At 44.7% G+C, this 144,179-nt stretch overlaps 3 protein-coding genes and 1 non-coding gene across 14 annotated transcripts; 3 read left to right on the top strand and 1 right to left on the bottom strand.

Annotated features, from left to right (window-relative positions):
- Nucleotides 1–10,253: 10,253 nt before the first annotated feature.
- On the top strand, nt 10,254–45,190 carry LOC137437619 (choline/ethanolamine transporter flvcr2a). 5 transcript variants are annotated; one of them, XR_010986557.2, is made up of 11 exons: nt 10,291–10,927; nt 17,107–17,245; nt 26,922–27,059; nt 31,446–31,513; nt 34,531–34,634; nt 36,407–36,514; nt 37,447–37,552; nt 39,176–39,287; nt 40,799–40,867; nt 41,161–41,219; nt 42,582–45,190. XR_010986557.2 is itself a non-coding variant. In XM_068132095.2 (10 exons), the coding sequence occupies exons 1-10, from the start codon at nt 10,304–10,306 to the stop codon at nt 42,612–42,614; spliced, it is 1,491 nt and encodes a 496-aa protein (XP_067988196.1). In that variant the 5' UTR covers nt 10,254–10,303; the 3' UTR covers nt 42,615–45,190. The 5 variants fall into 5 exon arrangements, 2 of the variants coding, with proteins under 2 accessions (XP_067988196.1, XP_067988195.1); XR_010986558.2 differs by having other exon boundaries at nt 42,579–45,190; XM_068132095.2 differs by lacking the exon at nt 40,799–40,867 and having other exon boundaries at nt 10,254–10,927.
- A 6,794-nt stretch (nt 45,191–51,984) lies between these two features.
- Nucleotides 51,985–74,229, top strand: LOC137437618 (tubulinyl-Tyr carboxypeptidase 2). Its single transcript, XM_078766099.1, has 8 exons — nt 51,985–52,506; nt 54,289–54,377; nt 57,057–57,113; nt 65,891–65,965; nt 69,471–69,672; nt 71,455–71,634; nt 71,876–71,994; nt 73,078–74,229. Exons 1-8 carry the CDS (start codon nt 52,180–52,182, stop codon nt 73,148–73,150), a joined length of 1,122 nt encoding a protein of 373 aa, XP_078622225.1. The 5' UTR covers nt 51,985–52,179; the 3' UTR covers nt 73,151–74,229.
- On the bottom strand, nt 56,148–115,100 carry LOC137437617 (protein angel homolog 2). Of its 7 annotated transcripts, XM_078766094.1 has the most exons (13): nt 114,957–115,100; nt 113,943–114,040; nt 111,745–111,858; nt 110,461–110,813; nt 109,797–110,011; nt 106,494–106,563; nt 84,223–84,485; nt 83,828–83,995; nt 83,406–83,544; nt 77,209–77,347; nt 76,891–77,057; nt 76,552–76,696; nt 56,173–56,292 (listed from the first exon to the last, which is right to left on the bottom strand). In XM_078766094.1, the coding sequence occupies exons 4-13, from the start codon at nt 110,804–110,806 to the stop codon at nt 56,274–56,276; spliced, it is 1,671 nt and encodes a 556-aa protein (XP_078622220.1). In that variant the 5' UTR covers nt 110,807–110,813; nt 111,745–111,858; nt 113,943–114,040; nt 114,957–115,100; the 3' UTR covers nt 56,173–56,273. The 7 variants fall into 7 exon arrangements, with proteins under 7 accessions (XP_067988192.1, XP_078622220.1, XP_078622219.1 ...); XM_078766093.1 differs by lacking the exon at nt 113,943–114,040 and having other exon boundaries at nt 114,957–115,097; XM_078766096.1 differs by lacking the exon at nt 56,173–56,292 and having other exon boundaries at nt 76,078–76,696; nt 113,957–114,040; nt 114,957–115,020.
- Nucleotides 115,101–127,596: 12,496 nt separating this feature from the next.
- TRNAL-UAG (transfer RNA leucine (anticodon UAG)) lies at nt 127,597–127,678 on the top strand. Its single transcript has one exon. It is a non-coding gene; the product is annotated as a tRNA-Leu (tRNA).
- Nucleotides 127,679–144,179: the final 16,501 nt, after the last annotated feature.

Here is a 144,179-nt window from a genome sequence, read left to right as displayed (position 1 = left end):
TTATTTGATTGACACAACGCAGATACAACTTTTGGAAACACGGCCTTATCTAAACACATATTAATGAAATAACTGAAGTCCTATGGTGGCCTACGTGTTGCTTGTGGCCTAACTATGGGGTGCAACCTTTAACCTTTTAATAATGTCATATTTACAAGAAAGTGTGGGTTCTAAAACCGCAACAATATATATATATATTGTTGCGGTTTTGTAAATAAAGGTGTGGAATTATATATACAGTCACTTGAAAAAGTAAGTACACCGCATGTAAAGTTTTGACTTTTTCAACATATTTCAACATACAGCTATTTGATCTTAATTTTAACAATATTGATAGATAAAGGTGATATAATATAACAAATATCATGAAACATTTATATTTTGTAGTCCATTGTATGATTTAAATAAACATAAATGCAAATTTTGCATGTGGAAAAAGTAAGTACACCCTTGGCTCTAATAGGTGGTATTGCCCCCTTTGGCAGAAACAACATCAAGTAGGCGTTTCTTATAACTGTCTACCAGTCTCTGACATCGACTGGGAGAAATTTTTGCCCACTCCTCCATGCAGAATTATTTCAGCTGTGCGATGTTTGAAGGGTTTCTTGCATGCACAGCTCGTTTCAAATCCCCCCACAACATCTCGATGGGATTTAGATCCGGGCTTTGCCTTGGCCATTCCAGAACCCTCCATTTCTTTCTTTTCAGCCATTTCTTGGTGGATTTACTGGTATGTTTAGGGTCATTGTCATGTTGCAAGGTCCACCTTCAGGTGACCTTCAACTTCTCCGACAGATGGCCTCACATTATCCTCAAGCACCCTCTGGTACAATGAAGAATTCATAGTGGATTATATGATAGTAAGCTGCCCCGGCCGTGTTGCAGCAAAACTGCCCCAAACCAAAATATTTCCACCACCATGCTTTCCAGTTGGTATCAGGTTCTTGTGGTGAAATGCTGTCTTTAGTATTCGCCAAACTGTCTTCTGGTACTGTGGCCAAATAGCTCTACCTTTGACTCATCTGTCCAGAGCACATTGTTCCAGAAGTGCTGGTCTTTGCATCAGTGTTCATTGGCAAACTTTAGTCTTGCCCTGATGTTCTTTCTGGACAGCAAAGGTTTCCTCCTGGCACACCTCCCATGTAGATCAAATTTGTGCAGCCTCTTTTTAATAGTAGACTCATGCACTTTGACATCAACAGTGGCAAGAGCTACCTGTAGGTCCCGTGATGACATTCTGGGGGTTCTTAGAGACTTCTTTCAGCATCTTGCGGTCTGCTCTCCGGCTGAACTTGCTGGGGCGGCCTGGCCTGAACAAGTTGGCAGTTGTTTGGAATCTTCTCCACTTGTAGATGATCTTCCGGATAGTCGAATGATTGATTTGAAATTGTTTGGAGATCTTTTTAAATCCCTTCCCAGACTCGTAGGCATCTATAACTTTCTTTCTGAAGGCCTCAGAGAGCTCTTTTGATCTAGGCATGGTGATGCCACACACTTCAACAACAAAGGGCAAATCAAACTAAATGTCTGAGGTTTAAATAAGACAGGTTCCTCCAAGATCCTCTCTAACGATGTTCTAATCATTTGCACCTGAGCTTGTTCACCTGATTCTAATTTTAGGTATTTGAAGTAGTGATAAATGTCGGGGTGTATTTACTTTTTTCCACATGCGAAATTTGCATTTATGTTCATTTAAATTATACAATGGACTACAAAATGTAAATGTTTCATGATATTTGTTATATTATATCACCTTTATCTATCAATATTGTTGAAATGAAGATCAAATAGCTGTATGTTGAAATATGTTGAAAAAGTCAAAACTTTACATGGGGTGTACTTACTTTTTCACGTGACTGTACATCTCCCAGAGGTAGTGGGTATTACTGTTGACATACAGCACATTGCATGTTGCAGAAGATGCAGCTGCTGGTTAGTAAGCTGGTGAAGCTTTTCCTCTGTCATCGTCGCTGCAAGAGACAGGTTCGGTAGGGTGTCTTGATCTGTGAGGACAAGAAGGACCAATATGAAATTGCAATGCACCTGAGATTCCATCACATACAGTCGGTTCCATCACAAAGTGAGTTGTGATTCCCTCTCACCAATGCCCTCTTGCAGTATGAAGTTCACAGGATTGTTGATGCCAGAAGCAGAGCAAGGTGGCATTACCAGCACGACGCTGACCCGAGCCAGTATCGGATCTCCAGGTGTCAGGGACAGGAACTGTTCAGGAAGTAGGGTCACTGCAAGCAGCACACAGTGAGAGAATGTTTATTACATGAAGAAGGATGACATCGTGAAACAATAGGACAATCGGCTTAGTTTAGTGAACTGGAACCACATGGCATCACAAGATTCAGAGATAAATGTCCAGGTGTAGGATTGGTTGTCCTTAAACATCTTCAGATCATTTAATCTCAGCTCGATTAGATCAAATATATTCACGTTTTACCCTCACTCATAGATGGTGACTCGTTTATATGCAATACCTTTGCAGCTCAGTCGTTGGCACGTGGCGTGCAGGGTGGTGAGTGCGGGGCCCTCTGATGGTTGGCAGACAAAAATGTGGCCTCCCTGAGAAGACAGTAGTGAGCATAGGTGGGCAAGAGTCGGGAACGAACATCCTGGGACCACCAGCACGTCGTCGCCCGCCTCGAATCAGCAAAACACCGACTGTGGACCTAAGCACTGAGACTTGTCCTGTTGGAATAAATAAACCACGTATTTCAGAATGAGTATGCGTGGTAGGCACCGGAACTAAAGACTTACTACGTTTTTACCCTGTGCTCGTGAAGCACGAGGTTGAGCATTCAGTTACGCACGTGTGTGCCGTACATGTGTGTGCCGTACATGTGCCGTACATGTCTGCATTTTAAAAATTCATTTTCTTGGCAACCGTTGGTCCGATTGACATGAAATTTTCACCATAGGAGTGCCTCCTCCTGTTTAATATTTTAATAATTATTATGACGTCATAGGTCACGTGGTACAGGCGCCATCTTGGAAAAATTTTGCACCTCTATATCTCTGAAACAGCTCCATGGAAAAAATTGAAACATGGCTCATCTATATAATAATACCGTAAGGACTCGACTTTGTTATCCCTTTTACGCCGCACCCAGTGACCCGATGCCCACGGCACTAATGGATTTACGATCTACGAACCGCACTCTTTGTTTATCATGTACAGCCATACTCGAAAAATCGGAATTAGCCGACGTTGGGGCCCAAAAGCATCCGATTAACTGCTGATACGACGCCATCTTACGACGCCATCGTATTGGCGTCTGCTGGGCGAAGGCGAAGCAAGCCGTCCACTGATTGGACAGGCGAAGGCGAAAGCAAGCCGTCCACTGAGTGGACAATCCAGAGCATGCATTTGTGCCGGTGTCGGCGATCGTTGTTCATATACGCACTCTTCATTCTCATCTTTCTTCCTAACTCTTACTCGGACAAGCAAATCCCCTATGCCATCCATAATGGTACACTCTATCCATACACCACATCCTACCTTCCGTGGATGTTCCACGGGTTTCGGCTAGTTGTAAAGAACTCCATATGGGGAATAGGTGTTGTTAACGATGACGTCATTGGTGCCATAATTATGACGTCATAATTACACAGGGACAACGCTTAGTCTGATCAGTTTGAAATGTATTGAGCGTGATCTATGCAACAATTATATTAGAGAATATAAATTTATGATGTCATCATGCACGTGGTCTGGCAGCCATATTGGATCAAAGGAAAAAAATGTTCAAAAACAGAAGAGTTGGCTCACAACAAGTTGACTGCGCAGGGTAAGTATTCTATAAATACCATCTAGTTACATGATATAAGTTTAATGTTTACATCAATCCAAGCCAATATCGAAATTCACCTGGAGCACCAAATGCCCTTCACTGATGAGGCGTGATGCTTGGAGGTCCTCGCGGACATACGCGGGGAAGATCAGCACATCCGGGCAGGTCTTGTCTTGCTGCATGATCTGCGTGGAGCCGTCTGGATCCGAACCCCACAGTTTCTCCTCCACAGGTTCCACGTAGGTGTACCCGCTGCATTCCAGCGCCTCGAGCACTTCGTTCATCCTGCGAGGATCAAAGCCGTCGTGATCATGGACGAGCCACAAGCATGTGTGACGGAAACTTCTGCTTGTTTGGGGTCGTCTGCCGATCTTAAAGCAATTGCCACGGAAGTTCTATTTTCTTTACCATCGCGTTGGTCGCTGAGAATCCGAAGTCATTTTGAAACCGACGCCACCATTACTCCAATTATTGGGCAGTGGTGGTCCCATTCAATAGGATGAAATTTGAATGGGACCACCACTGCCACTTAACCACCAACAATCACCAACGCCACCATGACTCCAATCCACAATCCCACTGTAAAAAGGTCCCATTCAATAGGATGAAATGTGTCCATTGCTGCTTGCCTTGTGAGGTTCTGGTTCACCCAGGCGTAGACCGGCATGGCGACACCAAACGCGTCTCGAACCTGCACGGACTCGGGTAACAAGGCCTCGATGGATGGCACGTCCCGGCTTATGCGTTCTCGGGCCTGCTACACTCGCAGCTTGGTTTTCCACCTGCCAACGAGGTGGTATACATGACGTCATGACACTGTCCACAATGGTGCACATCTGGAATGTGTGTAAAGCTAAACTTTGTAACTCGACCTCATTAGGCCGTTATGAGCGTGCTTCCGAAGATCTAAACTTCCCCAAAAAGCGAGGTCAACCTATTCCAAGTTGAATGGGGTCACAGGGGCTAAAGAAAAGGTGTTACCTTTTGAATGTGATTTTCAACCGGAAGTATTGTGATTTCACAATTCTTCAAATAAATTGTAACGGAGTTGTCAGTCATCATCGTGGGTCAACTACGAGATGCATGAGACTAACCCTAACCCTCAAACAATAGGAATGAAAGCCATAATTAGCTGGCAGAAGATCCTTGCCTGAGCAACAGCCCTTCCTGCTCTCCCACGCAGATGTCTCCATCGTCCTGTGACGCAGGTGGACCGTAACTACAGAAGTTCCGGCACTGGAGGTCACTTAACAGGACCAGAAGCAGACTCATGTTCTCGCTGGGCTGTGGAAGGGGATGCAAGAGAAGAACGATGTCAAACGAAGAGATCACAGAAGCCATTGGGATCACAAGGGATATGCACCACGACCATGAAGCACCACCTGATGGATCATGGATCATGGATCCCTTCGCTGAGGCTTGGAGAATGGTTAATTGTTGTAGTCCAGCGGATTAGCAAACCAATTGTTCATTTTTTGATAAATAAATAAAAAAGCATCAAAATTGGCACAGACATAGATAATTACATAGTAATCAGATCTTGCGAGATCTTTGTCGGCGAGGTCACATCTTTTCGAAGCTGTCCACGCTCTCACGCTTTCGAAGTTAAGTAATTGTTCACAATTGTGTTTTTGTCGAAACTGTATCTATCTTTCGGTGCGTGTACCTATAGTGTGTCTTTAGTAAGATTCTCTGTGTTAATTTTTCATACCTGTATAGAAAATCGTCGGTTAATTCGTGTCGCGTCTTTTGAGGCCTTGTAGGCTACCGTGTCCTACCTTGAGGCTTTGTTTTTCTCTCAGCGGTCCGTCGATTGTGCTCCAATTACTTTCGTTCTCTGTTTTTGTCCCAGTCTTTCACCCCATACTTCCTTGTTTAAAATCTCAACTCAAAAAAAAACATTTTTTTTTTATCCTTCTCTGTTCTTATTCGTTTATTCGTTGTTCTTATTTGTTCGTTCATTCTTCGATCACGTGTTTCACCCCCATTTCCATTTTCCATTTCCCCAGATAGTTTTCACTGCTCAATTTAAAAATGTTTAAACTTTCCCCTGAAGAACTGTATTCTGTCGTATATTATAACACCTTTTTCTTCTTCTTCTATAAAAGGATGCTTTCGACTTGCTCACCAAATGTATTCATTCCCAAAAAAAATTCCATCTCTTACAGTTCCTCTTTTCTACATTCCCGAAACTCTCCTGCACTCCACCTCTCCTTCAGCATCCTCAAACGTATTTTTGACTCTAAGGTCACAATAAACTCATTTTGCAATAAATGTTCGTTTCCCATTAATCGTACACTTTCTAAAATCCAATCTCACCCCTCCCCTCCAAATCTTCCCCATCACCCCTTCCCTCCAAAACTTCCCCATCACCCATCCCCTCCAAATCTACTCCCTTGCCCCTCCCCTCCAAATCTTCCCCATCACCCATCTCTTTCAAATATTCCCCCTTGCTCCTCCCCTCCAAATCTTCCCCATCACGCATCCCTTTCAAATCTTCCCCCTTGCCCCTCCCCTCCAAATCTTCCCCATCACCCCTTCCCTCCTAAACTTCCCCAATCACCCATCTCTTTCAAATATTCCCCCTTGCTCCTTCCCTCCAAATCTTCCCCATCACCCATCTCTTTCAAATATTCCCCCTTGCTCCTCCCCTCCAAATCTTCCCCATCACGCATCCGTTTCAAATCTGCCCCCTTGCCCCTCCCCTCCAAATCTTCCCCATCACCCCTTCCCTCCTAAACTTCCCCATCACCCATCTCTTTCAAATATTCCCCCTTGCTCCTTCCCTCCAAATCTTCCCCATCACCCATCTCTTTCAAATATTCCCCCTTGCCCCCCCCCCTCCAAATCTTCCCCATCACGCATCCCTTTCAAATCTTCCCCCTTGCCCCTCCCCTCCAAATCTTCCCCATCACCCCTTCCCTCCTAAACTTCCCCATCACCCCTCCCCTCCAAATCTACCCCCTTGCCCCTCCCCTCCAAATCTTCCCCATCACCCATCCCTTTCAAATCTCCCCCCTTGCCCCTTCCCTCCTAAACTCCCCCCACACCCCTCCCCTCCGAGACTCTCCCTCGCTCCTCCCCTCCTAGACTCCACTCTCACCCCTCCTCCTCAAAGCGTCCTCCCCGCTTCTTCCCCCTTCCAACTTTCACCTTCATCTCCCCCAACCTTCTGCCTCGCTCTGCCCCTCCTCAAATAACACCTCACTGTGCCTCACCCAATCAACATCAAACCTTTTGGCCGCCCCATTCTTCCCTTTCTCCAAGCTATTCTGAAATCTCTGACACACCTTCAACAGCTCTCCCTACCACTTCCTCCTCTTTAACATCTTACCCTACCCCTCCCCCCCCCCCCTGGTCTGTATCCGATGCTCCCCCTTCCTCTTCATTAACGGTATGGACCTCAAACATCCGGGGCCTTCGCTCAAACTTGTCTGATCTCTCCATACAGGTTGCTTCTGACAAACCAGACGTGATCTGCTTAACAGAAACTTTCCTCCTTCATGATGTCTCTGATTCCTTGGTATCTCTCCCAGGTTACTCCCTCCTCCGGTATGATAGACCTGAGCCTCCTCCTGGAGGTGGGGTTGCTATCTTTATAAAAAAAACTTTCTTCCTCACTCGCCCTGCACTGCACTCTCTCCACCTCACCCCCAGGAATACCTTTGGCTACGGCTTCCCCTTCGCTGCCACATTTTGTTCATATGTGTGTTGTACCGTCCACCAAACAGTGATGACTCCATCTACATCTCGCTGTCTGATAATATGGACCAACTTCTATCTACCCATCCCAACTCTCTCTTCCTCATATGTGGTGATTTCAATTGTCACCATGCCAGTTGGCTGGGTATGGGTACCTCTCTCACCAGCCATGGCTGAAACACTGCAAAAATTTGGTGTCACCCCCTCTGATAATGTCACCCGGTGCGGTCCGCACCCCCCGCTTCCCCCTAGTGACGCCAGTGGTCTTTGGGGTGTTTTGGGTCTTCAGGGTCTTTTGGGTCTTTGGTGTCTTCAGAGGTTTTTTTTTTTTTTGTATACTGAATCGAGGCTCGTGAAAGAGCTGACAACCGCGAGGGAAAGACAGCACAGGGGGACCACGAGGGAAAGACAGCACAGGGGGACCACGAGGGAAAGACAGCACAGGGGGACCACGAGGGAAAGACAGCACAGCTTTTCGGTCTTAAGGGTCTTCGGTGTCTTTTGGGTCTTCGGGGTATTTTTGGTCTTCAGGGTCTTTTTGGTCTTCAGGGTCTGCAGGGTGTTTTTGGTCTTCGGGGTGTTTTGGGTCTTTGGGGTGTTTTGGGTCTTCAGGGGTATTTGGGGTGTTTTGGGTCTTCAGTGGTCTTTGGGGTCTTTTGGGTCTTCGGGGTGTTTTGGGTCTTTGGGGTGTTTTGGGTCTTCGGGGTGTTTTGGGTCTTCAGGGGTATTTGGGGGTTTTGGGTCTTCAGTGGTCTTCGGGGTCTTTTGGGTCTTTGGGGTGTTTTGGGTCTTTGGGGTGTTTTGGGTCTTTGGGGTGTTTTGGGTCTTCGGGGTGTTTTGGGTCTTTGGTGTGATTTAGATCTTTGGTGTGATTTGAGTCTTCGGGGTGTTTTTTTGAGCCTCAGGGCCATGATGGTTATTTTGGGTCTTTGGGGTCTGCAGGGGTCTTGGTGGTCTGAAGAGTCTTCAGGGAATTAAAGGGTCGTGAAAGGTCTGAGGGGTCTCAGTAGTCTTAACGCAATTAAGAGGGTTAAATAAGAGGGTGGTAATTTTATTTGATGAAGAAGAAGATGTTTTCGTCACATGCAAACATACATAACTATATACGTTTGCTCTATTATAATAATATGTAGAGAACAACATTTGTTTCCTGATTGTGGCTTTCATTAACCATCATTGACACTTTCATTTTGCAATTCATCATTTTTTTTCCCTTCAACCTCTGATCTCTGGGAACATAAAACAATTTCATAACATTATTTTTGCAAAGAGTGTGCGGATGACTATAAATTAACACTGAGGTGTTAGCAGTAAACATAGACTGCCTATACACTGCCCAAACAAAGGGAGGGTTTTCCGTGGAACCCTGTGCTCCCTCTGCTAGTTTCAACAAAAGTAGAAACGATGATACAATCACGTGGTTTCGTTTAGTTTGCTCTCCCTGGTAATCCAACATGGCGGATCGCAAGTATGGTGACGTCACATGCTGATTAGCGGGGCAGGGCAGTTCGTTTTAAAGCAGAAGCAGGTGGGGAGATGGGGGAGGATGGGGAGGAGAAGAGGAGGGAGGAGGGGAGGAGGGAGGAGGGGAGGAGGGAGGAGGAAGGAAGGAGGAGGAAGGAGGGAGGAGGAAGGAAGGAGGAGGAAGGAGGGAGGAGGTGAGGTATGGTATTGGAATGATGTCAAGATGTCACAAAACGAAATATAACGATGTGACTGACATGAGCGTTTAAATTATTTGTACATCCCTCGTAAGTGTAGCCTACAATTATCATTCCATTGTGTAATAACTAATATTGTCATGAATGTTCTCATGTTTCTATAACAAGACATTTAACATGTTAACACTATCTTTTTTCTGCCCCTATTAATGTTAAACCTAAGTGGAGTATATGTCGAACTTGAGTACATTCGACACGTGACGGTTCGTGTATTATTCGAGTTCCTAAATTTGATCCCGAGGGTAAACATGCCACGTGCCTTCAAGGCGTACAGTGTGTACACGTGGGTAGCGTGACGTCACGGAGCCCGTGCGCCCGCCATTTATGATTCAAATATGAACAACAATGATATAATTTTTAATGTTGGGGAAAAAAATTTTTAGCCTGAAATAAAACGTTGCCAATGCTCGGATGGATTGAAATAATGTTTCGAATAATCTTAATTATAGCTTCGTCCTCGTACAATGAAAAATTTAAATATATATGTACAGTAATGATCGTGTTCAAGACATCACGTGTCAGTCCTGTGGCTACAAGGACTTTTATACTCATCAAGAAGACAATGGTCGGCGACCGAATGTTCATAACTTCAACCTCATAAAAATGTGCTTTGTTTATATTTCCGCCAATTTGATGAATCTATTTATTCATTTTATAAGGATTAATCGACGGGTCACTCGCAGTTTCGTCACAAACTTGTTGCGGACGAGCGGATGAGAATTGAGAGGAAACGCACAACGCATGCCTGGAGGAGGGGCGTGGTTTACGTTTTCGGGAGGCGGGGCGTGGTTTCGGTTTTCGGGAGGCGGGGCGTGTTTGCGTTGACCGCGAGGCAGGGCGTGGTTGCGGTGACAAAAGGGCGGGGCGTGGTTTCGGTTTCCGGGAGGCAGGGCGTGGTTGCGGTGACAAAAGGGCGGGGCGTGGTTTCGGTTTCCGGGAGGCGGGGCGTGTTTGCGTTGACCGCGAGGCAGGGCGTGGTTGCGGTGACAAAAGGGCGGGGCGTGGTTTCGGTTTCCGGAGGAGGGCTGTTCATGATGACATTGGTTCCTTGGTCCCGTTAAAAGCGGCACGTTTTGAATGGCGATGGGGGAGCTCGAGGGATACGCATCCCGTACCTCCTCCTTGTCCCGCACCTTGCCGGGGGACGGCGTCGAATCGAGACGCCTTGAGGAGGATACCAAATCCCCGATGATTCCCGGATCCCCCAAAGCGGAGCCGAATGGAACCGATCAGGCTTCCAGCGTTGGCGGTACCGGTACGCGCTTGTACTCGCGCCGCTGGGTCATCCTCGTGGTCTTCAGCTTGTACTCGCTCGCAAACGCCTTCCAGTGGATCGAGTACGGCATCGTGAGCAACGTGTTCGCCGAATTCTACAAGGTCTCGCCGACGACCATCGACTGGCTCTCCATGGTGTACATGGTGGCGTACATTCCGCTCATCCTTCCCGTTACCTGGCTCCTGGACACGCGAGGTCTTCGTCTGATCGCCGTGCTCGGCTCGCTGCTCAATTGTCTGGGAGCCTGGATCAAAGTGGGGAGCGTGCTTCCCGACTCTAGGGGTTTCGCGGTGACGCTCATTGGGCAGACGGTGTCCGCCGTGGCCCAGGTCTTCATTCTGGGTATACCGTCTCGCCTCGCTTCGCTGTGGTTCGGTCCACGAGAGGTGTCCACTGCCTGTTCCATCGGCGTTTTTGGGAACCAGGTGAACCTTAGCCTTAGGTCTTCTGACTACCGACTACCTGTCACCTTGTGTACCATGTAGTACCCTTTGGTCCCCATAAAATTGTTCTCATTTGGCATACTCACCTGTGAGTCGTCGACCGTCCCTCGGATGGACGTTAAACCCGATGTCCCGTCTGCTGGTATTGGTGGGTTTAAAGACCGCATGGTGTCTTTCCCAAGAGTAGGTGAGTTATCTCCGACACCCCGAATAAATGATAAATTCGTGCCAAAATCATCTTCGGTCGGACGTCAATCCTGGCCGACCAGTTTGTGACTTGCCCAAAAAAGTGAGGAGAAGGTTCTTTCAACGCTGGACTCTAACTCTGCAACTTGACCGGACAGCATCAGCTCACGTGTCCTAAAAACCTGCTCTGCTGCTCTTGCACATCCTCATTCTCCCCTTTCCACCCTGCCATTTGTGCTAGGTCATCTTTCATAAGCTTGGAATTCTGCCAACATCATTACTTTAAATAAGAAGGTGCAAAAACTGATCACCTCCTCTACTGACGAATTGGCTTCCTTCCAATCATCAGCAAAGTCATGGAATCCATCATCGCAGTTGATATGAAATCCTTCCTTTTCTCCAACAAGCTCATTTCAGATCATCAATATGGATTCAGACCTGGTCACACTACCTGGGACATGCTGCTTCAACTCACTCAACAATGGATTGAGCCCCTTATAGTCAGAACTGAGATCAGGGACATCTCTCTCGACATATCTCGAGCTTCCGATACATTTAGCACTCCACCTTACTCTCCAAACTCTCTGCCCATGGCATTCAAGGCCAACGCCACACATGGCTAACTGACTTCCTCCACTCATAGCCAACATGTGGCACTCAACGAGATTCCTTAATCTCCTTTCCCTGTCAAGGCTGGAGTTCCCCAAGGCAGTGTTTTGCCTACCCTCTCCCCCTACCTCACCCTCCCAACCTATTCCTAATCTTCATCAACAATCTCTATGACTCTGGAAAATCACCTTTGTCTATTGGCTGATGATTTCACCCTCTTTCTCGACATCCCTCATCCTTCAAACAGGTACACCTCTTCAGGCCTTGGAAAAATCACAAGCTGTTCAAATACTTCAAATATGTCTTTCAATTCTGACAAATCTCACACTCGCTATCTCTTTCCGAAAGGACTTTTTGGCAACCCCCCCACACCTCTCCCCCATCTACTTTCTTAACAAACCTATTTAGGAAGTTCAGTCACTCGAACTCCATGACCTTTATTGGGCAAACCACGAGTCAAAGTTGGCCTCCAAAGGCAGCCGCCAACTGGGCATCCTCCGTCGTACAAAGTCCTTCCTTGGCACACCTGAACTCCTATCCACCTTCTGCAGATTGATGCAGTACTGCTCTCCCCTCTGGGCTGGCTCCCCTTTTGCTCAGCTTGATGCCGTGGAAACCAAGGCCTTTAAGATTATTGGAATCTGCTGTAATGAAGCTGAGTATATGGGCCTATCACTTCGCCATCACAGACAGGTTGGTGGTCTCTGTCTTCTACTGCCTCCTTTCTTGTCTTGTACCCTCTGCTCTTTCAGTGCTTTGTCTTCCCCTTCAACCCCCACCCAAGTTTCTGCGGTGCACACACAGTCCACCATCAATCCCCTTCTGGTGAAACTCCCAAAATCTCTGATCACTGCTCACCTCCACTCATTTGTTCATTTTTTTTTCTCCACCTGTGGAACCAACTTCCTCATTCTCTTCGATCTCATCCTCCCTTCCAGGTCTTCAAAAGAGCTTTTCACCACCATCTCAGATCGTCCCCAATCCAAAACCATGATTCTTTTTTCTAACATTGCTAATCCCAATCCCTCCTCCTTCCAAATTTACATTTTCCTGGAAAAACATCTTGAGCATTCCCTTCTGTATCCATATTATCCACCCTATGCATCTTCTCCAGCCCCCATTCCTCCCTACACCCATTGTTTGTCTGGGTTCTGTCTCAGCTTCAACCGTGCTGTGGGTGTTTCCCCCCTCTCTCTGCTGTTACTTTTGTCCTTATTCGTTCAGACTACTAGTACGAGCTCTTCCACGAGTCTCAACTATGTATCCAAAAAAATATGTATATACATACATACAATCTGTCATGTATGACAGGTCTGCCTGCAATTCACGTTCATCTCCCATGACCTACGTGGGTGTATTCAAAATTCTCAGAATGAGAGACTACTGTATGTGAATAGCCCAATAAGAGACACCGAGGTGGTTTATTTATCAATCCAAATTATGTTACGGGGAAAATCTAGTGTTTCTTGAGTAAGTATCATGTTCCGATAACTTTTTGAACACCTGTCGTGTCGTGCACGCACCGAGTATAAGCCATCCTCGTCTCGTACCAGGTGTGACTACTGGTCCGATTGTGCTTTCAAAGCTTCAATCATGAAATTCACCACAATGTTAGAAATGTACTTTTAATACTATTACGGTTGTACACCTCGGAGAATTTCCATTCGACAATTGTACAATTAGTAAGGGCATTTTATGAGATATTTCACAAATCTGTTAACTAAATTGTTACCAAAAAATTTCTTCACCAATATGTTTGTAAAGGTGTGTAATAACATGTGTTAAAATGTTGAAGTTCAACTCCCGTGGGAAACCCAGAAAAAAAGCTGTTGAATTCGGGTACCGAAAAATTATTTTCGAGAAGTTTTATTTTTTTTAATCGGCCCTTAAGTAACTTATGAGAGGTCAAATAAGGGTTTTTCATGATTCTGAGTTGATTGTTAACATTTATATTTTCACTTTTACATTTACACACAAAGTAGCTTTTATTTCACATACATATATAATACTCAAGAGTTATTTCTCATTCACAATGTCAGAAGTTTCAACAGTCATTGTCTATGTCTTCTTCAGACTCAACAACATCATGACTGCAGTTTCTGCATGTAATGCCATTACAGACTCCACAGGCCGAGATGCACGTGACCCCATTCTTCTTGCAGCCGCATCGCCGGTTGCTGCAATCTCCATGACAATTACAGCTCGTGAACTGCAATAGCTCCTCAGGAGCCGTGGGGTCCAGTGTTGGAACTGGCTCATACCCATGCACACCTATTGTCCATCCATAGTCACTGGGGTTCAGAGACATGCTCTGTAGAAGGATCCAGTCCCGGGTCTGCAGGTAGGCACGGAGTGAATGTTGTGCAGCTGCACCCTCTGTTGGAGGTAGAGTCTCTGGTTTGATCACTCCTGCCGCTGCCTTCCTTGAGAACATGTTGTACCGAATTTCACCCAATGTTGATCGATGGCTGCATCGATGAGGAGGTGAACACGGATTGCCTTGTCAAAACATCCTCCATCCATGATGTGGTTGGCTGTCGTACTTCCAGGATAGATCAACTGGATCACATCTAGTAGTCCAGAATCTTCCATGATGTTACCCATTGATCCAAGATAAGACTTCAGCAGGTGAAAACCACCCAACCTTGGAATGACGGGTAGATTTGCCTGCTTTATTATATTCACAGCCTTCAGCCAAATCGGAAGATCAAAGGTCACTATAGCGACCCCAGCGCGCCGTATGCACTCTTTCAGAGTGGTGAAGATGGTGTTGAGGTCATTAGGGTCTCCTTCAATAACTGGGAGGAACTCGATCTGTGTGCTCTGCTTTGCATCATTAGCATGGATTCTCTTCATCCAGCCATTCCAGTTGGAGTGTGGGAACTCAGGATCGTTGGCTTTGATCACCCATCCCGCTGCCCAGAGTGTGTCACCTGGAGTGAGGAGTGGCTGATCATGAGCCAGGGAGGAGGAAAGCTCAGCGAGGGGGAGAAACATGATCGCGTTCGTTCCTATCTGTTTCCTGTTCGTAAATGGAATAATCTTTACTTCAGTTCCTCTCAGGATCTTAGCTTTGTCGAGTGCCTTCAACTTCACCCGGGGGAAAGCTGCTGTTGTCTGTGGATCTGGCAAAGGTGGTGCCGGAGAGGTGACTTCGATCCAACCCATTGAGTGAAAGGGAGTGTTTCCGTGAATAGAGACAATGTTTAAATCTATATTGTCTCCAACAAAGTGAGTGACTGCATTGTTTGTTTCCCCAACCTCCATAAAGACCACCTGATCATTACTTGACAATTCACTTTCAAGCTGGCACTTTGGCTGTCATCACTGATTGATCCTCAAGCGCAGCATCAACCGCAACCTCATCATTGATCTGTTCATCGGTTTCCTCCACAATGGTGTCAAGAGTGCCAGAAGTATCTGGAACATCATCTCCACTCCTACTATTAAGGAAGCAGTATTTGTAGTTTTGTGTCTCCATGTAAGACTCAGTGTATCCCAGCCGGTGGAACTTGTTGAGCATCCATTTTGACCCAAATCTATGATCAAGTTGTATGGCAAGCCCCATTTGGTGTGGCAATACTCCAGACCGAGGTCGACAGGCCTTAATAAAATTCTGCCCCCAAACGGCAACTCTTTCGTCTGTCTTGACAATCGGTCTCAAGAACATCTGAAGGCTTGCAGGAACAAGTGTCAGCTGACTATCGATGTCAGTCATACTGTGTGTGGTGGGGTATGACTTTGGACCTAAATCAATCAAGGCAATATCATTGGATATGAACTTGAGTGCCGTCTTTATGATCTGAGTCTTCTCATCTCCATGGTCAAGATTAGCATGATGCCCTCGCAGAATATTGTCGGTGCCATCTTTGAGACAGAGTACATCTGCCCTTCTTTCCTGTGTTGTGAAATACAAGGTGTCTTCGTATTTCTCTAGAAGTTTTATCTTTAGCCAATGCTTTGAATAAGAAAGGCTCTTCTCTGGTGACTGATCAAACTCCTGCAGCTTTTCATGGACTTGGTCCATGTTCATTACCCCATGCTCTAATTCTGAGTCTAACCATTCGCAGAATTCAATAAAAACTGCCTCTCGCTCCTCATCAATACTCCTCTGTCCTCTCTTCCTTTTTCCTTCCTCATCAGTCTTGGACAAACTGTCACCTCTCGCAAACATAAGTTTGCATCGCAAATGGTACAGTGTTTCTTCTGCTACCAAGTCGTTGATCCCTTCCAGGCGTCCAGTGACTTCAGTGCCCCAGTCATCCCCGCGACTCCGTGCTGTCTTCAGCAAGCTTGCCTTCAGTGTATCTGCAGTCAAATTATCTGGCACTCTGTATTTCTTTCTAGCTTGTGCTGGATTATTTTTGTAGAGCTGGGCTGGTTGGTTGCAAAGAATGCATACATCCTTATACAGGAGGTCAACTGACTGTGATCTTCTAGAACTGCAGCCAGTTGATGAACTGAACTCACAAGTAGTGCGTCTTCTCTTCAACTTTGATGACTCTTTCTCTGCCTTTGATGCTTGAGCTGACTTCTTGGTGGTTGCAACAAAGTTGTTGTACAGATCATTTTTACACTTCTGGTGGTACCTCAGTTTTCCTTCCTTTTGAGCCTCCTTCATACGTTCCACAACAGTAACATTTTCGACAGTTTCTGCTTGTTTCAATAAAGTTGAGTATCCCTTTGGAGTTGCCTGTATGAGCCTTTCAGCTGGTGTATCCGAGCGTGCACAGATGAAGCAATTGAGCACAGGTGGAGTAACGTCTTCATCCATATTGCTAGACTCCATGTCCTGCAAAGTAGAAAATGAGATATATTTAGAAATTATTTTTCCACAAAGGAGTGTCTGTGGTGAAATATAAATGTTAACAATCAACTCAGAATCATGAAAAACCCTTATTTGACCCCTCATAAGTTACTTAAGGGCCGATTAAAAAAAATAAAAATTCTCGAAAATAATTTTTCGGTACCCGAATTCAACAGCTTTTTTTCTGGGTTTCCCACGGGAGATGACCTTCAACATTTTAACACATGTTATTACACACCTTTACAAACATATTGGTGAAGAATATTTTTGGTAACAATTTAGTTAACAGATTTTCATATGTTTCCCTTACTAAATAAGGACTACCTACCGTACATATTTAACCAATAAAGTATTGTTAGGTGTGAATTTTAAACAAAATGCAGGTTAATTTTTGCATTTCAATGTTGATTATTCTCCCAGGAATAAACTTCCCAAAACTTCTAATGAATTGCTACAAGACCCTTCGGAATATTATTGAGTGATTATTATGGTATAACATACTGCGACCGAGTGTGCAGTGGCCGCCTGACTGATGGTGATTGTGCCTGTGCATCCGCAGCTTGGAGTTGCCTTGGGTTTCCTGGTTTCTCCCTTGGTGATTTCACATCGTGCCCAGGAAGAGAAAGTCTGGAACATCCGAATGCTGTTCCTTGGGACGGCTGTGTTCTCCACCTTGCTGTGTCTCCTTGTCGTTCTAAGTGAGTCACTGGAGCCCTGGCTACCACGACCTTCTATATGGTCTTGCAAAGAAACGTGTCTTGCATTTAATTAATTACCTCAATGCCACTTCCCTCCTTTCTGAGCTATTGGCAGGTTTATTTATTTATTTATTTTTCCTTTTTTTGCACGTGCGAGATCCTAAGCCCTTTTTTTTGAAACATATAACATCATAAGCGTAAGTGTTTTGAAACGCCACAATATATTTTGTATCCATGTCTCTACATTTTCAGATCTCTTGTAATTCATACGACTTGTGATCATCATGGTAACTGTACAAAGATGTTTGCACCTGTATGCAAACCTTAAGAAACGATCCCCTTTCGAATACCTTTTGAGGGAGGCCTTGCAGAGCAGGTGCCTTTGATTGCCACTTTGATGTTCCATTCTCTTGAGCAGGTTTAATACATAAAGAAAATCCTCGTTGATGCCTCGATGAGCCATCGTGAAGGTGTAATGCTCTTGGTCAATATATTGTGAAAGAGGTAGAAATTGGCGACACCAGAAAAACGTGACGTCAAAGATTTTGACAGCCCGATGCGGATTATTATTGTTGAGTAAGTGTTTCCATTCCTCTATACTCGGCAAATTAATAAATCCCTAACTGGGTAAATAAACATCTGGCACTTTGAAAACGTTGGAATTCAAAATGTTTAGTGCAGACTGGATTTTCATTCCCTTTTGAAAACCAGATCCGCTCGCGAAGCCTGCACTTGACAACAGCAAAGTTAGCAGCAGAAGGTTTGCCATGGACACGGCTATAGACTTCAATGCAAACAAAACATTCACCGACTAGAACGGCACTCGGGAGAGCGCATATCTCTGCCAGGCTGAACAGTTGATGTTTTGTATCCCACTCGTACGATTGGGTCAATCACCAATTACAATCCGATTGGGATCTTCACCAAAATGGAATCGGCTTGTTCTTGTCACCAAACCAACCCGTCCACCAAGTTTAGTCATAACTCGTCCATAACTTTTTAAAATATAATCTTGTATATCGCTTTTCTTTTCTTTTTTAGCCTGGTGTTGGCTTAGCGGTTAGGGTGCCGGCTTGGGATCCTAGGATACTGAGTTCGAATCCCGATCGATCGTTGAATTAACGCCAGGGAGGTTCACTCAGCCTGTCGTCCTTCCGAGGTCGGCAAATTGAGTACCAGCTTGCTGGGATGAATGATCTCGGTGTGTACCCCGGTTTAGAATAGGTACACCGTATCCCTGCTCATCGTAAGAGGTGACTAAAGGTTGGCGTAAGGAAGGGCATCCGGCCTTAAAAAAAAACTACCTCAAAAAGGGAACCATGATTGTCATGGGGCCCGCAAGGCTAACCTCCGGTCTAGCGGGGAAAAATGGCCTCAAAACGATCAATCATTTTCATTCATTCTTGTATATCGCTTTTTGCCCAATCTCTCAATGGTGAAGAATCACTTGCAAATTAAATAATTTTCGTATCCGAATCCACATTCAGATCTTCACCAAAATCGAACAGATTAGTCCTTGTTACACACACAACCTGTCCACCAAATTTCGTCCAGATCCGTCCATAACTTTTTGAGATATCCTGCTATATGTTGGTTTTAGCCATATTATCAATGGTGAAGAATCACTTGATAATTAAATAATTATCATATCCGAATCCATATTCAGATCTTCAATTCAGATTGGGATCAATTCAGTTCAGAAAAATACCAAAATCGAATCGGATCTACAACTCAACACGAACATCAGTAACATTGACATCCACATCAAACAGTTCAATATGATCATCACAACCGCAGGTACCAAATACATTCCAAAAGGGCAATATCAAATAATACAACTCCAACTACTCACCAGAAATCGCACACCTCATCAAATGCGCAATCTATAAAACACCACACCAACACCCAAAGCACCAGACATAGTTGTTGTTGTTGTGTATGCAGCCTGTGGCTGCTGGTTGCATCATTTTTCTGGAAGCGCGTTTGTGCCGCTGATGCAGTGCCACAATTACCAGTGAGCTGGTACTCTATTTTGCCGACCTCGGAAGGATGACAGGCTGAGTGAACCTCCCTGGCGTTAATTCAACGATCGATCGGGATTTGAACTCAGGGTCCTAGGATCCCAAGCCGGCACCCTAACCGCGAAGTCAACACAAGGCTACACCAGACATAGTAGAAAGGATTCAAACACTAAATGTAGAAATCAACACCAAAATATTCATGAGAAAAACACCAAAACCAGCACTCCTTTCCACACACACTCAACTACTCAACAATACCAAACACTTGTACAGAATCAATAACTCCAACAGTCATAGTGCCTTCATGCAGTCATGACTACCATGGACATCAAACGACAAGCTAACATCCTCATATATCATTATGCAAACACAAGTCATGTAGGACCCAGAAAAGAGGGAAGGAGTATTACAAGACACAAACTCTGCTGCCAACTCGACAACGCCATCACGTCATTGAACTCCCACACAAACAACAGAGATCACAAAAACATCAAAAATTCAGAAGCTACAGGCCCAGACATCTCCAATTTGCATTTAAGACACCTCGGAACACACAGCATATCAGCCCTCACAAATATAAGCAACTTCTCCGACCAACACTCAATAATTCCCCAAATTTAGAAACTAGGCAAAATCATTACCCTCATTAAACCAAACAAATAACCCACCCAATCAGCCTCCTACAGAACTAGCACATGACTTTTACACCCTCCAGAGTGGCAGAAATTCCGAATACTTACACTCACAAACCCTCATTTAGACCAAACCACTCCACCACCACTCTCCTTACAAACTCCACACACTCCACACTCCTTACAAACTCCACACTCATTACAAACTCTGGTTTCAACAGTAGAAAACCAGCAAAATGCACTACTCTCACTACAGCAAAATGTTTGACATCATCCCCAAACCCTTAAATAAGCAAAATGCTCGACATAAACATGCACAACAACACGAAACGCTGATTTCCCAACTACCGATCACACAGGCAGTCATACGTAACTTTTAAAGGCAAGACATCACACGCACACACACGATATTATCCTAATGGAGTCACTCAAGGCTCAGCACTCTCCCCCACACTCTTCAATCTTTTAATGCGCGACATTGCACAACCACCCGAGCACATACAAATAGACTCGTATATGGACGATGTAACCATTACCTGTATCCATAAGCAACATGAACACCGCCACAGCACAACTTCGACCCTTCCTCAGCACCCTACAAACCTGGCTCACCATCAACAGACTAAAAGTAGCTCCCTCAAAATTAACGATCAGTTTTAACAAATTACACCAAGGAACATTGCGCTGCACCACACATCCCACTGGACGACATCCCTATTCCACACACACAAGAAACAAAAATACTAGCTATTAGTTGTAACACATCCATGTCGTTCTCAGATCACATCACAAACATGAAAAAAACATGCACCCCGAGGCTAAACACACTTGAGGCACTCACAGGCACCGACTCCGGACACCACGGAGAAACAACATCACTAAGATACAAACAGTACATTAGATCAGTCATTATCTACACCAGCCCATCCTCGACCTCTGGCCTATCGTTGTTGTTATTTCGTATGCAGCCTGTGACCTCTGGTTCAATCATTTCTGGAAGTGTGGCTGTGCCGCTGATGCAGTGCCCCTGCTACCAGTAATAGCTGGTACTCATTTTGTTGACCTCGGAAGGATGACAGACTGAGTCAACCCACCTGGTGTTATTTCAGGGGCTCGACTCCAGACTATCAAACACACATCTCAAAATCCTACAGACCATACAAATCGAAGCCCTACACCTTATCATAAGTTGTACATTAATAGCACCCATTGAGCACTGACACACAGAGGCAAAAATGTTAAAAATCAAAGATCACTTGGACATGAGAGGTGCGCAGTTCTTTTGCCTTTGCGAGTGCTAACCATAACCACCTGTGCCACTTAATGTCTAACCACCCACAGACCCCACTACAATGAAAAACTACACGACAACGACGTCCTTCAAATCATCCCCCACCGATCATGGACATCTACAAAAAATACATTGACACCCACATCACCATAAACACAATGAACAACCTGGGCATTAAACCTCCACCTATCGGCGGCATCGAGAAATTACTCCCCAGGTGTGATCATGTTCACCTTCAATGCATCCGGTATGAACACCACCCACAACTTTTATAGTACTGTACAAACAGACTCGACGATACAACTGATACCACCTGCAACCTCTGCCAGGCCACCCCCACACACAGTAAAATACCTAATGGACGACCGGAAGTGGAAGACTTATAATTTGTTCAGCATGCCGGAAATTACTCGCCTACTCTTCAGGGTAAGACAATGTGGGATCTTTAACGTCCACCAACAAGCAGCCCTGGCAGATGGGTCCTCTGGTGTGACGGCCTTCTGATCGACGACACACAAAGTGATGCCTCACCCTCCCTGACTGTGAAAAACCAGTATGGAAGTTTATAGTTGGGTCGGAATTCAAACCCAGGCTCGAGGAGAGTGAATACTTCTAGGCTATCCCACCAACCATGAGTGCATCTCATGCTGAGAACGTTTTGAATGCCTCACATATTACAAACACCGTCCTTCGAACTGCAAACACGACCTAATTACCTAACTATTTGTTTGATATGTTATTTGTGGAAAGTAATAATCCCTGGATCTTTCATCATAATTGCACCCTTAATTATCTAATTATAATTGACGTGTTTGGTCATAAAATATAGAGTAGCATGAAAAACTGGGTAACCGTCCCGTCCTGCCGGTCATTTTGCCTGAATTTGTGGTGAAGAAATGATATAATTGCTGAAAGTTAGAGGTGACGTGACTGGTGACGGGTGCTGGTTGTGACGAGCTTTCTAGATTCGTCAGTAGTTGCTTTGAATGAATAAAAGGTTATTAAACCATACCGTATCTCCGACACGAGTAGTGGCACATAGTCAGCATCAGCAAGGTAATGGCGGCACAGGGCCTCGCGTACATTTCCACGCTGAGAATCATTCTTGGTAGGATATAACATTCAGCACTGCATGCATGTGCTTGGGACAGCCGGCTTATCATTTCGTCTCGCAGACTCGTGCTCAGACCCGAGCTGTCAGTTATCATAAACCGAAAGCCTGGACTGGGAACTTGAATGACAACTACCGGCCTTTTCATTATCCATTGCAGTCCTTGAACGACAGAGGAGGCTATTGTAATTGGACACAGATTTTGCGTGTCCGTGTCCGTGTCCGTGTCCATCCCCGCACGCAGCTGTACTTTCAAATAGATAATTCATTCTCAGATCTTGCTGGATGCTCGATCTCTTTCTCTGTTGCCACTGCCACGTGTTGCCCTACATCGGAATGCATAAACATGAACTGCAGAGATGTGTATTACATGAGAGTTGGTGTGTGTGCTGCTCACGCATAGGTTTGGTGCGGATAGTTGTTTGTGTGTGTTTGAACGATATATTTGAAATGAAAGTTGATGAAGTTTCCCTAACTACCTTGGGAAGCAAGTTACCACTGATGTTTAATGTGAGTCTTTCGTCGGAGCAAGTTGGAATATCTTCATTCACCTTCCATTAACTAAAACCTATCACCATCTGAACAATTTGACTTGATCATTAATGTTGAGTAAATTATGTGAACTCCAGTAATGCAAAGGTGACAGGTAATTGAAACGTCTTACGAGCTAGAGGGACCGAATGAAGACCGGAAGTACTAAAATGTATTAAGATGTTGAGATCTTTTTTGGAAAACAGTAAAACAAAGAATGGCAGAGAGAGAGTGGCTAGGTTGAGGGAGCAATGCAGGAGGAAAAGAGGTAGACTGCAGTTGAGATGGGAGGATTCTGTGAGGGGGGTGGGGTGGGGGGATATCAGTAAGGTTGGGGTGGTTGAAGCGTGGTGAGAATTGGCTGAGGGCAGAGGGAAGTGGAGGAGTATTGTGGTCAAGGCAGAGCAGAAGCTTGATACCATTAGACCTCACCCCTAAAAAGGGGGAGAGGAGGTGAAGAATAGAATGTAAAACAAAAGGTAACTGTAAATTTGTGTTGGGATGTTCTGGGGGTGTTGTATGTAGGAAAAGAGAGCATTCATTGGGTGACTCCATCGTAAATCTTCAAGCTTCCCATCCAAAGCAAAGTTGAAAGATGGCAAAAGCTTCCACCAGGAATGACCCAATATCAAATTTAGAATTTAAATTTTGACCCCTGTGACCCCAAGTCAACACACACTGGGGCTTGAACCGGGGGTCAAATCAAAAAAATCGTTACGCATTTCACGCGTCCCTCAATATTGATTCCATATTCCAAGTTTATTTTGAAAATGTGCCCGTAGTTGCATTTTTGGGGGATTTCACCTCATCCAGGGGGCGGGGCCAAAACGATACTGCTCTTGCACTTTCTTGCCATCTGGTGATCAAAACTTCCAAGTTCAACCTGCAAGGCCTCATTTATCTACAGTCGCTACAGTTTGCCTGTTTCACTTTGCCCATGTTAAAAAAAACAGCCGAAACGAATAACGAAATGTGATATATTTTTGGATTTAAATTCCACTGCGGCCTGATGATTGTCTTATCCACTTTTTATTGAGTTATTGAGTATTGAGTTATTGATATTTGATATTTTCATGTGCAAGTCATGCTGAAAGCTCACTTGTTGTTTTTTGAGTGTCCAGTTACAGGGGTCGAATTACTCTGTAGGGAGGGCACAGCAATGTTTGCCTTTGATGACTTCAAATTTTTTGGGGCACCAAGGCATTTTCTTTTGGGTTTGGGGGGCACCAAGGCAATCTAGAATTATTCTTGTGGGCACAAAGGCAAAGTGTGTCGGTAACTTAAACAGGCAGGGAAATGTTACTGACAGAAGAAGTAAATCAACTTAAACTTTTTAATAACGTATTTTTAGAATTTGAATCTCAATAAGTTTCAGATTTGATTTCTCTCAAAACTCAACTCAACTCAGTCAGAACTGCATTGTCATCATGTCCGTGTAACAAAGTTTAACTTTTGTTTGACAGAGTTGAACTTTTTTCATCATCATCATCAGACATCATCTTTACTCGATACTGACTCAGTCTTGAGTCAGGTATACATGATTACAATTCAATCACCCTTGGGGGAGAGGGGTGTAGTATCAGGCCTACGTCCAAATGCGCTCGTAGAATGCCACCTGGCAACGCTACGTGTAGGATCAAAGTCGTCGGGGTCGGGCCCTTCTGTGCTGATGCGCAGAAGGTGTTCCTGCATACCCAACCCCAGTTTTAGCCTCCAATCCCCAAGAATACGCTTCACTGCTGAGAACTGCCTCTCTACATGTGATGTGGCCACTGGGCACACAAGGCAGATCTGCACCAGATGAAGTATATTAGGGTATTTGTGGCCCTTTCCTGTCAGAATGGTCTTCCATAGACCTAGGAAATTGGACTCCTCTCCATGATTTCTGCTGATGTCAAGCTTCAAGGACAGCCATTCTCTTTGTATTTGACTTGGATCACAACCATTTCTTTCAATGATTTGCTGAAAGTGATTGCTAAGGTAAGTGACTTTGGCATTGCCATAGGCAGCAAGGGTGTCCTTGCCCTTTGGCATGTTGCTGGGGTCAAACACCTCAAACGCGATCAGGACCTCATTCTCATAGAACTCGTTAAATCTCTTGTCCAAACAATCAATCACTTTGTCAACTACAGTTTTCAAGGGTCCAGCCTGAAACTCCTCAACAGATGGTACTCTAGGACCATAAAGCTCCAGATCCCTGTACTTCAGCCTCTTGGTCTGATTGTCCCCATCCTCAGTGTCAGAGTCAGTGTTGGCTTCCTGCACTTCCCTCTCAAACTTCTGTACATGAGTGCCTGGAGTTTCCAGTTGTGCCTTCAGGGCAAGAGCAGCAACCTCGACGGAGGGAAATACCCTCCGACAGCCAATGAAAAACCTGCATTTCTTGGAGATCCCTACAGCCTCTCGTAGACACGTGCGCACAGGTACAGCGGCAGGTGTACACCACCGCTGACCTTGCGGGATTGTAACATACCTATAGTCGGGACGGAAGCAATCGGAAGGCCGTCCCAACCATGAGTATTACCCCCGCTAATACAGCGCGGTTGGTAGGCAACGACGTGGGTGTGCAAACATCGGAAATAATAGCCACGCTGTAATTTATGCGCTCATAGTAGCCCATAATGCTTTGCGTTTCATTGATGATGCTGGATGACGTATGGGATGACGAATGGGCGTAGGCGGGGCCAATAGGAATTATGGGATGCCCTTGAACCTCGTTTCCCGTACCCAAGGACGATAGTAGGACTGCAACATTCTGTATTCAGTAAGAGAACGGGAAACGAGGTAGCCTAGACAATGTATATGCTTACTACGCTAATGTTCCGACATGCACTGAGAAAACGAAAGCCGACCAAGTCAGTTTGTTGTTTTCATCATTACTTTATTCATACTTTGGTCTCTATTATTATGCTTTATTGACAAAAAGGGCACAGCAGCAACGGAAGAAAAAGGGCACTGCAACTCTCTGCCGTAGTGATCATGAAAAGTTTGGGGGCAGCACGGCAAATAGCTTGGGCACGCCGTCGATGCCGTCGATAATTTCGACCCCTGCAGTTACGAAGAAGAAATCTAAGAATCCAGGTTAATCCTTTCTTCCCTTTTTGGTTCACAAGTTATCAAACAGAGTGACCACTATATTCGTCATGGGTGTGTGTCTGTCTGTCTGTCTGTCCGCAGCATAACTACCCCGATGATATCATCCGATCTTGGTGAAACTTGGGTGGGAGGTTGATATCATGATCTAGTTGTGTCCTGCCTAGAGTGGGCGTATTGCGCCAATTGTGGGCGGAGCGACGCCCGAAAAAGGTGTCGTTTTAGGGGGTAATCGATTTCGAGCTACATCTTCTCCGAGGGGTTTGGTGGAATCTGACAGGGGTTTCGGTATTTGGTCAGGCCAATGTCATGTGTCCGGCCCCACGGAGCTCGATTTTTCATTTTCGCGTCAAGGTCACAAGGTCACGAAATTTAGAAAAGTCGGTTTTTGATGGTTTTATTACATTGTTCGCTTCCTGATAGGGTAAAATATCGTACATGTTTTTATATTATCACATACATCATGAAATACAAGTTTTCCAACAAATTTCAGAATCTTCAACCTTTGACCGTTGAAGGTCACAAGGTCAAATTTTCAAAGTTGTCGGAATCGAACTGAATTTTTGGTATTGTGTAGCTAACTATCCTCATAACTGATTATACATTATTTTCTATCTCATTTCAAGGTCCGTAACCTTCGTTTTGACATTTCAAGGTCACAAAGGTCAAATTTTCAAAGTTGTCGGAATCGAACCGAATTTTCGGTATTGTGTAGCTCACTAGTCTCATAACAGATAATACATTCCTATTTATATATTTTCAATGTCGGTTTTGACCTTTGTCATTGAATACTGCTCGCTTGTGAACCATCGTCGTCTCCTGACTTGTTGTTTTTTAAATTTTGGTTCTGACATGACTCTTTAGAAACATCATCGATTTTGCATGAGCATCACCATATTTGATTGTAACGTAGGCCTAAACTAACATTGATGTGTGTGTGTGTGTGTGTGTATGTGAGGTGATTGATACTGTATGTCATCTTGTACGAACTGTATAGCCTTCAAGAATGCTCCATCGCTTCCACCAAGCCAGGCACAAGCTGTTCTCCAAACGGATCAGCAGGAGTACTCGTACTGGAGGAGTGTTCTTTCCATGTGCCGGAACAAACCTTTCGGCCTCCTTGTTTTGACTTATGGTCAGTGTCGGCCGTCTTGAACTTGTTTTCCTCTATCTTCACAGGACATTTGTTTGCTCGAATCATGTTCCGTTGTTACCTGAATGAGCAAATTTCAACTCCACATAAGGAACTGTGAATTATGGGATTATTTTAATTTTAAAAACGATGAAAACCCATTGCGATTTTGTGGAGAAATTAAGTGAAATTCGCTTGTGGCCAGTTATTTAAGTACAATCATGGCCGAATTGGAACTGCATGTCGAACCCTATAATGGTTTTTTTTAGCTGCGACGAGCAGCTCTATGAGAGGACCGCGTTGTTGTTCTTGTTGTTGGGGTGCCTTTTTGAATAGCGCATGCGCATACACTCGGACGTGCGTTGGTATGAGGTAAGAACATCGCGGACTAAAATCGCGATTTGTTTGAAGAAACCAGAATAAATTTAGCAACAAAGACAACATGAATGTTTTCATATCAATCTCGTTTCAAAGAACTGTTTTACTTTCAAATCACTTTCACCACACCACACCAAACAGAACCACACCACTGTTTTCACAGAACCACACCCACTTTCAAATCCCCTACCGATCAAGCCCGTTTCAAATTATCCCTCTGCCACCCAGAATTAACATTAATAAATAACATTAATGAATTAACATTAACATTAACAGAAATAACATTCATGTCCATACATTACATGTAATCAGTTGATGAAGCATGTTGCGTCGTAAAAACAAAGGACAAGACCAGAACTGAAAGACAAAAAGACGCCAGTGCATGCGTATAATTTAATGACTGGTCGAATTTGGTAGCGCATATTGCAACGGATATCCTCATGATTCTACACGTCGCAGCTGGTGACCACACTGTGGTCATTTTTCTCTTGTTAATTGTAACTAAAGGAACATCAGGTTGAACCTGCACACCTTTGGATGTAGGTTATAACGGTGGGCTTCAGTCCCATCAAGCAGTATTCCTAATACCGTAGTGCATGGGTACAACCCAACCTGCCAATGTAGGCTGAGGCTGAGGCTTGAAGTTCAAAAGCTTGTACAAAATATCGGATGAAATCTCACCAAGTTTACTCGAAGTCTCATGACAAGGCTCTGAGTTATTGAACCGAAGGGTTCGAGATGAAGCGAATGATTGTTGGTAATCAGTGTTTAACATTTGAACATTACCATTATGGGAGTCGCCACTGATTGGCAGGGAGGATGCTCTCCAAGTATGCTCGGCCATTACAATCGCGACCCAAACATACCATCCAATAAATGCAGCTTTTGACATCCTGAGGCCCCACGGCGATCGCGACCATGCCGTGAAGCCCTGGAAAGTTTCCAAAAATAGTGGGACCATCGAACCCCATGCACATTCCTGCGGCTCTAATCTGCAGTACCATACCAGCCATTTTCAGTTTGCGGTTCCTCCACCGAGACCAGCCCTCCAACTCGATCTGGCTCACCTTCAAATGAAACTTAAAATCCCATTTTCAGGCTATGGGAATGGGATAAAGGTCCCGGTGGACTTTTTTTTATTGTCCAGGGCCATGACCGTGTGTGTGTGTGTGTGTGTGTGTGTGTTTATTATTTTAAACCCAATCTAGTCTTGTTTACTCGAAATACTTAATTTTTTTCGACATTTCACCATAATTGCACATTACACCATCCCCGTTGATATACAGTCACGTGAAAAAGTAAGTACACCCCATGTAAAGTTTTGACTTTTTCAACATATTTCAACATACAGCTATTTGATCTTCATTTCAACAATATTGATAGATAAAGGTGATATAATATAACAAATATCATGAAACATTTACATTTTGTAGTCCATTGTATAATTTAAATAAACATAAATGCAAATTTCACATGTGGAAAAAGTAAGTGCACCCCTACATTTATCACTACTTCAAATACCTAAAATTAGAATCAGGTGCACCAGCTCAGGTGCAAATGATTAGAACATCGTTAAAGAGGATCGTGGAGGAACCTGTCTTATTTAAACCTCAGACATTTCGTTTGGTTTGCTCTTTGTTGTTGAAGTGTATAGCCTGGTGTTGGCTTAGCGGCTAGGGTGCCAGCTTAGGATCCTAGGATCCTGGGTTCGAATCCCGGTCGATCGCCGAATTAACGTCAGGGGGGTTGACTCAGCCTGTCATCCTTCCGAGGTCGGCTAATTGAGTACCAGTTCACTGGTAATTCCCTGTGTGTCGTAAAAGGCGACAAACAGGATTGGCGGCAGGAAGGGCATCCGGCCGTAAAACATTGCTTCAAAAAGGGGACCAACAAAAAAACAACGACCACGGTGCCCGAAAAAGGCCAACCCCCGCTTTGCGGGGAAAAATGGCCTCTAAAGGTTTTTTTTTTGTTGTTGAAGTGTGCGGCATCACCATGCCTAGATCAAAAGAGCTCTCTGAGGCCTTCAGAAAGAAGGTTATAGATGCCTACGAGTCTGGGAAGGGATTTAAAAAGATCTCCAAACAATTTGAAATCAATCATTCGACTGTCCGGAAGATCATCTACAAGTGGAGAAGATTCCAAACAACTGCCAACTTGTTGAGGCCAGGCCGCCCCAGCAAGTTCAGCCCGAGAGCAGACCACAAGATGCTGAAAGAAGTCTCTAAGAACCCCAGAATGTCATCACGGGACCTACAGGTAGCTCTTGCCACTGTTGATGTCAAAGTGCATGAGTCTACCATTAGAAAGAGGCTGCACAAATTTTATCTACATGGGAGGTGTGCCAGGAGGAAACCTTTGCTGTCCAGAAAGAACATCAGGGCAAGACTAAAGTTTGCCAATGAACACCTCGGCAAAGACCAGCACTTCTGGAACAATGTGCTCTGGACAGATGAGTCAAAGGTAGAGCTATTTGGCCACAGTAGTAGAAGACATGTTTGGCGAAAACCAAAGACAGCATTTGACCACAAGAACGTGATACCAACTATAAAGCATGGTGGTGGAAATATTATGGTTTGGGGCAGCTTTGCTGCATCAGGGACTGGGCAGCTCACCATCATAGAATCCACTATGAATTCTTCATTGTACCAGAGGGTGCTTGAGGATAATGTGAGGCCATCTGTCGGAAAGTTGAAGCTCAACCGAAGGTGGACCTTGCAACATGACAATGACCCTAAACATACCAGTAAATCCACCAAGGAATGGCTGAAAAGAAAGAAATGGAGGGTTCTGGAATGGCCAAGTCAAAGCCCGGATCTAAATCCCGTTGAGATGTTGTGGGGGGATTTGAAACGAGCTGTGCATGCAAGAAACCCCTCAAACATCGCACAGCGTAAATAATCTGCATGTAGGAGTGGGCAAAAATTTCTCCTAGTCGATGTCAGAGACTGGTAGACAGTTATAAGAAACGCCTACTTGAGGTTGTTTCTGCCAAAGGGGGTCATACCACCTATTAGAGCCAAGGGTGTACTTACTTTTTCCACATGCGAAATTTGCATTAATGTTTATTTAAATTATACAATGGACTACAAAATGTAAATGTTTCATGATATTTGTTATATTATATCACCTTTATCTATCAATATTGTTGAAATGAGGATCAAATAGCTGTATGTTGAAAAAGTCAAAACTTTACATGGGGTGTACTTACTTTTTCACGTGACTGTATATAGAGTCACTGATATACGAGATGACTGTATATCGTGTTTCTCGTGCCAGTGACTTCCTGATTTGTGAAACACGCTACAACCCACACCTGCAGAAAACTGTTTTAGAACGCCGGAAGCATTTTCCATCCAATCACCATGGAACTATGTTACAACATTCTCCATGGGTAGGCGCTCCTGCATTGAAAGATTTGTGTCAATTGCTCATGCGGTTGCAGAGAAAATGAATTTAAAAGCGAATAAAGGTGAAAATGTGAGGGCTTCGGCCAACGTTCCACAACATGGTCAAAGATGGTTGTGGACGCCTCTTACTCGTAAAATTTACCTACAACACAGGAATATAATAATCCAGATAGAGCCTCACGTCACTTATAAATAATGCCGACACCATCACACTAAAGGCGCCAACTTTTATCTTTAGACACTAATTTATACTTGTCTTTGAACGACACTGAATACCCATAATTTGTCCATCCGACAGTGTTAATTGTCCACTCAGCATTGCGGGTTCTTTTTGTACGAAGCGTTTTGAAATTCCATGGTACCTATTACTTGCACTCTCATGTTCCGATTCCGATAAAATGCTGATGAATACTCCTTTTTGTACTTGTAAACCATGTAGGCCTTATGGAACATTTAATCCGTAACTTCTTTCCTTTCTCGCGAATTTATTTTTGCCATTTTCTCTTGACCTGTAAGATCTCACCGGAGGTATCATGACGTGTGGCGATGATAGGATTTGATGGAATTTCTCCTTGTTGTTTTTTTGTGTTTTTTTCTTCAGGAATCAATACGGGATCGTTTTACTCGGTGTCGACGTTGCTGAATCGGATGATAATTCACCATCACCCTGTAGGTTTGCTTTTACCGTTCCTTGTGTGTATTCTATATTTTATTCACCAAAGTACAAAGATCAATGGAAGTTACTGATAATTAAGTGCAAGTTAGACATTCTGATGTTTGGGCCTACTTCTGCTTTTATATTCAGCATGTGGCTGCGGTAGCACCACTTGCTAGGGGTACAGCTGTATAGCTGTACTGCTGATGCAGTGCCCCCCCCCCCCCCCCCCTCCCTGGAGGTTATGGCAGGAGTTTGGAATTTTTCCAGGGTGTTGGGCGATGGCTCTCCAAAGACTTCCTCGTTTTGTGAAAAACTAAAGACACGATAAATTAAAACTAGTACCAGATTACCAGGCAGTGGCATTGTTTGTAGTTCGAGCGTCCACTATCGGTCTCGGAGGTTGTTGGTTTGAACCTGACCCTGGCCTAGTCATATACCAAAGACTTAAAAAATGGTACGTACAGCTTCCTCACTTTTGACAGCATTTGGAGGATAGAGTATGGATAAACCCTGTTGGGTAGCATCCATTAAAGAAGGGAGTTTTCTCCCTAAAACAAGCCTGCTGACCAGTGAGAGGATGGTGCTGCCACTAGATGGCACTCGGTGTGTTCAGGGAAGTTCCTTCCCCAATACGTGGGTACGGATACGGTAAAAATCGCAATTGATGGCTTTAAATGTCTCTACTCATTTGTATATGGATACGGCATGCAGATTTGGATATTATTCCGATCGCACCATTATTTTGCGATTTAAATCATATCCACAATGCCACGGGACGTTGAATTTCCACCAATGACGTCACAATCTTCAACACGTAGAGTATCGAGCAGCATGCACGCCATTCTTCTCTGATCAGTGCTGAAGGAGATTCGAGGTTGATGGAGCTGGTGAGCTGAAACCCTGACCTCGACAACCCAAGGTTCCTTGAGCACAAATATGCTGAAAACGTAGTGTCTGGATCTGCATTGTTGACGTCATGGGTCGTGAGGACGTCGGAGGTGCAGAGAACGTTGCATCATCGATAAATCAAGATGGTGCCATCTTGCTCGTTTGTGCAGGAAATACCTATTTCCACACTTGTGATGTTTTTATATTCCAACCAGTATCGATGAATATATGTGAACACAGTGTCTGATTTGCCGTATCTGTATCCGTGTATATGGGAATATATCCTCGTAGTCTGTTGTCAAGTCGTGTACACGCTCTTCCATGAGCCTTATAAACTTCAGGGTGCAGGTCAGAAATCAAAAACGAATAACAATAAAGTAAAATTTGTTTTCTTTAGGATATTTTAATAGAATGGAGAAGGTGGATCAGACTCGGCAACGGTTGCTGGAGTGAGATGTGCATGGAATAAGTTTCGGGAACTGAGTGGCGTGATGATGAGGAGGGGAGTGTCGTTGAAGCTGAAGGGAAAGGTGTATGCTGCATGTGTGAGAAGTGTTATGATTTATGGGAGCGAGACATGGGTAATGAACGTAGAGCAGCAACGAAGGCTGGAAAGGGTGGAAATGCGAATGGTTCGGTGGATGTGCGGAGTATCGTTGAGAGAGAGGAAGACAAATGATGAATTGCGAAAGATGATGGGAATAGAGCCTGTGATTGATGCTGTGAAGAGGAACAGGTTGAGATGGTTTGGTCATGTGTTGAGGAAGGATGAAAGTGACTGGTTGAGAAGAGTGATGGAAATGAATGTAGAAGGAAGTAGAGGACGGGGAAGACCGAGAAAGACTTGGCTAAAGATGGTGGAAGAAGAAATGCGGGCAAGGGGGTTAACAAGGGGAGATGCAGAAAATAGGGCAAAATGGAGAAGATTGTCATGGGGACCGCAAGGCTAACCCCCGCTTTAGCAGGGAAAATGGCCTTGAAATGCCTGTTGTTGTTGTTGTTGTTGTTGTTGTTGTTGTTTTTGCTTTTTTTAATAGAACAGTTCTCTTGCATGTATTGTTGATCCTGTTTAAAAGAAAAAGTGCCTTCAATGATGTTTTCATCTAATGATGATTCAGCGATACCATCTTGCCTTCGTCGTGATCACGCATCACCTGCACAAAGGAAGCCCCAATGGTGCCAAAGTAAATTTGTGTTAGTCTGAAGGAAATTCACCGAGTGGTTTACCATTACCCTAAACCAGGTGGTGGCTGGCTTAATATTTCAGGGTCTTGAGTTCAAGCCCCTGTCGCATCATTAAATAGCACCAGGTGGGTTTACTTAACCTGTCATCCTCCGAGGTCGGCAAAATGAGGACCAGCTTACTGGAAATGGGGCACTGCATCAGCCCTTCCAGAAAATGATGCAACCAGCAGCCGCGGGCTGCACATGAAAAAAAAAATCCATTACCTTGCCAGTGTGGTCAGCAATAGATAAGGGCAGGAATTTTGGAAATTGGCCAGTGTACTGGTACCAAAGGATCCTTGGAATATTTGACATCCATCCTCAAATGAGAACAGCCGGGCTTGACTTACCGTTCCCTCAGGTGCATGGTGCACTGGTTGATGTAATTCTAGACCCACAAAGTACCAGGATGACCCTTGGTAGGCAAGTCAGGTATCAAACCATTGGTGCTGGTATGCTTAGGACTGGATATAGAATGTACTGGTTACAATGCATAATTGTGGAATGTTTGCGGAGGTGAGCTTTGTATTCCAAAAGTTGTTGTTTGTGGAAAAGGAGAACGGATTATAATATTGGGGTTAACCTTTGACTTGTATCGAGTGATTGCTGGAGTGTGAACATTTTCCGCATTTTGAATCGGCCAGATAACATGAGCTACTTGTTGAAGAAGTAACCTTCGGGAAGATTCACTGTCGGGGTATAAATGGGAAAGAGAGAAGAATGATGGGGAGTGAATGAATGGGGGTGGTCCAGAGTTTTGTGCGCTGCATCATGTTTGGTGAGTTGAACAAACTCTCACCTGCTGTTGATCGACAAATCAAAGGATTGCCACACCTTGGATTAGTGCACTATGTTCCAGCTGAGCTGTCAATCCAGTTTTACCATGTCATGCAATTTTCTTTATTTTTCTTGGCAGGGTCATGAAATCATGGCTGGATGGATCGGCCTCACCATTGTGCTAATGGGAATGGTTGGTTCCATTATCTGCGGCCTGTGGCTGGATAAAACCAAGACGTACAAGTGAGGATCAGGTTTCATTATCATCTAAGGCTGTGTTTCGTTTCATGCACACCATCGGGATTTTGCTCACTGCAATTATGGGCCGAGGCGCTTTGGTTTGCCGCTCCGTTTCTTTTGGATTAATATTCGGCTGAGCCAGTCAGCTCAGGCAAACCACTTTAATTGAATCAGATGCATCGTCACATGATAACATTCATTCTCTACATTTTGATTTTGTCTAACCTTACTAATTGGAGTTATTTATTTATTTATTTTTTGGTGTACAAAGCTCGTGGAAGAGATAGTACTCTGAACAGATCAGGACGCAATATAACAAAGAACAGTAGAGAGAGGGGGGGGGGGGGGGGGGAAACACTAAAGTTGAGTTGAAGGACAAAATAGAGGGAGGGTTGGACAAACGATGGGTGTGGGGAGGAGGATGTGTGGGGCAGACAAAATAGATGCAGAAGGAAACTCTGGTTTCCACAGTGTCAAGCTGAGCAAGGTGTGGGGCACATGGAGAGCAGCACTCTACCAAGCTGCGGATGAAGGCCTTGTAGGTTGATAAGAGTTCAGGTGTGCCAAGGAAGGACTTTGTGTGACGGAGCCTAGTCGGTGGTTGGATTTGGAAGCCAACTTTGAAATGTGGTTTACCCAAGAAAGGTCATGGCTGATAGTGAGTCCCAGGAGTTTGAACGACTGAACTTCCTCAAGAGGATTGTTAAGAAAGTAGATAGGAGGGTTTGCCAGACTGTCCTGTCAGAGAGAGATGGTGAGATTTGTCAGGATTGAAAGTTTTTCTTTTTGTTTATATATTTATTTATTTATGTATTTTTCTTCCTTTTTGAAAATTGGCAAAAGGAACTGCCATTGAGTGGGGTTGGGTAGGGCGCGGTGAACAACTACCATCAGAAACGTTGATTGGTTGCAACTATTAGCAGAGATTTTGATGAGCAAAGCTAACTGAACGGGATAGAGATATAAACAGCAAAGAGTAGGAAAACAATTTTAAAAATCTGTTGAGAAAAGCAAAGTACATAAGAGAAACCCGGTGCTGAAACTGTGCTCATCAAAAAGAATCACTTGGTCTGGGTATTGGGAAAGGGGCGTTTTTAATTTGGTACCGATGGTAGGCCATAACTCCACATTGGCCACTCCACATTTTGCCATTACATGTCTTCCTGACACATTGGGAGAGAAATAATGACATTGGCAGAGAGAACCAGAAACACAAAGATGGCGCTGGGAAAGCCATGCTTATGGGTAGTTGAGTTGAACAAACCTTTGCATTCCGACATTGCCACAGGACGCTGATCCACTGAGCAAGGTGTGGGGCAGATGGAGAGCAGCGCTCTACCAAGCTGCGGATGAAGGCCTCGTAGGTTGATGAGAGTTCAGGTGTGCCAAGGAAGGACTTTGTGTGACGGAGCCTAGTCGGTGGTTGGCTTTGGAAGCCAACTTTGAAATGTGGTTTACCCAAGAAAGGTCCTGATCCAAGAAAAACTTTGAAAAAGGTTTACCCAAGCAAGGTCCCATTTTGTCCTGGTCATCTTCACGGCTTGTAAAGATGATGCTTCGAGATAACTCTAACGTCAAGCACTAAATCCTGACTCGTATTGCGATCGGAGTGGATGGTAGCTTCGGTTGCAGATTAGTTTTAATAACATCATTAAGATAGCTCTGTCGACTTGAGGATATTCCCAAATCTGCAGATCCTTCCACCACACAGTCCCTTAACAGGGCAACTGAGGAGCTTGTGCCGTGACTTTTCCGTGTTCTCTGGTGTTTTCCAGGCAGACAACACTCTTTGTGTACATCTTAACATTTGCCGGGATGGTCTTTTTCACCTTTACGTTGGAGATCAGTCTGCCTACCACCTTTGTCACGGCAGGAGCACTCGGGTAAGCGCACAGACATGAGCGCGGTGGAATTAAAGGTAAATAAACGTCTATGAATTCCGAGGTTTTATCGAATATGAATTCCTTCGCTGTTATGACACCAGAAACCATGTCTGACAGGAGGGGGCAGACGTAGCACACCTGTCTCTGAGCTGATGACTAGTCTGGGTTTGAATCTCCACCTGACGACAAACCTGTAGGGTTTGACAGGTGCAGCAGAGAGTGCCCCGTCCCTCGCATGGACATGAAGTCAGGTGTCCCTTCTGTTAATATTAGCTGGTGGACGTTAAAGATCCCAGCATATTTGTATGAATAGCAGGTGAGTTGCTCGCCGGCATCCTGACCAAATTACATATTCCTACTTTAAACTGCGGGTAGAAAGTGGTCTGGCCTTCTCGACTATTCCAGATTGCACTGCTCGCTGCATCAGTGTGCGCTTGCTGTGCGGACAACACTTCCTACACTGTAACAAAGTCGTACATCCGGGTTGTTCGGATGTCAAGTTGGAACGGCCATCTTCAGCTATGAAGGGCCACCATAACGAGGAATTGCGTGCCCCACTGGTTATTTCCGCATATGTGATCTACAAACAGATTTTTATCGACCAATAAGAAACCTTTTCCTTGTCGAAACATTGTCTCGTCAACATTTCCAGCCATCTGGTTGCTACTTCTGGGAAAAAACGGAAACATTTTTCCATAGCTGTTCACGCTGATATGATTTTAAAGCCAATGTTAAGATTATCAGAGAATGTTTACGGTGTAAGATGCAATGTTTCCCGAGCACCTCATTCAGTGATTGATGAGGGGCTCGAGCGAATGGTTTGAATACATTTCTAATTCACTCTGGTGGCACCAATATTCCAGGTGTGTGTAGAAGGCCAATGGGATTCTGCTTCTTTGTGTAACCACCTTATTACATCGTATCTCTGTCAGTTTCTGCATGACTGGCTATCTGCCGCTAGGTTTCGAGTTTGCAGCTGAGCTCACCTACCCTGAATCGGAAGGAACCTCCTCTGGCCTACTTAATGCTTCTGCACAGGTTTGTACATGCAGGTGTTTCATTTTAACGTGACGTGCACGTCAGTGAAGTTGATTTACAAAATAATTTGCATAGTTTCCCCAAAGCACTGATGTACCAAGTGAGGTGTGCATACAATTTCAGCAGATTAGCAAACCTGGTGTGTTTGGGATGTGCTTTGAATCGGTAAAACAATAAAATGGCTTTCCCAATGGATTATTTTAAGTCGCTCTGCAATGCTCAGCAGTGGGGCGCGTTGGCCTCCTGGCTGCGAGGCACATTGATTTTCAAGACACGTTGGCCTCTTGTCCGTGAGGCTCGTTGTATTCTGAGGTGCTTTGGTCTCATGGCCGTGAGGCGCGTTGATTTCAGGGATACGTTGGCCTCCTGGCCATGAGGCGCGTCGATTTCAGGGATACATTGGCCTCCTGGCCATGAGGCGCGTTGATTTCAGGGATACGTTGGCCTCATGGCCATGAGGCGCGTTGATTTCAGGGATACGTTGGCCTCATGGCCATGAGGCGCGTTGATTTCAGGGATACGTTGGCCTCCTGGCCATGAGGCGCGTTGATTTCAGGGATACGTTGGCCTCCTGGCCATGAGGCACGTTGATTTCAGGGATACGTTGGCCTCCTGGCCATGAGGCGCGTTGATTTCAGGGATATGTTGGCCTCCTGGCCATGAGGAGCGTTGATTTCAGGGATACGTTGGCCTCATGGCCATGAGGCGCGTTGATTTCAGGGATACGTTGCCCTCCTGGCCGTGAGACGCGTTGATTTCAGGGATACGTTTGCCTCCTGGCCATGAGGCGCGTTGATTTCAGGGATATGTTGGCCTCCTGGCCATGAGGCGCGTTGATTTCAGGGATACGTTGGCCTCCTGGCCATGAGGCGCGTTGATTTCAGGGATATGTTGGCCTCCTGGCCATGAGGCGCGTTGATTTCAGGGATACGTTGGCCTCATGGCCATGAGGCGCGTTGATTTCAGGGATACGTTGCCCTCCTGGCCGTGAGACGCGTTGATTTCAGGGATACGTTTGCCTCCTGGCCATGAGGCGCGTTGATTTCAGGGATATGTTGGCCTCCTGGCCATGAGGCGCGTTGATTTCAGGGATACGTTGGCCTCCTGGCCATGAGGCGCATTGATTTCAGGGATACGTTCGCCTCCTGGCCATGAGGCGCGTTGATTTCAGGGATACGTTGCCCTCCTGGCCGTGAGACGCGTTGTCTTCTGAGATGCGTTGGCCTCCTGGCTGCGAGTCATGTTGGCTGCCCATTGGTGGGGCATTTTGGCCTCAGAGCCACGAGTTCATTAGCCAGCCATTGGTGTGGCACGTTGGTCTCACCGCCGTGAGGCAAATTGGCTGACCATTACTCGAACACATTGGCTACCAGACCTGTGGCATGTTGTCTGTGGATCTGTAGGGTTGTCTGCCGAACTCGTATTTTGGGCAAGTTTGATGCTTTACACATGTTATTTATTAATTGATGTTCTTTTATTTTTCACATTTTCGTTAGCCCGTACTTCAAAGATTGGAAAGCGTTTTTAAAAATTGTGATTAAGAAACATTGTGATTTGAGGGTATAAATATGGATTGCTGTAAATTTAATGTGGAAGTCCAATTTGTTTGATGACATCTTTCAGGCGTTTGGAATGATTTTCACACTCGTACAAGGGAAGCTCATCACCGATTATTCGCCCACTGAGGGAAACATCTTCATCTTCAGCTTCCTTTTTGTTGGATGCATTCTTACAGGTTGGTATTTTATATTTAACATTCGCTGTTTTCTTTGGTGGCACACAAAATTTACCTGTTTGCAGATTCACTGAAAACTCGACTTTATTACCTCCACCACCAAAGGTGGATGGAGGTTGCTTTCACCTGACTTTGTGTTTGTTTGTTCGTTTGTCTATCTGTCTGTGAGTAGGATACCTCAAAACGTGGACGGATTCAGCCGATATTTTGTGGACAGGTTGGGTGTGTGACGAGGCCAAATTTATTCCATTTTGATGACGATCCAGATCCGGATACTATAATTTTTTAAAAGTGAATTGTCACCATTGAGACAGCACCAAAAACCATATATAGCACTATTTCAAAAGGTTGTGGACGGATTCTGGCAAAAACTTGGTGGATGAGCTGTGTAGGTGACGAGAACAAGCCGATTCGATTTTGCTTCAGGCCTGGAAGCAGATCCAGCCTGTCGGTGGGATTCAATGGGTAAACTCTTTAGCCTGGTGGAGGTATGCGGTCTACCGAGTGCCGTTCTAGTTGAAAGTGTGATGTTTGTTTGTGACTATAAACTCCGCACCCTCTGGGGCGGCTTCCGAAAGGGGTAAAGTGATGAGGGGGTTCTGGGGTTGTGGGAGAAATTATTTTTTACAGCTATGGCTAGTAATACCCCTTCTCTCCAGAAGGTGTCAGTAAGCCATGTGTACAGTCAAATTGCAGGTTGTCAACCCACCCTCGTAAGGGGTGTTTACGGGGGAATTATTTTGTGCCATTGACCTAACTCTAGCTACCCCCAGAACATATGCAAAGTTTGGTGGAAACCGGTCCAGCAGTTTGAGTCTACAAGTAGATCTATGTCTATGTTAGTAGTCTATGTAAGAGGGGACCGACATGATTCCCTGTAATACTTTCTCTTTAGTTTCAATCCGTTCCCACTTTGGTTATCTTTCTCAGCATAGCAATCGTACAATACTATGGGAAGCTTTTGGGTTTCATGCCGTTTGTGATTGGTTTGAAGTGCTAAAATTAATACCTCCAAACTCCGCAATAAATTATTGTCCTTCATGCCATTTAGAAGTACATGTGTTTGTTTACTTATTTACAAAGTTGAGGCTCATGGAAGAGCAGGATGAAGAAGAAAGTAAACATGGAAATGAAAACAAGACTACCTCAAACAACACCAAATACATTTTGATATCATAAAAAATTGTGGTTAATCGATGCATTCAACCTGCATAGAAAATAAACTTTAAACATTTCAATTGCTTGAGTTATTCAGCATGTACGGCAAACTCAACCAGCATAATTTGAGTTCCCCACTCTTCTTCCTCAATGCATTGTTTGGCTGTTTGACGTCATAATCGAGCAAATTGTGTTGTATACAAACTTTCATTGAGCAAAGGAAAAAGACGATAATCAGAAGTGGACTAGTCATGTCATTAAGGGGGGTCATTGCTGAAAATGTTACTTCAAAGTTTTTGTCTGAAGTCGAGTCTCAGACATTTGTCTGCATGTGTGCGTGTGATGTGTTGCAGTTCCTTTTACGAGCACAATACCCTATAAAAATAAGCGCAGCTGAAGAAAATGGATTATGTTTCTCTTGCGTAAGTAAAAGGGAAGAGTGAGAATTCAAGAATATAGAAAAGGAATGGGAGGGAGGAGGGCAGGTGAGGAATAGACAAGTGAAGAGGGTGAGGTGGTTTGCAGGAGCTTGGAGGAAGGAGTGGGACAGTAAAGGGAGATGAAGATGAAAATGATGTTGTTTCTGTAGTAACGAATATGTACAATTGTACATGTCTCAAGTTTTTTTAAATTAGGATTCCTCCTCTATCAGACCAGTTTTGTAGAGATATTATCTTGATGTGAGTGCAGCTTTGATATTAATTTTTCTCTCCAGCTTTTATCAAGTCAGATTTGCGGAGGCAGAAAGCCAACAGGAACACCCTCCAAGAGCAGGTGAGCTCTCCTGGCCATGCCTTTTCTTCATAATTGTGTGGTACTTTCTGATGGACTGGACAAGAGTCCAGTGCAGTACCTTGGACTATTATCTAATAACAAGTGCGTGCCCGTACGTGCGTGGGCGTGCGCAGTTTCTTTCCTTCGCTCTCGTAAACGACGAATGGATTGGGGCATTGTGTTTAACTCCAATCAACCTATAATATAGACAGTAAGTATAAGCTAGATACGACAGTATAAATACGACAGTATAAGAAAGTAAGATAGTAGTAAGATACAATCGAGACAGTAAGTCGTCACTATCCGTAAGTCCGGAAGTTAAGTCCTCACTGTCCGGAAGTTCGCATATCGCAGTTACGATTAATCGCAAATTAGTTTTATTGGCCGATTATTCCATTCGCGCCAACATATTTTGCCTTTTTGCTATTCCATCGCAAGGAGAAGCACAAAGAGAAGAGAAGAAAGAAAAATAAAACAAAAACCTTTCAAACTCCGAGGCAGAAACAACAAACACACAGGCGGTTCCTTCGCTCTAGCGTGACCGTACGTGCAAAAAAAAACAATAAAAAAAAAACAAAAACTTTCACCGTTGCTTCGGTCTTCGCTCTACTTTGAAAAGGCACATCCTCAGGTCCCCAGCAATATAGCTGGCAAGTTTCGATTAGATCAGACCAGTGGTTGTCGAGAAACAGCGGTCACAGACATACACACACACGCATTGTGTTTACAATTACTGGAACTAGGACGTGCCCGTACGTGGGTGCCCGTACGTGCGTGCAAAAAAACATGCGTGCAAACAACAACAAAAAAAAACTTTGAAACCACGTGGCAGTAACGACCACAGAACCCCCCCCCCCCTCTATTTACATGAAATGGTTTGGTCCATTCGCAACGACCACAGAACCCCCCCCTCTATTTACATGAAATGGTTCGGTCCATTCGCAAAGCCAAAGCGAACGGCGAACGGCTAAATCGCCATAGCTCGGTAACTACTTCTCCGATTAATATGAAACCTTGAAAAGGCACATCCTCAGGTCCCCAGCAATATACCTGGCAAGTTTCAAGTATATCGGACCCGTGGTTGTCGAGAAACAGCGGTCACAGACAAACACACACACACACACACAGACACACACACACACACAGAGATTACTGGAATTATAGATAGATGACAATGTGGAATGGGCATGTGGATTTGCAAACATTTTCATCACTAGAGTTGGGAATAACGTAGGAGAGGGCAACATTGAAAATGCAAAGTGTGGAAGTTTTTGTCAAAGTTGCCATTGAAACTTTTTAAAATGTTCATGTGTTATTGTCATTTGTTTCCTTCATTTTCCCTTTCTATGGATGCTGGAGAAGATGCCCAAGGAAGCAGTTTGCAGGTCAAACTGATGTGGTACTGTACGTGAGGATTGCGTTTGAGGTCTGGTTCTTTCCAAAACAGTCCATATGAAATGCTTTTAACAACAAAATAAAATACTGCACTATATAAATTAATGTTGATCAGCATCGGCCAACATTTCAACAACAATGGGAGGATTAAAAGCTTTGAATGTTTTCAACTTTTTTATACAAAATAAAATCCTTGCTCAAAATTGGCATTCGGTTTAAGAATTTGGTGTCAGGAGTGGGATACCTAAGCTGGAACGAAGATAGCATCGGACGGGGAAGTTTGAAATGCAAAGACAGTGGTGAAGCACGTTTCGTTGTAACAAAAGTGAGTCGAGAAATTGTGTTTTTTTTCCAAGAAGTCTTTTATGATCAGATGCCGACTGTTTCTTACATTTTAAAATAATTTATGATTTGTTTTAAACAAATTCAAATGTGCCTTTCCTGTTCCATCAGTTATTTATCTTGGGTGTGTATAATTTTAGTTTTTGTTTTTCATATTTATGTGGTTCGGTTTGTACTGCTGATTGAGATGCTTGATATCGATGTTGTACACCAGTGGTACAGTGATGTTTCTGGTGGTGTTTCTACGTTTTGTACTGGTGTAGATGCAAAAGAATATGAATTGCTGAAGACCTGTAATAACTTATTTTTCTGCTGAGCAATAACTGTATTACCTTTTCTCCACGCTGGAAGATCAGATGATGTACAAGTTGATTGATCGACTTAGAGGATATTTGCATTGTATTAAAATGTACCAAATACACTGGAAATGACATGGGAGAGCAAAACAGTGTTTTGCAGCGATTGTCACAAGAATGTGATTGACTAGAACTTTATGTGGAGTTATGATATTTTCAAAGGTGCAAACTCTTTCCATTTAAGGTATTGTTAAGAGTCAGCCAGGTGAAGATGCCATAGGTTAGCATCCGGTTGACACATGAGAACTCACCTTCTTCTGGTTATCAGTACAAGTTCCCTGAATAACCCAGCAAGTTTTAACTGCTTTTTTTCTCTACAAGAGCAAGGCTCATGGAAGAGCAAGGTTAAATTGACAGTGGGGCAGTGGGCAACAATTGAGCACAATCAGGAAGTGGATAAATGAACAGGGAAGAAAACACTGAAATCAGCCAGGAAGAGGGTTGGGTTCGGAAGAGTTAATGAGGGTTTTGATGCCCTCAAATGAGGGCAGTTTTCAAATTTTAAGCAACATTTCCAATTTTTAATGAATATTCATGATTATGCAAATTAGCTAACATAACATTATGTGATATAGGAGAAATGCATAACCTCTATTTTGGTACCAGTTTTGTTATTCTATCTTTAAGATTTAGTGAGATATGCTGGATTTACTGATACACTTGGTCCTCAGTTAACGTTATGGTTACGTTCTTGAAAACACTCTGTTAAATGGATAAATTTATCTCATTAAAAATTAATGTACAGTGCATTCAGAAAGTATTCAGACCCCTTCACTTTTTTCACATTTTGTTATGTTGCAGCCTTATGCTGAAATCGTTTATATTCACTTTTCCCCTCATCAACCTACACTCAATACCCCATAATGACAAAGAGAAAACAGGATTTTAGAAAGTTCTGCAAATTTATTAAAAAGAAAAAACTGAAATATCACATTGACATAAGTATTCAGACCCTTTGCTATGACACTTGAAATTTAGCTCAGGGGCTTCCCATTTCTCTTGATCATCTTTGAGATGTTTCTACACCATGATTGGAGTCCACCTGTGGTAAATTCAATTGATTGGACATGATTTGGAAAGGCACACACCTGTCTATATAAGGTCTCACAGCTGACAAAGCATATCAGAGCAAAAACCAAGCCATGAGGTAGAAGGAACTGCCTGTAGAGCTCAGAGACAGGATTGTGTCGAGGCACAGATCTGAGGAAGCCTACAAAAAAATTCTGCTGCATTGAAGGTTTCCAAGAGCACACTGGCCTCCATAATTCTTAAATGGAAGAAGTTTGGAACAACCAAGACACTTCCTAGAGCTGGCCGCCCGGCCAAACTGAGCAATCGGGGGAGAAGGGCCTTGGTAAGGGAGATGACCAATAACCCGATGGTCACTCTGGCTGAGCTTCAGAGATCCTGTGTGGAGATGGGAGAAAATTCCAGAAGGACAACCATCACTGCAACACTCCACCGATCTGGGCTTTATGGCAGAGTGGTCAGAGGGAAGCCTCTCCTCGGTGAAAGACACAGACACAGACCGTGCAGTCACAATTCTTAGCACTCTCGCGCTAGGGACATTGGAGGTTTCGACGATCGTGAGGAGGAGCGAACTGCGAACCGAGGCCTACGTTTCCCACAAGCGAAATGTGCACGGTGGCCTGTGCTGTTCCAGCCAAGGACGCCGGGGTTTAGACGATTCCCGAGGGGGTTTGGGAGACGCTCAGAGCTAAGTACATACAAACACACACACTTTATTTTCACCTTTATTTTTCCCTTTGTCTGTATACGGGTCTGTATGGGGACATCCCAAAAAGGAATCTTATTTTATCGTGCATTCTTTGTTACCAGCATTTCTTCAATAAAGCCGGTAATTTTGTCCATTTTAAATCCGTGTTGGTTTGAATTAATTATCGCAGGTTCGAGGAATTCCAGTGGGACCCGTGAAGGTAAGTTCGTCATTCTCCTTTCCCTCGCGTGTAAATAACACCGTCATTTTTGACTGAATGCCTCGGAGTGTGAAGCTCGTTCGGCTATCTGTTTCCTTGGAGGATTTTAATCCCTAGGAACAGGACACTGGTGTCAGGAATGTGGGATTCGAACTCGACGGACACTCGGTGTCCAATGGTTGCGAGATCGACACCTGCTGGGTGCAAAAAAGCATAATACACACTATTTGACGAAGCACACACGTTTCTGCACTAGAATAGTGACTTGCAACCAAAAAAAAACGTGCACTTGTGTCAAAACCGCTTCTATTTGGCAAACAAGATTGGTTTTGCACGAAAAAAGTTTCTTGTTAAATATGTTATTTTGCTGTATCCAAGCATAATACACACTATATGATGAAACACCCATTTCTGCACTCGAATAGTGACTTGCAACCAAAAAAACGTGCACTTTTAGGGTCAAAACTTCTTCGATTTGGCAAACAAGATTGGTTTTGAACGAAAAAGGTGTTTCTTTGTTTTTTATTCTTTGTTTTGTTTTTTTGGACACAAGATCGTGGAAGAGCTAACATTAATCACAATAAAAAACGGACACACAAAACATACAATAAAGGTCGCGGGAGACAAGATTTGGAGAGAGGGGGAAACACACAAGTACAACAGCAGAGAACAGGGACATCTGGAGATCTGTGGGAGGGAGAGGGATTGGGGGTGGGGGGAGGAGGCATGGGATAGGGTGGGGGGTGGGAGAGGTATAAAACATGGACACTGCTCGGACATCCAGGAACGAAGTTGGTATTTCAAAAAAGTGGATCTGGGGTGAATTAACAGGGGTAGAAAAGATAAAGGTTTTGGATGGGGGAAGATAAGAGATGGTGGTGAACAGCTGTTTTAAAGACCTGGAGGGAGGAATGGGATTGAAGAGAGTGTGGGAGTTTGTTCCAGAGGTGGCAGAAAAGAGGAATGAAAGAGTGAAGGTGAGCAGAGTCGTGATTTTGGCAATTTCACCAGAAGAGGGTTGCTGGCAGATCTTGTGCGACCTGTAGGAATATTTGGGGAATAGAGATGGGGGAGCTTGGCCGGAAAGTAGTCGGTCGAAGACAGAAAGATCACCTACCTGACTGCGGTGAGTGAGTGAAAGGCCCTCTCAATCAGCTTCATCGTGGGAGATTACAATGATTCTGAAAGCTTTGGTTTCAACAGCGTGAAGCCGAGATAGGTGTGAGGCAGGAGCACCAGCCCAGAGGGGAGAACAGTATTCCATTGAGCTGTGGATGAAAGCCTTGTATGTGGTGAGGAGCTTAGGTGTGCCAAGGAAGGACTTCGCATGACGGAGGATGCCCAGTCGGCGACTGGCTTTGGAGGCCAGTTTGGAAATGTGGTTTTCCCAGGAAAGATCATGGCAGATAGTGAGACCCAAAAGCTTGAGTGACAGAACTTCTTGGAGAGGATTATTCAGAAAGTGGATGGGAGGGTTGTCCAGTCGGTCTTTTCGGAGAGACATAGTAAGAGTGTGAGATTTGTCAGGATTGAAAGACATGTTCCACTTGTTTGACCAGTCTGTGATTTTGTCCAGGTCTGCAGAGAGTGAGAAGGCTGCTCACTGCCGATCTGAGGGATGAGTAATGTAGTGGCAGAGAGTGGAGTTATCAGTAAAGAGATAGAGAGGATTTTCCAGAGAGTCAGAGAGATCATTGATGAAGACCAGAAAAAGCACAGGGCCCAGAACACTGCCTTGGGGAATTCCAGCCTGAACAGGCAGGGGGGATGAGAGAAACCCATTCAGGGCCACACGTTGATTACGACTAGAGAGGAAGTCTGCAAGCCAAGCGTGGAGATTTCCATGGATACCATAGGAGGAGAGTTTGGTGAGCAGAGCTAGGTGCCAGACCGTATCCAAGGCACGTGATATGTCAAGGGAGACGGCTCATTTCCTGTTTAGCATTGAGGACCTCCATCCATTGTTGAGACAGCAGAAGCAGCATGTCCAGAGTAGAGTGACCTGGTTTGAAACCAAATTGATGATCAGATATCAAGCCATTTGAGAAGAGGAAAGATTTCATATCCGAAGCAATGACGCATTCCATGACTTTGCTGATAATTGGGAGAAGGCTGATTGGTCTGTAGTTGCAAGGATTTGTTTTTGCATCTTTTTTGTGTAAAGCGGTGATGTTGGCTGATGGCAGATGACCTTGAGCAAAAGAGAGGGTGAAGAGAACAGAGAGAGGGAGTGAAAGAGCGGCAGGATTTTAGGACCCGTGGGCTGATGCCGTCAGGTCCAGTTGCAGAATCAGAGTCGAGGAAAGGAGGAAAGGACACAGAGTCCAGGAGCAACTGGGTACGGTGGGTACAGAGAGGGATGGGTTTGGGACACAATATTTAGAGGCAAACAGAGTTGAGGCATTCAGCTTTTTCACATGCGGAGTCAGCTGTGTAGCCGTTTGAGGTAAGGGAGGGGATGGAGGGGGAACAAACACCAGAAACAGATTTGACCAGACGCCACCAGGATTTGGAAGAGGGAGACAGGCTTGAGAGTTCGGTCTTGAGAGTGGAGAGGTATTGTTTCCTCGCTCTCCTGAGGGTGGACCCACACTTGTTTCGGGCTTTGTGTAAGGAAATGAGATTTCCTTCCGTTTGATTTGCTTTCCAGAAGGCGAAGGCAAGTTGTTTCTGGGCAACAGCCTCACCACAAGATTCCGTGTACCATGGACGGGAGGAAGGGTATGACAACTGAAGACGAGATGGGATAAATCTGTGCACGAGAGAGAGCAATTTACTTTGGAAGAATTCCCAGGATGAGTTGATGTCAGAGGCGGTAGAGATGGGAGACCAGTCCAGATGATTGATGGCTCCTTGAAGACCGTGCCAGTTGGCCCGAGTGAAATGCCAGACTCGTCGACGCTGAGGAGGCTCTCTGAGAATGGCCAGAGAGATATCCACTTTAACAAGCACATGATCAGAAGAACCGATTGCAGCAGAAGAGCAGCAGACATTTGCAGGGAAGTTCGTGATAACCAAGTCTAGAAGAGAAGATGCTCCGTTGACTGAGATCCGGGTCAGGAAATTGACAGATTGTGTCTGTCCCAGTGAGTTGCAGAATTCCCTTGCTGAGGAGCCATGGCTGGTGAGAGAGGTACCCACACCCAGCCAACTGGCATGGTGACAATTGAAATCACCACATATGCGGAAGAGAGTTGGGATGAGTAGATAGAAGTTGGTCCATATTATCACAGCGAGATGTAGATGGAGTCATCACTGTTTGGTGGATGGTACAACACACATATGAACAAAAGGTGGGAGTGAAGGGGAAGCCATAGTCAGAGGTATTCCTGGGGGTGAGGTGGAGAGAGGGCACTGCAGGGCGAGTGAGGAAGAGTTTTTGATAAAGATAGCAACCCCACCTCCAGGACGAGGCTCAGGTCTATCATACCAGAGGAGGGAGTAACCTGGGAGAGATATTAAGGAATCGGAGACATCCTGAAGGAGGAAAGTTTCTGTTTAGCAGATCAAGTCTGGTTTGTCAGAAGCAACCTGTATGGAGAGATAAGTCAAGTTTGAGCGAAGGCCCCGGGTGTTTGAGGTGCATACCGTTAAGCATCGGATACAGAACAGGGGGGGGGGGGGGGAGGAGGAGGGGAGGAGTAGGGTAAGAGGAGGAAGAGGTAGGGAGAGCTGTTGAAAGTGTGTCAGAAATTTGAATTCGGAATAGCTTGGAGAAAGGGAAGGATGGGGTGGACAAAAGGTTTGATGGTGATTGGGTGAGGCACAGTGATGTGTTATTTGAGGGGGGGGGGGGGGGGCAAGAGCGAGGCAGAAGGTTGGGGGAGATGGAGGTGAGAGTTGGAAGGGGGAAGAAGCGGGAAGGACGCTTTGAGGAGGGATGGGTTATGGGGAAGATTTGGAGGGAAGGGGTGAGTGGATTTTAGAAAGTGTGCGATTAATGGGAAACGAACATTTATTGCAAAACGAGTTTTTTGTGACCTTCGAGTCAGAGATACGTTTAAGGACGCTGGAGGGGGGTTGGGGGGGGGGGGGGGGGGTGGAGTGCAGGTGAGTTTAGGGAATGTAGGAAAGAGGAACTGTAAGAGATGGAATTTTTATTTGAAATGAATAGATTTGGTGAGCAAGTCAATACTTTATCTGTATATACTTTTTACATGGATTACAAGTACATGGACAAAGTATATATACAGATAAAGTATACTTTCACATGAATTACAAGTGCATGGACAAACTAAATATACAAATAAAGTATACTTCTTACATGGATTTACAAGTACATGGACAAAGTATATATACAGATAAAGTATACTTTCACATGAATTACAAGTGCATGGACAAACTAAATATACAAATAAAGTATACTTTTTACATGAATTACAAGTACATGGACAAACTAAATATGCAGATACAGTATACTTTCACATGAATTACAAGTGCATGGACAAACTAAATATACAAATAACGTATACTTTTCTACATGAATTACAAGTACATGGACAAACTAAATATACAAATAAAGTATACTTTTTTTTTTTTACATGAATTACAAGTACATGGACAAACTAAATATACAAATAAAGTATACTTTTTATTACAAGTACATGGACAAACTAAATATACAAATAAAGTATACTTTTTTTTCATGAATTACAAGTACATGGACAAACTAAATATACAAATAAAGTATACTTTTTTTTTTTACATGAATTACAAGTACATGGACAAACTAAATATACAAATAATGTATACTTTTTTTTACATGAATTACAAGTACATGGACAAACTAAATATACAAATAAAGTATACTTTCACATGAATTACAAGTACATGGACAAACTAAATCAACAGACAGTATACTTTTTCATAAATTACAAGTGCATGGACAAACTAAATATACAGATACAGTATACTTTCACATGAATTACAAGTGCATGGACAAACTAAATATACGAATAACGTATACTTTTTTTTACATGAATTACAAGTACATGGACAAACTAAATATACAAATAAAGTATACTTTCACATGAATTACAAGTACGTGGACAAACTAAATATACAGATAAAGTATACTTTCACATGGATTACAAGTGCATGGACAAACGAAATATACAGATAAAGTATACTTTCACATGGATTACAAGTGCATGGACAAACTAAATATACAGATACAGTGTACTTTTTACATGGATTACAAGTACATCGACAAACTATATATACAGATTAAGTATACTTTTTCGTAAATTACAAGTACATGGACAAACTAAATATACAGATAAAGTATACTTTTACATGAATTACAAGTGCATGGACAAACTAAATATACAGATAAAGGATACTTTTACATGAATTACAAGTGCATGGACAAACTAAATATACAGATAAAGTATACTTTTACATGAATTACAAGTGCATAGACAAACTAAATATCCAAATAATGGAATTTTTTTTTTTACATGAATTACAAGTACATGGACAAACTAAATATCCAAATAAAGTATACTTTTACATGAATTACAAGTACATGGACAAACTAGATATACAGATAAAGTATACTTTTACATGAATTACAAGTACATGGACAAACTAGATATACAGATAAAGTATACCTTTACATTTACATGAATTACAAGTTGCAAACCAAATATTATGCAGACTACTCAGGAGTATCCCTAAACAAGCCAATCCTGTATATGTAACATTCTTGAGCCACAATGTTCATCACACAGGACTTGCAATGGTACCCTACAATTTGTTTTCAGCAAGAGCACTATTATCCAAGATAATGGTTCATGGAATGGATTCCTCTGCAGTGACAAACAGGATATCTTGGCCGTGACGTCACCATCCGGCCAGCTGCTTTGGATCAAAACAGGAGATTGGTGTTAATGCTATAGGGTGCCTCTTTGATGGTGCGCACGCGCACCATTCTCCAGTACCTTGAACATGAAACGAATGAGACACGAAGGTGCTCTGCGTCCGGTGCTGAATACGTACTCGATAAGAATGAATTATTAATCAATGTCGACTTCGAAGTATCGCATCTTTATATGATCTCCAATCGATGACTCGCCAAACAAACCCTCGTGGATTCGATGCAACGGTTATTTATGGATCGTCCTTATGGACCGTCAATCGCAACGAGGCAATATTTGGAGTTTATGATCCGGTCCAGGGTGTTCACCCAAGGGTCCACTCTTTTGGCAAGGAACGTAAAAATGAAAACGTCAGAAAGGGAATACGAGATCTATTTTCAGACAGGACAGCCGGCTTAATTGCGCACTCCACGTACAGTGTGTACAATGCATATTAGTGATATTACTGTATACTGTATATCGATATTGTATTTTATAATGAGCGATCATTTTTGTTACAAAGGACCCGCTTTGCTCGTGCTGTGCAGGTAGCGGAGTGCGCTGGTGGTGGTGGTGGTTGTGGTTGTTTCCGTTTTAAAAATGAATTCGGGTCCCACCAATAAATGGACCGGACGGGCGATGCAATAACACACAGCGCTGGAAGGAAGACGATAAGGAAAGGGAGGAGCGGCACATGCGAGGAGGAAAGCGGGGAGGGTGAGGGACTGAGGGATGTAATGCGGAGGGGGTAACCGGTGCGGGGGGAGTGACCGGTGCGGGGGGAGTGACCGGTGCGGGGGGAGTGACCGGTGCGGGGGGAGTGACCGGTGCGGGGGGAGTGACCGGTGCGGGGGGAGTGACCGGTGCGGGGGGAGTGACCGGTGCGGAGGGAGTAACCGGTGCGGGGGGGATAACCGGTGCGGGTGTGCAGCGAACTGGAGACGGTGCTCAGTCGGAGCAATGCCGACCCGCAAGCGCGCTCCTTCGTGTCCCGTGGCTCCGAGGAAGCGTCGGGTCCGTCGGCGCGGGTCCTGTTGAGATCCCGGCGAGTCGGGGACGAGCGCCGGCGGACATGCCTCCGGCCACGGAGAACGCTGGGGTCGCGGGGCTGCGGCGCGTTCGCTCGGCGGCGAGCGTGGCCGGGAGGACGGGCAGGGAGCGCGGCCGGACCTGGGACAGAAGGGAGCGCGACGGGCGGCGAGGGAGCGCCGTCGGGCCGACCGAGGGGGATGGAGACGGAGGTGCCGGACCCCCCGGCGGGGTGCTCTTTTACGTGAATCGCGGGGGGTTCCCGCTGGACGTGGCTACCTGGGAGCGGATGTGGACGCACGTGCTCTCCGTGCACCCCTCGGGGGTCACGGGGCTCTCTGGAATCCGGGACGCGGGACAACTCCCCCAGGTGCTGCGATCAGCCGGCTCGGGTTGAGGGATCGCTGTATGACGGGCGCAATTGGTCACGTGAGGGTCTCCCTGCTTGCTCATGGTTTATGAAATCCCATCGTCATAAGGTCATGTTTAACCCTTTCGTTTCCAAAACAATTTCTTTGTTCTCATCACGGGTTCTTTTCCTTTTCATTTTTCCACTTCCAATCGCAGAAATCCCCATTCCTTCCCTCCCCGCATTCCTCCAGCATTCCCAGCTCATTCTCAAAGGCGAACTGCTCGATGGTCTTCGTGCTCTTGGTGCATGATAGTAATTTGTAAATGATATGTCTGATCTTTTTTCCCATTGTCCAACATCTCAGACATCCAGCGGGACCCTGTTGTCCCCCTTCCTCGACAATTCCTTTAATCACAAACACAACATGGCCCATTTTGGACCAAATCGCGATTTATGCATCGCTCGAGTCCTCGTCGTTCATAGGTGTGCTTATGGATCCCGAGGAGACCATTGGACTGCGGACTCTTTGTGCTCAGACGCTTGTGGCGTGTAACGGGTCCCCAATGGCTGCGCAATTGGTCGCCATTCAAAAACCGAAGGAATGATGTACTAATCGTTTGGCTTTTGGGAGGGTCCGACACCACCGTCCCAAAACTCCTCAACCCCCGCCTCAACCCCTCGGGGACCATGCGTGTGTAAGGTGCAGAGGAGTGCAGTGGGGGTGCGGTGAGGAAGGGACATTTTGCCCAGCCCAAAGGGGGCAGCTGTCGGCTCCGAGCCACCAGGCTTGAATTACCGAAGCAATCCTGCAGCAGCTGTTCCTGAGGGCCGGGGTGGATGATCCCATGGCCTCCGGATCGTTTCGCAACTCGTTCTACTGGGAAGTGATGCGGATGCAGATTGAACATCATTCCGAGACAGAAATCATCACAACCTTTTTTTTTGTTTGTTTACAAAGTCAAGGCTCGTGGAAGAGCTCGGACACAGAGCGGATCAGGAGGTCAAGGGACAAAATAGAGGGAGACTTGGACAAATAAGGGATGAGGAGCCGGACAGGACAAGACGGATACAGAAGCAAACTTTCAGGAATGCATACATGGAAATTTGGAAAGAGGAGGGCCAGTGGGAGTGGAAGAGATAATTGTTTTGGAAGATGATCTGAGATTGCGATGAACAGCTGTCTTCATGACCTGGAGGGAAGGAGGAGATTGGAAAGAATTATTGATATCAACCATAAGGACATTTATCACAATGAGAAAGAAGAATATTCCCATTACGGAATACGATTTGGAATCCTCGAAATGTTTGGATCATCGAGTTCTGATGTTTGATGTTACAGATCATCGGTGCTGCCAAAGGAGTTTCTTGGAAAAGGTTTTTGCCTTTGCATTCCCCGCAGTAGTTCGAGCAGGAATTTATCATTTGTTCAGGGTGCCGGTGATAACCTGCTCTTCACAAAGGACATCGTGGGATCTTCAACGTCCACCAAATGATGTCGGCAGACGGGACGCCCGGTTTAACGTCCATTCCGAGGGACGGCACACATATTGATGCATCACCCTGCCTGAGAAACACCAGGATGAGAGTTTACAGCTTGGTCGGGATTCAAACTCGGGCTTAGATAGCTTCGAGGCGAGTGTGTGTACTTCTAGGCCATTAAAATTGATGACCGCCATCATGGGATTGGAGCAACCTGCAGTCATGTCCCAGACCACACAGACCATCCACCTCATCCATCATGCTTCTCAAAGTGTTTATGACCTTGTCTGTTTCTCACCCCCTTATCTGTTCCTTCCGTAGCTGGATCCCCCACCAGTTCCGACGTTTCGACCTTCCATGGCAATTCCTGACCGGCTGCTCGCAGTTCAGAACTACATGAAGGAACTACAGTATCCTGTAACGTGTAACATGCATGAACAGTGCGAACAGTAAACGGCACAACATGCTATCACGGAAATCTCTCATGTTTGTCTTAAGCCAAATCACCATGGACCCATAATTTGTGAATAATATTGAGGGAGTATACCAGTTGCCTATACACCGCCCAAATAAAGGTACGTGTCAGAAGAACGTGTTGCATGCTTCGAACAACGCCGCCCGAAGGGTGGGGACTCTGCTAGTTTGTGAATAATTTACTGATCATCAGTACATTTGACAATAACCAAGATCCTTTGTGCATTTAATTATTCATTCATTACCTGCGCCACCACAGGTGGATGGACGTTGTGTTTTCACCCCAGTCTGTCTGTGAACAGGATATCCCAAAAAAAGATTATGGATGGTTCGGAGGAAATTTGGTGGACAGGTCGGGTGTGAGACGTGGACGAAGGGATTCGATTTTGGTCAAGATCCGGATACGATCATTTCCGGATCTTGAGTAAACTTTTAAAGTGATTCTTCACCATTGAGAGATCGGGCCAAAAACGATGTAAAACACGATATCTCAAAAAGTTATGGACGAGTTATGACAAAACCTGCTGGATGAGATGGTTAGGTGACAATAACAAGCCGATTCGATTTTGGTTCAGGTCCGAATCCAGATCCGGCCTATCAGTGGATACAAAACATAAGCTGTTCAGCCTGGCGGAGGTATGCGCTCTACCGAGTGCTGTTCTAGATTATTTTTTATAGCGAGGTCAAAATCAGCTGAGAAGTGTAACACAGATGTCAAAATACAAAACTCTTTATTCACATATCAAATCAGTGTTTTATGAAAGTTTACTTACCCGGATAAGTTAATCAAGACTTGAAAAGATAGTTATGTAGCCACTTTTTCATAAAATTGAGCCTTTCCCTCCAGTTTCACAACTTACGTACATTATTTTTGAAGGACAAAAATTGGTTTTATTAAAATAAAAAAAAAAAATATGTGTGTATGTATATATTACTTTCTTTCGACTTAAGAACTATTTCAAGAAGTTTTACAACATTCAGAGGCATTTTGAGCAAGTTCAAGATGTTTTTGTACCTACGTACGTTATTTATTACTCCCGCCAGGGAGTAATGCATTCGATCGTGTGTGTGTGTGTGTGTATTCGTATGTTCGTGTGTTTGTGAACAAGATATCTGGAAAAGTTCTGAACGGATTTGGATGAAAGTTGGTGGGATGATTGCCCTTGGGATAACGAAGAATTGATTAGTTTTTGGTGAAGCTCAGGATATTATTCCCGATCCAGAAATTTTTTGAAGGATTTTTTTTACCATTGGAAGATTGGGCTCAGCAGCGGCCACCCACGGCGGGAGTATGCGCTCTACTGAGTGGCGTTCTAGTTCGCATGTTACTTCATCTGGCAGACACCACAGCAGATTGAACTAGAACGCCACTCAGTAGAGTGCATACTCCCGCCATGGGTCAAGTTGAAGCCCTATCTTCCAATGGTAAAAAATCCTTCAAAAAATTCCTGGATCGGGAATAATATCCTGAGCTTCACCAAAAACTAATCAATTGTTCCTTATCCCGAGTGCAATCATCCCACCAACTTTCATCCAAATCCGTTCAGAACTTTTCCAGATATCCTGTTCACAAACACACGAACACACGAACATACGAACAAAAACTGACGATGTGGTACACAATACACATGTGGGGCAAAATTTAGATTTCCAGGAAGCAGGTTGGTCACCTTTTCCTCGGCAGGCAGGAGATATTCGCATAAGTTGTGCACGTTATATTTATTGACGAACAGAGTAGAACTTTTCTTCAAACCGTTGACTTTCGATAATAAATGGAAAAATGTGATATTCCTGCAAAATAACCTTCTCCTGTGGTTGATGCCAATTCCTTATCACGATACGGTTTTCTTCCTGAAAAAAAAACAGTGGGGTCATGAACAGTATAATATTGATGGACGTACTATCGTGCTCAAGTGCACTTTTCAAGATATTGTTTCTTTCATTTAGAGGAGGTTTCAGATGAATATGATGTCTGTAGGTAGCTTTGGAAACATACCTCCCACAATTACATACACATCATCACTTGAATTGAATGGAAAGGTCCATAAGCAATTACATGGTGGGTTACAAAAAGCTATTGCCTCTTTGTCTATTACGTTAAAGCATACCATCATAATTTGGACAATTTCTTCAGTAGATACTAATTTAAAGGGGAACTTACAAATGGCCAACACTTATTACACCTTAGTCGATTTTGACTCAGGTGCAGTATTCGGAAATGTTGGACAGAAATGACTGGTTAGGTGTTTGTTGTCACCCATTTTTAAGTTAAGCTTATTGACCCTTTTTGGTGGCAAAAAAATTCTGAAACCACAGGTACACGGTGAACTGGCTTGGGACCTCAATGGAACATTACTCGGATATACCTGACAGGTCATTTTCTTTTCAACAATTGGAATCCCTCAACGATTTAAGAAGGGAAGAACCAAATCAAAATGGCGCTGTCCTGCTCCAACTGCTGGTGCCACAATCTCAAATTTTCAGATTTAGTTTATTGCGCATTGAAAGCTGACACGTGATACATCTTGCTAATGTTGTCGAAGCTGCTCGACCAAAAAGTTATTTTTGTTTAAGCCATTTTATTTCCAACCCGACTTGTTGTCCTCAATGTGTAGATACAACCACACCGGGACACAGTTCTTCGAGATACGCAAGAACAGGCCCGTCGCAGGGTAAGTGACTGAGGCCCTGGATCCTCTCCCACCTTCTTCATATTCTACAAGTAAAGATCCCGTCAAAAATGATGGGCTTTTTTTTTTTTTTGTATACAAGATCGAGGCTCGTGAAAGAGCGAAGAAGCTGGAACAGGTTATTGGACGGTGCGGTCTTGCGATCATGACAAAGTCTGAAGCCTCAGCCTAGTGTCAGGTGTGCTTATATCTTCTTTATTAGACATCCTAGTGACGTAAAATAACACTCGCGTTGCACATCACGTGCAGAGAATTTCACCTCCCTTTGCCTTGTATTTATTATTATTCCCCCCCCCCCCAAAAAAGAAGCTTCTGTACACCGCCCTTGAGGCTTGGTTTGCAAGCCACTGTCTACAGTTCCAATAGAAGAGACATAATAAGTCTTTCATGTAAAATGTTTTTCCGAGTTTGTTTTATCCTCAAAAATAGACCGTAGCGAACACACATTCATGTTAAAAGATTTGGATTATTTGGAAATTTTCGAAATTACTGTTCCTGTTTTTCCACCAACTGTCATCAAACGAAATATGAGGAACTTCGACACAGGAATAGGCCATTTGGCCCATCATGTATCAACACCACACTTTCGCTCTATCAACAACACATTAATTCAATTTCATCACTTTATTTACTTAATTTCACTGAGAGTAGGGGAGGGTAAGAGAAGTGGTGGTGGAAGGTAGGGAGGTACATACAAGGATATCACCAGGGTGTTTTTTTAGTGAGGGTCCATTGGGGGTAGGGGATGGAATGGGTTGTCGGTTGAGGAATGAACAAACACCGACAGCACATTCACCTTCTGATGAGACCCTCAACCAAACAACAGGCATTTTAAGGCCATTTTCCCTGCGAGAGCGGAGGTTAGCCTTGCGGGCCACATGACAATCTTCTCCATCTTCATCATTTGTCTTCCTCTCTCTCATCGATACTCCACACATCCACAGAACCATTCGCATTTCCACCCTTTACAGCCTTCATTGCTGCTCTACGTTCATTACCCAATACCCATGTCTCACTCCCATAAAGCATAACACTTCCCACACATACAGCATACACCTTTCCCTTCAGCTTCAACGACACTCCCCTCCTCATCAGCACGCCACTCAGTTCCCGAAACTTCTTCCATGCACATCTCACTCCAGCAACCGTTGCCGAGTCTGATCCACCTTCTCCATTCAGCATGTCTCCGAGGTAGCAAAATGTTTTCACACCTTCCAGCTTCACGCCATCTCCAAGATCCAACTCAACATTTCCTGCATCCGCAGCTCCCTCTGTGCACACCTTACACTTGAATGTAGCTGCCACACTGGTTGATGACCCTCTCAGACCACTACCACTACATTTTTGATGAACCCACTCAGCGCACATTGTACATTGAATGGAGTTCACTCCGACACCCTTCCTGCACACAGCACATGGCCACTTCCCAGTTCTTTCCACCTCACCACATGCTTTACCACTTGCCATCACCTTTATTCACCTTCAGACCATTTGCCTCCATACATTTCTTCCACTTGTTCATCTTCTCCTTCAGTCCATCCATACTCTCCCCAATCAACACCAGATAATTTGCATACAACAACTCCCACGGTAAACCCTCCTTTACGTTCCGAGCCCACACCTCCATCACAGCTACAAATAGTAGTGGATGTAGTACCGACCCCTGATGCACTCCCACCTTTACCTCAAACTCACCACTGTTCCCGTCCTTCATCCTTACAGCTGTGCGCGCTCTCTCGTACATTGCCATCACTACTATGATCAACCATTCCTCCACTCCTAACTTCCTCAATGCCCATGTCACTACTTCGTGTGGAACCCTATCGAATGCTTTCTCCTGATCAACAAACCCAAGAAACAACTTCTTCCTCTTCTCCATGTACTTCTCCTGCAACTGCCTTACAATAAAAAGCACATCTGTCGTTCCTCTTCCTGGCATAAATCCAAACTGTATTTCGTTGATCTTCACTTTCTTCCTTATCCTCTTCTCCAACACCCTTTCCAATACCTTAATTCCATGCTCCAATAACTTACCGCTCTATACGAGCCACAGTCCAGAGGGTCACCTTTCCCCTTGTATAGAGGGACAAGGGGACTCAGTTCCCAATCCACTGGAATGCGGCCTTCTTTCACCACCAGATTACAGATCTCTGTCATTCTCTTCACACCCCAACTTCCTGCTGCATTCAACATATATCCCACAACTCCCGCCGGCCCTCCCGCTTTTCTACTGTTCATTGCTTTTATCGCTTCCTCAACTTCCTTCTCTGTTATCTTCTCTGCCGGTCCTAAAACTGGGTTACTCTCTATGTTGCCATCCCATTCATTCTCTGCATTCAACAGCATTTCCATATATCTCTTCCATCTTCCTTTAATTCCATCTGGGTCCACAACGATTTGTCCCACTTCATCCTTCAAGCAACTCACCCCCATCACATCGCACCTCTCTTTCGCTATCTGCTTTGCAATCTTGAATACCGCTCTCTCACCCTCTTCCAAATCCAGGCGTTCTCCGAACATTTTCCTACATGCTTCCTGCGCCTTTGCTACCTCTTTCTTTGCAGCCTTCTTGGCTGCCTTATAACTTTCATTGCCTGCTTTTTCTGCCCCCGTACCCTTCGCCTTCTGCCATTCCTTGAACTTCTTCCTCTTCTCGTCAATCCTCTTTCCAAATTCGTCATCCCACCACCATGTTTCCGAGTGCCTTTAGTCCATCCTCACCAACGGCTACCAACAGACTATCTTTCATTGACATCCAACAACTTTCAAGCTCAACCACATCATCCTCTACCATACTCACCATAAGCCTCTCTTTTAATGCCTCCCTCACTGTCGCCTCTTTCAACATCCACACCTTCATTCTCGGTTGATACCTCACCCGCAGAGCTCTCCTCGCACCTTTCACCCTTATGTCGCAGACAACCAAGTGGTGCTGTGAAACAGCCTCCTCCCCCGGGATCACCTTTGAGTCCCGGAGGTGCCCCCTATCTCGCCTACACACCATCAGGTAGTCAATGGTTGTCATCGACCCACCTGACGTGCATGTAACAAGCTCATTGTCTGCTTTCTGGAACTGAGTATTACAAATCAACAAATCAGCTCCATCAGCAAACTCCAAAATCCTTTCACCTTCTCCTTTCCTCACACCATATCCGTAACCCCCATGAACTCCCTCAAAACCGTCCATACTCCTTCCCACGTGTCCATTTAGGTCTCCTCCTTACACAACAACTTCCTCATCTTTCACGTTTTCCATCAGCTTCTCTATTGCACACCAGAACCTGGCCTTCTCTTCATCGCTCCGACCGACCTGCGGAGCATATGCCGAGATGACATTCACCAAGAGCTTTCCAGCTTTCCATCATTTTCACCATCATCAACCTTTCACTCACTCGAGTCACACTCACCATACTGTCTACACACTCCTCAGAAAACAGGACACCAACACCATTCATGCCTTCTGGGCACCCTTGCCACACAAACTTGTATTTCTGTCCCTGCCTACCCTTCACCATTCTCACAACACTTCCCTTCCATCTCGTCTCCTGCACACAACATATGTCCATTCTTCTTCTGACCAATGCTTTCACCACTTCTCCTGATCTCCCTGTCATTGTCCCTACATTCCATGTTCCAAATCTCAGAAACCGATCTCCACTTCGGGCATCAGACGTTTCGTCGTCATAAATGGAGTGATTTCCACCCTTGCTTCGATCGGGTTCCCTACCTTGAGTTTTGACGAGAGGGAGTGGGGTCCCCCACGGGGTACTTCGGGCTGTACCCTGCCCATATGTAGTTGTAATTGTCATGGTTCCCTTTTTGAGGCGATGTTTTAGGGCCGGATGCCCTTCCTGACGCCAACCCTTTTAGTCGCCTCTTACAACATGCAAGGATACGGTGTACCTATTCTAAACCGGGGTACACACCTGGATGAGATCCTCATAGACATCAGAATTACTAGATATGTACACAACCACCTATCCATACAATCAGCTACCTAACAGTCCTACCAGTGTCCATTTTTTAAATGGGATATAAGGCTCGTAGTGGAGCTGCCACAAACACGGATATACAGAAAAATGCACAAGACAACAAAGCACTGCTGGACGAGACAAACAGCCACTGAGCTAGGTGGAAGTGCTGTCACTTCTCTGGGCACTCTAAGTACCAGCGACGCCACAAAAATGGTGCCACCTTTCTCAAGGAGGAATTTACCCCTGCCCCCCACCCTTCCTCCTCATGGATGCCAACCTATTTCATTTTTATTTTGTATACAAGATCTAACCCCCGCTAAACCCCCGCTCTAGCAGGGAAAATGGCCTTAAAATGCCTGTTGTTGTGTGTGTATACAAGATCGAGGCTCGTGTAAGAGCTAGCACATTAAACACACACTCGCACACAAAACACAAAAAACATAAACGGACACATCTATATACTATATCTATCTATAATTCCAGCAATCTCTGTGTGTGTGTGTGTGTGTGTCTGTGTGTCTGTGTGTGTGTTTGTTTGTTTGTCTGTGACCGCTGTTTCTCGACAACCACGGGTCCGATATACTTTAAACTTGCCAGGTATATTGCTGGGGACCCGAGGATGTGCCTTTTCAAGGTTTCATATTAATCGGAGAAGTAGTTACCGAACTATGTCCAAAAAACGATTCAACCAATCAGAGAGCAGCGAGCTATCACGTGTGCCGAACGTGGCGAACAGACTCTGCCTCGGACGGCACATTTGAGAGCGTATTCATTTATTTCACGTTGGAAAACTATGTTGCCGTTAAACTATGTTTTAAAACTAATTAAAACTAATTTGCGATTCATCGTAACTGCGATTTGCGACCTTCCGGACAGTGAAGACTGCACTTCCGGCAGCCAATCACAGAACGCGTTATTGCGTAGGCGTGGCCGATGTGAGAGCGAGCCGAGCCGAGCGCGTGCGCCATTACGGTTCGTAATTCGATTTCTTCCGGAGAAAATAATAATTTCTCGATTTCTTATGCGCATTATTTCTCCCAATTCAGTCAGAGCGAAGGGCGGAAACGAAGAGCGTTGTTTTTTTTGTTTACGGGCGTACGGGCGTACGGGCGGGGTAGAGCGTACGGGTAGCGTTTTTTTTTTTTTTTTGGCAAGGAACGGGCACCCACGTACGGGCATGCCCTAGTATATATAAAACACAGTTTGTGTGTGTGTGTAATGTTACCGGTAGACTCCTAAACGGAGAGGCTCACGTACTTGATATTTGGCACAGACATGGCCATTGAGCCTGGGAAGAACATGGCCGACCTAAAAATTTATTTCATAATGTTTTTTTTACCATATTGTTACCTCAGCGCATTTCAGCGAGGAATATTTGACCGGTGGCAGAGCAGCGCGCTGATTCGCTCAGAGCAATCACGTGATGTTCCTTGCCGCCATTAACTCAGTTACGCGTTCGCACGTATTTCAGAGCGAAAAGCGATTGCGTTTTTTCACATTTCAGCGAGGAACATTGCCATTCACACCACATAGGTTTTGGTAATGTCAGAGTTTACGGGCGTAAACTGGATAGGTGGTTGTAATGTCGGAGTTTACGGGCGTAAACTGGATAGGTGGTTGTAATGTCGGAGTTTACGGGCGTAAACTCGATAGGTGGTTGTAATGTCGGAGTTTACGGGCGTAAACTGGATAGGTGGCTGCCTTCAAACCAACTGCCTTGACGAATGCTTTGTCGAGTCTTACAGGTAGAGCAGTACCATGTCTTCCCGTTTGATACATCACCACGAGTAATAAAACCACAATGGACATTACATCGAGGGCAAATACAATAATTCTTGATGAGTCTGCGACGTGCACACCACTTAATAATGTCAAGTATTAGAGCCAAAGAAGTGATATTATGATTAATAGGGGGAGGCAGCGCGCTGATTCGCTCACATTGATGACGATCACGTGATGACGTGATCACGACTGATGTTCGTGACGCGATCACGTGATGTTCCTTGCCGCCATAAACTCACAGCAAGTAGCATAGATTTTAGCATGATTTAGCATAGATAGTAGCATGTTTCACATAGATTTTTTTTCAGCGAGGAATATTATACACGGATTCTGACCGGTGGCAGAGCAGCGCGCTGATTCGCTCAGAGCGATCACGTGATGTTCCATCCCCGCCGCCAGTTGGCTTCACTTTTCACGGAGTATGAGCGTTCTATATATTTTCAATTCAGTGCGCCCGACTCGCTCACGTACTTGATTTGTGGCATAGACATGGCCATTGGGCCTTCACGGTGTAATTTGTGCGAGGCTTTTGTCCGAGTGAGCTTGAGTCGAGAGGGCGAATGTACGGGTTGGGAATGTATGGTTCTCCCTTCCCCCACCCGGCAACGCCGGTACTGGAGGGCGTCACAGGATCGGTGAGTCTCCAAAATCCGCTTCGTGCTGTTGCGAAGATTCAGGACGATGTCGCGATTGTTGTGCTGCTCTCCGACCATGAGAACTGCAACGTCATTGTTGACTGGCCCTCCCCTTCCCCCTCCACCCTACCCTTCTCCCCTCCCCCTTCCCCTCCCCCTTTCCCTCCCTCTCCTCCCCCTCCCCTCCCCCCCTCTTCTCCACTCCCCCCCCTCTCCTCCCCTCCCCTCCCTTTCCCCCTCCCCTCCCCCGCCCGGCAATGCCGGGTACTTCTGCTAATAAAACAATAAAGGGAGGGGAGACAACATGGGGAGAGAGAGGGAAGCACACAAGCACAACATTTGAGAGCAGGGGCATTGGGAGATCTGTGGAAGGGAGGAGGGCGGGGATACACGGTATAAAAAAAATTGACACTACTAGGAATTTCAGGAATGAAGTCGGAAATTGAAAGAGGTGGATTTGGGGTGAATTAACGGGGGTAGAAAAGATCAAGGTTTTGGATCGGGGAAGATAAGAGATGGTGGTGAACAGCTGTTTCAAAGACCTGGAGGAAGGAGTGGGATTGAAGAAAGTGAGGGAGTTTGTTCCAGAGGTGGGGAAAAAAGGAATGAAAGAGTGAAGGTGAGCAGAGATAAATATGAATAAAAGAGTGTAGGTGAGCAGTCTTGTTTTTGGTAGTTTCACCAGAAGAGGGTTGCTGGCAGTTGTTTGTTGCACAAACAACCATGTGAACTGGACACGGGATTGTCCGTGCTGAATTGAAATGCTGAAATGCTTGAGTTGAAATGCTGAATGGCAAGTAAGGAAGCAGCCAATTAGGTATGAAAAAAAACAAAAGAAGCAATTGAAAACATTTTGACAATCGCCATTTGCACCTGTAAATTCCCTCTCCTCAATCTTCCAACTTCTTTCCTTTTCCCTCACCTGCCCCTCCCCTCTCCATTTTTTGTTTCATTCCTCAATGTTTACTCCACTCCATGTAAGTAAAATGTAGATGGCCCATTATTCCTGTTATATTTGCTCACAGGCTGTCGTTACAGATGCTAAAAGAAGTTTGGCTGCAATTTCAGAATGATACCTTCAAATCCGAAAATAATATTCCCAAAATAAAAAGTCCGTCGCTTTTGAAGCTTTGCCACCTTTACTAGGATTAGTAGGCTGGCAGGATAGCCTGGAAGTACGCATACTCATGCCTCAGCTGTCCAGCCTGGGTTTGAATCCCAAATCCAGCTAGAAAATCCAATCCTGGTGTTTGACACGCAGAGCGAGGGAAGTCCAAGGGAAGGACGTTGAGGTGGAGGATCCGTCTCCCAGAACTTGTCCGAGGTAGACGTTTACGATCCTCCAGTGTCTTTCACAAAGAGTAGGCGATTTATCGCCGGGATCCTGAACAAATTACAAATTCCTGCCAATTTCAGTTGAACGTCTGGGTTGGTCACCCGACTTCCCTTCCCACCGACTTCCCTTCCCACCCGACTTCCCTTTCCACCGACTTCCCTTCCCACCCGACTTCCCTTCCCACCGACTTCCCTTCCCACCCGACTTCCCTTCCCACCCGACTTCCCTTCCCACCGACTTCCCTTCCCACCCGACTTCCCTTCCCACCGACTTCCCTTCCCACCCGACTTCCCTTCCCACCCGACTTCCCTTCCCACCGACTTCCCTTCCCACCCGACTTCCCTTTCCACCGACTTCCCTTCCCACCCGACTTCCCTTCCCACCGACTTCCCTTTCCACCGACTTCCCTTCCCACCCGACTTCCCTTCCCACCGACTTCCCTTCCCACCCGACTTCCCTTCCCACCCGACTTCCCTGCCCACCCGACTTCCCTTCCCACCGACTTCCCTTCCCACCCGACTTCCCTTCCCACCCGACTTCCCTGCCCACCCGACTTCCCTTCCCACCGACTTCCCTTCCCACCCGACTTCCCTTCCCACCGACTTCCCTTCCCACCGACTTCCTTTCCCACCGACTTCCCTTCCCACCGACTTCCCTTCCCACCCGACTTCCCTTCCCACCGACTTCCCTTCCCACCCGACTTCCCTTCCCACCGACTTCCCTTCCCACCCGACTTCCCTTCCCACCGACTTCCCTTCCCACCCGACTTCCCTTCCCACTCGACTTCCCTTCCCACCGACTTCCCTTCCCACCCGACTTCCCTTCCCACCCGACTTCCCTTCCCAAAAACATTCCCACCCGACTCCGCAAGGTGGGAACAATTGCAGCCATTAAAGAAAACTAGATATTTACAAAATCACAGTTAGCTGTGGTTCTTCAAGTCCGTATCGGTTACTACATATAAATCATTTTGCTTACACGAATCGCTCGTACATGTGGAATAACAGTGTGTTTTACTGTGCTGTGTTTCAGCCTGATGGAAACAGCACGTGAAATGATTCGCGAGTCCCTGCCCATCAAATGCCTGGAAGCAGTCATCCTGGGAATGTATCCTTGAAAATGACGTCATGACTCGGAAGATTTATTTCCTGCTGATACTGCATTGGACAACGGGTTGGTTGTGCTCATCAAAATTCTTTGGGTTTCTTTCAGCGGCTGCTCCAGTGACATTACCAAAGCAAAAACCTTGTTTTCGCGACTTTTGGGGGCCGAGCTATGACCACTTCGTTAAGATAGAATAGTCTTCAATCCTCATAACCTGACGGCCCAGTATCCTTGCTCCTTCCCTGGGCTACGTGCCAAAGCGGAGTCCGTCCTTTGCCCATTGCCGTCTATAGACTCGGACGTGGATCGTTTACAAAATAATAAAATAAATAAAGACCCTCGAGGGACATTTCTTTTTGAAACTTCAGCTGTTTCCAAAGTTTTCGAAAAGCGAGCCAAACTTCAACAAACGAACTGCAGATTTGAAATCCTCAAAAAACCCCAAGGGCCTTAAGCTATGAACTTAAGGCATTCTTCAAGTATAGGGCAATGATGTCATTGTCTGGAACTTCCTTGCCAAAGTCTCGTACCTATTCCCGACGACTGACAACCAAACGTTTGCGAACGAGGCACTTTGGAGGCTTTGCTTTCTGTCTGGAAACGGACAAAAGCACTGAGCTCATTCCAAATTTGATTCGGATTTAACTGTTGTTGTTTCAATTCACGTCATTGGATCGACGACGTCAATAAGCGAGAATCAACCTCAGGGTAATTGACCAAGGAATACAACGTGAATATTTAAAAGTACGACACAAGTAAGACGAATCGGTCTTCTTTTGTTTGAACTGTGGCAAATCACAACTTTGGTGAAACCGGCCCTTCCAATCTTAATGGAAAAGTCCATGTCACGTGACTGCCGATGCCTCAAAAGACGAAAGCACGAAATAAGTGCTTTTACATTTCTTTTCAGTCATCTATATAGGCTACCGAGGGTTCCAGAAAGATTTCCATGTAGTGCAAGTGACCCGGACAAAGTAACAGGCGACAGGCAAGGGCAGTCGCCGATGTGGCCAGGGTATGGCATGGAATGTGGCCAGGAGGTCGGCACACAACGTAGTCTGGTGAAAGACATCATGGGATCTATGAAGACTACCTAGAAATGCTAGCAGATGAGATGCTCGGCTTAACGTCCCTTCAGAGGGGTCTGAAGCACTAGTATGACAGTGCGTAGTCGAGTTGGGACGTTAAGCCAAACAAGACAACTCACAGGCAAGTTTGCTGGATAAATAAATAAGAAGACGTCATGCGGAGCACGATACTTGCAAAATCTGCCCTCCCCCCCAAAGGTTTCCATGAATACAACAAATTGTCAATTTCATCAAGATTAAAATTGACGATCTAGTTCAAAGCTCGGGTCAATAGGATGAAAAGTGTCGATTTTTCAGATGAAAAATGATGAAATTGGACGGTTGACCTTGAGTTGACCTTTGACCTATAAAAAAAAAGTTAGTTTCCCTATTTAGTGACTCAATATGTAAATGCTGTTCAAGTTTCAAGCCAATCGGATGAAAATTGAGGATTTTTGAAACTTGGTCTATGTTGACCTTTTGGCCGATGTTGACCTCAAAAAAATACTTGGGGATTGAATTCAGTGACCAGATATGCAAGTCCTCTTCAAATTTCAAGTCAATCAGATGAAAATTGAGGATTTTAGAAATTTGGCCTATGTTGACCTTTTGGCCTATGTTCACCTAAAATATAATTTGTGGTTGAATTCAGTGACCAGATATGCAGATGCTCTTCAAATTTCCAGTCAATCAGATGAAAATGTAGGATTTTAGAAATTTGGTCTATGTTGACCTTTTGGCTTATGTTGACCGCAAAAATACTTGGTGGTTGAATTCAGTGACCAGATATGCAAATGCTCTTCAAATTTCGTCAATCGGAGGAAAATTGAGGATTTTAGAAATTTGGCCTATGTTGACCTTTTGGCCTATGTTCACCTAAAATATAATTTGTGGTTGAATTCAGTGACCAGATAGGCAAATGCTCTTCAAATTTCCAGTCAATCGGATTAAAATTGAGGATTTTAGAAATTCGGCCGATGTTGACCTCAAATATACTTGGGGATTGAATTCAGTGACCAGATATGCAAGTCCTCTTCAAATTTCAAGTCAATCAGATGAAAATTGAGGATTTTAGAAATTTGGCCTATGTTGACCTTTTGGCCTATGTTCACCTAAAATATAATTTGTGGTTGAATTCAGTGACCAGATATGCAGATGCTCTTCAAATTTCCAGTCAATCAGATGAAAATGTAGGATTTTAGAAATTTGGTCGATGTTGACCTTTTGGCTTATGTTGACCGCAAAAATACTTGGTGGTTGAATTCAGTGACCAGATATGCAAATGCTCTTCAAATTTCGTCAATCGGAGGAAAATTGAGGATTTTAGAAATTTGGCCTATGTTGACCTTTTGGCCTATGTTCACCTAAAATATAATTTGTGGTTGAATTCATTGACCAGATAGGCAAATGCTCTTCAAATTTCCAGTCAATCGGATTAAAATTGAGGATTTTAGAAATTCGGCCGATGTTGACCTCAAATATACTTGGTGGTTGAATTCAGTGACCAGATATGCAAGTCCTCTTCAAATTTAAAGTCAATCAGATGAAAATTGAGGATTTTAGAAATTCGGCCGATGTTGACCTTTTGGCCTATGTTGACCTCAAAAATACTTGGTGGTTGAATTCAGTGACCAGATATGCAAATGCTCTTCAAATTTCGTCAATCAGAGGAAAATTGAGGATTTTAGAAATTCGGCCTATGTTGACCTCAAAAATACTTGGTGGTTTAATTCAGTGATCAGATATGAAAGTCCTCTTCAAATTTCAAGTCAATCAGATGAAAATTGAGGATTTTAGAAATTTGGCAAAGTTGGTGACCTTTGGCCAATGTTGACCTTTTGACCGTTTGACTCCAAAAACAATAGGCTTCTTGCTGATGACCAACTCTACCATTTAGTGGTTTCGTGACGATCGGTTTAGAATTGTGACCTGTCGGCCGGTCACAAACAAACAGACAAATAGACAAACAGACAGACAGAACCACAAACGCAATCGACCAATATACTTGAAAAATCTTCGCTTTTGCAAGTAATAAAAGGAGGATTATATTAAAGCATTTTCTGTTTCTCATTATACTGCTTGAATAAGCTGTTGTGACCGACTGAGTCTGTCCGCATGCTGGTCTTAACCTCGAAACACATCCATCACACAAAGACACCATCCGACGCCCATGTATCAGATGTTTGGGTAATTGGCTCCATTTGGATTGAATAATTGGCCACAATCTTCAGACACAGGATTCACCACCTATAAAATGTACTTTTAATTGATCCAGTGGCCTACTGATGTTAAATGCTTCCATCATGGAGGATAACAAGATAGTAGCACCTCCTCAAGCCTCGACAGTGTATGCAAAAAGAAAAGTATGAGGGGCTGTCGTTTTTAGATCTTTTGAGTGAGATATCTTGTGGTCATTCTTAACCTCCAACATTGGACCGCAGCTACCTCACCAATGGGCTCACTGCAGTCGAACGCTTTCCACTCAGCTTCAAGTCTCAATTTCAGGGCCGATGCTTCCGACACGTGGTCCTTGGGGTGTACCACGCCGGCCGTTTTGGGGCGCTGGGTCTCAGCCGTCGTTCAGACCTGATGCACAAACCGCTTGCATTTCGGTCACTGACCGACCTTGTGCTCAACTTCCAGGTGCCTCGACAGTTATCTTAAGTTCAACAAATTTGTCTTCCAGATATTTCAGGAAGTGGTACATCATAAAAATTGTATTGTTAATTATTAATATTTTAAAATATTTAAATATTATATTAATTATTATTTAATTTTATTAATAATTATTTTTATTAATATAATATTTTATTAATATTTTATATTAATATCTATCTATAATTCCACTAATCTCTGTCTGTGTGTGTGTGTGTATGCGACCGCTGTTTCTCGACAACTACCGGTCCGATATACTTGAAACTTGCCAGGTATATTGCTGGGGACCCGAGGATGTGCCTTTTCAAGGTTTCATATTAATCGGACAAGTAGTTACCGAGCTATGTCCAAAAAACGATTCAACCAATCAGAGAGCAGCGAGCTATCACGTGTGCCGAACGTGCCGAACAGACTCTGCCTCGGACGGCACATTTGAGAGCGTATTCATTTATTTCACGTTGGCAAACTATGTTGGCGTTAAACTATGTTTTAAAACTAATTAAAACTACTTTGCGATTCATCGTAACTGCGATTCGTAACTGCCGTTCGCTTTGGCTTTGCGAATGGACCAAACCATTTCATGTAAATAGAGGGGGGGGATTGTCACCGTACTCGCAAGCCGTTCGCTTTGGACCAAACCATTTCATGTAAATAGAGGGGGGGGATATAATTTTAGATATAGATATAGTACGGGCATGCCCTAGTTTATATTAATGCGGGCAAGGGGGTTAACAAGGAGAGATGCAGAAAATAGGGCAAAATGGAGAAGATTGCCATGGGGACCGCAAGGCTAACCCCCGCACTAGCAGGGAAAATGGCCTTAAAATGCATGTTGTTGTTGTATTAATATTTATATTATATATTTTTATATTTATATTATATATATTTCTATTTTAATTATATAATTTATATTCATATTATATATATTTATATTAATATATTTTCATATTAATATTTTAAAATATTTAAATATTATTAATTATTATTTAATTTTATTAATTATTATTTTTATTAATATAATATTTTATTAATATTTATATTAATGTGGGCAAGGGGGTTAACAAGGGGAGACGTAGAAAATAGGGCAAAATGGAGAAGATTGCCATGGGGACCGCAAGGCTAACCCCCGCACTAGCAGGGAAAATGGCCTTAAAATGCATGTTGTTGGTATATTAATATTTATATTATATATTTTTATATTTATATTTTAATTATATAATTTATATTATATATATTTATATTAATATATTTTAATATTAATATTTTATTAATAATTATGAATATTTAATTTAATTAATATTTATTTTCTTAAAATTTTATTTAATTATTAATATTATTAATATTTATTATATTAATTATTTAAAATACTATTTAATTATTAATTCATATTAAATAGTTAATTAATAAATGTTAATTGCATTGTTAATCACTTAGGGTGCCTTCACATACACGGATTATTCTTACGAGTCCTTACGGATCGCCAACTCGTAGTCAATCGCAAGCATCCGTAAATAACGGAAGATGATTTTTGACATGTCAAAAGTTGTTGCGAGTTGTGACGAGTTATCTACGGATACCAGCGAGTTATTTACGGATGCTTGTGATTGACTACGAGTTGGCGATCCGTAAGGACTCGTAAGAATAATCCGTGTATGTGAAGGTTGCATAAAGGAGATAATTTCGAATAATCAAAATGATATTATTAAAGGATTGGAACATAGAGAAGTCTTGTATGCTTTCTCACTACAATCGTTCTCTGTTGTACCACAGGCTGCATACGAAGGTTACCTCCATGCAGTAGTACGTGTGAAAGTGGGCATGGCGGTGACCCATGACCATAACAGTTTTGAGACAATCGCATGGGAGCACCTGAGTTTGAATCCCATGCGACTATCGCCAGAGGAACTAAGAAGCCGATTCGATCGGCACGGCAGAGACCTGCGCATCAAGGTACGTGGGAAAGATGAACCCTCGTTGGGAGTGGGTCTCCCAATGCACATTCTCTTGAAAGCCATGTCGTATCGGAAAACATTAACGAGATGGATCACTTCAGAGTTAAAAGCCAAATAAAACTTCCATCATCGATCCTGTTAGTGTAAGAAAAAAGGTGTTTTCCAAGACCATTCTGCTTGACACTTGCTTCCACTTCATGCCTGTTTCTAATGCTACCCCATCTTTTGATCCCCTGCAGATGAGAAAGGGCATTTTGGGTTGGCCATCACCCTGCCGGGACAAACCACGAGGAAAGTCTGTGTCACCCCACCGTACCCTGTCCGACAACCCGAGCAGGTCCAGTCGTGAAGACATCTCGTGAGTTCCCGAGGAAAACAACCTCACGGCCCCCACCCTTTCTCTCTTTTATAACTTTTTAAGGAACTTTCTTTAATGAAAAACAAGAGAATTTAAAAAAAGCAAATGGTCACTTTTATTTAGCCGTATGATCAAAAATAAAGGAGATAGCGGGTCGTTTGGACCGATTGAGTCAATTCGCACCCTCGACTGTTGAAGTTCGCACCCTCGACTGTTGAAGTTCGCACCCTCGACTGATAGTGAAGAACACTATTTCTCCATAAGATTGGAAAAAAAATATGTGAGATGGTTAGTAATTTTTTTTGGGACAAAGAGGATACAAACCCATTTCTTTGTATCGCACATTTCTGGTTAATAACCCTTTTTAAATTTTGAAATTGTACCATTAACAGCAGTAAATGTTGTTTAGTGTCTGGCAAGAAATCTGACAAGGAAGGCAAACCAGCTTCTGTTTTTAAATGTAACGATGAGGAAACGAGGATGAGCTGATGAGGGGTTTCACTGTACTGTTTGAAAAAACTTACAGGAGAAGCTCGGGACCCTCAACGGACCCCGAGGCAACGATTCCCCCTGACCCACCCTCTCAATGCCCCTGGCTGCCTGCTTGGTGGCCAGAAGCCATTTGGGTAGACCTAAACCTAGCAGACTAGGTCTCGGTCCATGCCTTCCAGTTCATTTCAAAATTGTGGAAGTAGACTCTAATACCCAATGTGGCTGGAAGAACCACCTTTTTATTAAAAACAATGGGTAAATTCAACCACCCCAAACTCGTATAGAAAGTGCATCCATTTTAAAGCGGTGAAGCCGCTTCCATATTTGGCTATGTCCTTCCTTCCATACTTCCATAAAAAATGAAGAAGAAACTTTCTAACCCACTGTGTTTAATTCCAAAGCATTCTAAAGGGTAATTCTTAAGGGCAATTCTCGAGGGTTCAAAAGGGTAATTCTAATGGGTTTCATTTGTGTCTAGGCTTTGTCTATTTCATATTTAAAATGCCAAACTGAGCCGCTTCCTTTGGACACGGGTGCAATTTTTCAAGACATAATTCAATGATTCTGAAAGCAACTTCTCTTGCCTTTCAGGTTTTCTCCGGGAGGAAAAAAGTCTTTGGTCTCCATTACACTCTCACAAAGCGGTCGCTTTTCCCGCGTGTGAACCTGCACCTTCTGAAGTCTACACTTTGTGAAGGGTGGTGGGATAACTCTCAACTATGACATTTAACCGATCAGTAGCTCTTTATGCAACAGATTGTGCGATGGATAAGAGACTGAGGAAACCCCTTTTCATAGGGATCCAGTTTGCTGCAGGAGGACGTGACAGTTTGAATCATGCACGTGATGGTAGAGACACGCCCTTATATAGGGAAGTAGCCATGAGGTCTCAAATGAGGACTGCGTGAAAACTTTCTTCCTGATACTTCAAATGACGTTGACAGGCACAGATAAGATGCATGCTAGGAAGATACCGTGAGATTGCAATGTCCCATGTAAGTGTATGTGCCAAAGGCATATCCAAGATGGTATGCTCATTGATTGCAAAAACGTGGAAATGTAGTGCATGTTCCAGGTGTGTGTATTTTAAAAGGGAATGGAAGGTAACCTCCCATTCAGCAAAGTTGGTAGCAGGAACTAGTGCATGAGGGATTGTGTCATGCCTAGTTTTCACCAGCAGGTATTAAACTAGTTCAGGCCAGAAATGTTTCGAGCTCGAACCAAACTCCATTAACCGGAAGCCTAAACTGGAATAAACTGGCAGGTGGTTCGGAAGGAGAGTTAGATGGTTCGTAACCAGAACGCGATTCAGGCGAATAAAGAAACGGCAAGTGAGGCTCGGACTAGTTCGGAACTCGTTGGTGGAGACAAAGGCATTTTTGGGTTGGGCATGTTTAAATGTCTTAGAAGGGATATTGCAAACAGTTGTACTCGTTCCAAGGAAAGTTATTTGTATGTGACAAACATTTTCATAAACAACGCAATGTAGCACGGTTGAGGTTTTTTATTTTTTAAATGCACAGGGAACTTTGTTTATACTACGTGCACACCTAAAGTGGTTCTCGGTTCTTCCTTCCCACCCCTTCACCCCCTCAAAAAAAAAAAAAAAAAAAAAGGATTTATCATTCAAAAGCGTCGAGTACAGGAAACTCAAGCTGGTACAAAAAGACGGTTTTAAAATGCAGTTCATGCAACGATCTGCTAAATATTGGAAAATGCATTAATAAAAAAACCAACACCGTTTCACCGTCTCTGGTGTACCAGCATCGGATCCTCATGGACATTTTTCTTGTTGTGGTTAATGATGGTTCTGATCAGTAACCACCAAAATAAGACTTTTAAATTAAAAGACTAGAAAGAAGAAATGAAACTAGAACAGCACTCAATAGAGCGCAAACCTCCGCCAGACTGAACAGTTTACGTTTTGTATCCCACTGTTAGGCCGGATCCGGATTGGGATCTTCACCAAAATCGAATCGGCTTGTTCTTGTCACCTACCCAATCCACCCACCAAGTTCCAAGTTTTATCGTAATCCGTTCGGAATATTTTGAGATATCGTGTTATAAAGGGCGATTCTTTTTTTCATTCGAGAACTCTAAATAATTCCCATACACTAAAAACGATATCATTTCGGAAGCTAATATTTTGCGTAAACGTGTAGTCTGATGTTACAGAAAGACGTGACATGATCCACACAATTGATTACCTTAAATTAAGTGCTGAAAGTGTCCACCACCATGTTGCAGTTACAAATTCATTCTTCCCAGCATGCTCTCCGAAAGAGTGTAGCATTTTTTTGGGGAATATTGCTGATTGTGTCACTGATTATTGATTGTTGTTTTGATTTATTGATTGATTTATTTATATTTTCATGATATTTATTGAACCACCTTTAGAGGCCATTTTTCCCTGCAGAGCAGGGGTTGGCCTTTTTCGGGCACCGTGGCCCCCTTTTTGAGCAATGTTTTATGGCCGGATGTCCTTCCTGCCGCCAACCCTGTTAGTCGCCTCTTGCGACACCAAGGGAATTACCAGTGACCTGGTACTCAATTTGCCGACCTCAGAAGGATGACAGGCTATTGATTGATTTTATTAATGATTATTATGATTACTTGGCACCGTTTTTTAAAACACCAATTAAAAAAGAAAAACACCAATTGCTGCTGAAACCAAGAATGGTTTCAGCAAGATGGTGCCACGAGTCACACTTCACAATACAGTATGAACGAACTCGGGTTATTCTTTGGTGACAGTGTAGTGTCCAAGTCATTATGGCCACCTTGATCCCCAGATCTTACATCGCCAGATTTCTTTTTATGTGGATATTTGATGGATATAGTGTACGCTACAAATCCATGCACTATTGGTGAATTAAAAGCAATAATCAGTGACACAATTAGCAATATTCCCCAAGAAATGCAACACTCTGTTGGAGAGCATGCTGGGAAGAATGAATTTGTGCCTGCAAAATGGTGGTGGGACACTTTCAGCACTTCATTTAAGGTTATCAATTGTGTGGATCATGTCACGTCTTTCTGCAACATTAGGTTACATTTACGCAAAATATTAGGTTCCTAATTGATATAGTTTTCAGTGTATGGGAATTATATAAGGTTCTTGAAAAAAAAAAATCACCCTGTCTATCGTTTTTGAACCTATCTCTCAATGGTGAAGAATCACTTTAAAAACTCGAGTATTCAGATTCGGATCTTCACCAAAATCGAATCGTTTTGTTTGTGTCACACACCCAACCTCTCCATCAAGTTTCGTCGAAGGGGTTTTCGAAGTCGAAGTTCGTCGAAAGTTTTGTCAATAACTTTTTGAGATATCCCGCTCAGAGACAAACAGACAGACAGACAGGGATGAAAACATAAACTCCGTCCACCTTTGCTGGCGGAGGTTAATATTCTCATTGAAGAATGGTCAGAATGCAAATGGAAGCATCATGCTGTACCATGCAACTGGACATCAGATCGCTCGTTCACACCCTGTTACCGATCTAGACCGTTCTCTGATCAGCCCTTAAATGGTAACAAAATGTTTGAATATCATCATAGGTTTGTCAACAGTCACCTCAAAGCTTAACACAATTGAAACGATTTTTTTTATTTCTATTTTTAAAAGAAAGTAAACTTGTTTATTTCCTCCATGGCAGAATGGTCGGTGCTTTTCTTACAGTTTACTGTTCATTGTGAAGTGAAATTTCAGTCTTTGTATGCAAATAAACAAAGATACCGTGGACACTGCTTGTGTATTCAGTCGACGTGTCATCTTAACGATGTGGCGGGGTGCGCAGGGGGCTCATTGGGAGGCAAAACAAACAATTTTGCACCATTCCCATTGATGCATCACTCGTTGCCAAATATCTTGTTATAATAAATAAATATAGTAAAGATAGATGTAAATTTTTCCATTGTTAGGGACTTAATGTGCTGGGCCAAGGTGGGCAGGCAGTTATTTCATTATATGTACAAATCTTTAGTCTTTACAAAGATTTAAGGAGTGGGTACGGGATAGGTAGGGGGTGGTGAATAGGGAAGGAAATCGATAGAATCTGTAACTACCATTCCAGACGGAACTTAGCCAGAAGAGGAAGGTGGTCGGAAGAGGCCACCTCATTCGGCAACCTGTTCTCGTTCCAAAGGTCCGTAACACTGAGCAACGCAAGTCGCTCCAGCAAGCGCAACTGCACACCTGTCAACTCTTTTCCTGCTGGGTGAGTTGGGATCAAAGAGGAAGTGCCATTTTTAAACAAAGCTTAAGAAACAGAGTGAAACTCTGCTTTACAAATCAAACCAAAACACCATCTTAGTTATCTGTATACCATCTGCACAATTCATCAAACAGATTGTGCAGGTGTCATTAAGAATCAACTTATTGAAGATATTGCAGTGGAACAGTGCCTGGAGAAGAAACGATGGTTGGGTTTGAATAGAAAATGTAGTCGACGGTGACGCCGGTTTTCGAGTGGCAGGTTGTCGCCTCGGCCTTCCCTTGCGCTTGGATGAAATGTGAGTAGACGGAGTGAAAGGACATTCCATGCCTGATGGTGTTCGGAAAGTTTTCCTCCCTGGGGTAAGATAAGGAACAGCCGTCGCTTGAAGGTGCTGAAATCGAGTTTCCTAAAGGATGCGAGTAAATTTCCATTGGCTGAATGACAAATTATCAGGTGCGATCTCGGCCCTATCCTTCCGAATATCTGGGGTCATTACGGTACCCACCCGGTTTGAATGGAGCATCCCTCGGTTTCTGCCAGCCGTTGGGGTGGAGAAGGTTGCTCATTGAAATCTTGCTTCGTCTCAGCAGGAGAAGTGTGTATGGAGGAGTCACCATCAAATGTTCGTTGCCTTGCCTCCCTCTCTGGGGAGACACCATACATCTTTGTTTGGAGCAAAACTATGTGCAAGTGTACCCAATTCCCATTCGTGATGGCTGTGCAGTGTCATATTTAAATCATCCCAATAATGTATGGCCTTATGGGAATAATAGAGAATACGAGTGTGACACCTCAAAGGTCAAAGCTATGAATTGCAAAGTTCAAAGGTGTTTCATAGCAGGTCAGAGTAAGAGATAATATTTTTAATTGAATTTCTACAAAAACAATGACAACTACAATGGCACTTGGCAGAGTACGAGTACATACCTATGCCAGGCTGAACAGTTTACCTTTACTAGCTCATTGATAGGTCGGATCTGCACCTTAACCAAAATCGAATTGGATTGTTTCTGTCACCTACCTACCTCATCTACCAAGTTTTATCAAAATCCATCCACACCCTGTTGAGATGTCATGCTATACAGTCGGACCCCGCTATTCCTGGTTCCACTATTCGCGGATTCATGGGTGATAAATGTGACGCGTTTCTCCATTCGCGGAAAAGTGTCCCCTGAATTCGTGTTTTTTTTGTTTTTTTTCTATTCGCAGCCGTGTTCTGCATTTGCGGCCGCGTTCTTCGAATTCGCGGTTTTTCAGGGGCGCCAAAAAAATATTTCACGAGCCGTTAGCTTGACATACGGTATTTCTAAAACCCATCTTTCACCAGCCATGCATGTATCGCCCTTTTCCCCATTGAAACAATGCCGCGGCATACATTCGCAGGATTTTCATCGACCTTCGTGGATTATCGTCGACATTCTCTGGATTTGCCTGACCATTTGCGGATATTGCCTCGCCATTCGCGGTTTGGTCCTCTCTATTCGCGGATTTTCGCGACTCGGGAACCTATCCCCCCCTTTTTCCATTGAAACAATGCCCTGCTATTCGCGGTTTCGCTATTCGCGGATTTTCCAGGAACGTATCCCCCGCGAATAGCGGGGTCCCACGGTATATCATTGTTGGCCCTATCTCTCAATGGTAAAGAAGCACTTCAAATTTATCATATCCAGATCTGGGATTTTGTTTTTGTACATATAGACAAGGCTTTTGGAAGAGTTAGTACACCGAACGGATCAGGATGTAACAGACAAAACCAGGATGCAAAACATGCATGGAGAAGTAAACTCAAAGGAGGAAAAACTGGAGGGTTAGGAGGGGGGATATTTGGGGGGTTGGGGTGGGGAGTTAACGAGGGTAGAATATTTCATGGTTTTGGTTTGGGGACGATCTGAGATGGTGGTGAACAGCTGTCTTGAAGACCAAGAGGGAAGACTGAGATTGAAGAGGATGTGGAAGTCGATTCCAAAGGAGAGAAAAAATATTCAGAATTTGCCCTTGTCACACACCCAAACTGTCCACCAAGTTTCGTCCAAATCCATCCATAACTTTCTCAGATATCCTGCTCATAACAAACAAACAGACAGACAAAAACCACAGGTGAAACCACAACAGCACTCACTAGAGCGCATACCTCTGCCAGGCTGAACAGTTTACGTTTTGTATCCCACCGATAGGCTGGATCTGCATCCAGACCTGAAACAAAAACTAATCGGTTTGTTCTTGTCATATAACCAACCCATCCACCTTATTTTGTCATAATCCATCCACCTTGTTTTGTCATAATCCGTCCACAACATTTTGAGATATCATGCTATATATCGTCTTTGGCCCCATCTCTCAATGGTGAAGAATCACTTTAAAATTCTAGTAGCCGGATCCAAATCCAGATAGTCACCAAAATTTAATCAATTCATCCTTATCACACACCCAACCTGTCCACCAAATATCATCCAAATTTCTCCACAACTTTTTAAGGTAACCTGTCATCTTCGCAATGATGACAGGTTATCTTAAAGAGAGAGAGAGGGAGGGAGGGAGAGAACCCACAACGGATTTTGAAGACGAAGGTATTCATGATTCAATGGGTTTACAGTATTTGTAAACAGCCTGTCATTTACGCTTGCCGGACTTGTACACCCAAGCGTCAACATAGAGACATTGGATGGAGTTCTGCAAAATGGAGAAGACCAAAATAGGAGTAGCAATCAATTGCGTCCACTAAAAAAGTGTTTGTCCAATTGCAACATAATATGTCCATAAGGTGGGATATTTTTAAATTTCGAGGCAATTAAGATTATAAAGGACCAACGTATCACGGAAAGCTGTGATCTTGACCATCTGTGAACAGAACAGAGATAAATAAATTAACAAACACCTTCCATCCCAATTATGTAATCCCAACGATCTGTCTGCATTGAGAGTTTCCTTAGCATCCATGAAAGTTTCCACTAACCACGTATGCACACAGCCTGTGTGTCCCTAACACTGCCTCATCACAATCCGACAGAACGGAAGCAGACGGTAGACAAATACAGCTAACAAGAGTCTTTAACCTTTACGTCTCAGCAAGTCTTCTGAAGATCAGATCCTCCCAACTGTTACACATCCCACAGGTCTCTTTATAAGTTCATAATCGGATCGAAAATGGCAGCTCCGATGGGAAATGAGATTTATCTATGTGTTAGTCAAGTCTTGCTTACGATGGACTAGCAAGGCCTACAGAAAATGGCAGCTCGGATAGGAAATGTTTTTTTTTTTTTTTGTATACATAATCGAGGCTCGTGACAGAGCTAACATTTATCACACAAACAAATCAAACAGACAAACAAAATATATAAAAAGGGGAGCGGTAGACAAGATGGGGAGAGAAGGGGAAGCACATAAACACAACATTTGAGAGAAGGGATATCGGGAATGTGTGGGAGGGAGAGGGCTTGGGGGGAGGTGGCGTGGGAAGGGCGGGGGGGGGGGGAGGGGTGGGAGAAGTATAAACACAAGGACACCAAGGACTTCCGGGAAATAAGTTGGTATTTCAAAAAAGTGGATTTGGGGTGAAATTAGAGGGGGTAGAAAAGACCAAGGTTTTGGATGGGGGAATATAAGAGATGGTGGTGAACGGCTGTTTTAAAGACCTGGAGGGAAGAGTGGGATTGAAGAGAGTGAGGGAGTTTGTTCCCGAGGCGGGAGAAAAGAGGAATGGAGGAGTGAAGGTGAGCAGAGAGTCTTGATTTTGGCAGTTTAACCATAAGAGGGTTGTAGGCAGATCTTGTGCGACCTGTAGGAATATTTGGGGGACAGAGCCCAGAGAGAGCTGGAGGAGCAAGGCCGGAGATGAGTCGGTAGAAGACAGAAAGACAACCAACCTGCCTGCGGTGAGGAAGTGAAAGGCCCTCGGAGGTAGCTTCATCACGGGAGATTCCCATGATTCTGAACGCTTTGGTTTCAACAGCGTGAAGACGAGCCAGGTGTGAGGCAGGAGCACCAGCCCAGAGGGGAGAGCAGTATTCCATTGAGCTGCAGATGAAAGCCTTGTATGTGGTGAGGAGCTCAGGTGTGCCAAGGAAGGACTTCGCACGACGGAGGATGCCCAGTCGGCGACTGGCTTTGGAGGCCAGATTTGAAATGTGGTTTTCCCAGGAAAGATCATGGCAGATAGTGAGACCCAAAAGCTTGAGTGACAGAACTTCTTGGAGAGGATTATTCAGAAAGTGGATGGGAGGGTTGTCCAGTCGGTCTTTTCGGAGAGACATCGTAAGAGTGTGAGATTTGTCAGGATTGAAAGACATGTTCCACTTGTTTGCCCAGTCAGTGATTTTGTCCAGGTCTGCAGAGAGTGAGGAGGCTGCAGACTGTCGATCTGAGGAATGAGGAGCGGAGCGACAGAGAGTGGAGTCATCAGCAAAGAGATAGAGAGGATTTTCAAGAGAGTCGGAGAGATCATTGATGAAGACCAGAAAAAGCACAGGGCCCAGAACACTGCCTTGGGGAACTCCAGCCTGAACAGGAAGAGGAGATGAGAGAAACCCATTCAGGGCCACACGTTGACTACGACTAGAGAGGAGGTCCACCAGCCATGCGTGTAGATTTCCATGGATACCAAAGGAGGAGAGTTTGGTGAGCAGAGGGGGGTGCCAGACCGTATCGAAGGCACGTGATATGCCGAGGGAGACAGCTCTAATTTCCTGTTTGGCATTGAGGACCTCCATCCATTGTTGAGACAGCAGAAGCAGCATGTCCAGAGTAGAGTGACCAGGTCTGAAACCAAATTGATGATCAGAGATCAAGCCATTGGAGAAGAGGAAAGATTTCATATCCGAAGCAATGATGGATTCCATGACTTTGCTGATAATTGGGAGAAGGCTGATTGGTCTGTAGTTGCTAGGATCTGTTTTTGCACCTTTTTAGCCGCGTCGCAGACGCTGCTAATAGAGTGCCCTCTGCTGTTGTTGTTGTTCTTCTTGTTCTTCTTGTTCTTGTTCTTGCAGAGAAGACAAAACTTCAAAGCTCCACCCATTCTGGGAACCATAGCTCCACCCATTTTGGGAGAGGCTTCATATAAACAAATATCCACCATTTTATTAACTCGCATAGCTTTGAGGCCTGTTTTGTAGGCCCGTGGTGTCTTCCTCTCTCACACAGTTTTATTTCAAATCAAATTCGATATATCATTTCATTTTTCACAGTCGCTAACATAGTTTTAGACTCGGTTGAAAAAAAACGGGAAGAAAATCCGATGAAAGTTGCCCTTTATAGAACGAAATGAATTCTCAAAGGCCTGTAACTTCAAGTCCATTGAGATTTTTTTTTTTTAAATCGCGGCATGGTCAGTCATACACCGCCCGAAATAACAGACGGGAAAATGCCGAGATATATATATTTTGTTTAAATCGCGGCATGGTCAGTCATACACCGCCCGAAATAACAGACGGGAAAATGCCGAGATATATTAAAAATTCGTCCATTTGATGACAATCGTCACGATGAAATATTTAATTTATACGTCGTCACAATAATGTGGAGAGAGGAGCATAGCTTCGTTCACGTGTCGCCACATACGGGAAATTGCCGAGATATATATATTTTAAAATCGCGGCATGGTCAGTCATACACCGCCTGAAATAACAGACGGGAAAATGCCGAGATATATTAAAAATTCGTCGCCACACACAGGAAATTGCCGAGATATATTTTCACTTTGCACAAAAATAACATGAAGTAATCGAATCAATAGGAATGTCCTGTGCCTATAACATCGACGTTATAGGCACAGCTGCATCTAGGCATTGTGTAACATCGACGCAGCTTTTGTTTTAATTAAAACTTTTTGTACTTGTTTGTGTAAAGCGGTGATGTTGGCTGATTTCCAAGCAGATGGCAGATGACCTTGAGGTTTATGTTTATTTATTTTTTCTTGTTTATTTGTTATTTCTGATTTTTTCTTTCGTGTTTATTTCTCTATGTGTTCGTCAAGTCTTGCTTACGACGGAATAGCAAGGATTATCTGGCGCCGCCCGGGGGTGGAGAGGGAATACCCCCCATTGCGGGGGATGGAGAGGGAATACCCACCGTTGCCCGGCCCGGCTTTTCCCAGCAGTAGTTTCGGGACATGTTGGACATTGAAAAGTTGTGGAGTTATTGACCTCTTCTGCCTGTGAGGTGGCGGCAGCACTACCTGAACCCACATCCCAATATACACTTTATAGCAGCCTTTGGTGGCCTCAAAGCAGACACCAAGGCCAACGTGTGGTAGTTTAATACCTTGCCCACATTCTGAAGTACCTACACCCAGAATTTGGGGCCTCTCGGTGCTACGGTTCGACTGTGAAAGCATAACGAACACTTGAAAATATTTATGAGATTACTTCTTCTTTTTTTTTGCAGAAAATTTGTTCCGAAACAATAACAAAGTAACGAAAAATACAATGGTGATCGGAAAAGTAAACCTAAAAAGGCAATCAAATTGAAACAATCTTATATTTTCATTAAATTTTATTTTGTTTTCCTCCATTAGTTTTTTTACATTTAACCTTTCGACGAACTATCACCATTATTTCCATCTTTATATGCCTACGTCTGGCCATGGACTTAATCAAGTTTAACAAGCATAGATGATGACAAATAGAAATAAATATATCAGTATCTTGCTGGAGTCTACCACGTGAAATAAATATTATACGAAGAGTTATTGTGCGATTGACAAACCTTCATTCGCTTGCTCTTTGTCTCTAGGGGGAGACCTTTCGTGGTAGCGACAGCATGGCGAGATCCCCACTGATCTCGGCCAGAGCGGGGCCTCCAAAACATTCCAATTTACACCGCGCAACTCCTCCTGTCCAGATACCTGCACCGTGAAGTAGCACCACATTTTACATCACTCAATCTCATCTAGACTATGCTGCACCACACAAAAAGTGTGGGCCCTCAGTACTGAGGCTGACCAGATTTTTTCCAAAAGGAAGAAGCACTGCACGTTTATCGGCGTTCCGAGTTTTTTTTTCCATGACACCCCTAAACATATGGTTATCCAAGCAGAGAGGCTAGCACTTAAGCAAATTTCATCTCCAGTTACAACATCCATATTTCCACAGGTCATGTTCATCCCCAGACTCCTAACAGCACCAGACCTGCCAGATTGGCATCTGTCGGTAGTAGAGAGAGCCGTCGCGGATGAAGCGGTACAGTGGTGAGCCTGGCACGCTGTTGAAATCTCCACAAAGCAGCACCGGGCATTGAGAATTTTCCTGGCGTGACGTCCGGTCTATCTCGGCAAGAAGCACAGCCAGCTGTGCCAGCTGCACAACAGGTATTTATATCGGATTTCAGTCAAGGACAGGTACACACTTAAATTAAAACATAAAATTGACGAGTACAGTGTTAAAAAATTATTGCCATATTGAAACAAAAAAGAGAAATGATGAAAATAAGAAAAGTGCAAGCACGCACAAATGAAAGGAACAGTAACCTAAAACATAGCAAATTTAAAAAAAAGAAGACCGTGAGGAAGAACTGACTAAGTCACCTTAACGTCCCCTCTTCTGGGATTGTATAACAAATGCGTGTTGGCCACGCAGAACTGGAGGTCGACAAGCTTGTTTCCTTCAGGTACTCCAAGTGGACGCAGCATCACGATGCCACCAACATTGTCTCTGTTGAGCACGGGCACACCGGGATGGAAGTACTCCACCGGTTTCCAGGATAACAGGTCGAAGCGGGACCGCTTGAAGCAAATGGCGCAGCCATCCCGTTTGTCACCTGTACGCACCTTGTACCGGCATTTATAACCTGTGGGGAATACACGTGGGGTGGCGTCAACACTTCCATCATTTTGCTTCACCCAGGTTATTGAACTCTATAAATGAGGATGAGGATTAAAGAAAGCAATCTTCCAAAAGAATGCTCATAAGCATGGTGACCTACACAGCATGTGCAACGGATACAAGAAGCACTTCACAGGTTTAGTCATAACTCATCCACAACTTTTTCAAATATCATGTTATATATCGCTTTTCGCCAGATCTCTCAATGGTGAAGAATCACTTAAAAAATTAAATAACTCCCGTATCCGAATCCATATTCGGTTCTTGACCAAAATTGAATCGATTCGGTCTTGTCACACACATAACCTGTCCACCAAGCTTCGTCCAAATCCATCCATAACTTTTTGAGATATCGTGCTATATATCGGTTTTAGCCCTATCACTCAATGGTGAAGAATCATTTAAAAATTCTCTGATCCGGATTCGAATCTTCACCAAAGTTTAATCAACTCGTCCTTGTCATATACGCTACATCTCCGCCAAATTTCGTCCGAATCCGTCCACAACTTTTTGAGATATCTTGTTTATAGACAGACAGACAGGGGTGAAAACAACCTCCATCCACCTTCGGTGGCAGAGGTAACTAGAACGGCACTCAGGAGAGAGCATACCTCCGGCTGGTTGGCCATATCACTCAATGGTATAAGAACCACTTAAAAAATTAAATAATTCTCATATCCGAATCCATATTCAGATCTTCACCAAAATCGAATCTATTTGTACTCGTGAGACACCCAACCGGTCCACCCAGTTTCGTCCAAACCCATCCACAACATTTTGAGATATCCTGCTATGTATCCTGGTGTTGGCTTAGTGGTTAGGGTGCCGGCTTGGGATCCTAGGATCCTGGGTTCAAATACCGGTTGCTCGCTGAATTAACACCAGGGGGGTTGACTCAGTCTGCCATCCTTCTGAGGTCGGCAAATTGAGTACCAGCTCACTGGTAATTCCCTGCGTGTTGCAAGAGGCGACTAACATGGTTGGCGGCAGGAAGGACATCCGGCCATAAAACATCGCTTCAAAAAGAGGACCACGGTGCCCAAAAAAGGCCAACCCCCACTCTGTGGGGAAAAATGGCCTCGAAAGATGGTTCTGCTATGCATCGTTTTTGGCCCTATCTCCCAATGGTGAAGAATCACTTTAAAAATTCTCGTAGCCGGATCCGATATTTTGTTCACAAACAAACAAACAAACAAACAAACAAACGGACAGACAAACAGACGGGTAAAAACATAACCTCCATCTACCTTTGGTGGCAGAGGTAATGAAAGGATGATGTATTAAAAAGGTATCACAAGGTCAAGAAAGTGCAGGGAAAGACCCTTTGGACCATCTTGCCTTTTCCGCATGTTAATTGTAGAGTAAACCCCAAGTGGGGAATTCGGTCAGGGCCCCTGCACTCAATGCCGACTCTTTTTGAAAGGGATCCACAACCTCAATACATAGGAGAAAGCCCGTTTTACGAGCCCGTCTGAAGGAGTGCCCCAAATTGCAGGAACCATTACTGGATCTGCACCAGAATGGCATTTTAAAAGATAACATCCAATCCAATTCTGGGTATCACACCCAGACTGAGCAGCTCAAGGACCCGTGACCAGATAAATTATCTGCCGCCCCATGATGTACAGAAAAAGCGAAGGCAAAAACATTGTACGAAGGTACGGGTACGGGCACACCGGGATGGAAGTACTCCACCAGTTTCCAGGATAACAGGTCGAAGCGGTATGTAATTTGTATATATATTTGCTATATATATATATATACAATATACATATTGTCATATGATTCCCCGGGTGAACACCACAGGGATCACGAATGGCCAACAGCAAGCTTTAACTCGGAGGCGACTGATCAAATGCGAATTTTTATCCATTTGGGGGAAGAACAACTGCTCCTGCACTCTGTGTCCTTCTCTCCTGACAAGGTGGAAAAGTTTTTGTCAAACCTCGACTCTGATTCTGCAACTGGACGAGACGGCATCAGCCCACGGGTCGTAAATCCTGCTCTGCCGCTATATCTCACCCTCTCTCTGTTCTTTTCACCCTCTCTTTTGCTCCAGGTCATCTGCCAGCATCTTGGAAATCAGAAAAACATTACCGCTTTACACAAAAAAGGTGAAAAAACAGATCCTTGCAACTACAGACCAATCAGCCTGCTCCCAATAATCAGGAAAGTCATGGAATCCATCATTGCTTCGGATATCAAATCCTTCCTCTTCTCCAATGGCTTCATCTCCGATCATCAATTTGGATTCAGACCAGGTCATTCTACTCTGGACATTCTACACATTCTACTCTCCGGCCTTGCTCCCCTAGCCCAGTCTGTGTTCTGTCCCCCAAATATTCCTACAGGTCGCACAAGATCTGCCAGCAACCCTCTTATGGTTATAAACCACCTTTAGAGGCAATTTTTCCCCGCAAAGCGGGGATTGGCCTTTTTCGGGAACCGTGGTTGTTGTTTTTTGGTCCCCTTTTTGAAGCAATGTTTTACGGCCGGATGCCCTTCCTGACGCCAACCCTTTTTGCCGCCTTTAACGACAAACAGGGAATTACCAGTGAACTGGTACTCAATTAGCCGACCTCGGAAGGATGACAGGCTGAGTCAACCCCCCTGGCGTTAATTCAGCGATCGACTGGGATTCGAACCCAGGATCCTAGGATCCTAAGCCGGCACCCTAGCCGCGAGCCCAACACCAAGGTGGTTAAACTTCTTATGGTTAAACTGCCAAAATCTAGGCTCTCTGCTCACCTTCACTACTCTTTTCTCCCACCTCTGGAACAAACTCCCTCACTCTCTTCAATCCCACTCCACCCTCCAGGTCTTTAAAACAGCTGTTCACCACCATCTCTTATCTTCCCCCATCCAAAACCTTGATCTTTTCTACCCCCGCTAATTCACCCCAGATACACTTTTTTCGAAATTCAAACTTCTTTCCTGGAAGTCCTTGCAGTGTCCATATGTTTTATACCTCTCCCACCTCCCCCCAAGCCCTCTCCCTCCCAGTTCTCTTGATGTCCCTGCTCTCAAATGTTGCGTTTGTGTCCTTCCCCCTCTCTCCCCATCTTGTCTACCGCTCCCGTTATTTTGTGTTTTATGTGTCGGTTGTGTCGGTTTGACTTTTTGTGTGATTAATGTTCGCTCTTTCATGAGCCTCGAAATTGTATACAACAACAAAAAAAAAAAAACCAGGAGGGGAGGAAGCTGAAGCGCTTACCTTGGCGATCCTGCAGGGCAGTCTTCAACCTGCAAAAAATAACTCAAACAAAAACCCGGTTGATAAATGTACAAAAATAACAGGTTTATTTAAAACGGAAAGCCGATAACAAAAAACGCGACGGTAAAACTAAATTCCTAAACGGGATCCTCCACACCAGACAACACAGACAAAGGGATAAAATAACGTTGGAAAATAATGGTGTGATTATTTAATCAACTTAGCTCAGATTGGCTGGTGTATCTCGTCAGGAAGGGTGTCGGCCCCAAGCGCGCCGTCCGTACGCGGCTCTGTGCTTGGCGGGAAGGAAGGCCGCAGGCCGCTTGTTCGCACCCTGCTAGGCCTCGTCGGGCGTCCCGCCACGCTGCAGCGGCAAGCTGCGCCCGTCCACGCGTCGTCCGCATGGAGAACGGCAGTTCCTGGGCTGCGGCTCTTCCTGTTACCTCTGCGCATCTCCTGGTGGCGTCTTTGACATGGTCGGTCCAAGCACAAGAGCGCGAGGGAGAATAAGCAAGGGAGCAAGAGGTCGTCGAGGGCAAAAGGCAAGAGAGAAAATGTCGGTCCGAGAGTTCTTTTAACGTCGGGTCGTCACATCGGCGCTTCGCCTCCAATTGGTGCAGCCCAACCCCACAGGCTCAGCTCTCCACTAATCAGCGCGCAGTCCACCTTCTGACGTCGTGTCGTGCCTTGCCAATGGTGTGATGCTTTTTGCTCCTCCTCCAATCGGTAGGTGCCTTCTTGCTCCGCCCTGGCCAATCACGGCTCCTCGGGGCATGTCCTCAGCCTGCACGAGCTATGTGTGGCGATGTAGATGGTGGTGTCCATCGGCAGTGTTCAGAACTGGCTTCCGGTTGGTTTTATTGTTATTATTTTGTGCAATCTATTGGCGATTCCTACTAGTGTCTACGGTGCGGTGCCAAAAGAGACAAAGGACGTAAATTACTGAGGTTTGACGAACAGGGGAATTAACATAATCCCTATACCTAGTTAACATGCCCCATTCCTCGTAATGGGGACGAAGATACACGTTAATCCGACATCCGGGCTCAACAAGTACTGATTACATGGTGGTTCCTACACGACATTCGGAGCACCTACCTATACAAAACTACCTGGTCTAAGGTAATCACCGCCAACCCCACCAACATAACAATATGTATATGTGTGTATATGTGTGTGTGTGTATATTATATATTGTGTGTGTTTGTGTGTGTATATTATATATATATATATATATATATATATATATATATATATATATATATATATATATATATATATATATATATATATATATATATATATTCTGATATTGTTATGTTGGTGGGGTTATCTATCTATAATTCCAGTAATCTCTGTGTGTGTGTGTGTGTGTGTGTGTGTGTGTGTGTGTGTGTGTATGTGTGTATGTCTGTGTGTTTGTCTGTGACCGCTGTTTCTCGACAACCACGGGTCCGATATACTTGAAACTTGCCAGGTATATTGCTGGGGACCCGAGGATGTGCCTTTTCAAGGTTTCATATTAATCGGACAAGTAGTTACCGAGCTATGTCCAAAAAACGATTCAACCAATCAGAGAGCAGCGAGTTATCACGTGTGCCGAACGTGGCGAACAGACTCTGCCTCGGACGGCACATTTGAGAGCGTATTCATTTATTTCACGTTGGCAAACTATGTTGCCGCTATGTTGGCGTTAAACTATGTTTTAAAACTAATTAAAACTAATTTGCGATTCTTTCGCTTTCCTGCGCGTTTGTGCACGCTATGGCGATTTCTTTACCAAACTCCGCAAGCCGTTCGCTTTGGACCAAACCATTTCATGTAAATAGAGGGGGGGGATATAATTTTAGATATAGATATAGTACGGGCATGCCCTAGTATATATAGTTCCAGCAATAGGTGGGGTAATATAATATATATATAGAGATACAATCACATGAAAAAGTAAGTACACCCCATGTAAAGTTTTGACTTTTTCAACATATTTCAACATACAGCTATTTGATCTTCATCTCAACAATATTGACAGATAAAGGTGACATAATATAACAAATATCATGAAACATTTACATTTTGTAGTCCATTGTATAATTTAAATAAACATAAATGCAAATTTCGCATGTGGAAAAAGTAAGTACACCCCGACATTTATCACTACTTCAAATACCTAAAATTAGAATCAGGTGCACCAGCTCAGGTGCAAATGATTAGAACATCGTTAGAGAGGATCTTGGAGGAACCTGTCTTATTTAAACCTCAGACATTTAGTTTGGTTTGCTCTTTGTGGTTGAAGTGTGCGGCGTCACCATGCCTAGATCAAAAGAGCTCTCTGAGGCCTTCAGAAAGAAGGTTATAGATGCCTACGAGTCTGGGAAGGGATTTAAAAAGATCTCCAAACAATTTGAAATCAATCATTCGACTGTCCGGAAGATCATCTACAAGTGGAGAAGATTCCAAACAACTGCCAACTTGTTCAGGCCAGGCCGCCCCAGTAAGTTCAGCCCGAGAGCAGACGGCAAGATGCTGAAAGAAGTCTCTAAGAACCCCAGAATGTCATCATGGGACCAACAGGTAGCTCTTGCTACCGTTGATGCCAAAGTGCACGAGCCTACCATTAGAAGGAGGCTGCACAAATTTGATCGACATGGGAGGTGTGCCAGGCGGAAACCTTTGCTGTCCAGAAAGAACATCAGGGCAAGACTAAAGTTTGCCAATGAACACCGAGGCAAAGGCCAGCACTTCTGGAACAATGTGTGCTCTGGACAGATGAGTCAAAGGTAGAGCTATTTGGCCACAGTACCAGAAGACATGTTTGGCGAAAACCAAAGACAGCATTTGACCACAAGAACCTGATACCAACTGTAAAGCATGGTGGTGGGAATATTATGGTTTGGGGCAGCTTTGCTGCATCAGGGCCTGGGCAGCTCACCATCAAAGAATCCACAATGAATTCTTCATTGTACCAGAGGGTGCTTGAGGATAATGTGAGGCCATCTGTCGGAGGTTGAAGCTCAGCCGAAGGTGGACCTTGCAACATGACAATGACCCTAAACAGACCAGTAAATCCACCAAGGAATGGCTGAAAAGAAAGAAATGGAGGGTTCTGGAATGGCCAAGTCAAAGCCCGGATCTAAATCCCATCGAGATGTTGTGGGGGGATTTGAAACGAGCTGTGCATGCAAGAAACCCCTCAAACATCGCACAGCTGATAGAATTCTGCATGGAGGAGTGGGCAAATATTTCTCCCAGTCGATGACAGAGACTGGTAGACAGTTATAAGAAACGCCTACTTGAGGTTGTTTCTGCCAAAGGGGGCAATACCACCTATTAGAGCCAAGGGTGTACTTACTTTTTCCACATGCGAAATTTGCATTTATGTTTATTTAAATTATACAATGGACTACAAAATGTAAATGTTTCATGATATTTGTTATATTATATCACCTTTATCTATCAATATTGTTGAAATGAAGATCAAATAGCTGTATGTTGAAATATGTTGAAAAAGTCAAAACTTTACATGGGGTGTACTTACTTTTTCACGTGACTGTACATATACTACAAAGGTTTTTTTGTATACAACAACAACAACAACAACAACAACAGGCATTTTAAGGCCATTTCCCCTGCAAGAGTGGGGGTTAGCCTTGCGGTCCCCATGACAATCTTCCCCATTTTACCCTATTTTCTGCATCTCCCCTTGTTAACCCCCTTGCCCGCATTTCCTCTTCGACCATCTTTAGCCAAGTCTTTCTCGGTCTTCCCCGTCCTCTACTTCCTTGAATGAATGAATGAATGATCGTTTTAAGGCCATTTTCCCCGCTAGAGCGGGGGTTAGCCTAGCGGGCCCCATGACAATCATGGTTCCCTGTTTGAGGCAATGTTTTTATGGACGGATGCCCTTCCTGACACCAACCCTTGGTCACGCTCTTACAATGCGCAGGGATACGGTGTACCTATTCTAAACCAGGGTACACACCGGGATCATTCATCCCAGCAAGCTGGTACTCAATTTGCCGACCTCGGAAGGATGACAGGCTGAGTCAACCCCCTGGCGTTAATTCAGTGATCGACCGGGATTCGAACCCAGGATCCTAGGATCCCAAGCCGGCACCCTCACCGCTAAGCCAACACCAGGCAACAACCTTGTACCAACTTGGCAACCAACCAACCTTGGACCAACTTGGCAACCAACTTGTACACTTTGTACAACCCAGTTCCCAGTTTTACCACTACTTCCTTCTGCATTCATTTCCATCACTCTTCTCAACCAGTCACTTTCATCCTTCCTCAACACAAGACCAAACCATCTCAAACTGTTCCTCTTCACAGCATCCATCACAGGCTCTATTCCCATCATCTTTCGCAATTCATAATTTGTCTTCCTCTCTCTCTCAACAATACTCCACACATCCACCGAACCATTCGCATTTCCACCCTTTACAGCCTTCGTTGCTGCTCTACGTTCATTACCCATGTCTCGCTCCCATAAATCAAAACACTTCTAACACATGCAGCATACACCTTTCCCTTCAGCTTCAACGACACTCCCCTCCTCGTCAGCACGCCACTCAGTTCCCAAAACTTCTTCCATGCACATCTCACTCGAGCAACTGTTGCCGAGTCTGATCCACCTTCTCCATTCAGCACGTCTCCGAGGCAGCAAAATGTTTTCACACCTTCCAGCTTCACGCCGTCTCCAAGATCCAACTCAACATTTCCTCAATCTGCAGCTCCCTCTGTGCACACCTTACACTTGAATGTAGCTGCCACACTGGTTAATGACCCTCTCAGACCACTACATTTTTGATGAACCCACTCAGCGCACATTGTACATTGAATGGAGTTCACTCCGACACCGTTCCTGCACACATCACACGGCCATTTCCCAGTTCTTTCCACCTCACCACATGCTTTACCACTTGCCATCACCTTTGTTTTTCCGATATTCACCTTCAGACCTTTTTTGTATACAAGATCTATAAAGGTTCGACTATAAAGGACTTTAAAAGATGAAATGCAAAGTAATTTCTCCTTTAACCCTTTAAGTACGGGATTTTTTTTTGATAAAAATACCCCCGGTACGGGATTAATTTGGCATTTTGGTACAGGAATGCAACCACGTACTGACGATCTATATATTGGTGTCGTCGATGACGTGTAGTAACATCATCCGTACACAAAACTTTTTCGCGGGTTGTGGCACTGGATGTCATCCGTACTCAAAGGGTTAAACACGCATTAAACGTTAGTATTTAATGTTGAATTTGACTTTTACACATGTAGTTGAGATGTGTGTATAATTCCAACATGTTTAATCTCTATATTAATTATTTTTAATTACAAGGCCCGACAAGGCAATACTACTTGATAACGTTCTTAAATATGTTAATATACAGTATATCTCATATCTTGTTAATATATATCTAACTAGCAAGGTACCCGTGCTATGCACGGTTGGGAAGCCAAAAGCAAACAAACAAAACGGAAACGGTGAATGTTAAACCATGGAACCAATAAATTCCACATTCCTGTGTCACCTTTAGTCGAACGTCAGACATGGACAGCCGGTTTGTGAATGGTTTGGGCAAAAAAACGGCGAATGGGAAATGATGAACAAATAAATTCCACATTCCTTTGCCACCTTTAGTCAAACGTTTGACATGGACAACAGCCGGTTCATGAAGGACTTGCACAAAAAACGTACCCAGTCTGAATGGTTCTACACCCAGTCAATGGCGAATCCACTAATGACACTGTTAGAAAGTAGAAACCCTCACGTAATTTCCTCATTCATATTTAAACTCAAAAGGTGAAGGTGGGCATGCATCAGGGGTCGGTGCTAAACAACAACAACAACAAAATGCATTTTAAGGCCATGTTCCCTGCTAGAGCGGGGGTTAGCCTTGCGGTCCCCATGACAATCTTCTCCATTTTGCCCTATTTTCTGCATCTCTCCTTGTTAACCCCCTTGCCCGCATTTCTCCTTACACCATCTTTAGCCAAGTCTTTCTCGGTCTTCCCCGTCCTCTACTTCCTTCTACATTCATTTCCATCACTCTTCTCAACCAGTCACTTTCATCCTTCCTCAACACATGACCAAACCATCTCAACCTGTTCCTCTTCACAGCATCAATCACAGGCTCTATTCCCATCATCTTTCGCAATTCATCATTTGTCTTCCTCTCTCTCAACGATACTCCGCACATCCATCGAACCATTCGCATTTCCACCCTTTCCAGCCTTCGTTGCTGCTCTACGTTCATTACCCATGTCTCGCTCCCATAAATCATAACACTTCTCACACATGCAGCATACACCTTTCCCTTCAGCTTCAGCGACACTCTCCTCCTCATCAGCATGCCACTCAGTTCCCGAAACTTCTTCCATGCACATCTCACTCGAGCAACCGTTGCCGAGTCTGATCCACCTTCTCCATTCAGCATGTCTCCGAGGTAGCAAAATGTTTTCACACCTTCCAGCTTCACGCTGTCTCCAAGATCCAACTCAACATTTCCTCCATCTGCAGCTCCCTCTGTGCACACCTTACATTTGAATGTAGCTGCCACACTGGTTAATGACCCTCTCAGACCACTACATTTTTGATGAACCCACTCAGCACACATTGTACATTGAATGGAGTTCACCCCGACACCCTTCCTACACACAGCACACGGCCACTTCCCAGTTCTTTCCACCTCACCACATGCTTTACCACTTGCCATCACCTTTGTCTTTCCGATATTCACCTTCAGACCTTTTGTCTCCATACATTCCTTCCACTTGTTCATCTTTTCCTTCAGTCCATCCATACTTTGCGCAATCAACACCAGATCATCTGCATACAACAACTCCCACGGTAAACCCTCCTTTACGGTCTGAGCCAGCACCTCCATCACAGCTACAAATAGTAGTGGACTTAGTACCGACCCCTGATGCACTCCCACCTTCACCTCAAACTCACCACTGTTCCCGTCCTTCGTCCTTACAGCTGTGCGTGCTCTTTTGTACATTGCCATCACTACTCTGATCAACCATTCCTCCACTCCTAACTTCCTCAATGCCCATGTCAATACTTTGCGTGGAACCCTATCGAATGCTTTCTCCAGATCAACAAACCCAAAAAACAACTTCTTCCTCTTATCCATGTACTTCTCCTGCAACTGCCTCACAATGAAAAGCGCATCTGTCGTTCCTCTTCCTGGCATAAATCCAAACTGCATTTCGTCGATCTTCACTTTCTTCCTTATCCTCCTCTCCAACACCCTTTCCAATACCTTCATTCCATGCTCCAATAACTTTATCGCTCGTGTTACGTGGTCCCCTCGGTGACTACCTGGTCTCGGTGACCCCCGGACCCTGAGAGGAACTTCGCCAGAAAGTGGTATTATATATGCGCTTTCGCAACGCAATCCCTATGAATTCCACCCAAGAGAAAACTGCTGTTCAATGATATATTTCAAGGGTAAGGATATCACACAATTTCAATGATACAATCAAGGATATATTCCCCGAGCAATCAACAACAAACAACCATCAACAATTCCCAATCCACAATCAATTCCCTATATGATTAAGATGGCCATCTTATATATGTGTGTCCCCGTTGGTACTCACGACCCCCTTTTGGTCTCTGTCCCTCACAATGTCTCTGGGCCCCTCCTGACCAAGATGATGGTCGGCGTCGCCGCACTCGGGCGGTTGAACGAACCCCGGGTGGACGTGTTTCCACCGGGCAGGTATCGTACCAGGCACCACGGCTGCAGCCCCTCGTGGCCACGCGAAGCGGGTACGGTAAAGCAAGCAAAAGCCCCACGCCGCTTGCAACGCGTGTTAGGCCCCAACGTGCGACCCGTACGCGTCTTTTTAGACGGTGTCGCGAACGGTGCCAGACGCTGGGTCGGTGCACGGCCACACGACAGTTTGACGTCCACCGGGCAGGTATCCGTCCCGGTAACTCCTCTCGCCAGACGGGCTCGGGAACGCCGCTTTTCCACACGGCTCAATATCAATCCCACCTTTCGTCGGAGCGGGGCGAGGAAGAAGAATCCTCGTCGCTTTTCTTCCTCGTGTCTTTTCCACTTCCGTTTCCGGTCTCTTTTTCAGAAGGGCTCCTGACCCTCCAACCACAACAACCGTTAATCTACTACACATTGATAAGCAAAGACGTGAATGGTAATTCACATACATTCACATAAATATGTAACACTCCCCCCCTTCAAGAAAGAAAGTTTGGACCCAGCGAAAACTTTCTTTGCCGGCCAATTTGGATAAACAAACCAGATAACTCAACCCCCCCCCCAGATTAACTCAATCTGGACAAAGCGTCCGCCACGACATTGTCCCGGCCCCGTACATGTTCAATTTCCAAGTTGAACCCCTGCAAAGCCAAACTCCATCTCATCAACCTCTGATTTTTATTTTTCATTCTTTGAATGAAGGTTAAGGGGTTGTGATCCGTAAAGACCTTTATGGGAAAGGACGTGATTCCTAAATACACCTCATAATGTTGAAGCCCTAGCAGGAGAGCCAGGGTCTCTTTCTCCACAGTGGCATAATTTGCCTGATGTTTATTGAACTTTTTGGAGTAGTAGCACACGGGGTGGTCCACCCCATCCTCATCTTCCTGTAACAAGACCGCTCCAGCCCCCACATCGCTTGCATCTACGGCCAACTTGAAAGGTGCTTGAAAGTCCGGAGCGGTTAGGACCGGAGAGCTCATTAGTATCGCTTTGACATGGGCAAAGGCCGCCTGACATTTGCCATCCCAAACGAATGGGGTCTCCTTTCTCAACAAACTCGTTAAAGGGGCTACCACATCCGAAAAATTCTTACAGAACCGCCGGTACCACCCCGCCATACCTAAGAATCTCATCAGCTCTTTCTTCCCCTTTGGGACTTGGAAGCGATCGATAGCTTCTACCTTGGCGGTCACTGGTTGTACTTGACCCTGCCCTACTACATGGCCGAGGAACACTACCTGTGCTCTTACAAACTCACTCTTGGCTAAGTTGATGGTCAGACCTGCCTCGGACATCATCTGAAAAAATGCATGGATTTGCTTAATGTGGTCTTCCATGGTCATGGTGTGGATGATTACATCATCCAGATATGCCTCCACCCCCTCCAGGTCTGCAATGAGCCTATTAATCAGTCGTTGAAATGTAGCCGGCCCGTTCTTCAACCCAAAAGGGAGGACCTTGTACTGATATAACCCATTCGGAGTGACCAAAGCTGAGATTTCTTTGGCTCTATCGGTAAGAGGGATCTGCCAATACCCTTTCAGCAAGTCAAATTTGGTAACAAATTTAGCTGGGCCTATTCGATCAATACAGTCGTCAATCCTCGGGAGCGGATAGGAGTCGGTCTTGGTCACTGCATTCACCCGTTTTAAATCTGTACAACACCGGAAGCTGCCATCGGGTTTCGGAACCAACACACATGGGGAGCTACATTCACTGTTGCTTGGTTCGATGATGTCATTGTCCAACATATATTGCATCTCCTTCCGAAGATACTCCATCTTCACCGGGTTCATCCGATAGGGGTGTTGTTTCACTGGAGTGGCCTCCCCCACCTCGATATCATGATATACTAAGTCCGTACGACCAGGTACATCTGTGAACAAATGTTTAAATTCGAACATTAGGCTGGACAGTTGTCCTTGCTGTTCCCTTGTTAAATGACCTAACTTCTCATCCAAATGACTCAACACTTCGGTGTTCGTCAATTTGGGGCAGGCCTGGTCATCCAAGTTATCAAACTTCACACCGGCGTTTCCGTCCATTTTCACCGGTACGACAGGTGAGACAGGAACTACGTCTTCCACCGGTTCCCTCTCATGATATTTCTTCAGTCGGTTGACATGACACAACTGTCGCTTTTTCCGTCGGTCGGGAGTGGTCACCACGTAGTCTGTCTCATTCACCCTCTCCTCCACTGCATAAGGACCGAAATATCTAGCCTGGAGGGGCTGACCTGGAACGGGCAGCAATACTAACACCCGGTCCTGAGGACTGAAATTCCTTATCTGCGAGGTCTTGTCATGTCTCTCCTTCATTTTCCCCTGGGCCCTTCTCAAGTTCCGTCGTGCCACCTCACACGCCTTTGCCAATTGGTGTTTCACTGTGGACACATACTCCACCATCGGTGTCCGGGACTCCTGTAGTAACCACTGTTCTTTCACCAATTTCAACGGTCCCCGCACTGCGTGTCCAAACACCAGTTCAAACGGACTGAATCCCAAGGAATCCTGCACGGACTCCCTCGCCGCAAACAACAATAGGGGTATCCCTTCATCCCAATCCTTGGCACATTCAAAACAATACGTTCGGATCATATTCTTTAAAGTCTGGTGAAACCTTTCCAGGGCCCCTTGGCTCTCGGGATGGTAGGCGCTGGATCTTACTTGTTCCACCCCCAACAGGTGTACCACTTGCTGGAACAGTGTGGACATGAAATTGGAACCCTGATCCGATTGGATGATCTTAGGTAGACCAACCCAAGTGAAAAATTTAATCAAGGCCTTTGCAATAACTGCCGCCGTTATTTTCCTCAGAGGCACTGCCTCGGGGAACCTGGTGGATGCGCACATGATGGTCAGTAAGTATTGATGTCCAGCTTTGGTTTTGGGTAAAGGGCCCACACAGTCCACAATGACTCGGCTGAATGGCTCTTCAAAAGCTGGAATTGGCTTTAACGGGGCGGGTGGGATTTTTTGATTCGGCTTTCCCACCAGCTGACAAGAATGGCAGGACTTGCAGAACTCCGCCACATCCCGTCGCAATCCCGGCCAGAAAAAATGTACCAATATCCTGTCACAGGTCTTGTTCACTCCCAGGTGCCCGGCCCAAGGGGTCTCATGTGCCAAACTCAAGATCTCCTTCTGGTACAGCGGTGGCACCACAATCTGATAGTGAACTTTCCACTCATCGTCTGCGGGCACCTCCGGGGGCCTCCATTTCCTCATTAGGGTTTCCCCCTTCATGAAATACCCCACAGGTATCTTCGTAGCCTCTTCTTCCGTAACGGCTTTCTCAATTAACCTCTGGATCTCCGAGTCTTCGTGTTGTTCTTCCACTAGTCTCCTTCGGACCAGCGCGGTTTGCTCCACTTCGTTCCCCGCGGTCTCCGACGGACACTCCACGTCCCCTTGCGTTCCAGACGCTACCATTTCTCGAAATTCCTGGGAATCCCTCCCCTGGTTATTTCCCTTTTCCGAGTTGTCTTCCCGTACCTCTAAGGGTTCCAACTCCCCCTCTCTTTCTTCCTCCTTCTCTTCCGCGTGCTTTCTACCCATAGCCCGAGTCACTGCACAGGATGGAAAGATACCCGGAATCTCCATCTCTAACCGAGTGGTGTTATTTTTCTTACTGGGCTTGTCCACCATTATTGGATTACCCGAAACTCGCCCCCCGGCCAAATCATTCCCGATAATAAAAGAGATTCCCTCCACAGGAAGGGTGGCTTGTAAGCCTACGGTGACCGGCCCTGATACCAACTCAGAACTCAACTGGATGACATGAAGCGGAGCTTTAACATAGCCCCCGACCCCCTGTAAAAGCACACTAACCCCAGTTGCCGTCTTCTCCGACAATGGCAAAATGCCCTCCAGCATCAACGATTGGTGGGCTCCTGTGTCCCTCAATACCCTAACTGGCTTCTGGTTACTCGGGTCGCCATCCAGCGACACGAACCCCTCTGAAATGAAATGTTTGTAGCCCTCCTGAACAAGGTTCTCCCGGGACGCCGTACCTTTGACAGGGGAATCTTCCCCCAGCTCTGCTCTCCAAGAATGATTTCTCACACTTGCCAGTGCATTCGGAGTCGCACTAGACTGATTCCGTTCCGGGTTCTCCCTTTTCCGGAGGTAACATTGGGACATCAAGTGTCCAGTTTTATGGCAAAAAGCACAAGTAGGCCCGGGGGAGAACCTCGGGGTCGGCCTTGAGCCCCCCGAAAAATAAGTTTGTCTTGGGCCCGTAGCCCTCTGATTTCTAACAGTTGGGGTATCATAGTTGTCCCCATAATCATCTCGAGGCCGCCGCCATGTAAGGTCGTTCTCCGCACCGGGTGTTCCATAACTCCCCTGCTGAAGTCTAGGCGAGGAGTTAGGTTTGTGGACCCCTATTCGGTGGGTTAAGGCATAATCATCTGCCATGGTGGCTGCGTCCCACAACTTTGGTACTTTCTTTTCCTGCAGGTACACTTTGATGTCCTCGTGGACACACTGCTGGAATTCCTCCACCAGGATCAAGTCACGCAATGTTTCGAAGTCTTTCCCGACTCCTTTTGACTCACACCACCGATCAAACATGTTTTCTTTCACTCTGGCAAACTCCACATGGGTCTCCCTCTCCCTCTTCCTGGCATTCCTGAATTTTTGCCTGTAAGCTTCCGGAACCAACTCATAGGCTTTGAGGATGTGCTTCTTCAGCACCTCATAATCTGCACATTGGTCCATTGGTAGCGCCGAATAAATCTCTTGAGCTTTCCCCACCAGCACACTTTGCACTAGTATGGTCCAAGCCTCCTCCGGCCAGTTTAATTGTCGAGCCACTTTCTCAAAGTGTGGAAAAAATTTCGCGACTTCCTTTTCACTGAACGGTGGAACCAGCCTCACATGTCTGCCCACATCCCAGGTTTTCTGGTTAGGTGTCGACCCCGTCAGCAAGGGTGGTGCCTCTCCCTGTTCTCTCATTAACTCCAGCTCCTTGAATTTAATTTCCTGCCGAAGCTCCATGTCACGTTCCTTTAATTCCCTTTCTGCTTTTCTCTCCTCTGCTTCGAGTTCCCTTGCAGCTCTCCTCTCCTCTGCTTGTTTCTCTTCTCTCCTCTCTTCTGCTTTCCTTTCTTCTTCTTTTAACCTTTCCTGGAGTTCTCGTTCCACTCTCCTTTCCTCTGCTTGTTTCTCTTCTCTCCTCGCTTCTGCTTTCCTTTCTTCTTCTTTTAACCTTTCCTGGAGTTCTCGTTCCACTCTCCTTTCCTCTGCTTGTTTCTCTTCTCTCCTCTCTTCTGCTTTCCTTTCCTCTTCTGATCTTTCCTTTTCTGCTTTCCTTTCTTCTTCTTTGATCCGTTCCTGGCTCCGTAATTGCAACTCCAGTTTCCGGAGCTCAACGTCTTCTGGTTCTTCGGGTAGCCACTCCCAGGCTAACTCGTCCCATGTTCCTAATCCCACCATAGATTGTATCACCGTGGCCTGCAACTCTGCCTTCCTCAAATTAGTTCGGACCTCCAAGTTAAAATGTTTGGCCAATTTCAAGAGGTCCGACTTTAGTAACGCTCGGAACTGTGCCTCACTCGGTGTTACCGCAAAGTTCTGTGCCACAAACGCCATGGTGACTATCGTTAACACCTGTTAACCTTCACCCAAGACTTTACCCCAATTTCCCCAAAAATTTTCCAATTAATACTTAATTAATAAATTTTAATTAATAAAAATATTATTTTATTATTTTATACAATTTTAGATCCCGGACGTAGACCCAATTGCGAATCCGCAAATCGCAATTTGGACGAGCCCCCAATTCTGTTACGTGGTCCCCTCGGTGACTACCTGGTCTCGGTGACCCCCGGACCGTGAGAGGAACTTCGCCAGAAAGTGGTATTATATATGCGCTTTCGCAACGCAATCCCTATGAATTCCACCCAAGAGAAAACTGCTGTTCAATGATATATTTCAAGGGTAAGGATATCACACAATTTCAATGATACAATCAAGGATATATTCCCCGAGCAATCAACAACAAACAACCATCAACAATTCCCAATCCACAATCAATTCCCTACATGATTAAGATGGCCATCTTATATATGTGTGTCCCCGTTGGTACTCACGACCCCCTTTTGGTCTCTGTCCCTCACAATGTCTCTGGGCCCCTCCTGACCAATATGATGGTCGGCGTCGCCGCACTCGGGCGGTTGAACGAACCCCGGGTGGACGTGTTTCCACCGGGCAGGTATCGTACCAGGCACCACGGCTGCAGCCCCTCGTGGCCACGCGAAGCGGGTACGGTAAAGCAAGCAAAAGCCCCACGCCGCTTGCAACGCGTGTTAGGCCCCAACGTGCGACCCGTACGCGTCTTTTTAGACGGTGTCGCGAACGGTGCCAGACGCTGGGTCGGTGCACGGCCACACGACAGTTTGACGTCCACCGGGCAGGTATCCGTCCCGGTAACTCCTCTCGCCAGACGGGCTCGGGAACGCCGCTTTTCCACACGGCTCAATATCAATCCCACCTTTCGTCGGAGCGGGGCGAGGAAGAAGAATCCTCGTCGCTTTTCTTCCTCGTGTCTTTTCCTCTTCCGTTTCCGGTCTCTTTTTCAGAAGGGCTCCTGACCCTCCAACCACAACAACCCTTAATCTACTACACATTGATAAGCAAAGACCTGAATGGTAATTCACATACATTCACATAAATATGTAACACTCGGTACGAGCCACACTCCAGAGTGTCACCTTTCCCCTTGTATAGAGGGACGAGGGTACTCAGTTCCCAATTCACTGGAATGCGGCCTTCTTTCACCACCAAATACAGATCTCTGTCATTCTCTTCACACCCCAACTTCCTGCTGCCTTCAACATATCTCCCACAACTCCCGTCGGCCCTCCCGCTTTTCCACTCTTCATTGCTTTTATCGCTTCCTCAACTTCCTTCTCAGTTATCTTCTCTACCGGTCCTAAAACTGGGTTACTCTCTATGTTGCCATCCCATTCATTCTCTGTATTCAACAGCATTTCCATATATCTTTTCCATCTTCCTTTAATTCCATCTGGGTCGACAACGATTTGTCCCACTTCATCCTTCAAGCAACTCACCCCCATCACATCACACCTCTCTTTCGCTATGTGCTTTGCAATCCTGAATACTGCTTTCTGACCCTCTTCCGAATCCAAGCGTTCTCCGAACATTTTCCTACATGCCTCCTGCGCCTTTGCTACCTCTTTCTTTGCAGCCTTCCTGGCTGCCTTATAACTTTCATGCTCTGTTGTTTCTGCTCCCGTACCCTTTGCCTTCTGCCACTCTTTGAACTTCTTCCTCTTCTCGTCAATCCTCTTTCCAACCTCAACATCCCACCACCATGTTTCCGAGTGCCTCGGTGGTCCTTTTGTCCATCCACATACCTCACCAACGGCTCCCAACAGACTAGCTTTCATTGACATCCAACCACTTTCAAGCTCAACCACATCATCCTCTACCCTACTCAGCCTCTCTTTTAATGCCTCCCCTACTGTCACCTCTTTCAACCTCCACACCTTCATTCTCGGTTGGTACTTCACCCGCCGAGCTCTCCTCGCACCTTTCACCCTTATGTCGCAGACAACCAAGTGGTGCTGTGAAACAGCCTCCTCCCCCGGGATCACCTTTGTGTCCCGGAGGTGCCCCCTATCTCGCCGACGCACCATCAGGTAGTCAACGGTTGTCGTCGACCCACCTGACGTGTATGTAACAAGCTTATTGTCCTCTTTCTGGAACTGAGTATTACAAATCAACAAATCAGCTCCATCAGCAAACTCCAAAATCCTTTCACCTTCTCCATTTCTCACACCATATCCGTAACCCCCATGAACTCCCTCAAAACCATCCATACTCCTTCCCACATGTCCATTCAGGTCTCCTCCCACCACAACAACTTCCTCATCTTTCACGTTTTCCATCAGCTTCTCTATCGCACACCAGAACTTGTCCTTCTCTTTATCGCTTCGACCAACCTGCGGAGCATATCCCGAGATGACGTTCACCAAGAGCTTTCCAATCATCATTTTCACCATCATCAACCTATCACTCACTCTAGTCACACTCACCACACTGTCTACAAACTCCTCAGAAAACAGGACACCAACACCATTCACGCCCTCCGGGCACCCTTGCCACACAAACTTGTATTTCTGTCCCTGCCTACCCTTCACCATTCTCACACCACTTCCCTTCCATCTCGTCTCTAAGTCCACTACTATTTGTAGCCGTGAAGGAGGTGCTGGCTCGGAACGTAAAGGAGGGTTTACCGTGAGAGTTGTTGTATGCAGATGATCTGGTGTTGATTGCAGAAATTATGGATGGACTGAAGGAGAAGATGAACAAGTGGAAGGAATGTATGGAGACAAAAGGTCTGAAGGTGAATATCGGAAAAACGAAGGTGATGGCAAGTGGTAAAGCATGTGGTGAGGTGGAAAGAACTGGGAAGTGGCCGTGTGCTGTGTGCAGGAACGGTGTCGGAGTGAACTCCATTCAATGTCCAATGTGCGCTGAGTGGGTTCATCAAAAATGTAGTTGTCTGAGAGGGTCATTAACCAGTGTGGCAGCTACATTCAAGTGTAAGGTGTGCACAGAGGGAGCTCCAGATGGAAGAAATGTTGAGTTGGATCTTGGAGACGGCGTGAAGCTGGAAGGTGTGAAAACATTTTTGTTACCTCGGAGACATGCTGAATGGAGAAGGTGGATCAGCCTCAGCAACGGTTGCTAGAGTGAGATGTGCATGGAAGAAGTTTCGGGAACTGAGTGGCGTGCTGACAAGGGGGGGAGTGTCGTTGAAGCTGAAGGGAAAGGTGTATGCTGCATGTGTTAGAAGTGTTATGACTTATGGGAGCGAGACATGTGTAATGAACGTAGAGCAGCAACGAAGGCTGGAAAGGGTGGAAATGCGAATGGTTCGGTGGATGTGTGGAGTATCGTTTAGAGAGAGAGGAATACAAATGATGAATTGCAAAAGATGATGGGAATAGAGCCTGTGATGGATGCTGTGAAGAGAAACAGTTTGAGATGGTTTGGTCATGTGATGAGGAAGGATGAAAGTGACTGGTTGAGAAGAGTGATGGAAATGAATGTAGAAGGAAGTAGAGGACGGGAAAGACCGAGAAAGACTTGGCTAAAGATGGTCGAAGAAGAAATGCAGGCAAGGGGGTTAACAAGGGGAGATGCAGAAAATAGGGCAAAATGGAGAAGATTGTCATGGGGACCGCAAGGCTAACCCCCGCTCTTGCAGGGAAAATGGCCTTAAAATGCCTGTTGTTGTATATTTAAACTCAATATCTCTATTTTCATTCCAAACAGCATCATTCCAATCATTAATACTATCACAAAATACTGTGTTAAATCACGATTGTATTGAGATATTATCAAACTAGCCCATTGTCGTCATCTGTTCACTTCTGGATTCGAGAGCAAGTCCGTATCAAGTTAATTTCAAAATCATAATTTCATTGAGGAGCTAATGAAAGCTCCTTCCTACCTTAGGACATCCGCTGGGACCCCAAAACATTCCACAGGTTTGGCGGGCCGAGCCCCAAAACTGAGGGAGTCGTTTTGGGACGGGCGGACAGACAGACAGACACATTCCTGTGTTATCATATAGATGCCAAGATTAACTAATTATGGGGTCAAGAGGTAATGTTATGTTACAAATATTTTGTTACGGCGATACCTTGAGAACGCCAGAAGGGATCCAAGTAAAACTGATCAGATTTTGGGGCCAAGAGGTCAAAGGTCATGTTAAGTAAAAATTATGTTACCGGGCCAACTTATGAACAAGTAATGGGATGTTAAACAATCTTGATATGAGTATATATGATGCAAAGATGAACTGATTGGATTATGGCATCAAGAGGTGAAAGATCAGAGGTCATGTCAGGTAAAAATGTGATAACTTTAAAACAGCTTATGGGATTTAAATCAAACACGGTGGAAGTATATATAATGATGTAATAATGTGGGTGGAGGCATATCAGTTGACGTCGTGATGTCGAAGAGTGATGTACTAGTTTTCATAGAATGGGTGCCCTTTTCATGGTGAAAAGTGACCATTTTTGCAAGGGGAGGCACCCTTATCACAATGAAAAGATTTTCTTTTCATGGTTTATTTATTTATTTATTGTTGCCCCCTCACCCCCATCCCGAAATGCTTCTGGTGCCTCAGTCATTCCGCTTTTCCATGAGACCTGATCTCTGTAAAAGGCAAATCAGATGGGTTCATTTTTAAACCCTGCACTCACCTCATATGCAACTAGAATGACACTCGGTAGAACGCATGCCTCCGCCATGCTGAAGAGTTTACGTTTTGTATATACAAATGATAGGCCGGATCTTCATCCGGTCCTTAACCAAAATCTAATCGGCTTGTTCTTGTCAAATACCCAACTCATCCACCAGCTTTTGTCATAATCGGTCCACAACCTTTTGAAATATCATGCTATGTATTGTTTTTGGCTCTATATCTAAATGGCGTAGAATCACTTAAAAATTCTGGTATCCAGACCCGGATTTTGATCTTCACCAAAATATAATCAATTCGTCCTTGTCAAACCCCCAATCTGCCCACCAGGTTTTGGCCAAATCCGTCCACAACGTTTTGAGGTATTCTGTTCGCAGACAGACAAACAAACGGATAGATTGACAAACAGACAGGCGCTAAAACACAACCTCCGTCCACCTTCGGTGGTGGAGGTAATAATTGTGTACTCCACTCCATTTACCTGAAGGAATAAGAAAAAATTTGGTTAATCACACTGAAAGATATTAATTATGAAGTGACTCGAAAAAGGCTTCAATATCTAAGAGGGGAGAAAACCTCGGTATATACAAAAATAGAAGCTCTAAACAAATTTCCCGAAATCCAAAAGAGTTTAAGGCTTTAAGCTGGATGGAGTTTATTTGTTTGTTGATTTATTTATTTATTTATTTACAGTTACTCCAAGGAAAATGCCACAAGCCCTTCCCGATGAATTGTAAGAGACAGCACGCTAAAGCGATACTCCCGGACCCACCCATTTCAGAAAGTGCCGGCTTTATCTGGTTGTAGAAATGACTGTACTGGACCTCCTGAAGGCACACGATCTATAACAAAACAAAAGAACAGGACAGTTATGAACGATAATTTGTGCAAAACTCAATGATAACCCAACTAAATGTGAACAAAAGACAAATCTTAGTAGCAAGTCCTATTCCCAAAGTTTTATTTCTTTAATGCATTGGTTAAAAGGTGCTGCTCGTTCCTGTGGAATTACTTGCACATCAGAGTTAAATTGGCATTTTGAAGCACAGCTAATAGTGGCTAATTGATCTCAGAGTATGTCTTCCTTTGTGTGGGGGAATAAAACCGGTGTGCGTGTAGGAGGCCCACTAATGACTCATCTCCCCTCGCACTCCTCTCCAGATCACCTTATAAAAATCTTGAGCACAATAATTTGCTTGTGGTCCTTCAGAGGGAGTGTTACACCTGCCGTCTCATACACTGTACATTCCGGTGAATGTAAAAGAGGCAACAATGTATTTTTCAAGGATAGGCCTTTGGGTTAACCATGGTCGCACAGAGCACGCCAGTGGTTATTTAGTGAAATATGGATGTTAAGGGTTTTAATGGTAAAATGAATGCAAATTGAAAGACAAAACGATTGCAATATGTTGAGTTCAGCAAATATATGGCACATCTGATGTGGATATGATAGGCATGAAGGGCCGAATGGCCCCTTCTTGTTTCTAAGCTTCCTTGAAGTTTTGTGAACTTACACAAATAGTATACAGTTTTTGTGAACTTACACAAATAGTATACAGTAAAGCCTGGTGTTGGTTTAATGGTTAAGGTGGCTGGCTTAAGATCTTAGGGTCTTGAGTTTAGGCCCCTGTCGTGCTGTTGAAATAACACCAAATGGGCTGACTCAGCCTGTCATCTTCCCGAGGTCAGTAAAATGAGTAACAGCTTACTGGTAACATGGGGAACTGCATCAGCAGCGCACACAGCCACTTGCAGAAAATGATGCAAACAGCAGCCCCAAGCTGCATACGAAATAACATATACAGTATGTCCTCCATTTATATTGCTCCTATTTACGTTGTTTAGCTAGCACGTTACCACCTAATTAGAGAACATAATTCGATTTAAAATGCATCAATCCATTACAACGTTAATTTGAGAATATAAAAATGAAAAATAGAAAGTAAATAATGCATGTGAACTACTTGGGAAGCATTCATAATTACACACAACACCTATAACTCCGCTGCATACATACATACATACATACACACATATTGGTTAGGATGAGGTTGTGTTTCTGCATTTATTGTAGGTTTTCACCTGTTAACCCTAAGAAAAACCCTGCAAACATGAGTGCAACCACCAAGTGATATTGTTGCCTCCATCGAAGAAGGCGGAGAAACCCATTCATTTTGACGTAAAAATGGACGTGCTAAAGCGGTTTGATGTGGGGGAACGAGCTATGGACATTGGCAGGGCACCCTTGGCCTACCAGAAGAAGCTCCGAAGAGAAGCCATCAACCTCTAGAGATTTCGAGTTTGGCTTCACTTTCACCCTTAAATGAAAACACAGGCAGTCCTGCCTCTTTGTCTGAGTAACTCCTCCACTCCCCTCCATCTCACACCTCTGCCTCTACCTATATCAGCAATATCCTCTGCCATCTCTGGTGAGTAATAACTTGTATTACTAGTCCCCGTTGGACTAAACATGTCCCCATCCATTTATCGGCCATGCAAGGACCGATTTTCTTCAAACTTGGCACAAAGGCAAAACACGAGTGTACATATGCAGACGATTTTGTTTTGTCACTCGACCAAAGATGGCAGACTCACAGTGTTTAACTCCGTACAGCAAAATTACTAAAACCGCGGCGGGAGTTATGATATTTCATGTGTTTTTCTTCTTATTACCCCACATGTGTAAAGCGAAAAGCAGGGTTAAGAAATTAGTTCACTTTGTCTGTCTGTCTGTCCACAAATGCCAGTTTATGATCGAGGAACAACTTGATTTCAACTGAACGTTATATTTCGAACTGAAATTGGAACACGACCCTATACTTAAGCAGTATTATGGCTCCAAATTCGTCCCGATTGTGAATGCGCAGAGATCCCGCATGTCAATGTGAATCCCGCTCTTGCAGGGAAAATGGCCTTAAAATGCCTGTTGTTGTTTGTGAATGCACAGAGAGGAGTGAGATAATTTTTAAGCAAAGCCGTTTCAATACTTGGCTATGTCTGTCCATCTAAATTTATAAAATTAAGAAGAAGAACCTTTCTAACCCATTGTGTTTAATTCTAAAGGGTCCTAGAAGGTAATTTTAAAGCGTAATTTTAAAGGGTTGTAAAGGGTGATTCAAAAAGGTTCTCTCAATGGTTCTAAAGGGTTCTAACGGATAATTATGTTGGGTTTTGTTCGTTTATATGCTTTGCCTATTTCATATTAAAAATGCCAGACTGAACCGCTTCCTTCGGATATGGGTGCGATTTTTTTATATACCTTGACTAAAGTCTGGCAGTCAAACAAAATTGAAAATAATTCCAAACAGGAAACTTTCTGTTTTTAGCAATGCCATAAAGGACACAAACAACAGGCACGGATAACTAATGCACCGTGTTAAATAAGGTGGTGTAAAAGATGCTGCATCAACAGTGGTAAATTTCCAATTTTTTTTTTTTGATCTTCACAACCTTTAAAATCTTTATTTTATTTCGATTGAATTATATACTTGAACACTGTGGAACACATATCGCCTTTTTAGCACTTCCAAAAACCTTCAGTTTAGCTGTTTAGCAGTACCTGGACAAAATATTATTTTACCTCATCTCGACCAATTAAATTTGCTGACACCACCACAACCGCTGACACTTTTTTCATGTCCATTTTTTCGCAAGACTACACAGGGTAAGGTGTTCTCTGAACTCTCATTTAAAGTGGTTATAATAGCTTTTTTGGAATGCTTTAAATATTTTTTTCTGCAGGTTTTGACCAAAAGATACCCCCAGGAACGTATACTAAATTTTTCAATAAATTTTCAAAAATAACATTTCAAATAAAATTTCAAAATTTAAAATAAATCCTAAATTTTTATCATCAAGTCAATGATAAAATATGGTTCAATTTACGTTGTTTCGCCAACGTTGATGTTTTCTAGGAACACATCCCTAATGTAAATAGAACACTTGTGGTATGTAAACACGATTCATGTGCTTAAAATATATAAAGCATGAATTTTGTACTCTGTGAATATTAAGATGAGTCTGCCATACAACAGGGGAAAATCAGTGGCAGCTGAAGGGTGACACGTAGACTCACATCAGCGTTAAATCGCGAAATCTCAGAGATAAGTCGAGGGAAGCGAAACGCCCAGCTGAGAACATCCCTGTGGCAGTGGTGGTAAAGCCAGGGGTTATCCTCCAGGAGCTGCTGTGATAGGATATTGTATGACAGCACGAGGAAGTCGAATGAACACATATTTTCCTTCTTGGCCTTGCTTCCTGGTATTGCCTCCCATCGTCTCTGCTGGCTCACTGCATTCAAGGAGGTACAGGTAAAAAAGATGCAATATAAAATTATCCAAAGGTCTGACCCAATCACAAACAGGGAGGTGGCCACAATAGTTTCCACTAGCATTTTTTTTTTTCTCACACCAGGTGTCTCCTCCAATTGCACAAGATTTTTATGTGTTCTTTAAAATAAAAAAAAATAAAAAAAACAATATATATATATATAAATATATATGGAAGGTGGGGACTAGGACAGGAAATTAAAAATTAAAGTAAAGAAATGAGAGAATAAGGGAATGCACGATTATGTTTACGTGCTCGGGACCATGCATGTTAGGGGGTCGGGGTTATGATAGGTCGATCTGGTTGGATTTTACTGAAGGATTACATTTTGAAGAAGTTTCCACTTTGATCAGTAGAACTGAAACCAGGCAGTAGGTAAATAAATAGGTACAATCAATCGTTTAACCTACACCTTGGCTGAAGTGCTTTGCCATCACCATCCCAAAATGTCGTCTCCTTTCGTCCACCTTCGGCTTCCAGAATTGCGGCATTCTCTTGGAAATCGGGGTTTAGTAGTCGAGGTCTTTTCATTGGTGGTTCCTCCATAGCGGGCACACGCAAGACTGGATGGAAATGTTCTCGCGGTGAACAGGATTCAAGTGAGACCGGGGTCCCTTCGCAAGCCGAGAAGAAACGCCAAGCTGCACTTCGAGTAGGAATCAGTTGGGTAAGGCAGTTTGAGAACGCCAGCGATTTGGTGGATTTTCTTGGAGGCTGCGCCAAAATCTTCAGGACACGATGTCGTAGGTTCTGCATCAGTTACCTAGTCGGTTGAGTTTAAGGAAGATCAATTTTGAGCATGTTACAATTTTTTCTTTTCTTTTTTTTTTTTACAAACAAAATACCCAGCCAACAAAACAGCACAACACAAACAATGACTCTTGGTTCTGGTTTCAGACAAAGTCTGCAAACTCTCCATCATTATGTTGACATAGCATAACACTGTCCAAAGGATGCAAAACTTGTACGTACTGGATTTGATGCAACTGATAATTATTAATCAACAAATATCACATTATTATACAAGCCTCCACAGAGCAGTCAATTCAGACATGCAAAGTTTCCAGAAAGAACGAGTAACTTTTAGAAACGGTACATTACATCAATGTGAGTGGTTATACCTGAAAATGTCGGCAATATCTGTGAATCAAATCCGAGGTGCAAAATACAGGTTGAATTTCCCTTTTATTTATCCACAAATATTTAAAACCAAGTTATCTGCAGAAGCAGTACAGGTATAACTAGAAAGGCACTCGGTGGAGCACATACCTCCGCCAGGCTGAACTGTTTACGTTTTGTATCCCACAGATAGGCCAGTTCTTGATTCGGACCAGAACCAAAATTGAATCACTTGTTCTTGTCACCAAACCAACTCATCCACCAAGTTTTGTCCGAATCCATCCACAACGTTTTGAAATATTGTGCTATATACTGTTTTTGGCCGCATCTCTCAACGTTGAAGAATCACTTGAAAAATTCTCATGTTCGGATCCGGATCTTCACCGAAATCAAATCAATTCGTCCTTTTCACACAGCCAACCTGTCCACCGAATTTGTCCATAACTTTATGATATATATTCTGCTTACAGACAAACAAACAAACAGAGGTGAATACATAACCTCAGTCCACCTTCGGTGGTGGAGGTAAAGATGCACGACATCCTTCTCTACCATTTATAGAATGTTCACCTTACCTCAGCTGGTATCCTCGAACATTTGTCTCAGCCAAACGACGACAGTGTGACGTTTTTAAAACCCCCTTTAAAAATAATATTTTCTTCATTCAACTGTCATCCGATGATCAAAAGCTGAAAAGCAAAACAGACATATTAAATGGAGTGTTACACAAATCGAGACGGACTACAAATCACTTAGAAAACAAGCACAGATCAGCTTTAGAGTAAAGAAGTTACATATTTGGAGTAAAACAAATGTTTAAAGGTATAACACAGTACAACCATATGCACACACAACACAAATGTATACTCTTTTCCCCACCGTGTCTGTGCCATATCTACTCCCCATTGACATAATCCATCAATTTCCATACCAATTCCATCATCTTTCCATACTATTTCCATACATACAAAAAATGAATGAATGAATGATCGTTTTAAGGCCATTTTCCACGCTAGAGCGGGGGTTAGCCTTGTGGGCCCCATGACAATCACGGTTCCCTGTTTGAGGCAATGTTTTTATGGCCGAATGCCCTTCCTGACGCCAACCCTTGGTCACGCTCTTATGATGCACAGGGATACGGTGTACCTATTCTAAATCGGGGTACACACCGTGATCATTCATCCCAGCAAGCTGGTACTCAATTTGCCGACCTCGGAAGGATGACAGGCTGAGTCAACCCCCCTGGCGTTAACTCAGCGATCGACCGGGATTCAAACCCAGGATCCTAGGATCCCAAGCCGGCACCCTAACCGCTAAGCCAACACCAGGCTTATTTCCATACATACATAATACATAATTTCCATACATACTATTTCCATACTAATACATTCCGAGGCTTATCATTATCTTAATCAGACTTCATCTTCATTTCATAATAATCTTACATATTTGATTGAACTTGTTGGCAGCACATCTAGTGTCTTGGCTGCTTATACAATAATAAGTTTAATAATAAGTCCCAAGACACGGTTTTAGCTGCTTATACAAGATTTGCTTATGCCATTAATTTATACTAAGATGGCAGACACTAGTCCAATTACAGTGAAAGAGAGGCTGGTAGCAGTGGTGTATACGAGAGGAGAAACACAAACAATACGATGAAACAGGTGCAATAAGACTTTGAGGAGCGTTTTGGAAAGTCAACAACAACAACAACATGCATTTTAAAGGCCATTTTCCCTCCTAGAGCGGGGGTTAGCCTTGCGGTCCCCATGACAGTCTTCTCCATCTTGACCTATTTTCTGCATCTCTCCTTGTTAACCCCCTTGCCCGCATTGCTTCTTCCACCATCTTTAGCCAAGTCTTTCTCGGTCTTCCCCGTCCTCTACTTCCTTCTACATTCATTTCCATCACTCTTCTCAACCAGTCACTTTCATCCTTCCTCAACACATGACCAAACCATCTCAACCTGTTCCTCTTCACAGCATCAATCACAGGCTCTATTCCCATCATCTTTCGCAATTCATCATTTGTCTTCCTCTCTCTCAACGATACTCCACACATCCACCGAACCATTCACATTTCCACCCTTTCCAGCCTCCGTTGCTGCTCTACGTTCATTACCCATGTCTCGCTCCCATAAATCATAACACTTCTCACACATGCAGCAAACACCTTTCCCTTCAGCTTCAACTCATCATGGCGTTTCATGGGGGCACCCTTGTATTATACACCGGAGTGAAAATACTGGCACATCATTGCAAATCCCCACACTTTCCACCAAAAGCAAAGTTAAAAGATGGCAAAAAGTTCCACCAGGAGTGACCCAATATACCAAATTTTTGGTTAAAAAAAAGAAGTTCTGTTTTGACGCCTGTGACTAAGTTCCTTTTATCTTGTTACTGTTAATTTTGTTATGCTCGTTTTGACGTTTTGACGTTTTGATTGACGTTTTGGAAAGTCAGCACCATCAAAATCAAATCTTCATCTTTGGGAAAAAAGGAATTTCAGACTGGAAATGTACTCGACAGCAAGCGCAGCGGACGACCAAAAATTTGTGATTTGGGAATTCAAAACATTAAAACATCCGTTCTGAGATCTCCGAAAAAGATCATTACAAAAACGTTCTGCCGAGTTTGGTGTTTCGTATTCATCATGACGTCACACAATGAAAGAAGATCATCACGTGAAACCATATAAACAAACTGTGAGTTGTAAATTGTCAGATACAGATCATGAAAACAGGTTGGCAGCGCGAGACTTTAGCCCCCACCTCACAGTCCTGACCTGACCACTTGTGACGATGCTCTGTGGGGGTACCTGCACGTCAAAGCTATGGTTGCAGAACATCACGTGGCATCTGTTGATGAACTGAAACAACACATTCAGGAAGCATTTGGCACCATAACACATGGTATTTTGTATCGGTTTTCACACCGCATGTGGAGAAAAATTTTATTGTGCCGTGACAACGCGTCATACGGATGCACTAGATGTCGAAGGAGGTATTGTAATTGTTGTATTACTTTAAATATGTTATTATTGCTCGTGTTTTTATGTGTTACTGTTATTACTGGAATATGGTATTACTCCTGCGACTTATGGATCACCCTGGTAGATGGCATAAACAAATCTTGTATAAGCAGCTAAAAGCGTGTCTTGGGACTTATGACTCACCCTGTAGTTAGCCAGGCTACCAATACACAATGGCCTACTCCTTTTGAGATATGTGGAGGGATCTCAAAGTCCACAACCTAAATGAATACAGGACAGATGCTTGCTAATAGTAATACTAATAGCACTACATCCCAATGTTATCGGATTCGACTCCACGGAAAGGGGAAGACGGGGATATGAAGGTTCAGCTTACAACACACAGTATACCTGGAGGTCTCCCATCCAGGTACTTAATAATTGAGTACCTACATCCTATTTATATTCTGGTGTGGTTACAGTAAGGAAAACACACCAACATTGACAGAGCACACCAACCCGACTGTCTGGTGTTTATACACACAAAGGGTCTAACGCAGGTGTCACACTAAGTGCCCTCCATCGCTTATAATCGTCACGTGACCGTCAAGCGGCCCATTCATCGTACCGGCCAAAAAGCTCACTCTTCGAGTCCCATCCGGCATGTGTACCCCTTCAGACAAGACAGCCAGCTTTACGGCCCTTCCCAATTCCTAAAGATCTGCCGGGAATCGACTTCACGACAGGATAGAGCTGAAGGGCGAAAACGCCGTACAATACAGTACAGTTCAATGTATGTCAAGGCTCATCTCACCTACGCAGGTAGCTTCCCGCACAGACGCACAGGAGCTCGTATCTCGATTTGGATTTTTCTCAAGACCGAAATGGAGCCGGAGGACAGTACACTGTACAGTAACGCGGGCCCATTACCCATCCCATGTTATCTTGTAATGGCGGTAATTGCTCGCTTGGTGGGGCCCAAACTCTGCAAACAGTTTTTAACATTGTTGACGACGTTGAAAGGTTACTACACCTCTTTATGTTTTCAGCCATCTCCTCTCTTAATATTTTCAGCCTCATAACTCACCTCGAATCTTTTTTCCTCCGTTCCTCAATATCTAAAACAATTAAACAACCCCATGTACTATGTAGCTTTTGTACAGTACGGGAGATGACGTCATTTCCTGGTTACTTCTGGGATTAAAGGTAAACGTCGCAGTTAACCAATCCGATCCTTTCTTTAAACTTCATTTCTCGTCTGATGCATTGAACTGTATACAAGACTGGAAGGATTATTATTGTTATTCACGTTGCGTGCACCATTGTGTCGCCACCGCACAGCCGCTTCCGCCGCCATGTTGCTAGGCCCAGTGAATGGTCTCTGAGGGACCGTTTGGTGGCGACAAATTCGCACCACACATAATCTTTCCAATCTTAAACACAGTTCAATGGTCCTATATCACTCCCGAATTTATCCTGCGCCAAAGGTCCTTGAACTATATATCAGGGGTGTGTTCCATTCCATTACCAAGCGGCTTAAGCGCTCCAACTAAGCGGTTTCTTCGCAACGTCTGGCTTGGCAAGCGATAGCAAGCTGATTGGTAATGGAACACACCCCTGTTTTCTCTTGCGTTTTCCCCTTACCTACCACTGTCATTTGACTCTTCCATGATCACAGAACTGGCGTATTCCGTACACAAGCGGCTTGCTGTCGCTTGTCAAGCTAGCCGTTCCGTAACAATCGCTTTGCAAGCTTGGCAAGCGATAAGCGAGCCGCTTGCGACCGGACCGCAGGAAGACACCCACTTATGTTAGGAAAATGGCTGCCGTAGTCAGATTCAAAACGATTTGTGGCTATTTCTTTTATTCTGTCACAGATTGAGGAGGATACAGAAACGTGCAGTTCATACTGTTGTGAAAATGTCTCCGAGAGCCCGATGTGGTCATAGATTCTTCGTATAGCTCTAATTATACGGTATCGCATGCGTATGTACGTCTGCATTTAAAAAATTCATTTATTGGCAACCATTGGTCCGACTGACACGAAATGTTCACCTTAAAATGCGTCGACTCATGTTGATAAAAAAAAAAAGAAGATAATTATGACCTCATAGGTCACGTGGTACGGGCGCCATCTTGGAAAAACGGAAAAGTTGGACCTCTATATCTCCGAAACCGCTCCGTAGAAGAGATTGAAACGTGGCTCATTGTAAAGAACTACTGTAATGTCTTTGTTATAAAAATGCGGACACGCAGATAGGATTAAGCACTGTCTTTATTCCAGGCAAAGGAAAACACAGGCCTCACTCTGCCCCGCCCACAGCGCCCTCACTCGGCCGTACACGGCACTACAACTCCGGATAGGGAATAAGTGTTGTTAATGATGACTTCATTGGTGCCTTCATTGTGACGTCATAATTCGACAAGTACACTACTTTGTCCGACGAGTTTGAAATTTATTGAGCGTGATCTATGCAACAATTCTATTGAAGAATGCAAATTTACTATGTCATTGGTCACGTGGTCTGGCAACTATATTGGATCAAAGAACCCCCCCCCCCTCCTCCCACCCCCCCAAAACCCAGAAGAGTTGGCTCACACCAAGTCGACTACGCAGGGTAAGTATTGTTACGTTTGTAGGGGGTAGTGATAACTTAGAACGAGGTAGATTTGCACAAATTAGCATGCTACGACTGGCACCAAGAAGAAGAAGAAGAACCAACTCCAAGCGGGCTTTCATGTGTCTTTCACTGAGGAGAGGCTTCCGTCTGACCACTCTGCCATAAAGCCCAGATCGGTGGAGTGTTGCAGTGATGGTTGTCCTTCTGGAAGTTTCTCCCATCTCCACACAGGATCTCTGGAGCTCAGCCAGATTGACCATCGGGTTCTTGGTCACCTCTCTTACCAAGGCCCTTCTCCCCCGATTGCTCAGTTTGGCCGGGTGGCCAGCTCTAGGAAGAGTCCTGGTTGTTCCAAACTTCTTCCATTTAAGAATTATGGAGGCCACTGTGCTCTGGGAACCTTCAATGCAGCAGAATTTTTTGTAGGCTTCCCCAGATCTGTGCCTCGACACAATCCTGTCTCTGAGCTCTGCAGGCAGTTCTTTCGACCTCATGGCTTGGTTTTTGCTCTGATATGCTTTGTCAGCTGTGAAACCTTATATAGACAGGTGTGTGCCTTTCCAAATCATGTCCAATCAATTGAATTTACCACAGGTGGACTCCAATCAAGGTGTAGAAACATCTCAAAGATGATCAAGAGAAATGGGAGGCACCTGAGCTAAATTTCAAGTGTCATAGCAAAGGGTATGAATATTTATGTCAATGTGATATTTCAGTTTTTTCTTTGTAATAAATTTGCAAAACTTTCTAAAATCCTGCTTTTTCTTTGTCATTATGGGATATTGAGTGTAGATTGATGAGGGAAAAAATGAATTTAAACGATTTCAGCCAAAGGCTGCAACATAACAAAATGTGAAAAATGTGAAGGGGTCTGAATACTTTCTGAATGCACTGTATATAGACCCCATTTGACCTTTTGCCTGAGGAACTTCTCCAATAACACCTGAGGGTCACCAGTCATAATCAGAAAGCCACCCATTGGTGAACCACCTTTGTACCAAGCTAAAAGAGGGTGCAAAATAAGTCCTGTCGCCCATTGCAACAATTTCACCCCCATTATACGAACAATTTCAGTCACCTACCCAACTCAACCCCCAAGTTTCGTCCGAATTGATCCCTAACTTTTTTGAGTTATCCTGCTCACAAACAGACAGAGAGACAGACAGATAGGCAGGGATGAAAACTTAACCTACGTCCATCTTTGGTGGCAGAGGTATAGTAAGTAAAAACTTTGTCTGTAATGTAATAGGACAATGAGTAAGTGGTGTAGCTTTACAACGTGGGAAAACGATGCACTTGTACTCATTGGCAGGATTAATTTCTGTCCCACAGTCCCAATACTTTTCACCAAACGGTGCTGCATTGTGTTTGCACTTTATGGGTGCATTATGACGTCATCATGTGCATCCGCGCCATCAAGCGTGACGTTTCATCAATCCCAATATAAATGCCATTAGTCAAACGTCCACTTGGAATTCTTCCTCTATTCCTGTCGTCAGTCATCCGTGGAGAATCCAATTATCATCTTGGCCATTCACGTGCTTTTTGTTATGTATATATTCATCATAGATCAAATAAATTTGCATGTCCAGTATTCTGGATGTATTTTATTCGGCCCTGTCTGTTCAAGCCAATTCACAATTAGCATATTCATGGGTACAATTATATTTGAATCTCAATTTGAAAAAAACATCCTATTAATACACAACAAACACTAAACATTCCAGCTTTATGTTTAATTTGTGTGCGATTCAAAAGACGTTTATCCTCCCTTTTCAAATTTTCAATGTATCCACATGACACGAGCAAAGGAATAGACGACCAGGAAAAAAGAAGAAAGAGAGAGAGAGAGAGAGAGGAGGGAAGGAATCAGTCAGCCACCTGCGAGTAAGAGGGTTGGGTTGTGTTAATAGGAATAGAAAAGATCATGGGTATGGATGGGGGGGGGGTTCACATGAGATGGTGGTGTACATAGTACTGCACAATCCCCTTTTTGTATGTGTGTGCGTGCGTACGTATGTATGTGTGTGTATGTATGTTTGTATGTATGTGTGTGTGTATGTAGGTATGTACATGTGTGTATGTGTATACAGTGTGTATGTGTGTGTATGTGTGTATGTACGTATGTGCATGTGTGTATGTATGGATGTATGTTTGTATGTATGTGTTTGTGTGTATGTATGGATGTGCAATTGTGCATGTGTGTATATGTGTGTGTGTGTGTATGTGCATGTGTGTATGTATGTTTGTGTGTGTATGTTTGTATGTATGTGCATGTATGTATGTGTGTGTGACTGTATGTGTGTGCATGCATGTACGTTAGGAAGCCTTGGAGGGAAGCCTTTGGAGGGAAGCCTTGGAGGGAGCAGCGTGAATGAACTGCATCCAGTTTTAAACTTTTAGTTGATTAATCACGCTTTTTAAATTTTATACTTTTACATTAGGCCACAGACTCAGATTTATTTTTTATTCTAAACTGATTTTATAATTTCCTTTAGCTTATCGCTTGTTGCAAAGGACAAATTAAAATTAAAACAAATAATCACTCAGAAATGTTTAAATCCAAGACTTTATTCTGCATTTACATGATCTGTGAAAAGAAAAGTCATTAAATAACGATCCATAATTATTAAAACAAGCAAAAAAAAAAAAAAAATTCACTGTATAACTCCATCATTGCAGAAAAATGTTATATTTTCTATTTTTTGCTGTCTTCAACGTCGATGTACGTTGCTTTTTTTCAAATATAAGAAATTTAAAATATTAATAAAACGAATCACTTCTTATTTTAACAAGTCAGCAAAAAACATTTTTTTTAAACGTGTTGGGATGGAATCCTCAAAAATCAACCAAACAAGGCAGTAAGGAATGAACAAAGAAGGAATGACAAGGTAGGAATAACACCACAATATAACACCAAAATTATTCTACAGAGTGCCATCACAACATCTTTTGACATCCTTGTTTTGACTTTTGACAACATCCTTGTTTGTTTTTTTGGGGGGGATACCATACATGTTTTTTCATTTAAAAAAACGTTTTTTCTCACTTGTTTAACTCTATTTCCCCGAATATGGATGCTAATGAAAGCATCCAGTAAATTATCTTGAGGGGCATCTACATGGGGAACCTCCGACCTCCACCCCTCAACCATATATCAAGTCCCTTCTCTAGTGCCATTAATATCCTGTCCAACATCCCCATCCCTTCTGTCAGTTTTGGAAAAATCCATTTATTTTTTACGCCAACTTAGCAGAATTTTTCATTAACCTCTCTCCTTTTTCTGCTCCTGCTTTCTATCCCCTTACTCCTTTATCCTCCCAATCTTCATTCCCTTCTCTCCCAAACTCTGCTAACCTCCTTTCTTTCTCCTACCGTCCTATATTCCCTTCTTTTCCTCAATTTCAATTTCCTCAATTTACTCCCTACCTATATGTACACAACAAAGAGATACACTACATGACCAAAAGTATGTGGACACTCGAACATCAAACATCTCATTCCAAAATCATGTGCATTAATATGGAGTTGGTCCCCCCCCTTTGCTGCTATAACAGTCTCCACTCTTCTGGGAAGGCTTTCCAATAGATGTCGGAACAATGCTGCGGGGATTTGTTTCCATTCAGCCACAAGTGCATTAGTGAGGTCGGGCACTGATGTTGGGTGATTAGGCCTGACTCTCTGTCGGCGTTCCAATTCATCTCAAAGGTGTTTGATGGGATTGAGGTCAGGGCTTTGTGCAGGCCAGTCAAGTTCTTCCACACCAATCTCGACAAACCATTTCTGTATGGACCTCTCTTTGTGCACGGGGGCATTGTCATGCTGAAACAGGAAAGGGCCTTCTCCAAACTGTTTCCACAAAGTTGGAAGCACACAATCATCTAGAATGTCATTGTATGCTGTAGCGTTATGATTTCCCTTCACTGGAACTAAGGGGCCTAGCACAAACCATGAAAAACAGCCCCAGATCATTATTCCCCCTCCACCACACGTTGCAGTTGGCACTATTCATTCGGGCAGGTAGCATTGTCCTGGCATCCACCAAACCCAGATTCGTCTGTCGGACTGCCAGATGGTGAAGCGTGATTCATCACTCAAGAGAATGCGTTTCCACTGTTCCAGAGTCCAATGGTGGCGAGCTTTGCACCACTCCAGCCAACGCTTGGCATTGCACATGGTGATCTTTGGCTTCTGTGCGGCTGTTCGGCCATAGACACCCGTTTCATGAAGCTCCCGACGAACAGTTATTGTGCTGATATTGCTTCCAGAAGCAGTTTGGAACTCGGTAGTGAATGTTGCAACCGAGGAAGGACGATGTTTACGCGCTACAGCACTCGGTGGTCCCGTTCTGTGAGCTTGTGTGGCCTACCACTTCGCAGCTGAGCTGTTGTTGCTCCACGACGTTTCCACTTCACAATAACAGCACTTACAGTTGACTGCGGAAGCTCGAACAGGGCAGAAATTTGACGAACTGACTTGTTGGAAAGGTGGCATCCTATGGTGGTGCCACGTTGAAAGTCACTGAGCTCTTCAGTATGGCCCATTCTTCTGCCAATGTTTGTCTATGGATATTGCATGGCTGTGTGCTTGATTATGTATACTGTCAGCAATGGGTGTTGCTGAAACAGCCAAATCCACTAATTAGAAGGGGTGTCCGCATACTTTTGGTTCCTATCCTCCATTCCTATCCTCTTCCATTCAGTTCTTTTTCTCAATGTTAACATTTCCAATTTCTTCCCTCCCTTTCCCCCCTCCCTACACTGTGCATGTAATAAATAGATGCCATAAGATCACATCACATGATAACATCTATTTACATAAGGAGGAGGTATTGTGTGATTTGCTTGAACAGTAGTATGCATACTGTATGGTATATGGAAAGGAGATTTGGAATGCTCTTTTGAATAACCAGTAAGACCCCCTATTAACCTCAATGAAATCGTCAGCAGACTGTTCTGGGCCCTTTTCCCCTCGTAAATTACGCATTTTGTCGTACCATACAGTCCATGAGACCTTGCAATCCACAACAAAACTTTACGGAAGTGAGTTTTATGGCAGAGTTTCTCACTCTGTGCATGCATAAATGCTGTTCAACAGTTTGTGGTGTATTGTGGTTGTATTTTTTTTTCAACTCTGATTAAAATAAAATAAAATAGAACATCACTTTCTTCTGTTGGAATCATTGCAATTGATTCAGACATTATTGTACGAAGCTGGATGACATTTATCAACAATTCGGTGGATTCAGAGATTTTGCGATCTCTCGATTTGGTACTTTTGCGATGTATTTTGGCATCTATAGTGTGCATTCTTGTTAGTTATGAAAATATTCAAGAATAAAACGTATGGCTTATAAAGGCTTATAACTTCACTCTACAGTAGCCTTTCAGCATATTTCTGGGCCCTCTGCTTTTTCTGGCCTTATCATCATTGATCTCTCCGACTCTCTGGAAAATACTCTCTATCTCTTTGCTTATGACTCCACTCTCTGCCGCTCCATTCCTCATCCCTCAGATCGGCAGTCTGCAACCTCCTCACTCTCTGCAGACCTGGACAAAATCACAAACTGATCAAACAAGTGGAACATGTCTTTCAATCCTGACAAATCTCACACTCTTACGATGTCTCTCCGAAAAGACCGACTGGACAACCCTCCCATCCACTTTCTCAACAATCCTCTCCAAGAAGTTCTGTCACTCCCCTCACTATCTTTTGGGTCTCACTATCTGCCACGATCTTTCCTGGGAAAACCACATTTCCAAGCTGGCCTCCAAAGCCAGTCGCCGACTGGGCATCCTCCATCGTGCGAAGTCCTTCCTCGGCACACCTGAGCTCCTCACCACATACAAGGCTTTCATCCGCAGCTCAATGGAATACTGTTCCCCCCTCTGGGCTGGTGCTCCTGCCTCACACCTCGTTCGGCTTCACGCTGTTGAAACCAAAGCTTTCAGAATCATTGGAATCTCACGCGTTGAAGCTGATTGTGAGGGCCTTTCACTCACTTACCGCAGGCAGGTAGGTGGTCTTTCTGTCTTCCACCGACTCCTGTCTGGCCTATCTCCCCCAGCTCTATATGTGCTCTGTCCCAAAATATTCCTACAGGTCGCACAAGAACTGCCAGCAAACCTCTTCTGGTGAGCGCGTTGAGGTACCAGCGCGCTATCACTCACGTAACCCAATGCAATAGAGGCTCAGCCTCAAGCTCAACCGAGCGTCACTTTAATACGAGCGCTTATACTTGGTTCATGCGCGTCTTTCTCCGATCTCGTAACTCTCATCAATACGCGCCTCTCCAATAGCTCAATGCACAAGCTCACCTCTCCCCGAACTGCGCTCCGAACTTCTCAACTCAACTCCTGTGGGGGCTTTGTGTAACGGGTTTTATGGACACGCCCTGAGCCCTCTCGAACGTTCCAACCATGCCCTGTGATGCATTGCCGCAGCCACTCCCTTTGAGCCCTGATTGGCGGCTGGTGCTTAGCGTCAGCTTCTCTGCCGCCCTCATTCGGTCCCGACTCGACCTGCCAGGCCTGCCTCGTGTTAATTCACGCCAAAAAGCCAAAGGCAGCATAAGGAGGCAATGGAGGCATAAGGCAATGGAGGCAATGGAGGCATAAGGCAATGGAGGCGGCATAAGGCAATGAAGCAATGAAAGGACCTACTCTCATTTTTCTACAAAACGCAAGACTAACACAGGAAAAGGACTATTCTCACACATACTAAGAAATAACTGAACTATCGCGAGGCTACAGGTTGTTGTGTGACTAAACTATGAGGGGGAAATTTAACCTTTATTGTACAAAACTCAAAACCGCAACAATATATTGTCTTTTAAAAGATAAGTTTCCATTGAACTGTGCAATGACACGGAATTGGAGGGATCCTTTGTCATTCCGTTTGAAGGCAAGAATTATAAGGTCTTTTATATGACTAATGAGCCTTGTTGTCATATTTGTAAGGCAAAGGATCACTTGAGAGCAGACTGCCCCACTGTCTCAAAGAAAGTGTCTGTTCCTCGGAGCGTTGAACAGCAAAAGGAAAATGAGAATATCACTCCAGGTATCAGTAAAGAAGTACCTGCTCATCCATGTCCAGAAGAGTCGAAGGAAGAGGAAAGTAGTACTTCAGAGGTTTCTGTGCTGTGTCCTGACCCTAGCTTACCCTCAGACATAGCGCGCTATCACTCACATGGAAAGCCGCCGAGAGACGCGTACATTCCCTCCCACCTTCCTGCCTCATCTGCCCCTTTGTTCGAGAGACGCGCTATGAGGATCCTTTGCACCACCTGCTTGCCATCTTCGCGGGACGTGCTGGGACCGTGGAGAGCACGCCGGGCCGCCGTTCCTGGACGACCAAGGCAGCACGTGAACAGCATCCTGCCTGCATTTCCCCTTTGTGAGTGTGATCGGGCCCGCGTCTGGGCATAAGCATAAGACTGTATAAGTTCTGCTCTGTGTCTACTTTCTACCGAATTGTACATTGTGTAAATAATAATAATAAAATCCTGTTATTCCTTTATTCGACCATCTCATGTTTTCCATCATTGACTAAGCGTGGTACGAATAGAACCGCTCGAATTGGGTTCCAATACTAGAAAACTGCACGGACCACGTGGTACGCAATCCGCTCAGTGTACTCAAATTACACGTGGCTCATGCGAGGCTTGCTTCCCCGCAGGTATTTAGGTACGTGCGAGACTTGGTCCCGAAACCCTACCTTGCGTTTGCCCGGAAGGGGCGTTTCAAGCCTCGGTTACGCCGGCCCAGAAAGAACAAGGGGCTTAATCTCCCCTTGGTAAGGGTAGGAAGGGCGGCGGAAAACCGTAACAATATGATGTAGTGCAGGCTCACGACATCCAAGAGGCACAGGCCTAATGTGTGATCTTAGCACCACCAATCGCTCCAAGAATGGCACAGCCACATGATCAGCAATAAAGGGAGGCATGTTAGAGAGTATGATTGGTGTTCCAAGGCTCGAAAGTGGTTCTACTTGGACAAATAACCCTCCTACAACAATACCTTTCTCTATCACCTTATTTGCTGCAGCCTCGGATTTAAGGAAGAACACAGCTCTTCCGTACATTTTAGAGGCTGCAACTATTACTGATGAACCTACCACAATGGACATTGCACTCACATACGCTTCCATTTGGGTAGTTTGTCCCAACTCGCATCTCACACCATGTTTCCTTGTCAAAGACTGAAACGGGTGTGCTTTTTTCCCCACACATGCACCAGAAGTGGCCGCAGCGACATCAGTCTATGATGATGATGCATGATTCATCGGCATGATTCAAAAATAATTAATTGTCCTCCCAGAACCAAGGTAACAAAAACACGTTATTAATCAAATAACACTCACTCACACACCCGCTCACCACAGTGTGCAACTTCAGCACACTAAATGATGATTAAACCAAAGAACAAAAGGGTCGCTAAGTACTTTAACGATATCGCGCAATAAGGCGTAACTAGTCCCACACGGGCTGCACGCCGCGGCTGGGCCTGAAACCAAAAGGACTAATTAAATCAAACGGAACGTCAAAATAAAGCAAGAAAATGAACCAACTCAGTTCAGATACCCAAAACAAAACAATAATACAAACGAAAACGGAGTAGGATGAGGAGGAAATGTTGAAAAGTAGCACAGCTCGAGGAACAGCAAAATGGCGTGGCGTAGTAGTAGTAGTAGTAGTAGTATTAGTAGTAGTAGTAGTAGTAGTAGTAGTAGTAGTAGTAGTAGTAGTAGTAGTAGCATCTCCAGTAGTGGTAGTCCAAGTAGTAGTAGCCCCAGTAGTAGTAGGGGTAGTCGTAGTAGTAGTAGTAGTAGTAGTAGTAGTCCCAGTAGTAGTAGTAGTAGCCGGCGAAGCCGGTATTGTGAATGAACGCGTACGTATTATGTTGAAAAGCCAGATTTTGCTGGATCCCTTGAGAATTTCGAAGCTTTGACGCACCAAAACGCTCAATGGAGGCCGCCATCTTGTGGATGCGGAAGTATGCATAACAAATTGAAAAAAGTTCAATAGGAGTTTGTTTCACCCGTCTTTTTTTGATTCACATTCTTATGCACCTCTAATTTGTAATTAAAATACTTTAAGACCAACCTCGGCCCGCACGGGCCTGGTTATCTTCAACGAAAATCGTCACCAAACACCGGAACCAATGAGATTCGAGCATTTGAAAAGGTATTTCAAAAAAGCTTATTTCCGCGTTTTGGAGGCTGAAAACGGCGTCAAATATTCTAAAATTGACGAAGAATTATTTTTTAGAAATCTCGCGGCCGTCGGGGATAGTTTTTCACGGCCGGAAATATCCGAAGTTGAGACGGAATTCACCGAATTAATCAAGAAGGAAATTTTATAAATTTTAATCTCATCCAGAATGCAAATGGTGTCATTTTGAACTAGGTACGGTACCTACTACACCTACCTACTACCAACTACCTAACCTACTGATGCCATAGAGATGGGTAAAATAGTGGCAAGAGGCTTTGGCTTCGCCGGCTCATTGCGGCTTTGCAGTCGGGTACTAGTAGCCGGCGAAGCCGGTGTTGTGAATGAATGCGTATCATGTTGAAAAGCCAGATTTTGCTTGATCTTTTGAGAATTTCGAAGCTTTGATACACCAAATCGCTCCATGGAGGCCGCCATCTTGCGGATGCGGAAGTATGCATAAAAAATTGGGAAAAAGCTCAACAGGAGTTTGTTTCAGTTTCACCCGTCTTTGTTTGATTCACATTCTTATGCACCTCTAATTTATAATTACAATACGTTAAGACCAACCTCGTTCCCCGGGGCCGCACGGGCGCTGGTTATCTTCAACGAAAATCTTCACCAAACACCGGAACCAATGAGATTCGAGCATTTGAAAAGGTATTTCAAAAAAGCTTATTTCCGCGTTTTGGCCGCTGAAAACGGCGTCAAATATTCTAAAATTGACGAAGAATTATTTTTTAGAAATCTCGCGGCCATAGGGGATAGTTTTTCACGGCCGGAAATATCCGAAGTTGAGACGGAATTCACCGAATTAATCAAGAAGGAAATTTTATAAATTTTAATCTCATCCAGAATGCAAATGGTGTCATTTTGAACCAGGTACGGTACCTACTACACCAACCTACTACCAACTACCTAACCTACTGATGCCATAGTGATGGGTAAAATAGTGGCAAGAGGCTTTGACTTCGCTGGCTCATTGCGGCTTTGCAGTAGGGGCATATTAGTAGTAGTAGTAGTAGTAGTAGTAGTAGTAGTAGTAGTAGTAGTAGTAGTTGTAGTAGTAGTAGTAGTAGTAGGAATAATAATAGTAGTCCCATTACAAAAGCCAGATGCTGTGCTGGAGTAACGACTCCACACTCCCAATGAAGCACCAGTTAGTTCTTCAGCCAGATCTCCGAACGACCATTTTGATGCTTGTATGGCCTGACATTTATCATCCACAATGTCATAAGCCAAACGAAATCATCACCCAGATTGATTTGATTGATTACCCAGAGTTTGCCAGTGAACTGTTTTGCATACCCACGATGAATTTCGAGAATTTTAATCCCCTCTTTAGTCAGGGCACAAGAACACAATCGGCTGCCATTTTGGTTCCACTCCACATCAGAACAACTGCATGGGGCATACAGAGACTGGTCGACAGTCAACCAGAGGGTAAATGGGGCAAAACGATGTGCCAAGTCGGGAAATGCAAATCTTACCAAAAGGATAATTTTCTCGAGAGCACGAATTTGTGTCCTAATGTCTACGTCCTGCACGTCCTGCGCACGTACAATCTCCACCATGAACCTCAGATAAATGTACATAAATATCAAGGTGACTACAGTGTGTCAGGTAGCGTGGCCGAGCGGTCTAAGGCGCTGGATTTAGGCTCCAGTCTCTGCGGAGGCGTGGGTTCGAATCCCACCGCTGCCAGGGTTATTTTTGGCGTGATCTATGGCGTCTGGTTCGCTATGTCAATAAAAACACTCATTCAAAATTTATGGAGATTAGCAAACCAGTACATTTTTGGAAAGCTTTTGGCATCAGGAATCTGAACATCAATGTTCACATTTGCACAGATGCCTGCACAGCCGCCATTTTTATTTTTAATCTCAGCTTGTAATTGACATAGAAACTTCATTCTAAATGCGAATCCTACGTTTCCAGGCCCAATGGCCCAATGAATCCACAGCTTATGTCAAATTAGTGATTATGAACACCAAAAAACAAGAAAAGAAGAAGTTTGTGAAATTATGTTTGTATTTTCATGTAAAAATGCACACTCAAATTGTTGGTCGTGACAGCCTATCTCAGTTTGACGCATCATTACACATCATCATCACTCTCAGTGTCATATTCAACATTACAGTCTGCATTGTTTTCGCATTCTGTGTCGCACAAGCGTAGTTCTGTGCAAGGCAAGTTATTCCTTCTGCATGGTTTTGCAGTGGCATGTGACCAACTAGAGGCACCTTTGTGGGGACTGGCAGTATTTGGCCATTTTTGTCCTGATAGTAACCAAATTTCAGGGGGTCTAAAGGCTGTTGTTGCATAATATTGGCTTGGCACCATATTCGGCTTTGTAACCGCACACGCTGGATGTGTTCCTCAAGTGCATCGAGTGTAGGAGGTAAGTTGTTGCTTTCAGCTAAGTGTTTATAAAACAGATACCATCTTAGATCAGGGATACTTGCAATGTGAATACCCTTGGAACAGTAGGTTGAGCACACACATTTGGCCAATACATCTTTCACCTCCTGTGTTAGGTCACCTTCCTCCGGTAGTTTCATCAGTGCTCTGACCAAATGCATTTCACCTTTCATATACTGCTGAAACCATTTTGTTTTGCCTATTCCTGAAAATTTTCCAACATGGTCTGCTCCAGTGAATGCGTGGAATACAGGTATAGCTTGCGCCTTTTCTTTGCCCAAAGCTCTCCAGATTGGCTCTATTTCGACTGTACCTGATACTATCAAAATAGATGTCTTTTTGCCGAGCTTGTCATCGTGTGCCGCAGCCAGAACCAAGACGTCAGTATCAGGAGTGAAGAATACTAGCTGTGCATCAGGACACCGCTGTGATGCCTCTGCTGTCAGGCAGATCATCAATGTGTCAGCCTCCTCGTGATTGTTGTCTTCAAAGTGCATATTTCTGTTGCTTCTGGTGTGACCTGATGCTGATGTGAAGAATAACTGAGGTGAGTTTTTGTTGTAATCAAGGGTTGCTTCAGTGAGATAGTCTGTCAAATCTGCTTTCGTTTTTTCGTGCGATAGAAACCGTGCCAGTGGGACGTGTTTGATGTTCGTATTGTCACGCAACTCCGATTAACACCAGAGTTGCGGGGCCGATTACGAGGCTTTAACTCCCGAGGCGGAAGCTCAATAGCGGATTCCAAAATCTAAGCGCGCGGAATGGAGGGAAACGGCAAGAGCCCCGCAGCCTTATCTATTAAAACGAAACAGGAAACTGCGTTCAGGTATTATGTACAAGAAAAATAATATAAGGGTTTATTGGGAAGAACAAGACAGGAAAAGCACGCGCCGGTAATAAATATCCTAATCGGGATCCCGCACACCAGACCTCAAATACAAAACGGGGGAATATGAATACGAAAATAAACACGTCTTTTGTTCACAATGTACGCGGAGATCGGGCTTATCTGTCTCGTCGTCTTCTTCCCGGCCTGGAGGAATTCTCCGTCTGCCTCGCACGCCCCGCTAGGCCCGAGCCAATGCCCTCGCCGCCGCACCCGAGGTCCCGCTTCAAGCTCCGAAGCACCACGAGGTCCCATAGCAGGACAGCGAGCTCCACCCAGGCTACACCTCAGCCCAACTCGGGTCGGGGTCTCTGAACTGCGCTGCTAGGAATCCAACTGCTTGCCAAGGCGTCCGGTGCTCACTCTCAACTCAACTCAACTCAGGATCTCCACTCGGGATCCAACTCTCCAGACTGCCTCTCTCAACTCGAACTCCTTCGAACTAACTCTTCTGCACTGCTCACTCAACTCGTACTGAACTCGACTCGCTCGCACCGGGACTCCAACTCGGGTCGGGGTTCTGATCTCATCTGAACTCCCCAAAATGGCGTCCGACCCTCCTAATATCTCCGGCCGATCAGGTCACATTGGCGCACTGCTCTGCCAATCAGAGCCTCCCATGACTCGCCGGCTCATCCAGGTCACGCCCTCTGCGTCACTCCAACTCTCCCCACTCCTGCTTCTCGGTCATAGCACGTGCTATGCGAGGTGGATAGGCCTCTCGGAGGTGTAAATGGTGGCGGCCAATTGTGGCGGTGTTCCAGCCTGATTTCTTCCTGTCATGTCAGGGGGGGGGGGGGGGGGAAGCGTCATTTAGTGTTGTACTAAAGGTCCGAACTAATGTTTATGTGGTCTGCAGTGCCATAATGGACAAAGGTTTGACTACTAGGTGAGACATACAAGGGCTTTACTGATTAACCCCTAGACTAACTAACACACAAATATCCTGGTAGATTCACAATTATACACCTTAACCGACAAAACGCCTAAACATGGACTTATTACAGGAAGTGTTCCTTATCGCGACATCTCGAAGCATGTTACCTACTCAGATCTACTCTGCCCTACGTTTTGCTCTACCCCCAGACATAACAGTATCTTCTGCAACCTGATACTGTGTATCGAAGAGCAGGATTTTTTTTTTTTTTTTGTATACTGAATCGAGGCTCGTGAAAGAGCTAACATTTATTTCACAAACAAATCAACCAGACAAACAAAATATATAAAAAGAGGGAGCGGAAGACAAGATAGGGAGAGAAGGGGAAGCACACAAACACAACATTTGAGAGCAGGGAGAAGTGTGGGAGGGAGAGGGCTTGGGGGGAGGAGGCTTGGGAAGGGGGGGGGGAGGGGGGGGGAGAGGTATAAAACACAAGGGGACCGAAATTAGCGGGGGTAGAAAAGATCAAGGTTTTGGATGGGGGAAGATAAGAGATGGTGGTGAACAGCTGTTTTAAAGACCTGGAGGGTGGAGTGGGATTGAAGAGAGTGAGGGAGTTTGTTCCAGAGGTGGGAGAAAAGAGGAATGAAGGAGTGAAGGTGAGCAGAGAGTCTTGATTTTGGCAGTTTAACCATAAGAGGGTTGCAGGCAGATCTTGTGCGACCTGTAGGAATATTTGGGGGACAGAGCCCAGAAAGAGCTGGGGGGGCAAGGCCAGAGAGGAGTCGGTAGAAGACGGAAAGACCACCAACCTGCCTGCGGTGAGTGAGTGAAAGGCCCTTGGAGTTAGCTTCATCGCGGGAGATTCCAATGATTCTGAACGCTTTGGTTTCAACAGCGTGAAGACGAGCTAGGTGTGAGGCAGGAGCACCAGACCAGAGGGGAGAGCAGTATTCCATAGAGCTGCGGATGAAAGCCTTGTAAGTGGTGAGGAGCTCAGGTGTACCAAGGAAGGACTTCGCACGACGGAGGATGCCCAGTCGGCGACTGGCTTTGGAGGCCAGATTTGAAATGTGGTTTTCCCAGGAAAGATCATGGCAGATAGTGAGACCCAAAAGCTTGAGTGACAGAACTTCTTGGAGAGGATTATTCAGAAAGTGGATGGGAGGGTTGTCCAGTCAGTCTTTTCGGAGAGACATCGTAAGAGTGTGAGATTTGTCAGGATTGAAAGACATGTTCCATTTGTTTGCCCAGTCTGTGATTTTGTCCAGGTCTGCAGAGAGTGAGGAGGCTGCAGACTGCCGATCTGAGGGATGAGGAATGGAGCGACAGAGAGTAGAGTCGTCAGCAAAGAGATAGAGAGGATTTTCAAGAGAGTCAGAGAGATCATTGATGAAGACCAGAAAAAGCACAGGGCCTAGAACACTGCCTTGGGGAACTCCAGCCTGAACAGGAAGAGGAGATGAGAGAAATCCATTCAGGGCCACACGTTGACTACGACCAGAGAGGAAGTCCGCCAGCCATGCGTGGAGATTTCCATGGATACCAAAGGAGGAGAGTTTGGTGAGCAGAGCGGGGTGCCAGACCGTATCGAAGGCACGTGAAATGTCAAGGGAGACAGCTCTAATTTCCTGTTTGGCGTTGAGGACCTCCATCCATTGTTGAGACAGCAGAAGCAGCATGTCCAGAGTAGAGTGACCTGGTCTGAAACCAAATTGATGGTCAGAGATCAAGCCATTGGAGAAGAGGAAAGATTTCATATCTGAAGCAATGATGGATTCCATGACTTTGCTGATAATTGGGAGAAGGCTGATTGGTCTGTAGTTGCTAGGATCTGTTTTTGCACCTTTTTTGTGCAAAGCGGTGATGTTGGCTGATTTCCAAGCAGATGGCAGATGACCTTGAGCAAGGTGACCTCACTGAACCCTGCTGTCAAGCTCACGAGCCTGTCATTGAAACACCAGACTAGATATTTGACTGTGCTGATTTATCCTTGATTTCTTTGTCATCTCCTGGAAAAACACCATTCAATCAACAATGGCGATCCTTTGATTTGATGACGACGATGGAGAGAATGATACAGGACCTCTGTCATCATCCTGCTCTTTGGCCGCTAGCTCGAGCTTCTGTCTGTTCCTGGGTTTTATCTGTTTTGCCAGCTTCTCAAGGCTGTGTATCAGCTTGAAATTGTCAGTGCATGGCAGCATTGAGCCGTCTGATGCAAATAGTGCTCTCGGAGTCAATGTGAACTTATAGTTGCCAACTGCATTCTTCTGATCGATGTTCCTGCTTGAGCTGGTGAGAATCACCAGCCGACCATATAAATCTTTGGTCTCTTTTCGGTCAACTGTCTGGTCATGGAACTTGAAAGTTTGTTTCTTGCTGCCAGACATGTACATCTTGTTCTGTTTTTTGACTGGTGCCCAGAGACCAACATCTCCGTTGATACGTTCAGTGACATAATCTTCATAAAGCTTCTGTCCGATGTCATCAATGTTCAAGATTTGTGGAACATACTCTTGTCGTACATATGCATGTGTAATGATGTGTCAAACTAAGATAGGAAATACATCTATACGTATGCTGTTGTCACTACCAATAATTTGTGTGCATTTTTTCATGAAAATACAAACATAATTTCACAAACTTCTTCTTTTCGTGGTGTTTGGTGACACGAATTTGACATACGCTTTGGATTCCTCAGGCCTGGAAACATAGGATTAGCATTTAGAATGAAGTTTCTATGTCAATTACAAGCTGAGATATTCGGAAGTTCTTATTTTGTGGCGGCCATTTTCAAAACCAAAATGGTGGCTATGCAGGCATCTGCGCAAATGTAAACATTGATTTTCATATTCCTGATGCCATAAGCTTCTCAAAAATGTACTGGTTTGCTAATCTTCATAAAATTTGAACAAAAATACATAGTGAACCCGAATATTAATTAAACATGAATACCAAAAGACGGGATACCACGTTTTATTGAACCAGTTGGCTCTGGTTGTTACACAGTAACTAGCAAAAGTACCGGTCGCTTTTCTGAACGATTTCAAACACAAACATTCCACTCCATTCACTCTATTTTTGCCCGAGGTCATCTTCCATCTGCTTGGAAGTTATAGTGTAATCCCATTTTCAGGAATTGTGACATCCCGAGGCATTTTTGAGTAAAATACCTAGGGATGTCACAATACATTTTTCCAAAGGATTTGGGGTGGCTGAATCCAAGGTTGCTGCATGTCAGGCGGAAAAAATGATGGTTAAGATTTTATAAGCAAAAAAACAAAAATGGCCGCCAAAATCTAGATTGAAGGCAACCTTGGCATGCACTTCCATTGTAACTCCCCCAAAACACTTATGGGCACGTTTAATTTTGAGTGATGATTCTTTATTGGAATGCCCGATGACAGTGAAGCAGGCTTTGCCTCTGGATTCCGTTTGGTTCTCAATTCATTCCGTCCAGTGGTTTAGGAGTGCATACAAGTCAAACAAGATGGTATTCATGGAATACCTACCCCGCACAGTCGACTTGATGCGAGCCAACTCTTCTGTTTTTTAAGGTTTCTTTTTCTTTGATCCAATAATGCTGCCAGACCACATTACCGATGACATCATTCAATAAATTTCAGAACTGATCGGACAAAGCGTTGTACATGTCGAATTATGACGTCATAATTAAGGCACCAATGACGTCATTGTTAACAAAACTTATTCCCTATGCAACCTTCTTTACAATGGGCTACGTTTTTAATTTTTGCATCGCGTCGTTTTGGGAATTATAGAGGTCCAAAGTTGTTTTTTTCCCAATATGGTGTCAGTAGCTTGTCACCTATGATGTCATAATTAACACTAAAACATTACAAACGATTAGACGCATACTATGGTGAAATGTTTTTGTCAATCGCACCAAAGGTAGCCAAGAAAATGATTGAATAAATGAATTTAAACAAGATGGCGCCCTTCCACGTGACCTATGACGTCACCATTAACAAATAAACATTCTACATGAATGGACGCATGCAAAGGTGAATATTTCGTGTCAATCAGACCGACGGTTGATGAGAAAATAAATTTGAACAAGTCCGGAGACGACGATGGTTCACGAGTGAGCGGTATTCAATGACAAAGGACGGACTACAACCGATACAGGCCCGGACAGACCAGGCCCAGAAATGTCAAAACGAAGGTTACTGACCTTGAAATGAGATAGAAAATAATGTATAATCAGTTATGAGGTTAGTCAGCTACACAATACCGAAAATTCGGTTCGATTCCGACAACTTTGAAACATTGACCTTTGTGACCTTCAAATGTCAAAGGTCGAAAATTCTGAAATTTGTTGGAAAACATGTATTTCATGATGTATGTGCTAATATAAAAACATGTACAATATTTCACCCTATCAGGAAGCGAACAATGTAATAAAACCATCAAAAATCGACTTTTCTAAATTTCGTGACCTTGTGACCTTGACCTTGGGGCGAAAATGAAAAATCGAGCTCCGTGGGGCCAGACAAATGACATTGGCCTCACCAAATACCGAAACCCCTGTCGGATTCCACGAACTCCCTCGGAGAAGATGTAGCTTGAAATCGATTACCCCTAAAACGACATCTTTTTCGGGCGTGGGTCCGCCCACAATGGGCGCAATACGCCCACTCCAGGCAGGACACAACTAGATCATGATATCAACCTCCCACCCAAGTTTCATCAAGATAGGATGATATCATAGGGTAGTTATGCTGCGGACAGACAGACACACAGACAGACAGACAGACACACAGGCAGACAGGCAGACACATACCCATGACGAATATAGTGGTCACTCTGTTTGATAACTCGTGAACCAAAAATGCAGACATGTACGTTCGGACTACGTACCCGATCGCTTAACCCCGCTCTTCGCGAGCAAAATCCTCACTCCTCCCCACATTCCTCACTCCTCCCCACAATCCTCACTCCTCCCCACATTCCTCTCTCCTCCCCACATTCCCCAGTCCTCCCCACATTCCCCAGTCCTCCCCACATTCCGCACTTCTCCCCATATTCCCCACACCACCCCACATTCCCCAGTCCTCCCCATTCCACACTCCTCCCCACTCCACCCCACATTCCCCCACCTCCCCGCATTCCCTACTCATCACCATACCTCCCCACATTCCCCACTCCTCCCCACATTCCTCACTCCTCCTCACATTCCTCACTCCTCCCCACATTCACCACTCCTTCCCACATTCCCCAATCCTCCCCACATTCCGCACTCCTCCCCACATTCCCCAGTCCTCCCAACATTTCCCAGTCCTCCCCACATTCCTCAGTCCTCCCCACATTCCCCAGTCCACCCCATTCCCCAGTCCTCCCTACTCCACCCCACATTCCCCACTCTTGCAGTTTCCTTGTTTTCCCTTGTTAAATAAACAACCCTGAAATGTAGGAATAATCCGCACAGTCAGACATAAGTACATTTTCGGTGAAATGAAATACAATTTGTACTTTGGAATATGCAAATGTGGAAACTGTAACTATCATGAGGACAAACCGAAGCACAAAAACGGTTACCTGCCTGTTTATGGTCTGTATAGTAAACCTGTATGCTGGTATACGCCACATTGCCCCTTACATAGGGAGGTCATTCAATATCGGATCACACTGATTAAGGCCATTGTGATTGAAATGGATTCTGTGAGGGTTTGACAGTTTGACAAATCTCATCCTCTAGTTGTGCTTGTGCATCATAGTCACTGCAGACTTTATTCTTCTTCTTCTTTAATTACCTTGATTATTCCTACGTTATTGTGAGGTTTGGCGGGGGAGGATTTTGGCCCAAGTCTTTCACGAACCGGCTGGCAAGTAGTTAGGGCAGGAATTTGGAATTTGTTCATGGTGATGCCGGTGATAGCTTGCCTCCTCTTCGCGAAGGATACAAATCTAATTGGCCAACTCATGCTTCTCTGACCATGTCGTTCTGAAAACAGGAATAATTTGGACAGATAATATACTGGACTTCACATGTGTCCAAAATAAGACATCATAAGAGTCAGTAATGTGCCATTTATTATGGTGATTCCCAAGTGATGAACTGCATGGTTCCTGAGAATAGACTTGGTGGTGCAAAGTTAGTTAACAACGTGTCAATTTTAACAACGTGTCCATTTGATTCCATTTGAAGATGTTGCGTTTCGGCCTCCCCTGGGTAGATGTGACGCCACAGTTCTGCCTGTTGAGGAGGCGGAGTTTGATGGATCATCAGATTGCAGTGCGTGCGTGACCACGGACGTCATTACGCACGGAATTTGGGCAAGCAGCTTTGGAGACTAATGGAGGGATAATAATAAAATGAACTCGGAGACCAAATATCCAGGGGATGATCAGCAAGTCCGTGACCTGACACGGAAATGACAATAAATAAAACGGGGGAACCGATAGGCTCCATTCTTGTGAAATAACAATGCTATATATTGTTGCGGTTTTGAGTTTTGTACAATAAAGGTTAAATTTCCCCCTCATAGTTAGTCACACAAACAACACGTAGCCTCGCGATAGTTCAGTTATTTCATAGTATGTGTACGAATAGTCCTTTTCCTGTGTTAGTTTTGCGTTGAGTAGAATAAGGAGAGTAGGTCCTTTTCATACTTCCATTGCCTTATGCCATCTTACGCCTCTTTGTGCTGCCTTTGGCTTTTTGGCGCGAATTAACACGAGGCAGGCCTGGAGGGTCGAGTCGGAACCGAATGAGGGCGGCGAAGAAGCTGACGGTAAGCGCAAGCCGCCAATCAGGGCTCAAAGGGAGTGGCTGCAGCACTGCGTCACAGGGTGTGGTTGGAACGTTCGAGAAGGCTCAGGGCGTATCCATATAACCCGTTGCGAAAAGCCCCCACCTGGAAATTGAGTTACGAGGATGGAAGAGAAGAGGAGTTGAAGGAGCGCGGTCAGCAGTAGAGTTTGAGAGATACGAGATCGGAGAAAGACGCGCATGAACCAAGATACGCGCTCATATTAAAGTGACGCTCGGTTGAGCTTGAAGCCGAGCCGCTATATTGCATTGGGTTACGTGAGTGATAGCGTGCTGGTTGCTAAACGCGCTTTTGGAACCGCCCAGCCGCGCAGAGAGGCGCGTACATTCCTTCCCGCCTTCCTGCCTCATCTGCTGCCTTTGTCCGAGAGACGTGCCACGAGGATCCTTCCACCGCCTGCTTGCCATCATCGCGGGATGTGCTGTGACCGAGGAAAGCCGGACGGGGCCGCTCCTGGACGACCAAGTTGGCGCGTTTGGCCAGAACACCATCCTGCCTGCAATTTCCCTGTGTGAGTGTGAACAGGCCCGCGTCTGGGCTTTAAGAATACGACTGCTTATGTTCTGCTCTGTGTCTGCTTTCCACCAAATTGTACATACGTGTAAATAATAATTAAACCTGTGTTCTTCCTTTGATTCTACCGCTTTTGTGATTTCCATCATTGACGAAGCGTGGTACGAGTAAATCCGCTCTAATCGGGGTCCAATATTAACAGTGACTGCACGGACCAAGTGGTACGCAATCCGCTCAGTGTACTCAAATTACATGTGGCTCGTGTGAGGCTTGGTTCCCCGCTTCCGTGGCGGCGCAGGTATTTAGGTACGAGCGAGACTTGGTCCCAAAACCCGACCTTGCGTTTGCCCGGAAGAGGTGTTTCATGTCTCTCGGTTACGCCAGGCCCAGAAAGAACAAGGGGTTTGATCCCCACTTGGTAAGGGCAAGAAGGGAGGAGGAAAACCGTAACAATATATATATATATATATATATACACATATACATATACATATATATATATATATATATATATATATATATATATATATATATATATATATATATATATATATATATATATATATATATATATATATATATATATATATATATATATATATATATATATATATATATATATATATATATATATATATATATATATATATATATATATATATATATATATATATATATATATATATATATATATATATATATATATATATATATATATATATATATATATATATATATATCAGTCACTATGCGACCTTCATATCATCAGTGGAGAACCGCCAGCAAGGTGTCCCATACAGCTGCTGCTGCACCTTGCTGGGAGCGATACGCACCGCCTGCCACGCGGTGACGTTATCTCTGGTATCCACTCATCATATGGAGTCGACCTGGTTGCGGTTGGGAGTTACTAATAATGGTATCTGTAATCTGGTTCTCCAACCTAATGAGCGGACAACATGACGTCATCGCCATGCACGTCCGCCTTGCCTGCAAAGTTCCAGAGGAACCATCTAGCAGTGCGTCATTACGGATTATAAATACAGATACTGTCACAAGTGCATGCAAAACTCACAGTTACCGAACTGGTTTCGCCCTTGTTGGGGCTTCATCAGGGCAACGCAGTGAGGCTTTCCATACACTTGTAACTCTGTGACCCTTTCGGTTTTTATATCAGTCACTATGCGACCTTCATATCATCAGTGGAGAACCGCCAGCAAGGTGTCCCATACAGCTGCTGCTGCACCTTGCTGGGAGCTGAGTTACAAGTGTATGGAAAGCCTCACTGCGTTGCCCTGATGAAGCCCCAACAAGGGCGAAACCAGGTCGGTAACTGTGAGTTTTGCATGCACTTGTGACAGTATCTGTATTTATAATCCGTAATGACGCACTGCTAGATGGTTCCTCTGGAACTTTGCAGGCAAGGCGGACGTGCATGGCGATGACGTCATGTTGTCCGCTCATTAGGTTGGAGAACCAGATTACAGATACCATTATATATATATATATATATATATATATATATATATATATATATATATATATATATATATCTATCTATCTATCTATCTATCTATCTATATATAAAGGAGGAGTGTCTGTGTGTGTGTGTGTGTATATGTGTCTGTCTGGATGTCCGCTTATAACTCAAGAACTACACATCGGAGAAAAGTTTTAGACACAGATTCGGAATCAGCATAAAATCCTGGTGGTTATAGGCTACGTTTTATTTTAATATCAATGGTTTAAAAAAACCGCGCCACCTGCAATTCCATGGTGGTTTGTGGCGGCGCTAGACGTTCGGGGTGTATTGCAATGGTTTGTCAGGTTTGGCTGTGGGTCCAGAATAGCTCCCATTTCCTCATGTTCTGCCACTTTTATTTTGATTCTTCTGTTACAACGCCTTCCTTATGTACCTTATATCCCCCCGACGAGGCCTCTACATAATTTCATGCGGCAGAATTTCGTACATTTTGAGTGAAAGAAGTGAGACGAAGTTGTAGGAGGAAGAAGAGGCGCGGCCGAACTGATAGAAGCCGACTGTGGAGGGCCTCGATCGTGAGTGGAAATGGCGGGAATTGCGTTTGTATCGCAAAGTAAAGGATCTGCATTCATTTCTGAACTTGCATTGGTGGATTGTTATACATCTGCATTATTTTTCATAAAAAAACTTTATGTTGAACTTGAAGGCCCCAAGCACGGACTATATATACAGCCCTCATTGAGGTAAAAATAAAAGTAAAAATCCTGCTATCGCTTGCCAAGCTAGCCGTTCCCCCCCCTCCCCCTCCCCCTCCCCCCTCCCCTCCCCTCTCCTCCTCCTCCTCCCCCTCCCTCCTGCCCCTCCCTCCTCTTCTCCCCTCTCCTCCTCCCCTCCCTCTTCTCCCCTCCCCCCTCTTCTCCCCTCCCCCCTCTTCTCCCCTCCCCACCCTCTCCTCCCCTCCCCACCCTCTCCTCCCCTCCCACCCTCTCCTCCCCTCCCCCCCCTGTTCCCCTCCCCCCCGTTCCCCTCCCCTCCCCCCCGTTTCCCTCCCCTCCCCCCCGTTCCCCTCCCCTCCCCCCCCCGTTCCCATCCCCTCCCCTTCTTCCTCCCCCCCCTTCCCCCGCCCGGCAATGCCGGGTACTTCCCATGGCCAGCTGTACGTGGGCTGCTCGAGGGTTGGAAAACCAAGCAATCTTTATGTCTTGGCACCAAGTAAGAAAACCAGAAATGTTGTACACCAAGAGGTTTTGAGAAATTGAAAATTGACAAAACGCCATGTAGGAAATGTACTGTGATATTGCTCTAAAATATACATGTTCTTTTCATCATATATTTGTATTATTCTTATTCAACCCGGGCGAAGCCCCCCCTCCACCTCCCCTCCCCCCTCTTCCTTCCCTACCCCCCTCTTCCTTCCCTCCCCCCTCCCACTCCCCTCCCCCTCCCCTCCCCCCTCACCGCCTCCCCTCCCCCACTCCCTCCCCTCACCCCCTCCCCCTTCCCCCCTCCCCCCTTCCCCTCCACTCCCCTCCTCCTCCCCCTCCACTCACCCCTCCCCCCTCACCTCCCCCTCCCCATTCCCTCCCCTCCCCCTCCACTCCCCTCCCCTCCCTCTCCCCCCTCCCCCCTCACCTCCCTTCACCCCCTCCCCTCCCCCCAACCTCCCCCCTCCCCCTCCACTCCCTCCCCCTCCCCCTCACCTCCCCCTCCCCCCTCACCTCCCCCCTCCCCTCTCCCCTTCCCCTCTCCTCCTCCCCCTCCCTCCTCTTCTCCCCTCTCCTCCTCCCCCTCCCTCCTCTTCTCCCCTCCCCCCTCTTCTCCCCTCCCCCCCCTCTTCTCCCCTCCCCCCCTCTTCTCCCCTCCCCCCTCTTCTCCCCTCCCCCCTCTTCTCCCCTCCCCCCCTGTTCCCCTCCCCTCCCCTCCCCCCTGTTCCCCTCCCCTCCCCTTCCTCCTCCCCTCCCTTCCCCCGCCCGGCAATGCCGGGTACTTCCCATGGCCAGCTGTACGTGGGCTGCTCGAGGGTTGGAAAACCAAGCAATCTTTATGTCTTGGCACCAAGTAAGAAAACCAGAAATGTTGTATACCAAGAGGTTTTGAGAAATTGAAAATTGACAAAACGCCATGTAGGAAATGTACTGTGATATTGCTCTAAAATATACATGTTCTTTTCATCATATATTTGTATTATTCTTATTCAACCCGGGTGAAGCCCCCCCTTCCCCTCCACTCCCCTCTCCCCTCCCCTCCCCCTCCACTCCCCCTCCCCTCACCCCTCCCCCCTCACCTCCCCCTCCCTCCTTCCCCCTCCCCCCTCCCCTCCGCTCCCCCCTCCCCTCCCCCTCACCTCCCCTCCCCCTCACCTCCCCTCACACCCTCCCCCTCCCCCTCCCCCCTCACCTGCCCCCTCCCCTCTCCTCCTCCCCCCTCCCCCTCCTCCTCCCCCCCTCCCCCCTCCCCCCTCCCCTCTCCTCCTCCCCCTCCCTCCTCTCCTCTCCTCTCCTCCTCCCCCTCCCTCCTCTTCTCCCCTCCTCCCTCTCCCCCTCTTCTCCCCTCCCCACCCTCTCCTCCCCTCCTCCCCCGTTCCCCTCCCCTCCCCTCACCCCTCCCCTCTCCTTCCCCCTCCCCTCCCTTCCCCCGTCCGGCAATGCCGGGTACTTCCCATGGCCAGCTGTACGTGGGCTGCTCGAGGGTTGGAAAACCAAGCAATCTTCATGTCTTGGCACCAAGTAAGAAAACCCGAAATGTTGTATACCAAGAGGTTTTGAGAAATTGATAATTGACAAAACGTCATGTAGGAAATGTACTGTGATATTGGTCTAAAATATACATGTTCTTTTCATCATATATTTGTATTATTCTTATTCAACCCGGGCGAAGCCGGGTACCTCAGCTAGTATATATATATATAGATATATATATATTGTTATGGATATGAGGATTGTGTTTTTTTTATTGTGTTTTTTTATTATTATTGCTTTATTCTGGACCCTCCTTACGCCAGTTATGTATAAAGGTCAAAGGGCATCCCATACTTAGGTCATAAACAATCACGTCAGCCAATCATAGATTTCCCCCTTGTTGATAGTTATATCTTTATTATGTGTATTAGGGTAAGGCCTTGTCTTCCATTAAGATGACACTCCATTACACCAAGTGAAACAAGATAGATCCCCTTTCATTCCCATTCCCAAAATCTCCATTTCTAGCTACATCCCCCCCAAGTCTCCATTGCCAACCGCACTGGGCAGTTTGCCAGGTTTGTTACAGCGGTGGGTTGCTGATTTCGCCCCAAAGCCGCCATTAAGCATGTGCTCAGCTCGGGGAAGAAGGGCGTGCCCGCCCATGGTCATCAAGGGCGGAGCCAGAGGGCCGTGCCGACCAATCAGGGCCGAGGCGAGCTGACCGATGGGCGTGTCCTAAAGGCTGGCGGCTTGATCGCCGGAGGCGCTATAAAAAGCGCGCGCGCAAGAACCGAGTAGTAGTTGGACAGGGAGACGTGCAAGTTGTTGAGTTGTTGAGTGGTTGAGTTGAGTGGTTGGACCAGATGAGCTTGGACAAGACGAGAGAGACGAGTCCTAAAAAGAGCACGCGACGTCCACACAGCCACAGCAGCAACAACAGCAGCTTGGGGCCTGGACGGCAGTTTTGAGCAGGGCCGCGAAGGAACGGCGGCTGCGAAACGCGCCGATCGTGCTGCAGGACCCGTTGGACCTTCCTCTCCCTCCAGCCATCCACCTCCTGCCTTTCCATCCTTTTGTGTACGTGAGTTTGTTCTGTGTGTCTTGTCCCTGGGTTAATTAAGACTGTAGGTAAGCTAGCGATTTTCACTGTGTCTCTAATATCTTCTGTATATTATTTTATTATCTTTCCTTCTTCCTTGGTTACTTTGAGCGTGTATATAGTAAGAATAAATTTAGTAGTATTTCCAACCTTTTGGTTTTCTTCTTCTTCTTCTTCTTCACATCCGTGTCGCTTTTGTCTTTTCCATATTGAATATCTGTGGCGCGATCCGGCCAACGTTCGGGAATCCGGTTAGTCGGGGTAACTGTTCGGTGCCGCGGTGCCATCCGCTCGGCAAACCAACATCTTACCCGCGGTCCGTAACAATTGGTGTCGGGAGCGGGGTCGGACCCGAAGCGCACTTAACGCGCTCAAAATTACAAGCTGCCGAAATTTGTTTTGTTTTAAAAAACCCGAATTTTGAAATCGCGCCATGGATAGTCAAGGCGATCGGATGCAGGTGGGTGAGCTAGAAGAGGGGTTAGGGGTAACTCAGGACCGGAGGGAAGAAATGGTGGAGGAGAACAATGAGGATGTGGTTGAGGAGGTTTCAGGCGCGCAAAATGGCGCGCTCGCGCACGAGGTTACGGGCGCGCAAAATGGCGCCTTTGCGCACGCGGTTACAGCGGCACCAAATTTAGCGGTGCCCGTGACCGTAGCAGCACCGGTGGATTTGAACCTTTTTATGGAACAAATAAAGGCCTTTATGGTTAAGTCGGGTGAAGAAATGGAAGACAGAAGGAGAGCTGATAGTGAGAAAATGGAAAGCAGAATGACGGGAGCAATGAGGGACGAAGTAAGGGGTACCAATGCCCAAATTAAGGGGTTAGACAAGAAATTTGAGGAGTTAGACAAGAAATTTGAGGGGTTAGACAAGAAATTTGAGGGGTTAGACAAGGAATTTGAGGGATTAGACAAGAAATCTGAGGGGTTAGACAAGAAATTTGAGGGGTTAGACAATTGGATAGAAGGGGTGAAACATGGGTTAACGGGGGTGGAAAATAGAATGGCTGCCCAGGAGAATCAGATAGAGGGGGTGAAAAATGGGTTAAGGGGGCTAGAAGATAGGATGGAAGGCAAATTGCGGGAAGTAGGGGAGCAATCCGCCCGGGAAATCAAACGGATGGGGAACCAGATAGAGGAGGTGAAAATCGGGTTAGAAGGTAAATTGGATGCTCAGAGGGATGAATTTGGACAGATGAAGGTGGCATCTACAAAAGAGAGGGAGGAGATGAAGGAGGAGATACGACGAGGTGTAAGCGAGGAGGTCTCCCGTACCATCTGAGGAGATACGACGAGGTGTAAGCGAGGAGGTCTCGGGGGTACGCGAAGAGGTAAAGCGAGGTGAAAAGCGTATGGAGAAAGAGGTGAGGAATGGAACGGCTAGGTTACAAGGGGGCATGGAGGACCTGACGCAGGAAATAGAGCAGCTGACGGTGGGACAAAAAGAA

Source organism: Myxine glutinosa, chromosome 12 (genome assembly GCF_964187855.1).
Source record: "Myxine glutinosa chromosome 12, kmMyxGlut1.1, whole genome shotgun sequence".
Classification (NCBI taxonomy): domain Eukaryota; kingdom Metazoa; phylum Chordata; class Myxini; order Myxiniformes; family Myxinidae; genus Myxine; species Myxine glutinosa.
Note: the sequence above shows the minus strand (reverse complement) of the source record. Positions and strands in the feature narration are given on the sequence as shown.

What these genes read in the sequence shown, in the direction of transcription:
- LOC137437619 (XM_068132094.2), top strand. Translation starts at nt 10,304, where the DNA reads ATGGCGATGGGGGAGCTCGAGGGATACGCATCCCGTACCTCCTCCTTG. An exon ending in CCTCCTTGTTTTGACTTATG is followed by an intron (nt 27,060 to 31,445) that starts GTCAGTGTCGGC and finishes TTTTTTCTTCAG; the next exon opens with GAATCAATACGGGATCGTTT. An exon ending in TACTTAATGCTTCTGCACAG is followed by an intron (nt 37,553 to 39,175) that starts GTTTGTACATGC and finishes GACATCTTTCAG; the next exon opens with GCGTTTGGAATGATTTTCAC.
- LOC137437618 (XM_078766099.1), top strand. Translation starts at nt 52,180, where the DNA reads ATGCCTCCGGCCACGGAGAACGCTGGGGTCGCGGGGCTGCGGCGCGTT. An exon ending in ACGCGGGACAACTCCCCCAG is followed by an intron (nt 52,507 to 54,288) that starts GTGCTGCGATCA and finishes TTCCTTCCGTAG; the next exon opens with CTGGATCCCCCACCAGTTCC. An exon ending in ACCTTGTGCTCAACTTCCAG is followed by an intron (nt 69,673 to 71,454) that starts GTGCCTCGACAG and finishes GTTGTACCACAG; the next exon opens with GCTGCATACGAAGGTTACCT.
- LOC137437617 (XM_078766094.1), bottom strand. Translation starts at nt 110,806, where the DNA reads ATGCAGAACCTACGACATCGTGTCCTGAAGATTTTGGCGCAGCCTCCA. An exon ending in CAAAGCACTTCAGCCAAGGT is followed by an intron (nt 110,012 to 110,460) that starts GTAGGTTAAACG and finishes CCTTGAATGCAG; the next exon opens with TGAGCCAGCAGAGACGATGG. An exon ending in CCAGAAGAGGGGACGTTAAG is followed by an intron (nt 83,996 to 84,222) that starts GTGACTTAGTCA and finishes CCTGTTGTGCAG; the next exon opens with CTGGCACAGCTGGCTGTGCT.